Source organism: Arvicola amphibius, chromosome 15 (assembly GCF_903992535.2).
Source record: "Arvicola amphibius chromosome 15, mArvAmp1.2, whole genome shotgun sequence".
NCBI lineage: Eukaryota > Metazoa > Chordata > Mammalia > Rodentia > Cricetidae > Arvicola > Arvicola amphibius.
In genome coordinates, this window is record NC_052061.1 from 6,305,086 (window position 1) to 6,416,929 (window position 111,844).

Sequence of the window (111,844 nt, forward strand, 5' to 3'; positions counted from 1 at the left end):
TGACTTTCTCCCTCATGTTCTCGCTCCTTCTGCTCCTCATCAGGACCTTGGGAGCTCAGTCCAGTGCTCCAATGTGGGGCTCAGTCACCTTCCCCATCTGTCGCCAGCTGGAGGTTCCCTCACGGTCCTGACTTTCTTTCTCATGTTCTCTCTCCTTCTGCTCCTCATAAGGACCTTGGGAGCTCAGTCCGGTGCTCCAATGTGGGGCTCTGTCATTTTCTTCATCTATCATCAGGTGGAGATTCTATGGTGATATGCAAGAAATTCATCAGTATGGCTATAGGAACTGGCCTTTTCAGGCTCCCTCTCCTCAGCTGCCCAAGGAACTAACTGGGGGCGTCTCCCTGGAAACCTGGGAACCCCTCTAGGGTCAAGTCTCTTGACAACCCTCAGGTAGCTCCTTAAATTAAGATATATGCTTCCCTGCTCCCATATCCACCCTTCCTATATCCCAAGCACCCCATTACTCCGAGCTCCCCCCGTTCTCCCCTTCACACTTTTCTCTCCCCATCTTCCCTTGGCCCAGTCTTGCCCAACCCTCAAGTTCCCAATTTTGCCTGGCGATCGTGTCTGCTTCCAATATCCAGGAGGATTACTATATCTTTTTTTGGGAGTTCACCTTCTTATTATCTTCTCAAGGATCCCAAATTTATAGGCTCGATGTCCTTTAATTATGGCTAGAAACCGATTATGAGTGAGTACATCCCATGTTCATCTTTTTGGGTCTGGGTTACCTCACTCAGAATAGTGTTTTCTATTTCCATCCATTTGCCTGCAAAATTCAAGATGTCATTGTTTTTTACCGCTGAGTAGTATTCTAACATGTATATATTCCACAGTTTCTTCATCCATTCTTCCACTGAAGGGCATCTAGGTTGTTTCCAGGATCTGGCTATTACAAATAATGCTGCTATGAACATAGATGAGCATATGCTTTTGTTGTATGATTGGGCATCTCTTGGGTAGATTCCCAATAGTGGAATTGCTGTGTCCTGGGGTAGGTTGATCCCGAATTTCCTGAGAAACCGCCACACTGCTTTCCAAAGTGGTTGCACAAGTTTGCATTCCCACCAGCAATGGATGAGTGTACCCCTTACCCCACAACCTCTCCAGCAAAGGTTATTATTGGTGTTTTGGATTTTAGCCAATCTGACAGGTGTAAGATGATATCTCAAAGTTGTTTTGATTTGCATTTCCCTGATAGCTAGGGAGGTTGAGCATGACCTTAAGTGTCTTTTGGCCATTCGAACTTCTTCTGTTGAGAATTCTCTGTTCAGTTCAGCGCCCCATTTTATTGTTCTCTCAAGGTCTATTAGACTGGTACCACCTTTGGAGTCCCCACTACTAATTCTGTGGCCAATAAATGTTGTTTTAAAACCACTTATACAGCCTGCTTTTTTGCCTTAAATGTTGCTTTAGCCATCCTTCAGATGAATCCCTGATTTCCACAGCATCATTTTGATATATTACAATGTCCCCTGCTTACTTCCAAATAAAACATAGCATTTTTTAAAGGACCATTGTGTGTTGGGGGGTAGGGAAGTAGGAGTTTCTCATTTAAGTGTTACCTCAACTAGCCTACTGTCTGTAGTATTAGTTTTCTGTAAATGCATTAATTTTTTAACATATCACCTCAAAAGGGAGCTTTAGTATAAGTTCCATTAATGGCAGAAACATACTAAGTACAGTAAATTAAAGGTTTGTCTGGGAAACTTGCTTATAAAAGGGTACAAATAAGTCACTTGGCATGAAGCGTAGACCTCTGACAGTCATTCAAGAGCAAAAAGTCAGTGACACTCCTGACCACCAAGGCTGTCATCGCTGCAGTCTTCTCCCAGGTTTCAGAGAATGCCTACTGTTCATGCTCAGAGTCTTGGGCAAATGCCAATTCTGTTTCCAGCTTTCTCCTCTTGCTGCTCTGCCCACACTGGGTGTCCTTCTCCCTGGAGTCAGTCTGGTGCTGAGGCTGAGACAGTGTGAGAGAAGCTCAGCCTGGGGTTGAGTTCTAAAGAGTAGGATTTAGGGGATTGCATGACCCATTAGAAGAAACCTTATAATTTTAGAGTCTGTATGTTAAGTCAGGGCTAATGTCATGTAAACAAGCCATAAGACCTTCAAAGAGAGGATATGCAATATGGTTATTGTATTTCCAGACTTTAGAGCATTTAGAATGGTGTCCTCTATTACAGTCCACCCATGATGTGTCAGAGGCATGGTAGGCAAAGCTACATGTGTGGTTTGCTCTTGTCTCAGGCTATTCTCTTATGTATTCTAGTGTGAAAATTCTTAATATGAATAAATTAATAGATGTGTGAAAACTTTGTAGGGTTAAAAACATCCAGAGACACCTATACTACCATCCGTGTTCTTCCATATTTTTAGAATTCCAGCTCATTTCCCAGGATTTTTCTCCTAAGGTCATATAGCTCCACATAAGAATCTGTAAACAGCACTTCAAGGGAAAAGCAATAATGCACACTAACTCACAGTTAAGGGAAAAGAGATGTGTCAGCTTTAGCCAGAGTGACATAGAAAAATTAGACATGGTAAGCAACTTTGTGAAGTGGTGTGAGGCGTGGGAAATATCTGGTTCTTCTGTTATTTCTGCCAAGTCGCCGTGAGACAGGAAGACTACTCTTATATGCAGGTAAGCTTTAGATGAGCCACCTCCTGTGTTTTCCAAATTCCCCAGAGTCACAACTGCACCTGTGGTCAAACAAAGGATATGAGAATAATCCATTTGTATCTCTTATGCTTCGTTGGGAAATCACTGCATAATCTTCATAAATTGAGTGCCACGGCTGTTTCTAGGTCTCAAACACCAGTTATCTAAGGTAAACAAATTACTTTCCTGCCTACCAGTGTGCATGCGTGTGTGTGTCTCTGTATGTGTCTGTGTGTATGTGTGCCTTGTTGTCCAATCAAGAGGCTGACCCAGATTGTACTATGTGTATTGAGGTGGGGGAACACTTATTAACAGACTCTTTAAGACCACATTTTCTGTTGGGATACATTGTTGCCTGGTTAGAGGCGACAGTCTGCCATAAACCTAGCAGCTTTCTCTCTAACTCAGGGAATATGGAACTCCCTCACTCCAGCAAAACTTCCTGCTTTCTTCCTGCCCTTATCTGGAGGATGTCCCTGGGCCTGGAGGACTGACCTTTCTGAAAGCTGTCTCTAAACCAGATGCCTGATTCATCTTTAGCTTGACCCTTAACACAGATCCCTGCTAAGAAGACTTGTGCTGGAAGCTCTCCTTTGGGACCCTGTTGCCTTATACTAAGTCTTGTGATTGGAGATTGCCACTTAATACAAATTAGGGTTAATCCCCAGGCTCCCCAGTTCTATATATTCCTTATATTCTGGAACAAAGTTGAGCTGATTCATCGAAATCTGTCTCCAGTGGGGTGGTCTGTCCGTGCTCATGGGCCATGTTACAAAACTTTCTATTGCCACTTCTGCCTCCTTCCCCTCTTGACCTGCTGGCCAACAAAAAGAAAACCCCCACATTTTCCTTTGTAGATAAAAGTAAAAGAGAAAACCCAATTCAGACCAGTGTTTGCAGAGTAAATCATCTCTGGGAACTGAGTCTAACTCTTCAACATTGGTTTGCTCTGATGAAGAAACACACCTCTCTTGGTTCCTAACCCCTCAGCCCTTCCATCTTTATCTTTGGCTACAGAACAGCCAATGTGATTATGCACAAAATCAAAGTGTCTTGCCTTATGAAAAGTGCTGCAGTTAGGTCATCTCCCTACTGCCTTAAGAAAGAAGAATGGTCGCCAGGAACCACAGGGTGAAAGCCAGATGTCGAAGGTTCTGTTCCTGGTTTTGATACTGATTTGTTTGTTATGTTAGGCATCATGCACTCATATCAGGGCTTTAGGTCCCACTGGACAACAAAGAAAGCACTGGGTTGGGTTTATATGTCTTTGCTCTTGGGCTACCATAACAGTTTAAGGGTGTTGGGGTAGTCTTTCTTCCTTCTTTCTTCCCTCTGTCTCTTCCTTTCTCCCTCCCTCCCTCCTTCCTTCCTTTATTTCTAGAGACTGGGAATTGAACTTCAAGCTGCCAACAGGTTGGTTTTCTCGTAGGCCCTCTTCTTTAGCACGCAGCAGGTGTCTCTTTCATGCCATCAATGTGGGGGACCCTCCATGCGTGTTTGCCAGTGGTGTTACTTGCATTTCCTAAATTCCTCCTGTGATGACAACCATCAGATTGGATTGGTGCCCACGTCCATTCTCTTAGTTTACTGTTCTATGCTTTAAGGGTCTTGTATCTAAATATAGTCGCAAAGATTTGGGGTGGGAGGGTAGAGCTTCAACATATGAATTCTCAAGTATTTACACACCAATTTTTGGTTCCCCCCGCCCCAAAGCAGACTTGGGATGGACATTCAAGCAGAAGGATCTCATGATTAGAACAGTGGCAAGAATAAGAATGAGAGGTAGAAGAAGGAACATGGCCAATGTGGGGTTAATTACGCCACCAGCTTTCACTGAGGGTTAATGAGTGAAAGCACTGGGAAAGAACTTGTCTGTCAAAGTAAACTAAGCAGAGAGGAGAAGAACAAGAAACATGGGTTTGTCAACTCCAATCAGTCACCACCTGACCCTTAATTCAGGCGTTGGAGGGGTGTGGATCTCCTAAAACCAAGACTCATCATGAATACTGTGGTATTGCTCCACTCAGGGATATCTCTGCAGTGAAGATGAGTTTCTGGAAGGTGGAAGTCACCCAAGAGCACTGGGTTGCATGGTTCCAGAAGAGCATCCACTGACAACATCCGCTCTAGCATTCCAGCTCTGAGCCCTACACCAGAGGCTGTAGACGTATTTGTACATCAGCTTAGAAGAGGGCGTAGAGACCAAGGTGGCAAAGGTCCCGACAACACTGAGTGCAAATGTTTTGCATTCTGCCTGTATTTTTCAGATAGGCTACCCAAAAATGTGTAACAGTTCAAGTATAGCTATTTAATTCTTGCTCATAGGATGTCTAAATCATTCTATATCACAGGGCAGCTGTTATCCAGGTGATGTGGGAATCCTCTCTGTATGCTGTGAATATCATTGGTGAATAAAGAAACTGCCTTGTTGTTAGGGCAGAACTTAGGTAGCCAGGGAAAACTGAACTGAATGCTGGGAGAAAGAAAAAGGAGTTAGATAGAAGCCATGTAGCTGTGCCAGAGACAGATGCCGAAACTTTAGTCAGTAAGCCAGTGGTGATAAACATACTAATAGAAATGGGTTAAATTAATATGTAAGAGTCAGCCAATAAGAAGCTGCTAATGGACCAAACAGTGATTTACTTAATACAGTTTCTGATTGACTATTTCTGGAAATAACTAGCGGCCTCCTCCTATATCCAGGCACAGCTTAGAGAAACAGACTCCTGCTCTCTTGTAAGTCACTCATCCTTTATCGCTAACAGTTATTGCCTCTAGCAAACTGTAGGAAAGGTCACTGTGGAGAAGGTCAGCTGCCTCCTTACTGCACAGGGCAATCTTCTTCTCACTCCTACTCCATTGGCGATAGCTGATCTCACACCGGGACTATTCAGCCATATCACTCCTGGCTGTACAGGGCTTTCCCAGGAGGAATTCTACACTGGCAGGAGAACAGGAAGCTTGACTTCTTCTCTCTCATCCATCCATTGCTTTTTCCTACAACCCCAGGGCTCCTGTCTCCAAATGCCTGCCTCCCCTTATAGCTGTACCCTGGTTCCATACAGAACCTATATCCATCCTTCTTGGAGACCCTTAAGATGCAGAAGAGGTCATCAGAAAGACTTGTATGGGAACTTTGATGGGAAGTGGGGGAGGAGATCCCAGGAAAGCATAAGACTACCCCAACTCTTCTATAGTTATGTGTGTGCCTAGACCATTCACAAAGTTGGTTCCCCCAAGATATTTCAGCACATGTGACAATGGGTAAGTGTATGGATCGATAGTGACACATGTTTTGTTCAATCTTACCTTATGTGATTTATTGTCTTGGCCAGGCCCTTAGTTTCGTTTAGCCTCAGGATCCTCTAGGATGAATCATGGGGATTTTTCAGAACACTACTGTCTTGCACACAGAACTCCGAGCACAAGGTTTTCCACACTGCAGGCTCTCAAGAAATATTTGGCAAAGGGATGTAAGGATGGGTAGAGATAGAAAATGTAAATAAATAAAATCCCAATGTTAGCGTCAAAACATGGTCGTTTGAATAATTAGATACAAAGCATCCAGGATGTTTGCTGTGAGGCTGGAGATGTTTGCTGATGCGCAAACATGGTCAGATTACACATATTGTGTCTAAAAGTCTCTAGTTCACGCAACTCTAATTTGCTTAGGAAATGCCTTTTACATTATATAGTCAAGGTTCTGGAACCATTGCAAGGGGCAAGGTTATAAGAGTCAGAGACTGAGGAGAATCAAAGTGAAACACTTTGTTCTGGAGAGGACAGCACTGTCATACGCATGAACTGCCAACGTGCCTTCACAAGGCATGTGCCAGCTGAAGCTAGTCAACGCTCTACCATGAAGGGGGAGGGGTAGTGGGGTTTCCACCCCTAAATGAGCATCTCTGGACAGCTGATGGCTTCTGGGGGAAGGAGAGACCGCTTTCTTTAAGGGTATGACTGCAGAGGATAGTCTCATACTTGGAAGTGTATGGGCAGCACTGGGCTTGATGGGTTATTTGAAATCAATGACCAGAGCGTGAAGTTGAGGGAGTAAGAAGGTTTGAGTGGATCTGGGAGGAGCTATAGGAAGAGGTGGGGCGAATATGATCAAAACCCATGAAGTTCTAATAAAACTAATAAGGTGTGTTTTAAAGATGCATAATGTATTTTAAACCCATCACCATCTTACCCAGCATGTTTTGCTCACTCAAAAGAAAAGGCTTAAACCAAAGAGCACCTCCTTCCGTTAGTATCGGCTCCTCATCATTTTTCTTTTTCTTTTTTTTCTTTTGCTTTCTTTTTTTTTTCATGGTTTATTTTTTTTTATATTTAAAAATTTCCATCTCCTTCCCTCCTCCTCCCCCCTCCCTCCCCTCCTCCTCCCCCTTCCCTCCCCTCCTTCTCCCCCTTCCCCTCCCCCCTCCCCTCACCCATACCTCTCCTCCCTCCTTCTCAAGGCCAAGGAGCCATCAGGGTTCCCCACTCTATGCTAAGACCAAGGTCCTCCCAACTCCCCCCGGGTCCAGGAAGGTGATCGATCAAGCTGAGAAGGCTCCCACAGAGCCCGTCCATGCAGAAGAATCAGAGCCCAATGCCATTGTCCTTTGCTTCTCAGTCAGCCCCCGCTGTTGGCCACATTCAGAGAGACAGGTTTGGTCGCATGATCAATCAGTCCCATTCCAACTGGAGTTGGTGATCTCCCATTAGTTCTGTCCCACCGTCTCCATGAGTGAACGCACCCCTCTCGTTCCTGACTTTCTCCCTCCAGTTCTCGCTCCTTCTGCTCCTCATCAGGACCTTGGGAGCTCAGTCCAGTGCTCCAATGTGGGGCTCAGTCACCTTCCCCATCTGTCGCCAGCTGGAGGTTCCCTCACGGTCCTGACTTTCTTTTTCATGTTCTCTCTCCTTCTGCTCCTCATCAGGACCTTGGGAGCTCAGTCTGGTGCTCCAATGTGGGGCTCTGTCATTTTCTTCATCTATCGTCAGGTGGAGGTTCTATGGTGATATGCAAGAAATTCATCAGTATGGCTATAGGAACTGGCCTTTTCAGGCTCCCTCTCCTCAGCTGCCCAAGGAACTAACTGGGGGCATCTCCCTGGAAACCTGGGAACCCCTCTAGGGTCAAGTCTCTTGACAACCCTCAGGTAGCTCCTTAAATTAAGATATATGCTTCCCTGCTCCCATATCCACCCTTCCTATATCCCAAGCACCCCATTCCTCCGAGCTCCCCCCATTCTCCCCTACACACTTTTCTCTCCCCATCTTCCCTTGGCCCAGTCTTGCCCAACCCTCAAGTTCCCAATTTTGCCTGGTGATCGTGTCTACTTCCAATATCCAGGAGGATTACTATATCTTTTTTTGGGAGTTCACCTTCTTATTATCTTCTTTCTTCCTCATCCTCTAGCACCCAGGATGATGTTCTTACCAACAGCATTCAACATCATGAATAGGTTTTTATTTAGTCATCCAATTGGGATAGTTCCACTTTGGGAACAGAAGTATCTGTGTAGAAGGTTTTGCACAGCTGGCATTTTTAATTATCTTGAGTATATTCCTAGGCCTGGAGTATTTGCACCCTGTGGGAAAACTGTACATTGAGTTTTTAGAGAACAGGCTTTGTTCCAAAGCATCCAGGTTTGTCTATGACTTGTATTTTCCCCTCACAATACAAGTCTGTATTTCATTGCCGGTACCTAGAGATTCTCATCTCCGCCTTGAGCGAAGAGTTGGTGTACCAGACTGTTTGAAATGAGTCCCTCTTATAGGGCATTTAGAAACATCATTAAGAAGGACCTGAGCCACTTTTTTCAATCATTGGCACCTAGTAAAGGAGACCCTGACAGTGCACCCTCACACTGTACCCCTCTGTGTTGGAGTGTTCATGTGCACTGCAGTCTCTCCCCTTTCTCACGTCTGTTTTGTCTTCTGTTCAGAGGGTTGCTTGGGAAAAGGGTGTGTGTCTTGGGTGTCTTGGAATCATCTTCCCATCCACAGCAGCTCTTAAGGGCCATACATTTTGGTACCTGCAAGTACATGGAACAATGGATAGACTAATAATTAGAGCCAATGATTTGGGGAAATGGCATTCATCTCCCGTAAGGGAATTCTCTATGTCAATGCCTGCCCCAAAACCTAGTGAGTTCCCTGAGCTTGGTTGTGCGTGAAGCCAAGCAGGCCACTTGGCAGGAAGATTGCAAAGCTAACTTAGACTTCACTAAGGAGGCTGGATCAAATTTCAGATCACTATTACAGTTGAGGGACCTTGAAGCTGTCAGCTTAGGGAATTAAGAGATGTGTTCTGAGGTCGATGATGAGCACCTGTGGGGCTGTGATGGGCTATCACCATTCCTCACCCATGGTGAGGACCCCCAGCCAAAGCCTCGCTCTTCCGCAGGCCTCTGCCAGGCTTGGGAAAGCTCCCAGAGCACTGGGATGAGAACATGGCAGGGATAAGAGGGTGAATCAAAAGTCATTAGAAGAGTTTTGACCACCTGTAATCCGAGAGTGGGGCTGTGACTGTTCAAATAAAAGAGGCCAAACTGTGGGTGTATGGGCATTCAGGTTAAGCAGAGTAAACAGGGGGTGTATCTTAGAGATCTCACGGAAAGTCCTGGGAGCTTCTGAAAAGAAGGAGGAGTTTTCTGTCATTAAGATTATATGAATGTGTTTAGTGGCCAAGATTTCTGGGTGGATCTCCAGCACATGGGTGGGGCCACTCTATTTCTTTTTATTACAGATCTGAATTGTAGTCTTCCCTGGGTTGCAAGCCGGTTTGTCCATGATGTGCGTTTGTGCTCTGGTTCTGGTGTCTCTATCAGCCTGCATGGCATTGGGTGAGTTCTTTTAAATACAAGCCAAAATACTTGCTCCAGACAGAGGCAGACAGAGATATGTATATAACAAAGGTAAGATAGATTCTGCAGGGTTTTGATTCTCTCAACCTGGGCTTGCTTTTGGGGTGACCCAGACCAGGGTTGCCCTGGGCCTGGATGCACTAGGATAGAAAAGGATAACTCTGAGACCCAGGAGCACACAACGGTGAAGAAAGGCAAGGCGTCAACCCTGTGCCTCACAGAGAGAGGCAAAGATAGCTGTTTTCCTACTTTACTGGACTGTAGGGTAGATTAGAAAGATTTTTGTTGTTGTTGTTTCTAAAGTGTGTAGCATGGTGGTTTGTTGAAAGTGTAAGAAACACATGGATAAATAAGGATAGATTCCAAATGGAGTGGATTAAAAGAAAAGATAGGGTCAGGTCAACACATCAAGATCTAATGACCATGGGAAAGGCATTTGTTATTAGGTGTTCTGAAGGGAAGGGACACAGAACTGGGTGAGGAGCAAAGGGGAAGAACCAGGTTCAGTCAGGAAAGTCTTGGCAAATTGCTCGGTAGGATCTCCTCTGAACGAAGAGGTGAAGCACCAGACATAGGTGTAAGATCTGTTTGAATTGCAAGGGAAATTGCCTGTATTGATTGTGTGGCGTAAGGTTCTAGGGAATGAAGGCAGAGGATGTGGCTCATGCTATGAGGTCTGATTAAGGGAAGTGGCAAGGAACACTGGATCAGATCGATCCTAAGAGTGACAGACAGTTCCTGCAGAGTAATGGGTCCTACAAGTGAAAGCATCAGACACACAGATTATATCCACAGTTAGTATATAGTGTAGCGTTGAGTCTCAACATATAGTCGCTCTGTTTCATTAGCTGAGAAATTGAGACTCGCAAAAACACATACTCTCCTCAGAGTTGTCTAGAATCTCACCTCTGGCTCATGAATTCAGAGCAAGTGCTCAGTCATCAGGGACCTGACAGCCTCATCCTTTCTTAGGTTTATATTTCCCATGGACATAAGATACTGAGAAAGGCCTAGAACTGTGTAACAGTAAGAAAGAGATACGGAGACTGATGCTTCTGCCCTGCTGGTCACCCAGGCAATGCCACTCCAGTTCCGTCCTTTGGAGGTTCATACTTCCAAATACTGTTAAGTGGGTATATTAGCAGTACCTAGCAAGACTTTGGGGAGTATCAATGAACTGAAATGTAAATTTGGCATATAGGAGGTAACTGTCAACTGCTGGTAACATTCTTGTTGCCTCTTCTCATTATATCCAAACACACTTTACTTTGATTGATATGAGGGAAGGGTTCATCACTGAACTTAATGTCCCTCCATACCTAAGTGATTTGTCACCTGACATTTAACAGTTTTGCCAATCCCTCCTCTTCTACTGCCTTGGCTTTCACGGTATGTTTCCTCCTGACACTGCTCTTGTGACTGCTCTCACTCCAAGCCAGATTCGTGCCAGTTCTTCATCTTTGGATCTCTCTCCTCACTTACACCTCCTCCCCCTGCCGTAGAGTCACGTGCACTCATGCTGTGACTCTCGCTGCAAGTGCCACTCCACCTGCCCTTCCTCACCTTCTTCTGGTACCAAGAGGACCAAACCCAGAGACATTTTCCTTTCTTTTTTTGCTTCTTTTTGTCTTACTATTTATCCCAAGCTAGTCTAAACTTGAGGTGATCCTCGGAGCTCAGTCTCAGTCACAAGTCACATCCCATCACACCTGGCTAATGGCATCTTTTACCAAGATATTTGCTTGGTAGATCACTGCCTTCATCTTATAAGGAGCCAGCATCACTTGCTCATACTTTAGTATACTTTTTTTCTTACTTTTATTTTAGCCCTACATCAGGGCAGGTAACAAGTCTTCATTTCTCATATATTTATTTATATTTCTTCAGACCAGTTTCCTCTTAATTATTAATGGACCCTATTCTCAGGAAAAAATTCATAAAGTTCATGAAAACAATCAACATTCAGTGTTGTCATCTTATATCTCCTTGTGCGCAGGTTTTCCAGGAAGTCTGGTTCAATGGGAATAATTAACACCAATGACAAAAGGAGAAAAATGTAGGATTGACTTCTAATGACATTAGGCAAGACCCCAAGCTTATAACTTCATTTTATCGATAGGGTTTACAGTGTTAATTGCTCTTATCTCTATAAAGCTCATATTATATTTTGGACGAGTTATGTTCTTTTTTTTCCGAGACAGGGTTTCTCTGTAGCTTTTTAGAGACTGTCCTGGAACTAGCTCTTGTAGACCAGGCTGGCCTCGAACTCACAGAGATCCGCCTGCCTCTGCCTCCTGAGTGCTGGGATTAAAGGTGTGCGCCACCACCACCCAGCTCAAGTTATGTTCTTATATACTAAAGATCTTAAAGTAAAAACTTACATCATTAGTTAAATGCCATTAAGTCAAAACTTCGTTAGTTAAATGCCATTAACATCTCAACTTCAACCTTCATTCAGTTTTATTTACAGTAATTAGTAACAGAAACAATGAAAAGTAACCCAAATGTACCCACTACGATGTTGGTTATTGAAGCCATGTGTCATGGATGGCATTTTATAAGATACTTTCCCATGAAGCCCCCCCCCCCCCAGTGCCACAAACTATTTTTCCATTTGATGGTGTGTAAAATTTTCTTTTGCATGCACATTTTAAGGATGTATACTTTTTACCCACACCATCTGTATACAGTGGGGAACAACGTGAAGGCAAGAGGACTCATTTCTTATGAATGATGTTCTAACAACACAACTATTCATCAAACGATGAAGCAAAGGTTGTTGATGGTGAAGTGTAGGAATGTCCTTCTGCCTCTTGAAGAAAGATCAAGTTTGTCACTTCAGATCTGACAGCAGGTAGAAGGAAGACAGATGAGGAAACTTCGAGGACACGAGCAAAGACTGTCTGCTTTGCAAGAATGGAGCCAATGGTTCAGACAGGGCCTGATATCCAGTTTTCTTTACATTTAGATGACCCTACATAGAGTTACCAGGATATTTTAGAAGATCATTGTGATCTTGGGACCAAAACTGTTACTGTTGTATTCTACTCCATGGCATGAAACCTAATGTTATTTCCTTCCCCGACTTTTACCTTCTCATCCAAGATTATCTTGCTCTTCCTACAGAATTCTATAAGCAGTCATATGCCATCTTCCCCTCGTAGCCATGCCCTGTGCTAGTCTGTCTTATTCTTATTTCTTCTTGCTCAGTGATCCCTCAGCCTTTTATCTTTTTCTTTTTAATTTATTTTTATTTTTTCTTTTTTATTGATTTTTATTGAGCTCTACATTTTTTCTGCTCCCCTCCCTGCCTCTCCACTGTCCCTCAAAACCTCCCCCAAGGTCCCCATGCTCCCAATTTCAGGAGATCTTGTCTTCTTCTGCTTCTCATGTAGATTACATCTATGTATGTCTCTCTTCGTGTTCTCATTGTTGTCTAAGTTCTCTGGGTTTGTGATTCATAGGCTGGTTTCCTTTGCTTTATGTTTAAAAACAACTTGCGAATGAGTACATGTGATAATTGTCTTTCTCTGTCTGGGTTACCTCACTCAAAATGATATTTTCTAGAACCATCCATTTTCACACAAAGTTCAAGATGTTATTTTTTTCTCCTGTGTAGTACTCCATTGTGTAAAGGTACCACATTTTCCTTATTCTTTGGTCAAGGGGCATTTAGGTTATCAGGTTCTGGCTATGACAAACAATGCTGCTATAAACATAGTTGAGCACATGTCCTTGTGACACGATTGAGCATCCTTTGGATATATACCCAAAAGTGGTATTGTTGGGTCTTGAGAAAGATTGTTTCCTAATTTTCTGAGAAATCGCCACACTGACATCCAAAAGGGCTGTACCAGTTCCAGCTTGCACTCCCACCAGCAATGCAGGAGTGTTCCCTTTTCCCCACAACCTCTCCAGCATAAGTTGTCATCAGTGTTTTTGATCTTGGCCATTCTTACAGGTGTAAGATGGAATCTCAGAGTTGTTGTGATTTGCATTTCTCTGATGACTAAGGATGTTGAACATTTTCTTAAGTGTCTTTCAGTCATTTTAGATCCCTCTGTTGAGAGTTCTCTGTTTAGGTCTATACTCCATTTTTTTTTATTGGATTATGTGTTCTTTTGGTGACCAATTTCTTGAGTTCTTTGTATATTTTGGAGATCAGACTCTGTCTCATGTGGGGTTAGTGAAGATCTTTTCCCATTCTGTAGGCTGTTGTTTTGTCTTGTTGACCATGTCCTTTGCTTTACAGAAGCTTTTCAGTTCCAGGAGGTCCCATTTATTGTTTCTCTCAGTGTCTGTGCTGCTGGGATTATATTTAGGAAGTGGTCTTCTGTGCCAACGTGTTCAAGTGTTTTTCCTACTTTCTTCTATAAGATTCAGTGTGGTTGGCTTTATGTTGAGGTCTTTGATCCATTTGAACTTGAGTTTTGTGCATGGTGATAGATATGGATCTATTTTCATTCTTCTACATATTGATATCCAGTTATACCAGCACCATTTGTTAAATATGCTTTCTTTTTTCCATTTGATATTTTTTTGCCTTTCGTCTTTCTTACTTCAAGTGCCAGTTACAATGTGATGACACAAATCAGAAGGCCTCTTCCTTTCTTCTAAGTCCTGATTCTCCTCTCAGAATGTACTTCCTTCATCTCAGCATTTGCCTGGCCATTCTGAGATAAGGGATAACTTCTTGTTTGTTTCCTCATCCAACATGTGTTTCTGCCCAGGATATTACTGGCTCAGAGTTTCCAGAGGCTTCTAGGAGGCAAGCCAAGGTTTTGTTTATTTTAGCCTATTCTGTTTTTGCAGCAACCTTTTTGATGGATACTTTTCTAGTTCCAATTTCAGCTTACTTTTTCATTTAGTGCTCTGACATAAGGGCAGTTTTCTTCTTAGTCTTTTTGTGTCAGAAGCAAATGATAGTTCAACTATCATTTGTTCAAGTTCAACTTGAACTATGATAGTTCAAGTGACTCATTCAATGACACACCATCAAACTTCCCCAATCCACCTAGAACCCAGGTCTGACCTTTTCCTTCTAATGAATTTGTATCCTCTCTTTGTCCACCAGGACACCCATCCTCACCACCTGTGGTGAACACCATGCATGGCAAAGTCCTGGGGAAGTACGTCCGCTTAGAAGGATTTGCACAGCCTGTGGCCGTCTTCCTGGGAGTCCCCTTTGCCAAGCCTCCTCTCGGCTCCCTGAGGTTTGCTCCACCACAGCCTGCAGAGCCCTGGAGCTTCGTGAAGAATGCCACCTCCTACCCTCCTATGTAAGCCACTGGACTGCTTTGGGGCCTCTTTCACTTAGGAAATATGTCCCTGAGTGATGCAGGAAGGAATCCAAACAATTCTCTCATCTACTATACATTGCTTTGGAATCTTTCAGGAATACTACAGAATGAATCATTTTAGAACCATAATAGCTTTCTGTAGTCCTGTGTTCAGCAAACATGCATGGTGCACCTGTTGTAAGCCAGGTATTCTCTAGTTCGAAGATCCGTTAATGAACCAAACTCAAAGTCCTAAAATGACTAAACTGTGTTTCAGTATGAGGGAGAGATAAGAGAAAGCATAGGAGTTAACAAATTAATAATGCAACATGTTAGAATATGATAGGTAAGAAAACGAGACATTCCAGTGTTATCTATCCTAATGCTCTCTCTTCTTTACCGAAAATTGATGGGGAAATGGAGTAGGGAATGCCTGTCCCAGACATGTCTAGCTGTCCGCTAACAACTAGAACAATGGTTTGTGGGGCCCAATTATCCTGATCAGATGGTAAAAAATCAGCTGTTCTATATAGCCTTGTAGCCACCCCCAGAGAACCCAAGACACTCACAAACATCAGTTCAGATGTTATTTCTTTACTAGGTAAGGACTATCTGAAGGTATCCAAGATTCCACCTCTGACTGCCTTCTTTCCTTTTATGGAATCATATCTGTTGTTTTTATGTTCTGATACCAAATATAATTCATGAATATGACAGACAAGTAAAAAAACATACAGTAACCAATGTAAGAAAACAAAAACCACATGCAATGTTTCTATTCACAGAACTCTTATCATAGCATTAATCTTACTTATTTACCTGTTGTCTGTTTCCAGAAAATAGCTCATACATTTGGATAGCATAGGGGGCTGCCTGGCTTACTCATTCAGTCAATACCCCTCTGATACTAAGTATCGCAGTCTGGCAGTTAATAACAACCCAACATCTAACACTGAACTGAAACATATCTACCCAGTCTCTAATATGGTGTCATTAATTTGTCTTTAGTGTTCTCAATGGTATATATAACACTATGATCTTATGGCTAATAACTGCACATACTAATAACTGTTTTAGGGTCAGTGCCAAGAAATAACATTTCTGAGGAAAGAGTAAGAGACTTTTGTTAAGTTTCCCTCCAGGAATATCCAAGTATGTCGGCTTCTTCCTTAGACACACGAGAAGATTCATTCACAGACACCCACCAGTACTTGGGCTTATTAAAAGAATAATTTGTGGCCACTAGAAAGATGGCTCAACAATTAAGAGCAGTTGCTGAGCTTGCAAAAGACCAGAGTTTATTTCCCATCACCAACACTGGGTGGCTCACAGCTGCCTGTCAATCTAGCTCTAGGCTATCCTATGCAACCTTCTGATCTCCATGGGCACCTTCACACTGTGTGTATACCCTCATTTATGCATACACATATGTATACATAAAATAAATAAAAAATGAATAATTTGTCAATATTGGGTAAACAAGCAAATAATATAATAACTGGAACAACAATAAATATACTTTAGTGTTGTGGAATTTATTTGAATACTAGTGAAGTTGAATTTTCTTCATTTTGATCATTTGAGTTATTGCTTTTATGAGTACTATACCCCTTACTTTTGTTGGTATAAGAAAGCTTCCAGAGAATAGGCATCTAGACATGCCTTTTCTGGCTTCACATTAGCCGCTTGGCAACTTGGTCATCCTGGCACTGAGAGCCTCCCTGTTTCTTGTACACACTGAGGCCGGGTGATTTCCACGTGTGTCACAAAAGATTGGATAACATTACTTACAATTTACTTGGATTAAAAGCACTGCAGAGCCTGAATCATCCTAGATGCGTGATCTTGGGTAGACTCTCAAACTTCCCTGTCTTTGTTTTCTTATCTATAACTTGAGAGTAAATGTAGAATTCAAGTATAGGGATGATTTGCCACATGAGTTTGTACACTGGGAGAATTTATATCAGTACCAGACACAATTGTTACCATTTCATCTTTGAAATGTGTTATCAGAGAATGCAATAATGATTGCTGGAATAAGAAGACGATAAAAGACTGGATATACAACCCCCTTAAGTACTCACCTCACGTGGACCTGGGAGGTTGGGGCTCAGAGCAAAGCATGAATTCACTGAAGGCCAGCCAGCTCATCGATGACTGAAGCAGGACTAGAAGGCAGTTCTTGTGAGGTCATCACACAAAGCTATCACTCCTGACCTGCAACAGGCTGCCATCGGAGGGAGCCGTTTGCATTAATAGGAGTCTCCCAAGAAGTGGAGTATAGAGGAGCACAGATATCCTGCGGCCCACTGTCTAAAGCACATAGAAGGCAGAGCCATGTACTGGTAGTGTGGGGACATCATCTCCTAGAACAGGGCACTATATGAGCATTTCTGTTCTTGGCCCAGAGCATCCCAAGGCTCTGGAAAGGGGAGGCAACAAGTTTCTCTCCATCTTCAGGGATGGGAGACTCTAAGAACCCCAGGGTTCCCACTAGTATTCTTAGATACCCTCTTACCAATTACACCCAAGTCTGATCTAGTGAAAATAGCACCACCCACAGCGCCAACCCTTCAAGTGCAGTGCCCACCCCAGGGTGGTGTTTTCAGCTTTGTTCTGGAGGAACATCTGCTATTTTCTGTCTCCTCCTAGGTGTTGCCAAGATGAAGCGAGAGGGAAGATGGTCAATGACCTCCTAACGAATCGCAAGGAGAAAATTGATCTCGAGTTCTCCGAAGACTGTCTCTACCTGAATATTTACACTCCTGCCAACTTGATGAAGAAGAACAGGGACAGGCTGCCAGTAAGTGCACAACACACTGACTCAGACACATGAGCTCCAGCATCCAGATCTCTGGGCCACTAGAAGGCAACAACGGCAGCTGGACACAGGGTATCATGGTCAGATGGTTCAAGGGTCCCCTCACCACAGTGTTCCTTATTTCACCGTTGCCCAAAGACATCAGATTTGCTGCCCACCTGGAATCACAACCTGATTTTTGCATGTTCTCTTATGCTCCTAACAGGAAGAAGATGACTTTCAGTTATTAGGTTAGAATCTGATCCCAGAGCAGCTAAGGCACAATTTACAATGATGTTAGTGCCAGAAAGAGAAAAATGAATGCCCAAGCCTTTCTACACAGGTAGAGAAACTGAGGCTCGGGTAGGGAAGAGGGCACACAGAAGGGGTCACAGGACAAGGGCTTGGGTCTTCCGACTTCACACCTGCGCTCCTAGGCAGGGACTGGCAAGGGAGATGTGTGCTGCCTTTTCCCCCACATTGCCTGTGACAGCTTCCTTGTGGAATCTCTAAAGTAAGGCCCACGATTGCAGTAGGGAGGGAGGACTCTGGGCAATCTCATTAGCACTCTTCTTGTCTGTTGCCAACTCCCTGTGATTTTATGAATTCTCTCTCCACTCCCTAGTTGCCTTTGGCAGGTGCCGATGGCCTAGTGAGTCAGCATGTCCTATAGAAACATGACGAGGCAGGGATAGGGCAGGCTGCCAGTTGTAGGCCAGAGTCCTGGGGAGGACTACTGTAAAAGAGATGATTCTTGAAGTGGAATAAGACAGGGTGTGAGAACCCACCCAGTCTCCCAGAATCCTCTAGGATAGAACTCAGAGGTGAAGGAGGAGGCCATGATCTTGAGAATAGTGTTTGGTTCTCAACATGCATAGTTTGCATGAGGAGGTGAGACTAAGTCTCACTCTGGCTCGTTCATTCGCCTCTATTGTGGACTCAGTGTGTCTACACAGTCAGTCTCTGGCTCATAGGAAATAGGAGCACAGACCATTATGGAGAGCCTTGTCCTGTGGTCTGCACATACACACACATCATAACATCTTGAGCATGCCATTGCCCACCAGTCCTTGACCTCAGGTTTTACTCAAGATGAGTTTGACTTAGTCCTTCCTTGGACATAATCAGTTCTATAGGAGGGGAAATAGGACCTTTGGGGAAGCCCCCACCCCAGCAATGCACACAAGACCTTGACTTCAGGGTCTAGGTTTGAATCCTTGGTCTACTACATTTCACTTACTGAAAGACCACGTTGTGTCTTACCTTTTTAGTTTCTTCTCCTCACATAGGAGTTATCCCTGTGGCCACTCAATGGTGACTGTCTAGCCAGTCCTGGTTCAGTAGGTAGAACAGCGATGTACCAGAGAGAAGGGATTATGGCCTTACTCTTTGTTAACGCCATAGAGTTTCAGGAGCTCCAATTCAGTCCAGCAGCATGTTACTGGATTGTGACCATGAGCCATGGCAGGAGATGGAAACTCAGGGTGAAGTCAGTGGGGCCAGACAGCTGCCAGGTCCAATCTCCAGCTTTTATTAGAGGGTGGTCTCTTGTGCTCCCCTGTTTTCCTATCTGTCAAGGTGGACTGTGTAAGTATCTACATTGTAGATAATCATTTTAAATTACCCAGAACACTCTCACTGAATATTTTGTGTTATTTTTATTAGTAATTGATAAGAAAAAAGGCAGCTCTGCTGGTACAAGAAATCTAATTAGGTCAACTCAACCCAAATCTAAATGCCCATTGTTTTATTAAGTAAGATGCTCTCTGGTGGCCGAGCACATGGCAGGGAGACAGGACAGCAGGGAGCCCATGCAAACTCCAAACCACGGGTTTCTCCTCTGGGAGCTCACTTAAATACCCTGTGGGAGTGGCATGCTGGGATTTGGAGTCCAGACCAAAGCAACTCCCAGGTCAGGGAGTCTGGGATAGATGCCAGAGGCTGGGGACTACGCTCCCAACTTAACAGTAATGTTACATAAATATATAACATATATAATGTTGTGCAACATTATAAACTTTATCCTCTCTCTGTTCTATGGCACATGAGCTTCTTAAATCCAGAAATTGTGAATTAGAGGCTATCGTGTCCTCCCTCCGCCTCAAGTCTTCTCGCAGTCTTTGATGTGTTCTAGGCACTCAGGTACTTAAATGACAAAAGACTTCACAGAGGATGTGGATGTGAACTGGGCTTAGCAGGGTGGGGTAGAACTTGAGTGTGCAGAGACGACAGAGAAATGGAACATTGGGAAGGGATACCATTGAGGTTGTGTGTGGATCTTGAGACAATCCTCACATATGCTAGTATTATTGGAGCTGAAAGTAAAATTTGAATACCGCCCCTTGCTAATTTTTAGGCATCAGGATGGTACAGTGGTCGAGGGCATGTGACATCCCTGGCTCCCTCTGTTTCCCGTGATAGTGCTTCTGACTTTGGGAAGACCTGGATACACACTGTAAAGGGCGGGCCAGAGAAAGAAAGTAGAAGATGGTGACTTTGATGGCCTCCCAGGCCTAGCCACACGAGATGAGGACAGAGACACCTTTTGCAACCAGCTGCTGCTCCTTGAATTTGAATGGTGGTTTCCCAGAGCCATGGTCTGGCCAAGAAACCTAAGCCAGAAAACGCATGAACTCCTCCCCAGTTCTACTTTCTATGACCAGGATGGTTCTTTTCTTGTTGTCCAGGTGATGGTGTGGATTCATGGAGGAGGACTAGTAGTGGGTGGGGCGTCCACCTATGATGGACTGGCCCTCTCTGCACATGAAAACGTGGTAGTGGTGGCCATTCAGTATCGCCTGGGCATCTGGGGATTCTTCAGGTAGGGTTTTGGACTTCTTTTTCTGACTTAGTAGACCTGCCTTGGTCTTTATAAAAAATAGCCACCTCCCTGAAACTGATTGATGATAAAGGGGACAGAAGTATTAGGCTCAGAATCTGGGTGACCCAAAGCCAGCAAATAGACTGGGCTATTTCAGCAGAGTCAGGCAATGAATGGCTCTACTTTACAATGCATTAGTGGAGGAAATGAACTTAAATCTGTTGGATAAAAGGGCAAAGCACATGAGAAGACAGTAAGCTGGGGAGGAGTGAGGGTCGGGTTATCGTCTTGGTTTTCTTTTCATTGCTGTGATAAAAATATCATAACCAAAAGCAACTTGGGAAAGGAAGGGTTTATTTGGCTTTTACATCCCAATCACAGCTGATCACTGAGGGGAGTTAGGACAGGAATTTGAGGAAAGAACTGAAACAGAGACCATGGAGGGATGTTTCTTTTTTTTTTTTTTTTTTTAAAAATTTATTTATTATGTATACAATATTCTGTCTGCATGTCTGCCTGCAGGCCAGAAGAGGGCACCAGACCCCATTACAGATGGTTGTGAGCCACCATGTGGTTGCTAGGAATTGAACTCAGGACCTTTGGAAGAGCAGACAATGTTCTTAACCTCTAAGCCATCTCTCCAGCCCCAGGGATGTTTCTTACTGCCTCATGATTTTACCTTTGCCTCATTCCTTGTGACTGTCTTTCTAGTGGCATGATATACCCTTTGAATCTATTGGCTTGTATTCTGCAGTGCAAAATGAGTGTAGTCAGATTTTGTCCTTTTATATCCCTAAGGGCAGTGGGATGGATGATGGATACTCATTACACCGTCGCTAAAAGAAACAGTGAGAGCCCCACAAAGATCAGTGTAGGGATGGGAGGCAGGGGAGGTCCTCTACGTCAGGCATTAATGCATAGCCGAATTCTGGAAGGTTCCCTGAGGACCCCCAAGTCATCCGATATTGTTGCTTGTTTTACTCTTTTGGATTGGAGGGGGTGACACCCAGCTCCCAAATAAATTACACACAGAATCTTATTCTTAGTTTTGAATGCTCGGCCTTGGTTTGGTTTGTTCCTTGCCAGATTTTCTTAATTTAAATTATCCTATCTTTGGCCTCTAGGCTTTTCTCTTTCTCTGTTCCTATACCTTTTCTTTTCTTTTACTCAGTGTCTGGCTGCGTAGCTGAGTGGCTGCATGGCTGGCCCCTGAAGTCTTCCTCCTTCCTTTCTCGTTCCCAGATCCCTATTCTCCCAGATTTCTTTTCATATTTATCCTCTCTGCCTGCCAGCCCTGCCTATTTCTCTCTCTTGCCCCGCTATCAGCCATTCAGTTCTTATTAGGACCATCAGGTGTTTTTAGACAGGCGCAGCAACACAGCTTCACAAGTTAAGCAAATGCAACATAAGCAAAAGTAACACATCTTAAAATAATATTCTCCAAAAATACAAGAACCTGGGATGGGAGTCTTGCCATTCTATTTATGTCCCCCTTTATTTTCTTGTAGCACAGGGGATGAACACAGCCGGGGGAACTGGGGTCACTTGGATCAGGTGGCTGCACTGAGGTGGATCCAGAACAATATTGCCAGTTTTGGAGGGGACCCGGGCTCTGTGACTGTCTTTGGAGAGTCGGCAGGAAGTGAAAGCATCTCTGTTCTTGTAAGTGTCCCTGTCAATCCACGCTTAGTTTTGGTGAATTTGCTATGGGAGCTCTCGGAGACCAGCCATCTCCAAGGACCAGAGCATCTTTCCTTTCAATACAGAATTTCAGGAATCTACTTGTTGCAGAACACTAGATGGGGAGGAGCTATGGAAAACACTAAGCCTTTGGCATCTAGAAAGTTTACTGTCCAACTTTGTTTTCCAGAGCCATAAGCCAGTCCAGTTACAGCCTTGGACAGTGATAATCTTAGTCTTCTCACTTGGTTGATTTTCCACTTTGTTAATCTTTTAGCATCAAGACTCACCACTTCTCATAGATCATCTATGATCTATCTGTATCTATTGATCATCTAAAAACCAATGTATGTATCTATCTATATAATCTATCTATAACATCTTTATATTCATTTATCATCTGTCTGTTCATCTATGCATCTGTCCATAATCAATCAATCCATCGCTTATCATATCTTTATCATCTCTCTATCCATTCTCTGACTCATATAGTCTAGTTATATTCCTTTTTTACAGTGACACTTTCCTTAATAATGTAATGTCATATAAATGTCTTCCCAAACATTATATATTCTTACATAACATCTTGATTTATAATTTCACACTATTTCACATCAAAATTGAGGAATTGCTTATTTACCTAATTTGTAATATATGGGTATTGAAGTATTTCAAATGTTTCTATTATAATACATACAATGTTAATTAAATGTTCTCTGTACCTCTGATCATTTCACACTTCCCTGCCCCTCTCTCTTTCACTTCTCTGTTCATTGTTCCAAATAAGCTATATCCTCAGTCCTTTTAATCATGACACCTTTTTTTTTTTTAGGGTAAGTTCTGAGTAATAAATATTCTATTGCGGAATTTGCAGCTAGGAATGGCCAAAACTATCTTTCAGGTAGTTTTGATCATTGTGATGGCACTTGTACCCTTTCTGTTTTGTTTCTAAGCGGATACTCCACTTCCACTACACTGAGGTTTTGTGGGGGATCTCAGATCCGAGGTCGCAGAAGCAGACCAGGATAGATGAGGTCCCCTCCTTTCCACTGAGCACTGCAGTCCATCAATGAGTGGGTAGGGGAAGGGAGGGGGTAGAAGAAGGAGACTTAAATGGTAGTAAGTAAGGAACTAGAAACGATGAATCTGAGAGTTCAGCAAGGGATGGGTATGTGAAAGAGGCCGGAGGGACGAAAGAGAAGGGGAAAATTTATGTAACCATAATCTCAAAAATTATTATAGAAAAGATAAGCTGGCTCTTTTGTGTGTATACAGTTTTTCCTCCTTTCCTCTTTCCCCACAGGTTCTGTCTCCTCTGGCCAAGAACCTCTTCCACAGAGCCATTTCTGAGAGCAGTGTGGTCTTCACTTCTGGCTTATTTATGAAGGATGTCTCTTTACTGACTAAAGTAAGCTCCCCACTGGACAGCTCTTGTCTCCTTTCTCCTGATTTCCTGGCGTCTGGGCAGGGTTGTCTTCGTGCTTATGAGATTCAACCCAAGGGATTCCTGAAGCGTGAGTGGTTGGACAGGAGGTGCTTTTAGAGCCTCATCTAAGCCTCATTCTGCTGGTGCCTCTCCTGGCTCCCTCTGAATCGTGTTACTCAGATGGCCTGCAGTTCTGCACAGGTTGCGTGTTGAGCCAGGATGCATGTCACCTGTGCTAGTTCCTGTACACTGGATGCCGGAAGCTGAAGTCAAATGACCACTAAGTGAGGGATCGGGTCTGAACTAAACAGTTGAATCATGGGTCCTGGCTCTTCCATTGTCTGTTCATGGTTTCTTTGAGATATTTGAAAATTATAAGGAAGCAGAATCAGATATGTGACACATTGATATCTGCTGTCACAATAATAATTAAAACAGAAAAAGCAGTTCATGGGCCCCAGAAACCACCCCAGCTGCCCTCGAGTGTTTTTAAGAACACTTCTCTGTCTTTAGAGATGGGGTTTAGGATAGAACCCACTGCCTACACAAATGCTGGATACTGATGTTGCTCTTGACCTCTGCGGTTACCTGAAATCTTTTACAGAAAGTCGCTGTTACTGCTGGGTGCAAAACCACCACATCTGCTGTCATTGTGCACTGCCTGCGCCAGAAGACGGAGGATGAACTCATGGAGGTCACGCTGAAAATAGTGCGTGTGTAGTGAGCATTCTCCGCAGGCTTCAACCCAGGCTTCATCCAGTCTTCTCTCATCTGACTCTGAAGTGCCAGATACAGGGGTTTTTGTTGATTTTTAATTATTTGTTTATTTTTACCTATTGGGAGCAGTACCCGTCAATGACGCCAACTGCAAATTTTGTGCTCTCTCTCTCTCTTTTTTTTTTTTTTGGTTTTTCGAGACAGGGTTTCTCTGCAGCTTTTTTTTTTAGAGCCTGTCCTGGAACTAGCTCTTGTAGACCAGGCTGGCCTCGAACTCACAGAGATCTGCCTGCCTCTGCCTCCCGAGTGCTGGGATTAAAGGCGTGCGCCACCACCGCCCGGCTCTTGTGCTCTTTTTTAAAATAACTTTTAGCTTTGGAAATTAAAATATAATTACATCATTTCTCCCTTTACGTTCATTCCTCATGCCCCCTCTTCTTGCTTTCTCTCAATTCTTGACCTCTCTTTCTTTAGTTGTTGATGTGTGTGTGCGTGTGTGTGTGTGTATGCACGTGCACACATGCTGAAAATGAGTGTCGGTGAGCTTCTAGGGGTCAGAGTTTTATGCTGTAAGAGCACACTATTTTTTTAAGCTTTGAACAGGAAAATAGATGGGTTGGAATAGGATCCTTGAGTAATCAATGTCTTAGTATGTGCCTGGATCTGGGTGCTTGGAAGGTATTACTGAGAATCTAAGCCTAAGCTTTATCTTCTGTGACTTCCCTCTGAAGCATGCCTGTCTCCCGGGAAAATAAAAGTTATCAGCATGCTACACTTATACCCTCTCTGCTCAGAAACTGTCCAGCACCAACGTTTGAGCAATAGCTTTAGTTCAAATGTTGTTTAACTGAAACTGTTACGTACTCATTTTGAAGAATTCCCTCTGTTCAGGAATATGGTGACCCTCTCATACCCAGACGTCTGAACTTAGGAAGTGAAAGGAGGGAGTGGGAAGGAAGTTCTCATCCTATCTGCCCATTCATAAACCTAGCTCAGCCTCCCCTTGATGCTGCCACGTCCTCTCCACTTTTTTCTACTGAAATTGGGGCGTTGTTTACAAAAAGGAAATGGGGGGAATGGTTGTAAGAGAATGCAGGAACAGGCAAGCAAACATTCTCCCCAGAGCTCTAGTGGCCCTGACCCTGGGTCCTAGGACCTGTTGGCTCTCTGCTGTTGCCCTCCCTCACCGTGCTCCACCCTGTACCAAGCAAAAAGGATCCCATTCAGGGTCCTCTTACATCAGCCAAGGAGGAACTAGGATCATCGACTAAATGATCAGGCTTTATAGCAAGAAGGCTGACCACCATAATGTGCCTTTATTTCCACAGAACTTCTTGAAGCTTGATTTACAGGAAGATACCAAAGAGGTAAGGATGTTTTAAAGCTTGCTCCCTTACAATGTTAGTCTTCAGTTAACTACAGTTGGTAAAATCGCCCTTGGTGGAATCATTCTGATTCCTTGTGTGTGCTGTTGAGACCAAGAGCAGCAAAGTCACTGGATTGTCAGTACAGCAACAGAAACATTTGGCGCAGCAATTTCCTTAGAATATTTTATTCATTGCATTCACCATACTGTTGCCATTCTGACTAACTCAAGGTATTAGTCATCTAGCTGATGGGACTTCTAAATTTCTCCTGGTTGCTCTGGTCTTGACATTGGCATGAGAGAGTCAAATTGAGTGTTTTCAGGATGTCTCAGGAGCAGTTAATACATGCGGAATTACAGTACCCAGGAGAGATGCTTCTGCCTCTCAAAGAGATCAAAATGTAGACTTGGGCTTCAGCTCAGCGCTAGAACCCTTTGCCTAACACAAGGCCCTAGGTTTGATCTCTAGTACAACCCTGCTCCTACTAACAAAACAAACAAACAAAAGCCCAGAGAAACCCGAACACCAGCTTTGCATCCTATCAGCTATGTGACTAGCACAGATGAAAGCCCCTCAGGGCCACATTGCATTTCAACAGTTTCTTACCCTTTTCTTATTGCATTTCTTGATCAAAGAGTGGTCCTGTGAGAAGAGATGACCCTAGAACTTTCCACTGTCAGAAGGATGAGATCACTAGCCAGGAGTCTTGGGAACCATTGTTGAACACAAACCTCTTAGGATGACAAAGGGCTCAGGAGGTAGATAGGTAGGAGCCTGAAGCTACCACACTGTGTCTTATAGCATGGAAACTCCAGCAGATTCTTCCATCTCAGGCCTCCTGTCCTTGCACACACACCCCCAGCCATGACCAGCGTCTGGTGAAATCAGTTATGCAGCGGCCTACCCTCCTGTCCTTTTCACTCCTGCACCAAGGAACCAGTCACTTTTCCCTTTGATGTCTCTGAGGCCAGAATTAGACTAGTTTAGTCATTTAACAAAATTTTAAAAAGTACTTTACTGTGAGGCAGGATATGATTTTGAGCTGGAACATAGCTCTGTCCCTCTTGGGGAATTCCATCCTGGAGGATGAGGGTACTGTAGAAAAAACATTGCACTATGTTCTGGGTCTTTGCCATGGTTACGATAAAAGAGAAAGTGAAAGATGGGGACAGAATTCCTATTCTGTGGTGTTTCTACCCCACGGCTCAGACAGTCCTGGGATTAGACCTGCATGAAGTCAGTGTTGATGAAACAGCACCCAAAAGAGGGGGAGGATATTTGCTATCTGAGGATGAGGCCATTCTGGGCAGTGGTCATGTGTCATCTACATTGTGTGATGACACTTTAGAAAAGATAAGGAGCCATCTAAATTTGTGGATATATGTATTTAAACTTCGCACAAGGATTACAGCTTTGAAAAACTTGTAGCGATCATACTTGAGAAACTGAAGAGACGTAGTATCATGTCACCAAGGATGGGAGAAATAAATAAGTCATGCCCACTTGGTGTTTTACTAAACCCTATGCCAACTAATTATTTTAAAAAAATCTATGTGATATATAATGTGTCTTAAATAGGACTTCACACATCATATAAGGGAAATGCATTCTGCAGTTCCCCTGAAGCAATGGTTTAGGAGTCACTGTTTCAACATTCAGGACAACCTTACAGACCTAAGGAATAGCGAGGAATAGCTCACTCTAATAGTGTAAGGAATAGCAAATATTAACTCTGGGGTAATATGCTACAGTTGAAATATATCATACATGACACATGTTTAATATGAGTCAAGGAGCCCCTCTACCCCTTCTTTGCCATCACCATCCTGCTATAGATAGATGTCCCTAATTAGGCCTTTGTAAAACTCTAGACTTTAACTCACCTTCTATGGATGCTGAGTGTCTATGGCCACTCTCCACAGTCATGGGGTCTACGTTCCAGCTGCAGTCCACAGGGTCTATGTTGCAGCTGCTCCCTTAGACAGGCAGAGCAGAAGATGTGGGTGTGATTTATTTTGGATTACTGTTCTGCTCTTTCCCCAGCACTATCCCTTTACCCAACTGTGATTGATGGAGTGGTGCTGCCAAGGCCCCAGAAGAGATTCTGGCTGAGAAGAATTTCAACACTGTCCCCTATATAGTGGGAATCAACAAGCAAGAGTTTGCCTGGATCCTGCCAAACGTGAGCATGAACAAACTGTTTGACAGGTGCCTCTCCCCTACCGATTATCCATCCAACTGTGCACCCATAAGGTCTTCGTTCAAGTTTTGTTTGGTTGTCTAGGGCAACTGTCCCTGTTGTTATGAGTGGAGTCTTCCATGGTGACATTCTTGGGTCTCACCTGTCACCTGTCATCTGAGATATGCTGGCCTGGGAACATGTTTGTCATTGGCTTTTCCCAGGCTTCTTGGGCCCAGAGAGACAGTAATTGTGCTGGTGAAATAACCAAATAAATCAAGAAAGCAGTGAAAGTTCAGGAGCATCAGGCTTGGGCACAGAAAGACCCACTTGTACTTGGCCCTTCAAGTCTCATGGATCCCATGGGTTCTCTCAGTACCTCGGGGACAGTGTTCAGAAAGGGTGATCTGACTGATTTGTTTCTAATAGGTAAAAAGAGGGTTTTCTTCTTAGGCAATTGTAGAGAACTCGCCAACAGTGGTTAAAATAGGGCAGGTTTTACCCAGTAATGGATAACGAGAGGGGGGGGGCATAGGATTAAACATGACCTGGACTCAAATCCCTGACACTGGATTTTGACTGGAGATGTTTTCAGTAAGATGGAATATAATTGCCACTTTCTATAGTGACTTATGTAAGAAAGATGCCAGAAACCCGTCTTCCTATCAGTGGGGTTTGTCCCTAGAGAAAGTGTAATTTCTTCTTGAAAGCATTGGACTTTCTCAGGCAGGCATAGCAGGGGCTCATAGTGCCTTAAGTTGCTGAAACCATGCTGGAATTCTGTGTTCTATAGTGTAGAGTTCTTGATGGTGTCAGTACATGCTGAGAGTTTTGCAACCCTTACTGGGGGAATTTTAGATGTAATTGAGAGAACCCAGCTATATATGACTGTAATGGGGATGTGAGGACCCAGCCGGTTGCTCTGTCACTGGGCTTTCTGCTCCTACTTTAACCCTTGTCTAAATGTTCTCCCATAGCCTAGGGGAACACAGTTCCCCTAGCCTAATAATAAGTATGTAAGTGTCTTTATCTCACTCTTTCAGTTTCTATAAACAAATCTCTTTATTTTATTGATCTTTATTAAACTCATGGGAGACCTGTACCTGCTGTGAGGATAATGGCTTTACCCTGTAAAGATTTGTTTCTTTGTCCTTGTTTAATAAAATGCTGATAGGCTAGTAGCCAGGCAGGAAGTATAGGTGGAGCAACCAGGTAGGAAGCAGAGGCATAGCAATGAGAATGGGAGAATTCTGGGAAGAGGAAAAGTTCAGTCCTCAGTCGTCACCCAGACAGAGAGGAAGCAGGAAGAGAATGCCTCGCTGATGAAATGATACCCAAGACACACGGCTGACACAGACAAGAATGATGGGCTAATGTAAGATGTAAGAGTAGTTAATAAGAAGGCCTGAGCTAATAGACCAACCAGTTTATAGTTCATGTCGTAGGCCTCTGTGTATGTCTTCAGGACTGAATGACTGTGGGGACCCTGGTGGGGACAGAAACCTCTGTCAACAAGTACCCAGAGATGAGGAATCTAGAGCCATAATCTCCAGTGGGCAGGATGTTTTCCTGGTGTCTCTCCTATTTCATTCCTGAAAATTCACAAAACACTTAACTATTTTTTAAAACAGCTAATGGAATTTCCACCAACTGATTGTTAAAACGGGACAAGGAGATGGTCACGTGGCTCCTGACAAAGTTGCTTATTTCTTTGTAAGCATCTTACAACCACGGGTAACTGGCTGTGAGACTGGCCCAAATTACCAACTGTTTCTTTTTCTTTTTCTTCTTCTCTTCTCTTATGCATTCACATCCTGACTGCAGTTCTTCCCCCTCCCTCCCACTCCTCCAAGCACCCCCCACCTTATCCACTCCTCCTCCACTTCCCCTCAAAAAAAAAAAAAAAAAAAAAAGATCAGGCCTCAGCCTTCACAGGGATACCAAGTAAACAAGGCATAGCAAACACGTTACAATAAGACAAGGTACAAACCCTTATATCAAGGCTGGATGAGGCAACCCAGTAGGAGAAAAAAAAGTTCAGAGCAGGCCAAAGAGTCAGAGAAAGCCCCACTCTCACTGTTAGGAGTCTCACAAGAACCCCAAGCTAAACAACAATAGTGGATATGCAGAGGACCTAGCTCAGACTGACACAGGTTCATGACTACCACTTCAGTCTCATCAAGGAAAGATTGAGACTCACGCAGGCTCTGTACCCATGTTTTCCAACTTTATGATTTTGTCACGTCACGGGGGGATCTATGCAGAATACAGAAAACTCACAACCAATGAAATGTTCTCAACTGCCTGGAAAAGCCACACTGCTCACCTGGAGGTGGTCACTTTGTTCATCCATTTCAGAACATACCAGAAGATGGGATTCCTGCTGCTATCAAGGAGTATTCAATGGACACAGATGACCCAGTCAAAAATAGAGACTTGTTCCTAGAGTTGATTGGGGATGTGATGTTTGGGGTACCATCTGTGATTGTGTCTCGTTGCCACAGAGGTGAGTCCAACAGGTGGAATGGGGGCAACACACTCACCAGATTTGGTCTCTAACCTCCTAACCTCTGAGGATAGGCAGATGTGGAAGCTTTTTGTAGTGAGGCCTCAAAGTTTGGTGCAGAAAGAGTTCTGTTCTGTTTGGTTCCTGGCAGTAGCAAGCTCTTCGGACAGGTTGCAATTATAAGCAGTTAAGTTTCGAGTTGATCCCAGGAAACATCACTGAGGGAGATGAAGAGGAACTCAGGAAGGAGATGGAGGCCAGTCAGTGATGCACAGCTAAGCACTTGCCCACTGTGGGCAGTTGGCACTGAGGAACTCTGAATAATCAGACAAGTAAGTGGGTTTTGGATTATTGCTTCTGAGCAAGAGGAAAGGATATTTATCCACCATTGCTCATTTATCATTGGTGTGCTCTGATCTGCTGCATATGGGAAGAACACTTTACAGTGACCAGAGAAAGCCTTGAAGCAAAGGGCTCCTAGTGTTACCAGTACTGGGGGTAGAAGTCAGGCTTCTTTGTCCAGACAAGATGACTGCCATAAACATCGTGAGGGAAGAGAAACTTATTTTGGTCATGGATTCAGTATGTGCAGAGAAGACTCTTCTGTTGAGTCCCTGAAGTGAGATTCATCATTTTGGGGAGCACAGTGGAGCAAACATGCTCACTTCACAACACATAAGGAGAAAAGTGCAGGAAGAAATCAGGAAAGATATCTCCCTAGTGACACTATTTATTTTTAGTATGAGGAAACATTATTTGATTTTCATTTGTTGATTTCCTCTGCTGTAATTTTATTCTATTTACTTATTATTTGTAAGTACTTTGGGAGTCTATGCTGACCCCAGACCTCTTAAATATGACCTTTATTGTGTCAAAATATATTCCATCTCATACCAGGTTGTGGGGGCACATGCCTTTAATCCCAGCACTCAGGGAGGTGGAGCCAGGCTGATCTCTGTGAGTTTAAGGCCAGCCTGGTCTATAGAGTGAGTTCCAACATAGACAGAACTACACAGAGAAACCCTGTTTCTCTCTCTCTCTCTCTCTACACACACACACACACACACACACACACACACACACACACACACATATATATATTCCATCTCTTTTATCTCTTTTATTTGGTCAACTTTTTAATCATGAAAGTTAAATTTTATCAAACATTTTTCTGCATATAATAAGGTGCCTGTTTTTGTCCTCTACCTGTAACATGATGTAGCACAGTCCCCATGTGTGTTAAACTCACAAGTCTAAGTACTGTTTGACCATGGTAAATTATATGTTCATCATGTCATTGAATTGATTTGCTGGTGTTGTGTTGAGTATTTTCCCATCTGTATTCATTAAGGAACATGGGATAGTTTTCTTTTCTTGTAGTGCCTCATCTTATTTTCGTATCTGTGTGTTTCTGTCCTCTTGGGAAAGAAACTGGAAGTGTTCCATTGACTTCTGAGGAAACTTGGTAAGAATTGGAGATACAAGGTTCCCAGTTCTTTAAGTATTAGTTGTGATCCTTCAGGGAAAGCATTACTTTTCTTGGATGAAAAACGCGAATCACTAACTCAAGTTCATTCATTATTGATCTCCAGATTGTCTGTTTCTTCTTAGTTCAGTTTTGGTAAGATTTATTGAACTAACAGTTCATCTCCTTCAAGGTGATCCAATCTGTGTTCATACAGTTGTCTGTAATAATCTCTCATGAGCTTTTGAATCCCTTTGGTAACTAGTGTAAGGTTTTTCATTTTTATCCTCAAAACCTTTGAAACCTTTATGCTCTCACAAATCTCTCTGTCTCTGCCCATCTCGACCTTTCTCTCTGGCTATTTAACTCAGCTCCAAACCATTCTCCGTGAGAATCTCTGTCACTGGCCTGCCTTCCCAGCCCTACAGGTCATCTCTGTCTGACCTTCATTCGCTCCCTTCTCTAGCTTTAGGCTTGGTTTGTTTTTCTACTTCCTGCCCCCGCTCCACATACTTTATGTCTTTTATGTCAGAAATCACATCATTCTGTAAGGACAGTTTATTTTAGTCACAGAATATTTGTATTAGTTATAGCTGTTAGTGCTATTTTTGACTTTCAACTTTAGGACTTGGAATTAGCTTGCCACCTGCAAGATCATTACGGCTCTAGGGTGTCGTAAACTCTATTTATATCTTTGACATTTGTGCTAACAGGTTTCGTGTTATTCATTAGTATCTCTTTACTTCACCTTAAAAAGCTCTACTAATTTCTGTGAGATGTGTCTACTCATAATCAGTTAATCAGTAAGTTTTTGTTTATTTCTATTCTTCTGAATGGCAGCTTTATACACTGTGTTATTCCTGAGACATAAAAGACTTATATTCACTGTCTGTGTAATTTAAATTTTAATAATAATAATAATAATAATATTACAGAGATACTTGCATACCCATGCTCAGTACTACACGATTCATAATAGTGAAGAAGTAGAACTAAGATAGATCTTGACAAATGGATGAACGGGGTAAATAAAATGTGGTGTATACAAAGTGGAATTTTATAAAGAAAATGGTTGCCATATTTGCAAGAAAAGGAATTGAATGAGAAATCATGTTTAAGTAAAATAAGCTTGACTTAGGAAGATAAATATGATGAGAGTCCCTCATATGTGGAGTTTAGATTTACGTTTGTATGTATATGTGCACGGAGGAGATACACTAGAAAGAAGACAATGAGAATAGAGGAGATTCTCGGGGAGAGGGGAGAGGAAAGAGGGCAATGTTATACGTTGTTCTAAAGGTAGAATAGCAGGGTGTGGTTACAAGGAAAGGCCCAAGCAAGTGGTAGGAATAGGCGTGCAGGGCAGTGGGGTAAAGAAAGAAATAAAATAAAATATATGTGGAAATATTATAATGAAACCCACTACTTTTACGCTAATTTAAAACATTAATTAAGAGCATAAATAGCACTTTCAGGCAAGTACTTGGATTTGCTTTGCACTCCTGGAAATGAGTGAATGAAACACGGGAGAAGTGTTCAACACCAGTGTGACTAGAAGACGCTTCGTGGTTGTGAGTCTTCCTGGAATGAACCTGCACCAGAACATTACCATGAATTCCGATCTGGTTTTTGGGGGGAGTGATTTTGCTCATTAGTTTTAAAGTCCACGGATGCCTGACTCAAGTACCACCTCCACTTCCCCTTCGTGACAGCCGAGCACGTCCAGGTAGTTCAAGCGGTCTGCTCTGCTGAAGAGCTGGGCTTCCTTTACACGACACCAGCCAAGGACATGCCTGGTAACAGGAACTGTGCATGAATCCATGTCTCCCCAGATGCTGGAGCCACCACCTACATGTATGAATTTCAATATCACCCAAGCTTCTCATCAGACTCGAAACCAAAGACGGTGCAGGGAGACCATGGAGATGAACTCTACTCCGTCTTCGGAGCCCCGATTTTAATAGGTAATGGTGCTTAGCTCCCTATGTGCTGGTGGTTAAGAGATCTGGGTTCCAGTTTTGCTTCTGCGATCCGGAGCACTTTTCTCCTCTCTTAAAATGTATTTCCCAGCTCAGGGTTACAGGAATGAGCTAAATTGTCAGGTGCCCAGGCTTTCTCCCACTCCAGCACATCACAGAAAAGGTGTCTACCCACAGGCAGCCAGCAATGCTTCACATCAGGATGTTGACCACTGATATAACTAACAGAAATGTGTCTTCTATTTCCCCCACCTGAAGATAAGAATTCTGCTGCTTGATTTCCCACTTAAAATGGCATATCAGAATGTGAGTTAAGAAGATGCCAAGCAGTTTCTAACCATGAGTCTGATGTCATGTGCATCTGTCTGTCTATATGCTTACCTATTACCTAAAAATTTGTCTTTTACTTATATTATAGCAAATAATATAATATTTTAAAAACACTTTCATGAACATCTTTAACACCTTAATTCTCAGTAGTTCATGTCATTTGTCCTACTTCAATGGCTGCTGATAACACACTCTGGGAATCTTCCAGTTAGGTATGTTTTAGGATGCTTTCTATTCTAATAGCTTTTTCAAACTGTGAATACGTGGGTTGAAGGGGATCTTGAGAAAAGACACATACCAGAAATGTTTTCATACAAGACATCACTGAACTGCAGCATCTACAGCCAGAGTAGGGAGGAACTGGATGGTGAGTACGGAAAAACAAGCCAGCTAGGAAGGAAGATCATGACTGTTGCTGAGTCCTGGATCATTCATTTCCCAACCTGAAAGTGCACGCCAGTTAACTATGGCCTTCCGGCAATGAATAACTGGACTCAGCAATTGTTGAGTTAGAACCCATGTTCTGCATTTGTAACAAGCTGTTGCTGGGTCATGAACTGCATAATGAGTTGTAATATTATATATATAATAAGTAATATAATATTATATATAAATAATCATATTTCCCACAGGTAATGCCTCAGAAGAGGAGACCAACCTCAGCAAGATGGTGATGAAATTCTGGGCCAACTTTGCTCGGAATGGGTGAGAACAGTACAAAGACATTGCCAAGATATTGGGCAGGATGGGACTGTTGGGAAGGGGTGGGTTTTAAGGTATAAGCGATCAGTTCTCACCCTGTATCTACACTGCTCTGACAATGGTGCACTCCAGTTTCTTGTTGTGCAAAGCTTTTGACAGAGATAAACCAGGAATCCCTAGAAATGTCATAGAATGTGGGACCACAAAGTAACTTTAAGAAAGTAACTTTAAGAAATTCTGTTCCCAGGAACCCCAATGGGGAGGGGCTGCCATATTGGCCAGAGTATGACCAGAAGGAAGGGTACCTGCACATTGGAGCCACAACCCAGCAAGCCCAGAGACTGAAAGATAAGGAGGTGACTTTCTGGACTGAGCTCAGGGCCAAGACGTCACCACAGACAGTACACACTGAGCTGTGAGTGGGAAACTCTTCCAGCCTCAGGAGCCCAGAAAAGTCGATATAAAGCTACTGCATAGGAGATGCTTCATGGCCAAAGATGAATCTTTGAGAAGATGGGAGAGTTTTGTTATGGGGATGGACAGGGGACAGGGAGGGCAATGGTTGTACCTGTCACATCAATTTGGAAAATAAATGTTCATTTTAAGACCAACTCAGTGTCTGTCTCTACCTATGTTAGATTGAGAAGGACAAATAGAAAGAGACTATTGTAGGAAGATGCCTCTGTGTAGGGGTGTGGTTTGGCAAATGCTTATCCCCAAATCGGGGAGGAAATATTTTTCAAGAAAAATATAGTGTGAACATTGACTCATCTTCTACCTCCAGCTGGGAGATATCATCAAACACAAGAGGAGGATGCATGAGGGTTTACTAAAGCTTCAGAGGTGGTCTGTGGCCAGAATGAGAGTTTACTAAAGTGTCAGGTAGTTTGTGGCCAGCATGAGGGTTTACTAAATAAAGTGTCAGAATTGTTTAAAATCCCCGGAAACCACATACTTTCGGAGGAGTTTACTCCCACCACTGAATTCTCTGTGGATGTATGTCAGGTGCTCATGGAAAAACGGGATTCAGGTTTTAAGACCTTAGAAAGCCCATCTCCAGCTGTGCTTGCATGCAGCCCTGCTCAGATGCCTATTCTAATGAATGCAGCTTTTCAACCACTTGAGAAAACACACCATTCTCTACTTCAGGGCCCTGGTGAAGAGTTCCTGGTACTTGAGAAACAAGAAAAACCTACACCCTTGGAAGAGTGGTAAGAAACTGTCCTAGGTAGAGATCATAAGCAATCTCTATTGTTAAGGAAGGACAAAGTCACTGAGAATCCATATGTTTGGTATTTAGGAGCCCTCCCCATGTTTAAAACCAGACTAATGCTATATCAACCACTCCTGGGTGCCACCTTTAAGTGATCAGACATTAAGCATCAAGTTAGGAGACCTGTGAAGAGCAGCCCTGAAGGTGAGGGTTGAGAAGACATCAAGGCAACTTTCCAGACAACAGCCCTCACAGAAATATGAAGATTTAGGGGAGACGCCTCAAAGTCTTGTTTGTGACTGACGCTTCCTTCCTCTGTGTGTACAACAGCTCTAAGTATCTTCCGTGCTGTCACAGTTGGCCTGATTGAAGCTTGGGTTTGTCATGGAAGGTCTTTGGGTCTCCATCAGTTTGTAAAGATAATTTGACAAACCTGGGTAGCAATTATTTGCTTCAGGGCTTAGATTATACCCTTCTATGCTTTTTTATTTTTATTCATTCTTTTGCTCCCAGAGTGTCTGTAATTCTGATGAGTTTGCCTTTGTAAGTAAGTGGACTCTTTTCTTTTGTCTTCTTTTAATGTGTTTTTTTCTACACCCCATAATCTTTTGAGATTATAATGTAATTATACCACTTCTCCCTTTCCATTCCTCCCTCCAGCTCCTCCCATATACCTCTTCTTTCTGTCTTTCAAATTCATAGCCTCTGTTTTCATTAATTTTTGTTACATATATACATATATATATGCATATAATATACCTAAATGCATAAAATCATATTACCATTACTCTGATGGATTTTACGCATATACCATAAATGCTTAGTCTGTGTGATGTAGCTTGTATGTTTGCAGGGCTGACCATTTGGTCCTGGAGTACAGCTAATTGCTGTACTTTTCCCTGGGGAGGACTGTCTCCCTGCTCTCAGTATTCCTTAGTTGCCTCTTTGTTTCTAAATAGTCTGGTTCTATTACACAAATGGAATAAATACTTTTAGAAACAAACCACACCAGGCTTCATCTGACTCCAGCAGAGAACATCATTCTAAAAGAAAATTGGTTTCTCTCTTCCACAGTTGCAGGGCTGCTGGTCCTAAGACAATGTAGAACCTGACAAGTTATATTCTCTCGTGTGTGGAATCTAGATTCTTGTGTTTGTGCATGTCTGTGTGTGCATGTGTGGTATGAACAAGAATATGTATGCATGAGTGTGTGTGTGTGTGTGTGTGTGCATGAGAGAGAGAGACAGAAAGAGAGAGATGGAGAGAGAGAGAGAGAGAGAGAGAGAGAGAGAGAGAGAGAGAGAGAGAGAGAGAATAGTAACAGTAGAGATGGGACTAAAGAGCCAAGGCCCTTGCCCACCCCTGCCTGCCCTGGCCATTCCCAGCCATGACCATCTGTAGGAAAGACCAAGCTGGATGTAAGCCCCTGACTCATCAGGATATGGTAGGATGTGTGGTTCTCCCGACGTTGCTCTATTTATTGAAGATCAACTACAAGATATCCTCCATATGGTAAGGAACCAATTAGAAGTTAGTGGGAAGGCTCTGGATGTGCCTTGCTGATGAAGGGAAAAAGTGATAACCATAGTAATGGCCCCCCAGATGGCTTCCAAATGTAGCAACCTTCCCACAGCTGCCGCTGGCTAATCAATCACTCCAGCCAATAGGTGCACCAATCCTGAGACTGTTATTAGGCAGCTTGCTGATCTCAGGACGTCCCCCTTACCCAACCTCAATATATGCTTTGTTCTCGTGCCGCCTGGATTGTCTCCTACTCCACCTGCCATGTCAGATGGATGAGGGACCTGGGTTTGAACTCGCAACTAAAAGACTCCTTGTTTTTGCATTGGATCTGGTTTCTTGGAGGTTGGGGGTCTGGACTCTGGGTACAAACAGAACCATGATAAATAAGGAAGAGATCCTTAGAGAGATGAGATAATAGAACATCTTGAGGACCCCGCTGATCCAAGGCTTTCTCTGAGGCCCTGATGTCTGGAGAAGAAACAATTCTTTGCACTGACTGGTTTGGTGTGCTAACTTAATGTACACTAGAGTCATCAGAGAAGAGCGAGCCTCTGCTGAAGACATGCCCCCATGAGATCCAGCTGTAGGTCTTTCTTAATTAGTGATCAATGGAGGAGGGCCCCAGCCCATGGTGGGTAGTGCCATCTCTGGGCTGTTGGTCCTGGGTTCTGTAAAAAGCAGGGCTGAGCAAGTCAGGAAAAGCAAACGGGTCAGTAGCTCCCCTCCATGGTCTCTGCATCAGCTCCTGGCCTCCAGGTTCCCAGCCCCCTGCTTGAGTTCCTGTTCCTGACTTTCTCCAGTGATGGACCATGATCTGAAGGTGCAAGACAAATAGGCCCTTCTCTTCCCAACTGGCTTTGGTCATTCTGTTTCATTGCGGCAATAGAAACCTGAGCTAAGACACTCTCTCAATCAGGGGCATGTTTGGATAGAGTCAGTAATAGCCTGAATCCAAGGGCTTAGGAGCTTTTCCCTGAGGCTGTCATGCAGGAGCATGAACACAGTTACTTCTCTAAACCCAGGAATACGCTGAGCAGAGCCAGTAATGTTCTGGAGCCAGGCCTTCAGGGGAGTTACAGCTTCAGATCCTGGGAACCCAGCTCCTCCCACTACACAGGGCTATAGTTATCAGTCTCAAGGCTGCTGTGTGTTCGGTCTGTAAAGACCTTGAGATACCCCGTGTTCCCCTTATGCAACATTGTTTAACTTTCAGTGGACTTCCTCCCGTTTTATGACAGTTTCTGCTGGCTCTGTCCCATTTCTCCCCTGGAAATAGTACATAAGATGTTGTACTTATTAATAAGCTTGCTTGGCATAAGCTATAGCTTATGTAAGACCTCCCGAGCCCACCTTTTTTATGTCCTTAACTCTGACCCCTGGACCATTCTCCATAGGACCCTGTCACTCAAGAATGATCTGATGGTCCAGCTCAGGAACCCGCATGACATGAAAGCACAGGGGCTAACTAGGTGGAAGGATAACGAGGACATGCAAGAGGGAATGTCTTGACCCCTTTACTCATATTATTGCTCCTCCTCTCTACACTGAACTCTGGAAGCCAAGCCTCCCATCAGTTACTGGATGAAGGTGCTTTGATGACAGTTAAGGTGGTCATCAATCTGATTACAGGGGAAGGCCAGTTCAGGCATCCGCTACACTATTGCTTAGGGTCTTAGCTGGGGTCATTGTTGTAGATTCTTGGGAATTTCTCTCCTGCCAAGTTTCACCACAGCCCCATAACGGCTCCCACAATCAAGGTATCTCTTTCCTTGCTCTCCCTCTCTAGCCTTTCCCCATCTTGAGCATTCCGTCCCCTCATGTTCTCTACTTTCTACAAATGATATTTTAAAAAGATCTTGCAGAACTTTCGGCAGAACAGAAGCCTTAACAAATAGCTAAATTGGGAAGCATTGCCACATATGTTACCTTCTTTACGTGTCAGTAGTGGGAAGAGTTCAGCCTCTCATCTGAGAAGACTAAGCTCACATGCACCTTGGGTCTCTAGGCCTTCAGGTTTTCTTTCCCCCGTTTCTTTCCTGTAGAAGGAAATCGCAGACATTTGGTAAATGTTTGAGGAATGAACGGATAGTGGGTAGGCAGGATTAGACTACGGAGGGATATTAACTGTGGGAAGAGCCTGTCCCCTCAAGCAGAAGAAGACTGGCCACTTGGCAGGCATCCTGCAAAGGCAGCATTTAGATATTAGGGGGCACTGGATGAAATGTAAGTAACGCTGTTTCCAAATATAGGGGCCTAGAACTTTAGGAAGCAAAAATCCAGGGATGCCGAGAAATGTGTCCGAATCTTGGAGCTGAGATGCTCAGAGGGCTTGAGTTGCTCTAAAATCTCCCATCCCTTTCTGGAGATGCCAGATCAAAGCTTCCCCTGCCTGCTAAGCTAGTCTCTGCCTCTGGGAGGCTCACAACACTAAGGTTTGGCTTATGTTTGGAGAAGCCTTATGTAAGAAAGCTTGGGTTAGTTTATGGACCTCTGCTGTCTGAGAGTTGTGCAATGACTGTGCAAATAAGAGAGAGTGAATTCCAGGTGGGTGTGGCTAAGAGGTCCCACTAGAGGCCTGGAGAGCTCTTGGTCAGGGCTTTTCATCTGGTTGTCTTATGTAAATTGGCAGAATGGGCAGGACTTCAGGGGCTGGTCTGTAGCTGTGGAGCAGGACCAGTGCTTTCCTTCCAAGCACCAGACACCTCACTGGACCCTTGAAGTACTGTCCTTCCATGATGTGGCTCTGTGCTATGGTCCTGATCTCTCTCACTGCTTGCCTGACTCAGGGTGAGTGCTTCTGGGTGTATATTTGAAATCCTTTGTCCTGAGCCTTGGTGAGTGCAGGCTCATTCAGGGAAATAAAAAACAGGTCCTGTGTCTTAGAGGTGTTTGCCTTCTGGATATGGACAGAAAGAGTGCATGAATCTAAGTTCAGTGATCTTGAGCTTTGTGTCCTTGAGTGAGGAACTTAGCTTTGCAGTGCTGGCTCCTTCCCCATTGGGCTGCAGTGGGTGTGAAAAGAGGGATTGTGTCTCTGGCCTCTCCGTGGTGGTCCGTCTAGAAGAGGTAGGTATAGAAAAGGGGGGGATTTAAAAACAGAGTATATCCACGGAAAGTTTCACGTGTAAAAATCATTCAAGAGCTGCATATTCGAAAAGGATCGTGGGGGGGGTCTTTTTTTTCTGCGAGTTCCCTGAAAAGGGGGTGTATCAAGGAATTAGTGTCGACATAGGGGGAATTCTTGGCTGGGATACTGGGCGCTTAAAAGAAATCTCACACAGGCTCAGAACTGAGAGATAGACAAGTATCTATTTTAGGGGAAAACTTACAAATCCGGATTCTTTACTTGGATCTTGTTGGAGATCAGATCCAAAAAAGCCAAAAAAGCGAACCAGGACAAGGGCGGGGGGGGGGGGGGGACAGAGAGCAGAAGGGGCCAGACGAGCTTCATGTCCGCGGTAGTCAATGAGGCCACGCCCCAGTAGGCGGGTAAACCGTCCTGCAGCAGGAATCACTGGTATCAGGTCAGAAGTCTGAGACAGAATAGAAGCTGTTAGCAAGGGTCTTTATCATGGTTACATGACAGAGAAGAGCGGAGTTGGGGGGACAGAGGTGTAACCTTAGATAGCTGGGGCAGTTCCAGGGAACTTGGGGATTTAGAGACTGTGTCTATTTTAAGTGTACTGAACTCTGTGTGATCAAGATGGGTTAGTGGAGGAACAGGTTAAAGGACCCAGATAAGGAGGGTGGCTAGGGGTAATGGTTCTGGGTTTGTTAGACCCTTGGGGTGACAGTTTATCCCAGATGAGCAGGGTATCAGCGGTCAAAGCAACAGGTATAGAAAGCAGATCCGTGGTTCAGTACAGTAGTAATGGGACCTCAGTACTACCTGTGCATGGAGGGACACTGAGGCTGCCAGGGGAACTTGCTCATCCAAGGCTTCCTAGAATCAAGCCCTCATTCTATCTCCAGCTCCGGAATCTACAGCAGTGCTTCCCTGTTAAGGGTCACTGACTTGTTGAAATTTCTAGACTTTCCTTCTGTTTAGAGCTGTGTGACACTGTGAGAGGCTGGGATAGAGTATGAGGCAGAGTGAGAAAGGGTTCGAATTTGGAGAGGGTCAGGTCTACGCTGCTTATGGCCGATACAATCAAACGATCACCTAAATTCTCTCTTCAGGAAGTTCATCCAGTCTGCTTGCAACTCCTGCTTCATCTTTACTATGGCTTTGGTAACTCCTACTTAGCAGGGCTTTTTTTTTAAAAAGGAGCATCTATATGTACTTGCAGCCACACCGTAGGTGATCAATTATGTGCACTCATTCCATATTATTAAGCAACATCTATATTTTTTAGTTTAAACTTTCCATTCAGAGCCATCTAGATTTTTCCCACTTCATTCGGGTAGAAAATACTCATTGAGTTAGCATAGCCAGACCTAGCGGTTTCTTCTGCCTTCTCCCTCTCCTCAGGACCTGCCAGTCCCTACCCCTCCCTTCCCCTTGGCTTTTCAACACTGTCACTACCCTGGTAGGTGTTTCTCACTCGCTCCAGTTGTCCCTGGGCCTCACCAATTGCTTCTTAAAGTATACAAATGCACACTGTGCACCCTCATGTTCATGCAGTGAACTCGACCTATCCCTCACTGAGCTCCTTCCAGCACTGAAATTCCCATGTCTGGGGGCATCTTTCTGCTCAGAGATCCTCCAGCTGTTCCTGTCATCTAGGAAGTCAGCAGCATGCCCTAGTTCTTCTGTCTTCTTTCTCTTTAGGCCCCATATCTATTCAGGAAGCAAGTCTACCTTAAAGTTCCCCATATACATCTGCAGATCTCTGCAGATCTCTTTTCCCTAATTATAAAAGAACCTATTCTAGTAGAGACCTCTGGGTGATCATGCATAAAGCTATGAAATGGATGTTCTAGAACTCTGTTGTGTTCTCGATCCCATAGCTATTTATTTTATTTATTTTCTATACTAAATAAAGCCCTCTGCTCAGGAACTCAGTGTCCTTCCTGATATGTATCTGATAATACAAGATTATTGTCCACATCCCCTTGGCTTGCACCTGGTGGTATTCATACGCCGTCTTCTCTTCCCAGGAATGCCAGTGTTATGCTGTCTCTAGGCTGCTGCATTAATGCTCATTTGTGCTTAATACCTGTCCCTTTCCATCTTTCCCACCTCTGCTGCAGGGCTGAGGGTTCTCTATGATAAAACCAATAAGAAGGCCTCATTCCTTCTAATCTCTCCCTCCTATCCCTCTCCCAAGTTACCACCTTTTTCTTATGTGAATTGTGTGTGGCCAGTCTTATGAGGTCAGCATCCCAAGGATATGCTCACCTTCCTGCATTGCCTCATCGGCATGCATCCTCATGTCTTCTTTATTTACTTGAAACAAAACCATACCCAAGAGGGTTGAGTGACTTATTCAAGGTTACATGCCTAGAAAGTAACAATGCCTGCCTGGAGTCCAGGTCTGCCCTTTTTCTTCTGATCTGTCCTCATTTTCTCCATGTCGAGCAGGGCACCCATCCTCACCACCCGTGGTGAACACTGTTCACGGCAAAGTCCTGGGGAAGTACGTCAGCTTAGAAGGATTCGCACAGCCTGTGGCCGTCTTCCTGGGAGTCCCCTTTGCCAAGCCTCCTCTTGGCTCCCTGAGGTTTGCTCCACCACAGCCTGCAGAGCCTTGGAGCTTCGTGAAGAATGCTACCTCCTACCCTCCTATGTAAGCTGCTGGGACCCGAATAGGGGACATTGTCCTTGTAGATAAAAGCAATATCTTTCTAACTATCTTAGCTCCCTCTCTATTTGCCATGTAGACACCATGATCAAGGAAAGTATGGGAGCAAAGGTATATTGGGGGCTTACAGTTTCAGTGGATGAGTCCATGATTGTCATGGCAGGGAACATGGTATCACTCCGGCAGGAATGGTGTTGGAGCAATAGCTGAATGCTCTTATCTTAAAACAACAATCAAGAGGCAGAGTTGGCAGAGCTAACTGGGAATGGTGTGGGCTTTTAAAACCTCAAACCCAGCCCCAGAGACACACCTCCTCCAGCAAGGTTACATCCCCTAGTCCTACCCACCAGCTTTGTCAACTGGGTACCAAGCCAGTCAGGTGAACCTATGGGGCTATTCTCATCTAAGCAACTACACTAGCTAACTGTCCTTGGGGTAGTTGTCTAACATCTGTGCCTTAGATTTCTGTTCTATAAGTGGGAATCATAACAGATGTCTGAGGTTGGTGTAGGCCTTAAATCATTTCTGTTAACAAAGAGTGTTTACATGCTTGAAGGACTCTATAATCATCATCAGTTCAACTCTGCATTGGATCTTTGAGCTCTCTTACCAGGGCAGCCACAGTGATTTCTGGGCTATGGAAAAGGTAGAATATTAGCAGGCCAGGGTAGCAGGACCCTTAGTGTCAATACTTTTTCCTGGACCCAGAATTTTGAGTGCCTGTGGAGGAAATAATTTACCCAAGGCACCCAGCGTATTAGTGGTTGAAGCAGAACAAAGGCTTAGTTTTCCTAAGCTTATTCATAAAACACAATTCCTGACCCATACAGTGTATGTTTGTCCTTAGAAGTAGTACCATTGGTTGACGAAAGTGTCCCAGGGATTAGAAGATGTTTACCTGATGGAGTACTATGTCACCCTGTAGCCCACTGTATAAATCCCAGTAGGGACTTAAACATGACAACAGTCCAGGCCATGAAGGAGATGTCATGATCAAAGACAGGCCAGCATGTGAGCTCTTCTCTCCTGGGCCTAGGATATAGCCAAAGGCTCTGGGAAGGGGACAGGTGTCGAGTTCTTTTTACTCTGCAGAGTTGGAAGGTGCTAGAGAATCCAGAATTTCCTCTGGGAAGCATGAGACCTTCTTACACATTGATACCAGCTTCATTATCAAACTCACACCTCCCAGTGCAAGGTTGGGCCTCAGACAGCCTGCCCACCTTCCATCTGCTGGAACGTGGGTGTCCTCTATCCTTCCTAGGTGCTCCCAAGACCCAGAGGCAGGGAAGATGCTCGCAAAGCTCTTCACCAACAGAAAGGAGACCATTCCTCACGAGTTCTCTGAAGACTGTCTCTACCTGAACATTTACACCCCTGCCGACTTGACAAAGAGCAGCAGGCTGCCCGTAAGTATGGGGCCACTGGTCCAGACCTGTGGGGTTCAGCATTGGGCTCTTCTTTGCCACTGGGAGAGAATGAGGACATCTGGGGGCAAGGACATTACAGTCCGGGCCTGAATCTAAACCTTCTATTTACCTCCAGAAAGGCATAGGTATCCTTCCTGTCTGTCTGAGTGTGTCAGACTCTGCAGGAGGTTGCCTTGCATCCGAGAGTCCCATCTTATTCTTCCAGACCCTCTTACACTAACAAGGACAGTGATGGCAAGTCTTAGTTGCACTGGAGGGAGAACGTGATCCCAGAGTAGCTAAGACATAATTTCAATAAACTGAAGCTGAAAAAAAAAGCCTTAATTTTTAAAAAAAAAATAGTTCACATGAAAGAAACTGATATTCTGGGGGAGGAAGCTAGGGCACACAGTTGGCAGGCAGGGCAAGAGCATGGGTCTTTGGACCTTTAAAACAAAAAAAAAACCACAAACAAATCTGTGCTGTTTGATAAGGAGTAGCAAAGGTAGCTGGAATGCCACCTTTTGACCCATAGTACCTGTGATAACTTACATTGGCCTGTGACAGAGGTGTGAGGGGAGGAGCTGGGGGCAGCCTCTTTTGCCTTTTGTCAGTAATCCTGGGCTTTATTGTAGGTCTCTGTTATCAGTTACTGCCTTTGGCACAGGCAGAGGATGCAGTGAGTCAGCGTTTCCCACAGAAATGAAGGGCCTGAGATGAGGCAGGCTGCCATTTGCCATCCAGCAGTTGGGAAAGGGGCTTTGGGAAGAGGCGATCCCTGGGTGTAACCCCAAATGCCAACTCCCTGCCGGTCTCCACAGACAGGAGTAGGGAGAAGAGACTTTGAAATTGGGACTAATATGAGATCCTAGTCATGCTTTTCAATGGACGGGAAAGTGGGGACAAACATTCTTTCACTCAAACTCAGATTTCTTCACGCATTTCTTGTGTGCTCAGTGCCCCCAACACAGCCGTACTTGCAGTCAGGGAAAGCAGGGACAAGAGTCATTCTCACACAGCCTGACTTGAGGGAGCTGACCATCTCACCGTGGTCTTACGATCTGTTTCTGGTGTACCATTGCTCACCAGCCCTTGCCTCCAGCTTTCCTCATGAGATGGCCTTGGCTTAGTTGAGGTGGCGAAGAACCTGGTTGCATGAGTGAGGGGGCAGGGGCTGTGGGAACCCTGAGGCCGGAGACCCTTTCCTTAGGACAGAGGTCCAAGAGCCACAGGGTCCGGGGTTAAATTCAGGTTCTGCTTCAGCTGCTGACTCACTGTGCTGTGGATTGTGGGCAGACGTGGGGGACTGGAACTCAGTGTACAATGTTGGCCTTCGCATGACCTGACCAAGCCATGCTACCACAATCTTATTAGTGAGGGGAATTCTTGCAGACAAAGTGTTTCTTTTCTTTCTTAGCTGAATGCATGGTGAATTAGTCTCTATTTCATATAGAAGTAATTTCTTCTTCTGCTTTAGTGTAACTCCATGGTTCATAGTACACATTATGATTTCTTTTAAACAAATAGGATTTTGTACTTCTCTGCTCTGTAGGTTAAATCACACACACACTCACACACAAACACACACACACACACACACACAAATTGCAAACTTTTGCATCCTTTTAACTTCAAGTGTTATCAGTCTTTGGTACACAGTAGTTTCTTAAGTAATGTTAGCCAAAGTACGGAAGACATCCTGGAGGAAGCAGTGGTGACTAAGCAGAGTGGGAGGACTGAGGAGACACTGTAGAAGCAGGATCACCAGGCTGGTGTGTTCCTCATCTCTCAATCCCTTCCCAACAGAGAAGTTTAACTTAGCACTGAAAGGTTAGTGGCATGAAATGAACTGGCAGTCCAAGGGCTGCTTCTTGGTAATGTTCAGTTGGTTGAACACCCTAGGCATGAGGTCATGGGGTTGTGAGGAGAACATAATGTCCTTGGTCTGTGCTCTTGCATGGTGGTTTTCTCAAATTGAAATCGCTAAAGGATGGAAATGAGGAGAAAGATGGGGACATTGAGTGTCACAACATTTTAGGCTGTTCTGAGAGAGGTGGAAAGGAGAGTGACTGCCTATTGCAGCCTTTCTGGACATTGGTGTGTTTGGGGTGACGTCCTTGAGTCACAGTCTAGATGAAGGCCATCAAACCAGATGACTTCTGCAGTCTTTGCAATTCTGCTGCCTATGACCAGTGTGATTATGTTATTGTCTAGGTGATGGTGTGGATCCACGGAGGCGGACTGGTGATCGATGGAGCATCAACCTATGATGGACTGCCCCTTGCTGTCCACGAAAATGTGGTTGTTGTGGTTATTCAGTTTCGCCTGGGCATCTGGGGATTCTTCAGGTGATATAGTAATACTCCTCTCTACGTATTAGTCCTGAAATAGGTCTGTTTCTGCTACTATATAATAAAAAGAAAGAGACTATGACATTATATAGAGTTCAAACTTATTAGATTTGACATATTGAAAGTCCAACATTGTATGGTCGCATCAACAAGCCATTGGTGAAAGCCCTTGGCTGTGTTACAACATGATGCAGAAACAGAAAGGGGATCTTAACACACAGGTAGATGACATGGTGAGACTGGATGCCTGGAAGTGGGAAGGTGAAGCTTTCCTCTTTTCATAAAAACTTATTCACTAGCCGGGCAGCGGTGGCGCACGCCTTTAATCCCAGCACTCGGGAGGCAGAGGCAGGCGGATCTCTGTGAGTTCGAGACCAGCCTGGTCTACAAGAGCTAGTTCCAGGACAGGCTCCAAAGCTACAGAGAAACCCTGTCTCGAAAAACCAAAAAAAAAAAAAAAAAAAAAAAAAAAAAAAAACCTTATTCACTGGAGAAACAATCAGAGTCACAAGAGAACTACATTAGTTCCTTCCATGTGACCAAATACCCTTCTCCTGGCTTCAACTTTCACAAGTCTTATAATTGCCAAATGTTAGCACAGCATAGACCAGGACTCCCACACTGAACCCTTGGTGGCAAACCATGTACAAACCCTAGGGATCAGTACAAGGCCTTGTTACAACCCTCGTCTAAGGTCCCTTGTGTCAAGCCGGATATTCTTACAACCATCTACTGTTATTTAGCTATTTTAATGCTATTGCTGTCCTGCACAGGGCCAGAGTGCTCTGGTAGACTGATTAAGTAATTGTTCCTCTACAGCATGCTTCTGTGTTATTTATAATGACACGGATGTCCTTGTCAAGGCCCACAGCCCCCATTCTGACTGCATCTCACACCAGCTGTGTTTGCACTTTTGTTCCTGTGACCCTGAGGCCTTTGTATCCACTGTGCCTCCTAACTGCGGTTCTCTTCTTCAGAGGCACAAACACATGCCCTGATTTGCTTTCTGCTGCTGTGTTAGAACACTGACCAAAAACAGCTTGGGGGAAGAAAGGACTTATTTGGTTTATGCTTCCAGGTCCTAACTTCTCCCGGAGGGAAGTCAGAGCAGGAAATTAAGCAGAAACTGAAGCAGAAGCCAGGAGGGATGCTGATTCCCTGCTTTCTATATCCTCATCCTCAGCCATCTTCCTTATGTAACCCAGACCTACCTAACTAGGGATGGTGCCATCCATTGTGGGCTGGGCTCTCCTACATTAATCATCTGTCACAACAACCTCACAGACATAGCCACAGGCCAATCTGATCTGGGACATTCTTACATTCTTCGGTTAAGGTCTCCTCTTCCCAGGCGGTTCCGGACTGTGTTAAGTTGGCAGCAAGAACCAGCACAACTCATTTACATGATTTATTCAGGTTTCCCCGTAAGTGAGGCTGCCTCAACAACATCTTTCCTCGTTATGCAATCTAAAACACCACCCTTTTTCCATACCACTATCTTCTCTTTACCCAATTATGATTTCCAGTATTTGTCGTCATATTCTGTTTCCATCTGTCGGCCTGTGGTGTACAGTAAGAGTCAGTGTAGTCAGATGTTTTATGAGTTTTGTTCTCAGATGAGCTGCACATGTTAAACCCTGGTTGTAGGCATGGTGGCCCCTGACCACCTGGTTTCTGGACAGTAAGTATAGAGCCCCACTTGGAACGTTGCTGTAGGGATGAACAACTGGTGGATACTCTTGTCAGAGGTGTGGGGATGGCCTTTTCTCAGAAGCTTCACATAGAGTCCCAATCTCACTCTAGCCCTTAGAGCACAGTCATGGCATTTCTAAATCTACCCATTATTGTCTTGCAGCACAGGAGATGAACACAGCCGGGGGAACTGGGGTCACTTGGACCAGGTGGCTGCACTGCGCTGGGTCCAGGACAACATTGCCAACTTTGGGGGCAACCCAGGCTCTGTGACCATCTTTGGAGAGTCAGCAGGAGGTGCGAGTGTCTCTGTTCTTGTAAGTGTCCCTGAGACCAGGCCTCTGTGTCCAGGCTTGATGTCTGCTGAGGAGATCTCTTACGGACTTGATGTCTGCTGAGGAGATCTCTTACGGACTTGATGTCTGCTGAGGATTTGATGTCTGCTGTAAGAGTACGGACCAGTTAGTCTGGCCTTGGCACTTTTGCTCTCATAACCTGGATTCAGGTTGACTTTACTTATCAGTCAGCATCAGATATTGGCTGGCTAAAGATTAAACTTTCCTCAGCTCTTAGGGAACTCAGTTCAGCTGTGTCATGGGCCATAAAAAGCACCAGTTGTGTACCGCATGTACTGCACCATGCCACATCTCCACTTCTGATTTATTTAGATTCTCTTTGTTAATTAGATTAACATTGGGGTTGATTTCTCTCAAGAAGTGTTGCGTCTAAATTCCAAATAGGAAGGGGAAGGGCATGAGTGTAATTACTTGGTTAAAGCCTGGGTCTGCACAGTGAAGGGACTTGGGCACCCAGCAGCCTGGGTCTACACAGTAAAGAAGGAGGCCTGTCTTCAGATGGTCTTTCCATGCTCAGGAGGAGAGGTGGCAGTCTCCGGGACTGAATTATATGGTAGAAAGTGGGACATAAAATTGGAGGGCATTGAGGGGAGCAATTGAAAGCACTGGTGACTTCTAAGACCACCCTAACTCACTCTGAGTTGGACAGAGAATCAGCCCATCACTGCATTTTCAAATACACTAATTTCGTATTTTGATTGTCAAATGAAGTTGGGTGATGGTGCATATCTATAATCCTATCACTAAGAAAGCTGAGACTTAAAGGCCACAAGATAAAGGTCAACCTTGACTAAAGAACTAATGCTTGCCCATTCTGGGCTATTTGGCAACAAATGTTTTCTTAAGTGGGAAGCAGTCTTCCGTAGTATTATCTTTTTTTTTTTCTTTTCTTTTTTTTTTTTTAGAAATGCAAAGGATTCCAAAGTGAAAATAAAACATATTTACTCAATCACATTAGACCTTTGGACTATTATGATTTTAATATTGTAAATAACAGGAGCACATTTATTTTTTATGAGCCTCTGTGATCAACTTTTCTTTGGTTAAATTCTGAGTAATATAATTCTGAAGCAGAATTTTGTGACTAAGAATTGTCAAATTGTCTTTCCAGTGGTTTGATTGTAGAGAAAGTCTCTTGCCATGTTCTTTTTGTTTGGTTCTTGTTTTGGGTTCTGTCTTCACTGTGTCTTTTGGAGGAGGTGGTTTCAGGGTGACCCTAGGAACAGGATACATTTATGCCCACAGAGCACCAGGGTCCCTAGATGAATGGTCATGGCAGCAGAACAGATGGGCAGAGCCCTGAAGAGTAAGCGAATCTCAGATCACCTCCTTTGTGTGCAAAACCCTCTTCTTCTCTTCTCCCTGCCAGGTGGTGTCCCCGCTGGCCAAGAACCTCTTCCACAGGGCCATCTCGCAGAGCAGTGTCGTCTTCAATCCTTGCCTGTATGGGAGGGATGCCAGGCCCATGGCTAAGGTAGGAGCTGCCTGGGACAGCTACTGCACCCTTTAGTCTACCGCCTTGAGTCCTCAGCAGTCTTTCTTGCTGCAAGATTCAGCTGAGGCTCTCAAGGGCTGCCTGAAATAAGAATGAATGAACAGGAAGGAGTGGATTTATTACCCCACATCTAAGCCCACATTCTCCACTTATTAAAGTTCCATGGTTGAGTATGTTATCCAGGCCTCCAGCAATTCTGCACACATTTTAGTGTATTGGAGACACGATCACGTCTGTACATGTCAATCTAATCACCATCCTGATCTGATGGAAAGTGAAACACAGGGAGATTGAATGAATGGTCTGGCAAGTGATAGAGGTGAGCCTAAAATCAGGCAGTGAAATTCTTGATTTTAAACCTTTAACTTCCAATGGCTTCTTAAGAGGCTTTTTGTTCTTACAATATCCCTCATCCTTTAGTGGTCCTGGGAATGGACATTGGGCCCATTTTTATCAGAACAAGGTAACAGAGACATAGATATTGTGTAACCAGCTCTAACCATGTCTTAGTCGGCAATAGAGGTTGCTCTCTGGTACCCAGCCCCCACACTTTTTCCTTTAGACTACTTTCAGCAACCCTCTTCCATCTTCAGAAGTCAGGCATGGGCTAGAAGCCACAGTCTATGTGGAGGGAGCCAAAGGATGTGCTCTTGACCCCTGCTCTCTTATAGAAGTGGCTGCTCTTGCTGGGTGTAAAACCACCACCTCAGCTGCCATGGTTCACTGCCTACGCCAGAAGACAGAGGATGAGCTCTTGGAAGTCACACTGAAAATGGTAGGTGTGCCCATCCTTGTGTCCCCACCCTGTGATCTTGGCCAAAGGCTTGACTTACTCAGCTGTCTTCTGAAATAGCTTGTCTCCTCTCAGGACAGTGTCAATATTGTGATGTGAATTGGGTCTCACTGCTTCCTTTACAGGAAATACATGTAATAAATAAATAAATAAATAAATGTGAAAGTGCTTAGTAAGACCATTATAGGAAATTCCATGACCATCTTCCGCTTATCAAAGCTTAATATCATGGTATTCTTATTTTCAAGTATATTTTAAGTTATACTTCTACACATAATCACAAAAATGAGTTAGGAGGGTGAGGGCATGCAATACAAGGCTTCTAAGGAAAATGTCACATACAATCTAGGACAACCTGTCCTGGAAGGTATTGCCCACAGTGGGCTGGGCCCTCCCACATCAATCATTAATCAAGAAAATCTCCCAAAGACATGTCCACAGGCCAATCTAATGGAGGTAATTCTACAATTGAGATTCCCCCATCTTAGGTGACTCTAGTTTGTGTTGAGCTGACAAAAATTATCCAGCACAATATTTCCCCAGCTTTCTAGTGTCCATTCATCCTTTAACCAATTCTATTAATTATTTTTCATTAGTCTAGTAGAGATCCATCTAAAACGCTTAATTCTTCTATTTTCAATCTATCTCATCTCTGTTATTGATCTGTCCCAATTGTATCTATGTGCCTTCATGCAGACCTTCAAAACAATGGTCTGTAGGATTCCTCTAGAGACCACAGAAGTTCTCTGGCGCTGTGTTGTTTCTGCTTGTCCATGGAATGAGCCAATGCGAACATAGGGTTTCACTGTCAGGCTTAGGTTAGGTGTTACAAGAATTAAGAGAAGGCTATTGTCTAATACTTAGAGAAAAGGCAAATATTTCAGGCACTCTCCATATGACCCAGGGACATCAGCTTGCACAGGAATGGGTGGTGACTTTCAAGAAGCCAAGAGAACCCCATATCCAAGAACAAGCTACAAGTTTTAGGATCTTGTAGGAGTACTTCCAAGATTATCTATTGGTCCAACATGCATGCACACATACTGTATGCATGAGCATGCACATACATACAGCGCACTCTTGGATGGTGGGACTCCAATGCACAATGGAGGCATTGTAGCGATTGTTTCCCCTATGCAGGTGAACCCAGTTAGCTAGAGTAGTGATATAAGCACTGTCATCCTTACAACAAAGTAAAGCGATGGGTTACAATGAGTTCCAGTAATCTTGGAAGTTCAGTTTTCTGATCCCAGATGAGAATGTTCTTCAATGTCCCATAAACAGGAAAAGGAATGCTTTGTAATAGACTCCTTCAGCAAATGAAATGTTCTGGGAGAAATGGTCTAGCCCAGGCTATGTCTAGATGTTCTGAAAATACTTGGGAATGCACTACCTCTATTACTCAGTTTCCTGTTCTTTTCTTTTTCCAGCATTTCAGAGTCATACCCTATCTGTTTAGGAGGCATTTCTCCTTAATTTAAATGATAGACTTAATGTAAACTCAGGTGGACTGACATAGTTTAGCTGAGATTTCCGACTTACATGGAAGTAAACTGTAGTGGAGGGCAGGTAGGTGCCAAGACCACCTGGGAAGAATGGTGCTGCTTTATAAACCACACAAGGGACCTTGTGGATTGTACTTGAGAAGTGAAGGGTTAAGATGGGGTTGTAATCTGGAATCTTCTTTACCTGTCCCCTCATAACTGAGATCATGTGTAGTTGCCTGAATTCATGAAGCCAGCAATGAGAAAGGGGGACAAGGTGGAGGGACTTCTAGTCTATCCCAACGACAGCCTTATATCCCCACAACTCTGTATGCCTCTTACCCCCACTTTGACCAAATTCCACTACTCTGCAGAGGAGACATTGGGGTATTGTCGTCAGTGAGAGGAGTTGAGGTGAGGAGCACAGCAATTGGAAGCACGCATCCTTTCCAGAGTTCCCAAGACCCTGAGTGGGTTCCAAAGTCTGTCCCTTTGCTGCCACTACCCCATCATTTGGATCCTCCCTGTGCCCATGCCCAGAGGACTCCGACCCTGTTTCATATTTGTTTCTATGATAAAATAGCCTGAGAAAACAACTTAGGGGAGAAAGGGTTCATTTTAGCTCACGACTCCTGGTTATAGTCCATCATTGTGGGGAAATCACCATGGCAGTTGATTGAAGGAGCTAGTTGCATCACATCCTCAGTTGGGAACCAAGGTGAATGAATGCATACACGCTCTCTTGCTTGCTTGTGCTAAGTTATACAATCTTATACAGGGCTACCTGCCTAGGAAATGGTGCCCCCTACAGTAGTCTAGATCTTTCTACACCAATTAAATTTCTTAGGACACTTTCCTAAAGACAAACCCACATCCCAACTCAATGTAGAGTTTATCCCGTTGAAACTCTCCCAACAAGTGGTTTTAGGTAGTACCAAGTTGACAATTAGAGCTGACCATTAGAGACTTAGGATAAGGTTCTCTTGATCTTGGGCCTAGCTAAGGAAAACTCAGAAGAAAGAGTCTAATACCTCTAAGGCCAAGCTCTAAATATCAGCTTTGGACAAGGAAGTTTTCTCACCCAATTTCTCTGCCTTTGTTTCCACAGAAGTTTGCTACTGTTGACTTGGTTGGAGACCCCAGAGAGGTAAGGGCCTTTGCTTTCTGAATTACAGGCACTAAATCTTATAATTAAGACTAATACTAATTTGTAGAACAGTACTATTATCTGTGTGTGCAAGGCTGAGGTCCAGAGACTTGTGATGGTAACATAATCAGGAGGACCAGGGGCAGGGGCAGGATGACCTGTTTCCCAGTCCAGTGTTCCCACTCAGCAACTCAGTGTCCCCCAGAGTCACCTGCGCCCCTCTAAGCGACATTTCCTGCTTTTATAATGATCCTATAGAGTAGGATGCACCAGAACCTTTCATGTTCCAGAGACAGATGGCTGAGGAGCCCTGGAGCCATTGATAGGGAGTACGGGTGCCCTGAAAGGACACAGGGATGATACACTGTGAAGGAGGAGACTTTGATCTCAGTCCTGAGGGTCCCATACTCTTTCCACCAGCCGAGAAACTCCAACTTTGCCCTTCCTCTCATCCCTCCTGCCCTTCAAGCCCCAAGCACTGGCCAGGAGACTAGTTCTGCAGTATCTCAGGTCTCACCCCCTCTGCTTCATGCACAGGGCTCCCAACACTCCCCTGAAAGTTCCTACGAGAAAGAAATGGGACTCTTCCAACATTCAGAAAAGTTATAAGAAGCCCTTGAGGGAGGCATGTTGTGATTTAGGTACTGGGACATGAGAACAAAACATAGAATCTGTTTTCCTACAAATAGGAAAAAATAGTGAACTTATGTGCGTTTTATACATTCATAGATAAAGAGTCGAAGTAAAGACATAGGGGGATGGAGAGTTGCACAGTGATTTAATGTGAACAACAGGGTCAGGGGGTGACTTGAACTGTTGGCAGCCTCTGGAGGAGCTCTAGAGGATGGAAAGAAACCAGCTGTTTGGAAACCTAGGGAAAAGAGCTTCTTCGGGGCCTGCTGAAGAAGGTTTGCATGTTTCAGGAGGAAGCAATTAAGGATGAGTGGACCTGAGGCTGGGTGAGTAGCAGAAGTAGGAGGTGGGTTGGCCAATGAAAGGCTTGGATTGTGATTCAGTATGAGGGCAGTTGTTTGAGGTCTGTGAAGAGAGCAGTGATGGTGAGTTTACTAAAGTTTCTGACCATAAGGTAATACTGGACTGTAGGGAAGGGATGGGGAAAACCAGCTGGGAGGCCGTGGTGTGACTAGAAGGCACTGAGTTTTTTTTTTTAAAAGGATCGATAATATGCCAGGGCATTGGGCAGTGAGGTAATACACTGTTTTGGATCCAGAAACTGTGAAGGAATATCTGAGCAGGACTACTGTGGATGTATGGGAAAAAAAAAAAACAAGGAAGGATGCACGTGACTTCTCTTCACCCAAACAGGCAACATACGCGCAGCACAGTGCAGAGACAGAACTCCAGGGGACACTGGCAATTGCTCAGGTGTCACAGTTACTATGGGGTGACCTCCTCTTGGGTGCAGTTACAACCTGGTTTCCCTCTGTTCCATCATTTTTCCTGATTTCCCTTCTCATCCCCCAATGTCCCCCCTAATATCACCAGGCTTACTCTTAGGAAAATAAAACAGAGCTACCAATCTTAAAATGCCTGATCTTTGCTTTAAGATGGATACCCTCCATGGAGATGGTCCTACAAAACATTGCTGACTGCCAGGGATGTTCCAGACATTATACAGAGAATATGCTCCACCCTTTACTCCCTGTTCCCGTGCATTCCTCCAAATCAGAACTATTCAAAAGTCTCAGATATAGCCCAGCACGGTGATACTTTATCCATGAGGCCATTCCTTGCTCATTTTTGGAGGTGGAGTGGGGGTGGGGAAACGTGTGTTCACAGAGGGCACACACAATTGCTCTGTGTGGCCTGCACGTATGTTCCTTCATAGGAACTGCTTCTGTTGCCTGCACCCATGATGGCCTCTCTGCACTACAATTTTCCTACGGCAGGAGTAATTGTCCACAGGCCCTAGTCTCCATTGTCACCCTATTGGAGGAGGGTTTGCCCCTCGCCTGCATATCTCAGATGCAGAATCAAGTCACAGTTTGGTTACCTTGAGTGCTAAGTCTGATGTCTTCTTAAGGCTAATTGTATTTTTCTAACAGTACAAATTTAGACATGCATAGATGGATGTCCTCTACCATATCCATGCCTGTAGTCACAGAGTCTGTGTTTGAGAACTTGCTTACTTAGGAAACCATCTCTGGAGCCCTAAACCATCGCTCATGACAGTATTCTGGTGACCGGCACAGTGTATGTGAAGCAGGTGCTGCCCAGATTCCAGCTTAGCCCAAAGAGGAAACACTTTGCCTTCCTGCTCACAGACCCACCAGTGTCTCCCTTTGTTCTCCTAGTGCTTCCTTTAAGAACAGTTTAAGCTTTATAAGCTTTAAGCTTTAAGAACAGTTTAAGCTGGTTTTTAAGATGTCCTTTATAGGACTAATTCTTTTAGAATTTTATACATGAATATACTCTATTTACATCATCTCTACCCCTCTCTCTCCCCACTCCACGTCCTCTTTCTTACAAGCTTTCTGTTCTTTTACTCTGCATCTTGGGATAAGTGTTGCATTGTAGATATATGGAATGGGGCCAGGCAACCGTACCCTGAGTTTTGACCAGGAGCCTCTGTTTACTGCAAAAAGAAGCTTTGTGGATGGGGGTGAGAGCTACAGTCACCTCGGTGAAAACAGATGACTGTTTAGAACACAGTTAGAAGCTATGTTGGTTCAGGAAACCATCAGGAGCGGGTTCTCCTTAAAGGTCTATGACCTCTACAGCCATGGGTGGTTGACTAGGTTTGCAGCTATGACCTCTACATCCATTGGGTAATTGACTAGGTTTGCAGTTACAAGTGTGGTTTCTCCTCAAGCCGTATCCAGGCTTGTGGGGTATGGAGAGATAAGAATTGCTGTGGTCGGGCAGTTAAAATTTTCTTAAACTAGCCATACAAAATATTAAGTTTAATTATGGTGTTTCAAAACAAATAATAATTAATATGAATTAATTTGCTTTTAAACAATTTGAATTCTGTACATGTGTGTGATACATACCATGTTTACCTCCAACCTCCCTAAAACCCACCAGCTCCTTTTGTTCCTACAAATCTCTCTCTTACATTCATAACTATTTGCTTCATTTTGCCACCCAGTAAGATTATCCAGGGCTGTCTGTGTGATCATGGGTTTGGTGGGTTCAGCAGGTTGCATACAAGACACTGGATCCTTAGCACTAGAGTCTATTGACAGTCAATAATGCAGAGCTAAAGGACAGGACCCTTCTTACTGTTGATAAGGCCTACCTCATACGCGTCCAGTGCAGGTTATAGATTATTAATAGAAATTGCTGTCTAAAGAAGGTGGTGTTACAAGCCTTCACTCTGTCTTCCAATATTACACACTTCCTGCCACATCTTCCAGAATGTTCCCCGAGCCTTGGCAAGTGTGGTATACATATCTCACTCAGACCTGGGAAGGACAGTCACAGACATTATATTTCCATTTCCCCAGAGCTATCCCTTCCTGCCCACCGTGATTGATGGAGTGTTGCTGCCAAAGTCACCAGAAGAGATCCTGGCTGAGAAGAGTTTCAACACTGTCCCCTACATGGTGGGCATCACCAAGCATGAGTTTGGCTGGCTCATTCCAATGGTGAGAACAAATGGCCTCTTATACAGGTGTGCTCACAATCGCAGCCATCATGAACCCCCTGCTGCTCAAATGCCTTCTTTTCACTTCAGTGTTCTTTGAAACCAGAACATATGTCCCCATTGTCATGAGTGGGTATTTCCATAGCAGTATCACCCAGAAAGCCCAACTATCCTATGGGAATCGTAGACCTGGAAACCCCTCTCCCCAAACACTGCCTTTCCTTGGAAAGTCCTGAAATTCATAAGCTGGAAGGGCCAGAAATAATACCTGTGCTGATGGAGCAACAGAGGACATCTACAAAGGAGAAGATGCTGGAGGGCAGGGGTCAGGCTGGGGCTCAGCAGCTTCCACCTTAGAGTTGAACTCTCAGGCCCTGGGAGATCTCCACAGGGGCTCTGAAGTGCCTCAGTTGCCTAGAGTCAGAGGCAAGTCATTGAGTTAGTTCTGAAGTTCAAGCAGGATTGACTCTTTAATATGTCAAAGAAAAGATCAGACTCAAAGAACTCCAACTGGGTAGTTTCAGCTTACTTTTGGTAGAGTGACTGAAATATGAAAAAGAGAAGGTGTGGCCTGAGTCTGGGTCCCTGACTCTGATATCTAAAGAGGTTTCAAGGTTGGGAGCTCAGGGAGTGACGTGAGCGGTGAGTCTGGCACAAGGCTGTTGAGTTCAGTTCATGCTCTCTCCTCAGGACTGGAAGTTGAAGTAAAACTCTCACCAAAGTGAGTTCGCTGTCCTCCACAGTAGCCATAAAAGAAATCAAGTATCATCTCCCCCAGATGTTTACATTTCCCAAACTTTTTTTCAAATGTCAATCCAATTTTTTTTTCTCAACTCTCAAGAAAGTAATTCTGGAAGAAATTATTAGCTTGCAGGACAGAGAAAGGACTGGTAACCACAAGCATTTTAACTCTCCAACAGAGGGCTCAGGGGTGAATCTGTCCATCACCAAGTGCAGGCTGAAACACAGAGTAACTTCCACTGACTGTCCTGAGCTGGTGTCATGCTAGGGCACGGCCGTTAGCTGCTAGAGTAGGGTCGAGTCTCTGACTGCAGAAGTTTGAACAAGATATGGACATACCAGTGGCGCTATTACTGCTCTGGAGAAGAGCTTCAGGGATAATAAAAAGTGTACAGTCACAGGGCTGGCTTTGGCTTCTTTAGTCACCTGAACTATGGGAAAATACATATATATACACACTATATATTGAAGTATTTATAAACAGACATATATAAAATTTATTCCTTACAAAGAAGATATTTTAATATGTATGTATATAAATATGTACTATATTAATATGAACATTATGTAATAAATGTACATAAAATATACATTATATGTAACATGATATATACAGTATGTGAATGTATAATATATTAATACAAATATAAACAAAATGTTATATATAACATACATTCGTATTATATTTTACACAGTATGTACACACAGCCACATACACCCATGCACACACATACACACACACACACACACACAGACACACACACACCTTAGTGCTGCTCATTTGTTTCATCGGTTACTTATTCAAACATGAACTCTCATACCTATTAAGACCCAGGAGAGAAGTTTCCTTCTGTATTGATTTGATTGTTTGCCTCTTTTGACTCTTGTCATTTCCCCATAATTCATGACTGTTCATAAACACTTCTTTAACAGTTTCAGGGCTTTCCACTCTCTGAAGACAAACTGGACCAGAAGACAGCCGCTGTCCTCCTGTGGCAGGCCTACTCCATTCTAGTAAGTGTTGAGAAAATCATGGAAATTGGCTGAGAAACAAAGAAGTCTGTATGTTTTCCCTGAAAGCACCCTTACTCAGTGGCTGGAAAGGCCTAGGCGCGGGGCTCAGCTCCAGGTTGCTGCTCTTCCCATGTTAAAGTCCTTGGAAGAAACTCACATGTGTGAGCTGCAGCCCAAGCCCTCCCCGCTGGTGACTGCAGGCAAGTTCCCCGAAAGCAATGAAAGTTAGTAAATGAAATAAATAAGATGGAGGCAGGGATTGGTGGCATAAGACTTACGTAGGTGCTATGAGGCGGCATAGAGAAGGGGACACCACTGGTGGCTGCAGAGTTTGTGCTCTCTGCACTTCTGACGCACAGGGTGCTGTTATCTGCAGGCCCCTGGGTGCCCACGAAGCTAAAGAGAAGCTATGTAGCTGCAAGACTTATGACTTGTATCTTTTCTATTCCATTTCCCAGGAATATTATATTTTGAAGTTAATTTGTTGGTTACCAAAGGTGTCTTTCTTCAGAAAACAAGGGGAGACAACAAAACTTGCTTTTTCTTAAGCACCCAGGGTGTTATTTGTGTGTGTAGAGAAAGGTACCCTTCCTCCAGGACAGAGCTGGAGAAATCACCCACTGGATAGCAGCCCTTAAGCCATTGGGTGGCTTCAGTCACTTGGACTTTACCCACTGAAGCCATGGGACAATAATGATATATTGCTGAGATACCTAACCTCCAAAATTAAAATCTATTAAAAACAGAATTCATATTAGTCTTCCCTGGGCCACACCCTCCTCCAAAAGTTGCCTTCTTATGCACTCACCACCAAAACTAGGAGAATTTGGCCCTGAACTCAAGTGGCTCAGGAGCAATGAATCCATGGCAACCACCTCGGGGGGGCCCCATTGCAGCAGGTTAGGTGGTCACTTTCTGTTCCATTTCAGAACGTCTCTGAGAATCTGATTCCTGCCGCCACTGAGATGTATCTAGGAAGGACAGATGACCCCGTGGAAAAGAAGAGCCTGTTCCTGGACTTGATGGCAGATGTCATGTTTGGTGTCCCGTCTGTAATTGTGGCCCGTAGTCACAGAGGTGAGTCTGGAGAAGGGAGTAAGACCATGAACTCGCCAGACAGACCTCTAGCCTCTGCCTTGCATCATAAAAAGACATGAAATCTGCTGAGGGTCAGGTCTTGAAGGCCAGTTCCCTATGGCCTGCGAGGTTTAGTATTGCTTCTGCCAGTAAGTGTCTGGGAGAAAAAGGTTCACATGCAATTTACTCTAAGAGGTGATGCCAGCACACACTCCAGAGAGATGAGGAAGTGACCTGGAGACCAACCTGATGAACGGCCCCCTGAGCCATCTTTATAGCCCCACGGATTATACTTTTAATATGTTGTTGAATCATAAATGTCATTGGAGGTTTTGAGGTCTATGATCATGAAGGATATTGAACTGTAATTTTATTTACCTGTAGTGTCTCTGCCCTATGTGAGCATCAAGCTAATGATACTCTCAGTAAAAGAATTTTACAGATATTTGGGAAGAATCTAAGGATTAATACCACAAGCTCTTCCCTTTAATTTGTTGTTCTGTTTATCAGTGAACTTGTAATAATCTGATTTTTTTTCATTGATGGGGGACTTCTAATTATTGATCCAGTCTCCTTATTCCACACTGATCTGTTAAGATTGACCATTTCAGCCGGGCAGTGGTGGCGCACGCCTTTAATCCCAGCACTCGGGAGGCAGAGGCAGGCGGATCTCTGTGAGTTCGAGACCAGCCTTGTCTACAAGAGCTAGCTCCAGGACAGGCTCTAAAGCTGCAGAGAAACCCTGTCTCAAAAAAACCAAAAAAAAAGATTGACCATTTCTTCTTGTTTCTGTCTCCATTTGGCTTATTAGGCCAGTTATTTACCTGTTTTAGTCATCGGTCAGCTGCTCAGGGGTGCTTTGCTCTGTCCAGATATAAATCCACGAGAGATTCTTCAAGTACCGGTCTCTAGCAGCTCTGGTGTTTGGCAGCCTTGACTGTGGGTGTAGGCAGGTGGGGTCAAGCAGCGGGCAATCTCTCATGTTACAGCCATGCACTGCTGGGAAACAACATGACACACATGCCATCCTTAGTCCTGGAAGCGGTTCAGCTCCTGTCTAGGCCCAGGAAGCCAGGACTCCCCAGTCCTTTGCTGCTGTCATTGAAGCTTCTGCAAAAGCAGAAAGCTGGTGGGTATAGGCATCTAAATTCCTCAGGTTTTAGCAGGAACCGGTGTTGCAGCTCTTGAGTGGGCCCATGAGTATAAAGTTCCTTATCCCATAATACTGATCAATGTCACAGCTCTGGCTCTGGACCCAGGGTCTGAAACCCTTGGCCTAAAGGACTTGATATCTTTTGTAAAAATCTTCTGTCAACCAGGGTCCACAGTCTTCCTTTTCCAGCACCTTACTGTTTATATCCCTCCTTGACCCAGGTTCCCCATTTTCTCCTGCTAACTCTCCTTCCACTGTCTTCCTGGCCTGGCTGTTCTCAAGCTGCTCAGCTGCTTCCATTTCAGCAGCTCAGCCAGTCAACACCTCTACTGCCACTGCCATTGCTGTGGCTCTCCATTGTCACTTTCTTTGTGCTACAGCGCTGCCCTCGTGACTGAATTAGGCAAGAGAAGAGCTCTTCAAAGTCTCACACTAGAGCTGATGTCTCAGTACTGGAGGAGGGAATATATGCGAGTATTTCTCAGCCATATCACCAAGTGAGCATGAATAGCCTGCTTTCATCCAGAGAGGGGGTATTTGTTCAAGAGGTCTTGCATTTTCTCCACTAGTCCCAGTGGCCATCTGCTAGATGGCCAAGAGAGTTGCTGCTCCTCTGACCTTGGTGTGACAGTAAAATGCCTAGGACAAGCTATTTCAATCTGATTTGAGGTGCTGTACCCTCAGTAGCCCCGACTCTCAGTTTTCTTCACTTTATGGTTGTCTCAAGGAGTCTGTGGAGTATTCAAGTAGGTTGATGATGATTTAAGGGTTGTTTAACTGGCTGATTGACAGTCCTTTAGCCTAAGGAAGCCAGTACAACAAAAGGGACCCCCAACAGTTGTATTAGAGACTCAAGATGCTCCCCCTTCTCCATATTTGCTTATTGACAAGAAAACTGACACGAGGAGGGCCCACAATAGCCAACAGAACTTATCATTGACACCGATGATGGTTGTAACCCTCTTAAACAATTTCCCACCACACTAGTTCATGGAAGTCCCCTTAAATTACACAATTCTTTCCAGTATCCAATTCTTGTGCATCTATTTGTCTGTAGTGGTCTCTTACGGTGCTGGGTTGGTTCAACAAGTGTAATCTACCACATCTGTTGAACATGGTTCAACAAATCAACAAACCTAACCCACCACTTAAATAGACTAAAGAGCAGAAACCACATGATCGTCTCATTAGACACACAAAAAAATGCCTTTTACAAAATTCACCATCCATTCATGATTCCCGGAGAGAATAGGGATACCGGGGAACATGCATCAGAATGGTAAAGGCAGCACTAACGAAGCCCACAGCCAACATTTATTCTAAACAGAGAAAAATTCAGAGCATTCCCATTAGAGGAAACAAGTCAAGTATGTCCCCGCTCCCCTGTTCAACATGGTACTTGAAGTCTTAGCTAAAGCAATAGATGAATGATGGAGCATGAGGGGACAGAAACAGGAGAGGAAGAAGGCAGTGTCCTTATGGTGATAAGATTCTGTGTATAGCCGGGCGGTGGTGGCGCACGCCTTTAATCCCAGCACTCGGGAGGCAGAGGCAGGCGGATCTCTGTGAGTTCGAGGCCAGCCTGGTCTACAAGAGCTAGTTCCAGGACAGGCTCTAAAAAAGCTGCAGAGAAACCCTGTCTCGAAAAACCAAAAAAAAAAAAAAAAAAAAAGAAAAAAAAAGATTCTGTGTATAAAGACCTTAAAGACTCTATTAGAAAACTCCTACAGCTGACAGATAATGGTCTTTAGAAACTGAACTCATGTCTTCAGCCTTGGTGACAAGCTTTCTATCTCCTGAGACATCTTGCTAGCCTGTAGCATAATCTAATAATCTACACTAAACTGGTAACAGCATAATTTATTAAATATAAGAACATTACATCCCTGTCCCTCAACATACACTTTCTTCATGTTTCTGATATCAGGATTTACACCATCTGGACAGAATCACAATGTATTATAACTCCAGTTATTTAATTTGTAGCGTCTATAATCATTGGTATAATTAATTTCTATTGACCCTTTGCACTCTACAGGATAAAACTGTATCCACGTTTCGACTACAGTTCTAGAGTGTCTTGCCTGTGGCTTGCTCCACACCAATGGTTTTGGTGTCTCATTGCTATTCATTGCTTTTTTGAAGCTTTTGTTAAAGACCTGGCTTAGCCATTCCCATAAGGCATGTCCAGAGGCAGTGAGTTCCACAGCTTCTGTCTGGAAAAGTTGCTATGTCTTCCACACCCTTGGAAAACCCCTCTCCTGAGCACAGTGCTTCAGGCTTAGGTTACACTCCTCCAACACACTGCCTGTATCACCTGCTCTTCCAGCCTGTGGGATTTCCTCTATGATATTGGATGTAGGTTGTGCACTTCCTTGATTGTGAAGATCTTACCTCTGATGCCTCTGGGGTTCTCCCCTCTCTTTCACTGTTGATGCTGTGAATGTTTTGTGTCTTGGCTAAAACCAACTGGAGGCTGCTGTGCTTCCTGACCTAATGCTGGGAATCTATCCCAGACTGGGAACATTTTCAGTCACAATCTTTTGAAATAAACTCTCTGTCCTCCTTCCATTTCCTTCCCTCTGCAAGTCCTCTTAGTCAAATGTTTAGCCTGGTTACAGCACCCAAAGTCTTTGCTTTTGTTATATGGAGCCGCTTGTTCATCCTGACCACCCAGAACCAAAATAATCACACAGAAACTGTATTAATTAAATACACTGTTTTGACCCGTTAGCTCTAGCCTCTTATTGGCTACTCTTATATATTAACTTAACCCATTCTATTAATCTGTGATTTGCCACGTGGCTGTGGCTTACTAGCTAAAGTTCCATCTGGTGTTTGTCTCCATTGGGGGGCGGGGTCTATATGGCTTCTCTCGGACTCTACCCTTCTTTCTCCCAGCATTCAGTTTAGTTTCCCTACCTATCTCTATTCTTTTGCCCTATCAGGTCAAACAAGTTTTCTTTATTAATTAACCAATCGTATTCACAGCATGCAAAGGCGATTTCCACATCATGCTTTTCTTATTGTTACAACTTGTAACTACTAAAATGTGTGTCTTAATTTCCTTCCCAATATTACATTGTGATTACAAGAAGTTTAGAAAAACCAGAAGTTCAGCAAAAGGTAGTAAAGATATCTTGAGCAGTGTGCTGTGTAAAATGTATCCTTTCATTCCCAAAAGATCTCTGCTGTATAGGTGGGGTCTGAGTTCCTTTCTAAAATTACCAAGTGCCAGAGACAAGAGCAAACCCTGTTTCCAGCAAGATAACTTGAAGCATTCGTTCCATAAACAGCTTTCAGAATCACAGGGTTGCCAAGGTTACAGGAAGGGAAGATGTGAAAGGTGTCTGTCTATTCCTCATCCTTTGCTGGGAGGACATATGTCAGTCAAAAGTTTTGTCAGTGAACATATCATGATGTGAAGTAATGACAGCAGTGTAAAATATACAGAAAATTATTTTAAATGTGTATATTATGATTATATGGTAAAACTAAATTATAATATATAAAGGTTTGTACATGCACACACACATATATCTACATAAAATACGTAGCCTATAAAAGTGGGAACTTCTCTGTATAACATAATTACATATTTTATTTTGACTTTGATTTTTACTTTTTCTGCAATTTTCAATCCTCTTACTCTACCCATGGAGGAGACACTGTAAAATTTCTCCACCAGGCTGACATACTCACCCTCCCCTTCTTCAAGTCACTCCTCTGTGAGCCCAGTGCACAGTAATGAGGCTCCTGGACCGGGGCCTCATGGGCTAGTGCATAAGGAGCAAGGATTGGTGGCTCTGTTGATACTGTGAGAAAAGCGGCATCTTGAGTCACGCAGAGGACTTTGTTGGTACGCGTGGAAGGCAGAGGAGATGGGAAAGAGGTTGGGAGAGATTCCTCAGCCCTTCTGATTTGCCATTACTTTATCCTATTGTGTGTAGTACCTGCACTACGGGACAGTACACTAGGCAGGAAAGGGGCTGGAGATTTAAACACATACGCACACAGACAGAGACACAGGAACACGGATCATCCTTGAAACAAGAATGCCAACTTTATTGTGCTCCAGTTAAACTTATATAGGGATCCTTAACTGAGAACCATGCCCCAACTCCTGGGATTTTCAACTGTAAAACCTACCAGAAACCACTCCCCTGCCATCAGGAACTCATGAGGATCTCGTGCTCAGAGCAGCTGCAGGCATAGGAAAACAAGTTGTTTACTCCACTCACTCTAGCAGGCAAAGGGTCAAGTCAAGGGGCCAGGGGTCTGCAGCCCCCAACAATGGTGATCTTATACTTGGGCCAAGCACACAGCTGGATATGAAACATGAAACCTCCAGTTTCTGCATAGATTTTAAAAATCTAATCATCCTAATTTTCAGAGCGGCAGCCCGGGTTTTCTTCAGCCTGCTCTATAGGGCTAAGAAAACCCTAAGGATGCTCAAAGGCATCTGGACGAAAGACAGCCATGTGGTTCTAGACTGCCCTCGAACCAAGACACAGCTATATTATCATTAACAGACATCCATGTATTTATTGCATGCAGGGATTGCATTAATTGTTCATTCAATAAACACCTGTTCAAATTCTAATTCCACATCAGCCAGCTGTGCAGCTCTAAACAAGTCACTCTTAAAAAACTATGTTTATCTCCTCTGCAGATGAGGAATGTATTCAACTGCAGAGCCTAAGGTGTGTGTCTGGAAATGTGACCTGTGCATGAATCCATGTCCCCACAGATGCCGGAGCCCCTACCTACATGTACGAGTTTCAGTATCGGCCAAGCTTTGTATCAGACATGAGACCCAAGTCTTTGATAGGAGACCACGGTGATGATCTCTTCTCTGTATGGGGAGCCCCATTTTTAAAAGGTATCTTTGTTGGCTATGACCTTGGTGGTCTGAATCCTGGGTTTGGGTCTTGGTTTGACGGCCTGAGTGAGTTTCTCCTTGCATGATACTCTGAAGCAGGGCTCAGCTATAGGACAGTTCCCACTTAACACACATGAATGATTGTGTTTGCACATCGCCATCCATAATCATCCTCGGAATCCTGACTTGTGACACCAGAAAAGATCTGATGGTCACATATACGCCCTTCTTAGGGCAAGAATGGCATGGTTTGATTTTCCTCCTGCTAGAACACTGGAACAGGAGAGGAAATTTGAAACTTTTGCTAGCCTTAACAAGGCCTATTTAGTTTCTTTCTATCTGGCTATCTAAATATCTAAAACACATCATATATTTAGATAATTCATATTATATGATATGTAAGGGACACTTTCACAGAGGTCTCCAATACCCTTTTCTCAGCAGCTGTGTGTAACTAGTGATCTCTTACAATACACCACTGTCTCTGGAGTGTCCAAGCTGTATGTATCCTTAGGCCCTTGGCAATTCTGATCTTTTCAGAATATGTGAACAAGAGAATAAGAGAGTGATAACAGATCTAAAGGCCACCAACCCGGCTAAGTCAGAGGTAATCAACTATTATTGTCATTGTACACCAAGAGGAAAGCGCCAGGCAGCTGGACATGGAAGATAAAGGCAGAGAGCTTACAGAATAAAGACATCTGAACTTTAAAAGTGTGGGCCTGCTCAAGCAAGATTGTCATAAAAGTTAGATTTGGACTCCATGACTATGTGATAAGAGCCAAGGCTCTTCATCTCTCCCATCCAAGTACTAACCAGACTCGACCACATTTAGTTTCTGAGATCAGAAGAGATCAGATGCACTGAGGGCAGTATGACCAGACAAAAGATTGTATTTCTTACAGTCTCCCTGTGCTGTGCTTGCTCTGTCTTGTAACCCAAGTCTTGAATAGTTAAAGCATTTTCCTTTTTCCTCCACAGGGGGCTCCTCAGAAGAGGAGATCAACTTCAGCAAGATGGTGATGAAATTCTGGGCCAACTTTGCTCGGAATGGGTGAGGTTTGATATACGGTGTTGAAGACTCACAGCTTTTGGGAATGACTGTTTTCTAATGCTCACTCTTACAATGAGATCTTAGTAAGTTTTGTAGGTCTGACGATATCTGTGAGATAGTTCAATTTGAAAGATGAATTGTGAAATTTGGCTCACAGACCAGAGGTTTCAATTCTTGGCACCTTGGCTTTTCCCCTCTGGTCCTGTGTCAATACAGATATTATGCTGGTTAAACAGGGTAGATCAAAGGTCCATACATCCTGTTGATTAGAACATAAAGGATAGAGCCAAGGTTCCAATATATTCCTCGTGGGCACTTCCCGTGACCAACTTCCTCCAACTAGGGGATGCTCTTAAATTTTCCATCAACTCCCAATAGCACCATCAGATGGGAATTAAGGCACATATGTTTTTGGAGGAATATTTAAGCTCTAAATATCTAATATCATAACCTGTGACCTGCAGAGGCTCATGCCCATCACACAATCTCAATATTTCCAACACTAATTAGAAGTCCAAGTCAATGACTTCCTCAGGCTCACAGGAACTCTTAGTTTTGAGTCTCCATTGCAATAAAGCAGTAACATTTCCAAGATCCAGTGACAAAGTCCACACATTCCCATCACATTGAAGAACAGGAAAGTGCCACCAAGGGATTGTACCAAAGCGAGTCCAAACTGCAAGAGGCAAATCTTAACTGCTGAAGCGTCTAGGGATCTGTTGGTAGGTGTAGGCTCTTGCTCGGGAAACTTCTCTGTGGTCTTGCTGTCTGTACCTCCAGGACCTCTCTGGGACTGGCTGATCTTATGGTCCAAACATTTCCTAGGCAAATGTTCCTGGCCCTGCCAGTTCTAATTTGCTAGGGTCTCCATAGCAACATCGGCTTCATTCTCACAATGCTATGCACCATTCTCTCAGTCTTGCCTAGCCGGGGCTGAAAGCCCTTCCACATACTTGCTGGCCTCACAAACCTTCAGTGAAACCGATAGAAGCGGTGATGGCTCTATGCCTTCTATTCTGCATGCTTACAGAACACAGCCACATAGACAAGCCGAAATGCAATTCTGGCTGGAGATTTGTCAGGGATCAATGAAACAGAGCTATAGCAGCTTCCAAGTCTCTGAATGTGGGAAAATAAATTCAAGAGAATCAGTTCCTTAGGTGACTTGTGGGGCAGGAGGTGGGAACAGGGATCCCTAGTGCTGTCTTCTCAAAGCAGATTCTTCAAAACTGTTTTATATTGAAAGCCTGAGATGGGCTGATTTGTGGCTTCCTAAGTCATCCTTCAAGTAACTTCCCTTTCTTCTTATACAAAACAGACTTGATTCGAGAGCACGAGTGCACTGAGCAACAGAACTGTCCTTGTGCACAACTTTAAGCTGCTGTGATTTCTGACCCTAAATCCTAGTGTAAACAGATTACAATCGTCAGGAAGTACCATTGCTGCTGCCTGCATGCAGTGCTCCCTAAAGTTCCACCCGCTAGTTAAATAGTGCATGAACTTTGAACTCAGGCCTCATAAAATTTCAGGGAGTGGACAAAATATAGATAATTTCATTTCAACAAAGGAACATGGGTGGCTTCCAATATGGTTCCTTACAGAGACCTTATTCCCACGTGAGTGATCGGAAGATTGACTTCTCTGTCCTTTCTCTCATTAGCTCCCTCTGGTCTCTCCTCTAAGCCTCACAAACTGTATTCTAGCAATTTTGCAGTACATTCACCAAACATTTCCAAACTCTTTATGAGCCAACTAAAATGTCTTCTAAACTATATCATCAGATTAATTAGATAATTCCCCACATCTCAGTAACAATTTCATGTATTAGCTTTCGGCCAACTCCAAGGATGAAAGTTTATTTTGGATTCTGAGTTATGCTTGGACTTTTTATTTAGGTTCAGTGATGAGGCAGAACATCATAGTAGGGACAAGTTTGTGTAAAAAGCTCCTGTCTCTCAACAGAAAGGAAACAGTGAGAGAAAGGAATAGAATCTGAGCACTTCTTAAGATCAGGTCTTCAGGGACCTGATTCCTCCAAGCAGGCATCACTTCTTAAAATTTCCACTTATGCCCAGCTTGGTATCAGCCTGAATCACATGATGAAAATTTAGTATTCGAACCACAGTGTGAATATTTTTTAAAATAAACAGGCTATCTCAGATGGGTTATAGAAACCTGTCCATCTTTGGAAGGTTACTGCTTTCTTGGCAGAGATAAGCCATGGCAGCCTTGCATATGGGGAGAGCACAGTTGATTTGGTGACTTTCTCTTTTAATTCTGTTCACAGGAATCCTAATGGGGAAGGGCTGCCCCATTGGCCACAATATGACCAGAAGGAAGGGTACCTGAAGATTGGAGTCCCAACACAGGCAGCTCATAAGCTGAAAGACAAGGAAGTGGCCTTTTGGACTGAGCTCAGGGCCAATGAGGCAGCAGAGAGGTCAACCCAGAGGAAACATGTTGAGCTCTGATTAGGAGGCTCAGCCAGGTGGAGAGCCTGGAGCCAAAAAAGGGGGTATTCTACATAGACATTTTGCTTGTTGGTTTGTTGTTTGCTCTACAAAACAAGGCATCTAACTGTTGAGTGTATAAACTCTGATATATTGTACAAACAAGAAGAGGGAGATGGTGGTTGTGCTCTCATTTATTTTTTTCTACAACAGTGAAAATCATAACTTTGTAAATCAAACAGAGTCTGTGTCCTTGACTCAAGATGAACGTGTGTGTCTGAGAGGGAAGGTGGAAAAGAGATTCAACATCCTGCGGTGTCATCTCCACAGGCGGTGGGTAGAGGACTGACTGTCCTAAATCACACTGAGGCACAGATGAGATGTTGCTGGGCCACTTGTTCCTGGGAAAACATGAACAAAGGCCCACTCACTCCAGAGAGGGGAGGAATGGCAGGTCAAAAGAATGATTCCACACAAGTCTAGCCTGGAGAACTAATGAGTTTATCAGCCGTCCTTGTGTGAGTGAGGGGGGGGTGTCTCATACCAAAGTAGCTGCATCATGAAAATTTTCCCTGAGCATAGCTAACAACTACCCGGAGCTGCTGAGATGGAATCCCACCCTTAGCTAACAGTCCACCCTGTGTTTCCTCTAGCACACTGGGAGATGGCACAGCTGGAGCAGAATAATATGCAACAGGGGTGGGATGGCAAAGGGAGTGAGCAGACTGCTGAGGATCACCTGTGCCGAAGCATCTCCAGCTGGATTCCATACTGGTTGTGGGGCAATTCACAGAGGTTTAGTCAACCTATCAGTGGCCACACCCCTAAAGGAACAGATACGCCCAACCCTAGCAATCAGAAACTTTCCAAAGGGTCTAAGCTAGTGGTGGGGGCTCATGGCTCCTCCCCTCCATGCTGGAATGTAGAATTGGCTTGGTCTCCTGCAGGCAGCCACAGCTGCTGTGATGTCCGGAATGCATTGGTGCTGTCATGGCAAGAAGACATGGATTTGCTCCAGTTCCCCCTGACTAGCTCTACAATCCCTCCTCCCCTTCTTCTACAATGACCCCTGAGTTTTAGGAGAGGGCAACACAGATGTCCGTTTGTGGCTGAGTACCCCACTGACGCATGCTCTCTTTACATTGCACTCGTTGATCTTGAAAAGGACCAGGAATCAGTTCCCAGCAGCCACACAGGGACAAGAACCTGTAACTCCAGTTCCAGAGAATCTGTGTCCTCTTCTGGCCTCCACAGGCACTGCAGGCACATGATGCACAGAACTGCATTCAGACAAAAACCTTATAGACACAAAATAAAATTGAACAACACTCAAAGAAAAGATACATTTAGAAGGCAGTTTGATATTATTTCCATTTATCAGATAATAGTAATAGGATCACCCTCAGTGCCTATGAGCTCCCCAATCACGGTTTCTTGGTCAGAGTTAGAGTAGCAGGTACGAGTTTCCTCCTGTGCAGCAGACATTAAATCTGATTAGAAGGCAGTTGGTAACTCCCATAATATTTATGCCACTATTGACTCTATGGGTCATTATTGTAGGTCACAAGGTTCATTGATAGGTAAGATGGTCTAATACCATCGAAGCAAGCCAGTAGAGTGGCAGCTTCCTGCTTAGTACCAACTTGATTTCTCCTGCCATGTGATCAATGGATGTGTGTGGTGTTTTTAGTAACAGGTTGTTGCTGTCAATTTTTATTGGGCTGCCAGAGCAGTGGCAAGAACCTGTGCTGTTTTGGGGGTCTCCCAGACACTCTTGACTTACAATTTTAGTGGAGGAATCCCATACCTGGAATAGGGTTTTTGTTTGGTAAATATTTGTTTCTAAGATGAGTGCTAGTCTCTATGTAGAGTAACTTCAATTAATATATTTTAAATGAATATAGATATATATCATAAAATATTTACTTGTCAAAATTCTTTATTATTAATCACCACTACTCCCAATTCTTCCTTTACCCTATCCTCTATCCTTCCACTTAATCCCCTCCCATTATCCCCCTTCCTCAACCCATATTACCCACATTTTACTATCTCCTCTCCTACTAAGATCTTCCTTCTCTCTCCCACAAATGGTACTTTTCTGAATTCTATAGCTAGTCAAAATTAAACACAAATCTAAAACATTGACACTAAGATATACAATGAGTGATAACATATGACCTTTATCTTTCTGGGTCTGGGTTACCTCACTCAGAATGATTATTTTCTGTTCCATTCATTTACCTGAAAAATTCATAATTTTATTTCTATAGCTGAATAAAATTTTATCATACATAGGTATCACATTTCATTATTTATTTATCAACTGATGGACATACAATCTCTTTCCATATCCTAGCTATTGTGAAGAAAGCAGCTACAAATATAAATGAGGATGTGTCTCTATAGTAGGAAATAAAATGTTTGGGCTATTTGCCAAGGAGTTGTACATTTCCAAAGGTCATATGATAGATCTGTTGCTAATTTGGGGGAAAATGGCGTGCTGATTAAGGAAGAGAACTAGGGGAGGCAAGCTGATGGAATACGTGTGGTCTGAAGGCAGAAGGGGGGACTAGCTGGGAAAAATAAGAGAATTAGCAATAATGATAGGGGTGGAGCAAGAAGTACAGAGTGGGCAGCGGAAATAAGAAAAACTCTAATGACACATCTAAGAAAAGGCTGTAATGAAACCTGTCATGAAGCATGATTAATAAAAAACCCACAGAAGAAATTGGGGTTCAACCCGAGGACAAGAAAAACAAAGCAGCCAGCCACTAGCCCGTACATCAACCTCAGTTCGAAAACGGTGATCCTGCCTCCAGGAATCTCAGAACGATACTATGACTGAGAGCTGTCTCCTCCCGTTTTATATTCCTCTCTAGGGCTGGGATTTAGAGCATGCACCACTGGGATTGAAGGCATGAACTGCTGGTTTCTATGGAGACTAGTGTGGCTACTGGGATTAAAGGTGTGGGTTACCATTGCCTGGTCTGTAAGGCTGACCAGTGGGGCTGTTTTGCTCTCTGATCTTCAGTCAAGCTTTATTTATTAAATTACAGATGAAATGCTGCTACAGCATGACTTGAAAATAATCTTTTAAAAACATTGTAGAGCTTAGAATTCTTAGTGAGAAGTTTCTTTTTAACAGCTTAGGCATTAGAAATGATACTGTGTTTCTTGATTTATTTTCACTGCTATGCGTAGGAAGTGGAAAAGGTTCAATCTTCCACCCAAGAAGATTAAGCTCACAACCACCTCAGCAGCTACATGTAGCTTTTCCTTCCCCAGTTTCTTTCCTGTGGAAGGAAATGCCAGACATTATAGCAAATGCTTAAGAATGAGAAAACATAATTGAATACACTGTGATTAGAACACGGAGGGATGGATTGGTTCAATGTGGGAGTAGTCCATCCTCAAATGCCTGCTCTACAAGGTAGTGTGTTCCCTCACAAGGCGGTGGGCACTAGCACATAGGAGCTCTTGAAAGAAACATTAAAGGCAACTCAGACAGTAAAGCAGGCAGTCAAGTGTTTAAGGTTGTTTCCAAGCACGAGATTTTAGAACTCTAGGAAATACACATGCAGATCCAAATCTTGGAGCTGAAGTGTTCAGAGGCCTTGAGTTACTCTAAAATCTCCTATCCCTCTCTGGGGATGCAAAACCAAAGCTTCTCCTGCCTGCTAAGTTAGTCTCTGCCTCTGGGAGGCTCACAACACTGAGGTTTGGCTGTCACAGGGAGAATGCTTATGTAAGAAGTCCTTGGGTTAGTTTATGGACCTCTGTTGTCTGAGAGTGGGCAATGACTTTGCAAAAAAGAGAGAGTGACCTCTGGGTGGGTGTGGCTAAGAGGTCCCACTAGATACCCAGAGAGCTCTGGGTTAGGGATTTTCATCTGGTTGTTTTATGTAAATTGGCAGAGTGGGCAGGACTTCAGGGGCTGGTATATAGCTGTGGGCAGGATCAGTGCTTTCCCTCCAAGCACCAGACACCTCACTGGACCCTGAAAGTACTATTCTTTCATGATGTGGCTAGGTGCTTTGATCCTGATCTCTCTCACTGCTTGCCTGGCTCAGGGTGAGTACTCTTGGAAAAAAGCCCTAGGCACACATTTGAAATTCTCTTGGGCACTTGTTTATGGAGCTAGATGTGGGGAATGGCAAAACAGGCCTAGTTTCTAGGAGGTGTTGCTCTTTGTTAATTCAAACCCTCTAGATACAGAGGGGGACACATATTCTAAGGCTCTTAGTTCTAGATCAGGGGCAGAGGAGGTCCTAGATAACCTCCTGCCTCTACAGGAGGAGTTAATAATTTACCTCCTATTCTTTGTCTAGGTTTCATGGGGCACAGAGAAAAAGCTAAACAAAATAATGAAAGCATAAGCAATAGAAGCAGAAAGCAGGGGTGCATCCTAGCTTGTGTCTGGAGCTATGTGTTCTTGGGTAAAGTACTACATTTTATAGCCCAGATTATTGTGTTTCTAACAGAGGGACAATAACATCTTCCTCATTTAACTGCATGAAGGTGAAATGAGTGGTTGTGCCCATAGCGGTCCAGGATTCAGCCTGCTCTAGAGGAGATGTAGAAAGTTGCTGACTTAAAATGCAGCAGACTCACAGATAACTTGGCATGTAAATCATCATACCAAGAGCAGCTGGTATGATTTATTATTACTGAGAAAAGCACACACCAATGTGGTAGAGCAGGAAGAAAGCACTGGGGTCAGAAGGCCAGGGCAGAGTGGAAACTGGTGGCAAAGGTCTTTGTCGTGGTTTATCCTGGAAAGAAGGACGGAAGCAGAGGACAGTGGTGTAGGCTTGGCTGGTTAGGGCCGTTTCAAGGGGTTCAGGGATGTAAAGGCTGGGCTTGGTTTTCTGGTACCTAGTTTTAAATTATCAAGACAGGTTTGATAGCCCAGGGTAGGAGACCCAGTATGTGGCTGCAGTGGTTGGACCCCAAGAATGACAGTTCACCCCAATAAACAGAGCTTCAAATGCCAAAGCAACAGGTATAAAAATCAGATCCATGGTCAGTGCAGGGGTCCAATGTGGAGCTTTGGCAACCAACTGTGTCACTCTGTGGAGGGGTCCTGAGGTTCCCAGGGGAATGTACTTAACCAAGGTCTTCTGGCATCATGCCCAGCTCTGTCTCTGGTTGCAGAATCTGCCACAGTACTGTCCCATTAAGGGCAGTGGTAGTGCTGGCACTTCAAGACTTCGTCTTCTCTCTGGCTGAGTGGCATTTTGAGAGTCTGGGAGCGGGATGCGAAAGGGTTCAGATTTGGAGTTGAACATTCCTGTGCTGCTGTTTTCCATGGCAATGACCACTTCATTTCCATCTTCAGGAAGGTCAGCCGGGCTGCTTGCGATTCCTGATTCCTCATCTCTAACATGGCTTTAATAGCCGCTACCATCAAGGGTTTGGTGAAAAAACTGTGAAAGATTTGGAAAACACATCTGCCATTTGCTAGGTGGTTCCATACTCCATAGCTGCCAGCGTCTATTGCCCCATTCATGCCTCTGTCTCTTTGTCCACATTTCTACTAGGAGCAATCTTAGTTTCTACACACCTCAATTGGGTGGCTAATGATCTTGAGTTGACATAGGCCACACCTAATGATTGCAGCCCAGACTTTACCCTCCTTTTCCTGAACTCCTGACAACCTCTCTCCCCTTCTCCCTGGGTCCCTAGCACTATGTGCTTCCTTCTCCTGCTATGGTTCCCAGTCTCACATTAACTCTTTCCTGTGTTTAAGCTTTTAATCTTTCTCACTCTTCCACATTGTTCTGCTCGGATGCATAAGTCATGATGTGTACTCTCACTTTCAAACAGATAACTAGCTGCCCACCACTGCCCACTTTCCAGCATTGAAATGTCTCCAGATCTCTTCTTAATTCTTTCCCCGAATTGTAAAATGGCATTCTAGTATAGAGGTCTTGGATTCACACAAAATAACAATGCTAATACCCATGGACATTTCAACACACAAACTTGGTAAGAAAGTCACCTCAGAGGGACAGTGACCTAAAAGCAAAGGGAACAACATGAGATTTTTTTATTAGTAAATCAAGACATGAACATGTTCAATTTTATTTCATTTAAAAATATTTCTTTTATTTTTTTGAGGTTATAATTATTATGAAGTTTCTCCTTTCTCTTTCCTCCCTGAAAGCATACTTTATAAACTCTCTTTGTTCTTTTTCAAATTCATAATCTCATTTTTGTTAATTGTTGCTACGCATACACACACACACAAACACACACACTCCTATATACATAAATACAACAGGATCAGTCGGTATAACGTTACTTGTGTGTGTGTTTTCAGATCTGGCTATTTGGTATTTGATAACAAACTGGTGTGCCTGTCCTTTGGAAAGACTGTTTCTCTTGCTTTGAGGATTTCTTAGTTTCTTGTCGTTCCTTGTGTGGGACTGAGGTCTCCTGCTCCTCATATTTACTGCTTGACACTTTCATGCATGCATACATAATGTGTTGAGGTAAACTCCATATCCTATCCATTCTCTTCCAATTCCTCTTCTATTACCATAAACATTTTTATTCCCAGACTCATCTACTTAAAAAAAAAATGGTTCCACTAGGTCCTGTTAACTACTGTCAGTACATACACGGGGGTGGGGTCTTTTCCTGGAACAAGCGTAGTAGCCTCTTAGGACCCACATTCCTGAAGAAACCTGGCTACTCCTCCTTTAACAAGCCTCAGAGTCCAAGAGCACCTCAGTTAGAAGCGGGACCTTGGGAGGTTGACTGAGGAAGAGAAGACCAGAGCCTGGTTCGCTGAGGGTTCTGCACACTATGCAGGCACCACCCAGAAGTGGACAACTGCAGCATTACAGCCGCTATCAACCCTGTAAGATATTTGTTGATGAAGGGAAATCTCCACAGTGGGCAAAACCTTGGGCAGTACACATGTTCCAATCAGTTTGTTTGAAAGACATCGGGAACATGTGGCTAGATCTCGCCAAATGAGCAAAAGATGCTTGTGTCCTCAGGGAAATGCTCAGCAAAAGGTGGTTTTAGCTGAGGAAGAGTTCAGAAATCAAGTAGATTTGATGACTCATTCTGTAGATAGTCAGCCTCTTTCCTCAGCCATTCCTGTCATTGTCCAATGGGCCCATGAACAAAGTGGCCATCGTGGCAGAGATGGGACATTATACATGGGCTCAATGACATGGACTTTCACTCACTAAAGCTGACCTGGATACAGTAACTGCTGAGTGCCAGATCTGCCAACAGCAGAGACCCACACTGGGTCACAGATACGGCACTAATCCCCAGGGTGACCATCCAGCAACCTGGTGGAAGGTTGACTACACTGGCCCGCTTCCTTCATGGAAAGAACAAAAGTTTGTCCTTACTCAAGGAGATACTTAGTCTGGTTGTGGATTTGCCTTTCCTCCACATAATGCTTCTGCCAAAACCACCATCCATGAACTTACAGAATGCTTGATCCACTGACATGGTATTCCACACAGTATTTCTTCTGACCAGGGAACTCACTTCATAGCCAGAGAAGGGTGACAGTGTGCCCACGATTGTGGAATCCACTGCTCTTACCATGCTCCCCGCCATCCTGAAGCAGCTGGCCAGACGGAAAGATGGAATGGCCTTTTGAAGGTACAGGGACAGCCCCAACTAGGTGTCAGTGGCGTGAAGGACTAGGGCAAGGTTCTTCAGAAGGCAGTATATGCTCCGAATCCCCATGTGATATGTGGTATGGTTTATCCAATAGCCAGGATCCATGGGCTCCAGGGATCAAGGTGTACCAGGCTTTTTCTTTTGGGTCATCAACCAGCTCCCAAATCATGACACGAAGACTTATTATTAGTTTTGAATGCTTGGTCTTAGCTTAGGCTTGTTTCTGGCTAGCTTGTTAAACTTAAATTAACCTATTTTTCTTTATCTACCTTTTTATTTTTACTTTTCTTTCCTTCTGTACGTCTTACGTTCACTGCTTCTCCTGTCTGCTGGCTGGGGGTTCCTGGCTTCTTGCCCTGGATGTCTCCCTCATTCCCTCCTTTGCTTGAGCCTAGATATCGCCTCCTATTTATTCTCTTTGCATGCCGGTCCCACCTATCCCTCTCCTGCCTCACTATATGCCATCCAGCTTTTTATTAGACCAATCAGATGGTTTATGGAGTCAAGGTGAAACAAATGCAACACATCTTTACATAATTAAAGAAATGCAATACAACTAAAAGTAACACACCTTTACACAGTTAAAGTAGTATAAACAAATGTAACAGACAACATGAGGGCCTGCTTGTTGGGGTTTCTGTTCTGCCAGGTCCCACAGCCGGTGAATCCCAGAGAAAATCACACAGAGAGTCTACATTAATGATAAACTGATTGGCCCATTAGCTCAGCCTTCTTATTAACTCTTGTAACTTATATTAACCCATTATTCTTATCTATGTTAGCCACATGGCTCGGTACCTTTTTCAGCTGGGCAGATCACTTTTGCTTCTTCGGTGTCTGGACAGGACTGGGGAGGAATGGGCTTCCTCCCTCCCAGAATTCTCCTGTTCTCACTGACCCACCTCTACTTCCTGTCTGGTTGTCCCTGCCTATACTTCCTGCCTGGCTACTTGCCAATCAGCATTTATTTAAAACATAATTGACAGAATACAGAATTGTCCCACACCAGTAACATATTTTTGCCTAGTTAAAATAATATTCCACAACATCTAATGTTGGAAAATGGGATAGTTCCACTCACTGCCACCCCTAGTGGCCCACTAGGAAAGTGTTTGCTTCCTGTTCCCACAACCCTAAGTTCCGATGGCCTAGGAGTTTTGGTTCCAGAGATGGGAGCGCTCCTGCCAGGAACCACAACAAACATTCCATTGAACTGGAAGCTCAGACATCCCGCCCCCCTCCCCCGTCACGTTAGACTGTAATGCCTTTACATTACAAAAAAATATAAAAAATGAAAAAGAAATAACAGTGTTAGGAGGTGGTGATAGATCCAGATTACCATGGGGAGATTGAATTGCCTCCCCACAATGGAGGTGAGGATTATGTCTGGAGTGTCTCTTGGTGCTGCTGAGCCCTGAGGTTAAAGTTAATGGGAACCTACAAGGGCTTAATCCAGGCAGGATGACAAAGGGCACAGGCGCATCAGGAATGAAGGTAAGAGTCACTTCTCCAGGAAAAGAGCCAAGGCCTGCTGAAGTACTTATAGAAGGCAGAGGATGTGCACAATGGGGAGTAGAGGAAAGCTGTTATAAATACCATCTAAGGTCATGTGACCAATTGCAGAAATGAGGATTCTAACTGATTGAGTGCTCCTGCTGTGTTTTGTTAAGAATGTGTTTGTACAGATTTTTGTGTTTCCTTTCAATTTCCTTGTTACATGTTGCTACATCAACTAAGAGAATATCAGTGATTATCATATATTAGTTTGAGATACTAGAGGATGTCATTCCAGGAACACTGCCACTATTCGAAATGTATAACTCTTTTGCAATTTTACGTGGGATAGCAATATTATGTTTAGGTGCAATTATGGCCTGGGATTGCTCTTTCATTTGGAAATTATTCATGACATAAGGAGATATGACTGTGTGTCAAGTTGACAAGGGGTGGAATTGTGGCTATTCTTGGTTGGCAACTTGACTGCATTCTGGAATGAACTATAATCCAGAAATGGAGAGCACACTTGTGATCCAGATCATAAGGCAAGAGGACAAAATGCCTTTGACTGGAATCTTGAGGCTGGATGATGTGTGCTTTTAATCCAGGCCATAAGGCTAGAAGGCAGAGCTTTAATCTGGGCCTAAAATGAAGCTTATATAAGGACAATGGAAGAAGGAGGAGGGTGTGTTCTGCCTTTGCCTGCTTGCCCTCCCCCTTGTCAACACATCCATTCCTTCACTGGCATGGAGCCTCCTTCTTCAGGATCCCAGCACATACAGAAGACCAGCTGAGACACTCAGCCTCATGGTGCTGAGCAGCTGCTGGATTCTTGGACTTTCAATTCACAACTAGTCATTGTTGGACTGCAGATTGCAGTCATTCCAGTAAATTCCCATGTATTCATATATTCCATGTATTCCCATATATGTGTATATATTTTCATATATGTATACACATATATGTACATATACATATATATATATATATATATTCCATAAATTCTGTTACTATAGTGAACCCTGACTAATAGAGGAAGAATTAGTGTTTACCTGGGACAAGCCCCCTAATGGGTTATGTAACTCAAATGGTCAACCCTAAACACATGTACATACAAGCAACACAGTAAATTGTGCGTCTCTCTGTGTGTGTTTGTATGTTTGGTGTGCAATAGTAGAAATAGAGGAAATTGACTTGATAGAAAATGAAGACAAGAAAAGATTTGAGGGGAGTGGGGAGTAGAAATTATGTAAATCAGTACCCATGTATGAAATATTCATAAACCAAAAGTTTAAATTAAATAATCTTAAATTGGAGATAATCTGTGTGTTTTTTGCTACAAAGTTTGTCTTGATGTTATTTGTAATGGAATTGAATGCCATTTAATCTGCATAGCATTGAACTAATTACTGGTACAGTGATAAAAGCAAGATTCACTCAAAGACTTCAAGTTTTATTGTCAACTTTTGAGTTATCAAATCTAGACGCTTCTCCTATGGCTATATGTTCTAAGAGAGATGTTTACATGTTGTCTGTATCCAAGAAGGTCCAAATGAAAAATTGGAGGATAAGGTCATGTCCAATGAAGGACACCCTAGGAAATTGTGCATATGAGTGCAAACAAGAGATGTCAGAGGTGGCCATGACCAATGTGATGTACCCTTTGGTCTTTGGAAGGAGGATGGGGTTTGTTCATTCAAGTCCCACAGCAGGTAGAATAAGGACAGGTGTGAAGCTTTAGGGAGACGAGGGACTGTCTGACGGTTGAGCAAGAATGGAGCCAATGTTACACCAGTTCCTGATGCCCACTCTTTTCTCCTTTAAATGATCATGCTCAGAGGTCCAAGGAGAATGTTCTAGAACCACTTGTGTTGGTTATTCTTGCCCACTAAATGAAACCTAACCATTAGGCAGGTATTAGTGTCTTCCCTAACATGCACCTGCTTTTCCAAGATCATTGTCCATTCTTTCAGACTGCATCTGGAGTTACCTATATTCCATTTGCCCTACCCAGTAAGGTCTCATGTCACACTGTTTCTAGTTCTCTCACTGTTTACTGAAGTTTAACCATGACTCTTCATCTTCATTCTTCCCTTGATGGAAAGTCACCGTTCCTCTGCGATGACATTATTCAGAAGGCCTCAGTCCTTGCAGCTGGTGTGGCCCCTTTCTGTTCCTCTTCCAGGTCACACTGAGGGCCTCATAAGTGAACGTTCCCATGGACTTCTAAGAGAGAAGACAATGTCTGGTTCATTTCCTTTTTGTTTGTTTGTTTGTTTTTGTTTTTTTCTTTCTTTTTTTTAACAAATATGACTGGATGATTTTATGTAACCAATCCAGTCTCCTCCTCTTATCATTCCTATGTTAGGAAAAAGTTGTCCTTATCCTTATAGGATGAAGTGGAACCTTGTGGGACTGAGGAGACTTCCTCAAGGTCACATGCCCAGAAAGAGACAAAGCCTACCTGGAATCCAGGTCTGATGTTTCCTCATTTTCTCCATGTCCAGCAGGGCACCCATCCTCACCACCCATGGTAAACACCATACATGGCAAAGTCCTGGGGAAGTACGTCAGCTTAGAAGGATTTGCACAGCCTGTGGCCGTCTTCCTGGGAGTGCCCTTTGCCAAGCCCCCTCTTGGCTCCCTGAGGTTTGCTCCACCACAGCCTGCAGATCCCTGGAACTTCGTGAAGAATGCCACCTCCTACCCTCCTATGTAAGTCACTGGAGTGAGCCTGGGTCTCTTTAAGTGGAGATGTCTGTCTCAGTGTGGTGCAGGGATGAGTCAAAGGATCTTATGATTGGCTATACTTTCTTTTAAATTTTGATCACTTTTTTTCTGTTATTGAAAATAGATTTTTATATAATATATCCAGATTGTGGTTTCCCTTCTTCTAACTCCTCCCAGCTCCTCCACACCTCCTTTTTCCTTTGGATGCATATCCTTTCTGTCTCTTATTAGAAAACAAACAGGCATCTAAGAAATAAATAATAAAGTGCAGTAAGATAAAACAGAAACAACAAATTGGAATAGGACCAAACAAACAGAAGAAAAGGAGCCAAAGAAAAAGCGTGAGCAACACCTATAAATACAGAGAAACACATGTTCACACACACGGGTGAGTAACACCTATAGGTACAGAAAAACACATGTTCACACACACGGGTGAGTAACACCTATAGATACAGAGAAACACATGTTCACACACACGGGAACTATAGATACAGAGAAACACATGTTCACACACACGGGTGAGTAACACCTATAGATACAGAGAAACATATGTTCATACACACGGGAACTATAGATACAGAGAAACACATATTCACACACACAGGAACTATAGATACAGAGAAACACATGTTCATATACACGGGAACTATAAGTACAGAGAAACACATGGTCACACACACGGGAACTCCACAAAAACAAAACTGGAAGCTCTATTATGGCTCTATTTGAGGAGCAGTATGGAAACCTAATAGAGTAGAAGCTTCTTCATGTACATACATATAAGGTAATCTAAGTGAAATTGCCAAATATTAGGAGAGACAGAACCCCGACTAGACATCTCTCATAACCAAATACAGACTCCTGTTCCAGAAATGGGTTCCATCTATTCTAGCTGCTGTCTAAGGGGGTCCCTAGTGAACTATAAAACAACCCAGGCTGTTTTTGCTCTCCACACACTGACAGTAGAGCCCAATTGCTGATGACAGCACCAACATAAGTCACTGAATGTGGAGAAGTTGAACTGGTGCCTACATAGAGCCCTCACCCCGTCAGAACAGTGTTCCTGGGATGGAAGGTCCTCCACACACTCTCAAAAGATAAAAGTAGACACCAAGCCAGCTACAAAGCACTCCACCTTACAATGGCAATCTGCTTGCAGGACATTTTGGTACAAAAGTAACACAAAGCTTATGGGAGTGACGAACCAAGATCTGGTTTGATTTAAGACACACTCCATGAGGTAGAACCCATAACCAACACTGATTGGGTGGTCAAGAACCAGAGACTAGATAGCCCAGGGACTTAGGGTAAAACCAAATAAAATAAAATAAAAGTAAACCAAATTCCCATATATATGGAAATTTCTCTTTCCATAGAAATATAAAAATGTCATCTAACAAACAATTCCCAAATAATACATTTACTGAAAGAATGATTTTTTTTTCTGCTGAGAAACACAGTAACAATCACAACAATTAAAACTGCGGTGCTGCATGTCTCTAAATACCAGTGAAGCTGATCTCTTCACCCATTTTGAACTCTGAATTTCTCTTCCTTTCTGAAGAATATTATGCTCCTGTTCTTGGTGGTCTGGGGAAACTTCCCAGGATGGAGATGTGGAAGGTATCCGAAGCTCTGAGACAGGAAGAAGTGGCACCTCATTCTCCCTGTTCAGAGTTAGGAGGCATTTATAGATATGGGGTTCCTTCAGGAGCCACAAAAACCACCTTAGTCACTGATTCTCTATCAGTAAGCTCCAACCAACAGCACAAGCAAGGTTGGGCCTCAGACAACATGACCAGTGTCAACCTGGTGCAATGTGGGTGTCCTCTTTCCTTCCCAGGTGCTCACAAGACCCAGCAGCAGGGCAGCTGCTCTCATCTCTCTTCACCAACAGAAAGGAGAGCATCCCTCTCCAGTTTTCTGAAGACTGTCTCTACCTAAACATTTATACTCCTGCCGACTTGACAAAGAGCACCAAGCTGCCGGTGAGCATGGGACCACTGGTCCTGACCTGTGGATTCCAGCATCGGTCTCTTCCGTGCACTGGAAGGGGAATGGGGGAAACTGCAGGCAGGAGTACTATAGACAAGAACTGAGTCACAAGCCCAGTGACGTCAGACCTTGGTTGAGGTTGCCCTGCCTCTGAGATGCACACCTTAATCTTCCAAGTTCTCTCACACGAAAAGTAATGTGACCAGTAATAATGACTAGCCAAAATTATTCTGGTGAGAATTTGATCCCCACAGTAGGTATAGGCTAATTTTCATGAAACTCAGTGTTGAATGTAAGAGAAAAATGAGAAATCCAGGTGATAAACCTTTTAAAATTTGAATAGATTTGATTCAATGTATTCAGTATAGTCCCAATATGTAGGGGACTTCAGTAGATACTGCTAGTGTGCAAATAAATTTCTTTTATTTTTAAGAATTTGCAATTTGACAAATATGACTATTAAGAAATTATTCATAACTGACACGGATGTTATATTAGAAACAAAACACAATTTTCTTGTTAGATTTGAAGTTTTCATAGAAAGTTTCTTTAATTGGGTTATAAAATAACATGCATTTTAACATGCACAAATGATTCCTAGAAGGACCATGGGAATGAGATGTTTTGAAGTTTGAGGGACAGGAAGCTAGTGCAGTCTGAGAAGTACTTCAGGACCTGAGTTTGATTCCCAGAACCCAATAGAAAGCAGGACTGTAATCTCTGGGTGGGGAAAAGGGATGGGTGGTTCCCTAGAGCCCAATGACATTAGCACATCAGAGGTGCCAAGTCCTAGATCCTGCTGAAGGGGCCCTGCCTCAAACAACAAGGAACAGGGTGCCTAAGGTTGATCCCTAGCCTCCACGTGTCCACATTTGAACATAGACATACACTCAAATGTGCACATTTGCACAGACCCGTACCCATGCTGGAAAATGCCCTACCTCCCTCTTCTGAATGTTCCAAGGACTGGAGGGAGAGCACAGTGATATCACCACAAGTTCAGCTCCGAAGGAGAAAACAGGGTTCCAGTCCTCCCGTTCATTTAACTCTTTTAGGCTTTTCTCAGGATTTTCTTCGTATATAAATCCAATAGTCCACCCACGCTAGCCTGTTAGCACATGGAAACTCCATTGCACAGAGGAACCCATGAATACATACATTCTTACGCTTTAAGGTCCACAGTGACATTCCAAAGCAAACTCCAGTGCAAGGTTCAAGCATCCTAAGCCCCCATGGATCATCTTCTTGGTGCTTGCAGAACAATCTTGTAGTTCTACTCAGGATAAATCCTCAGCCCCTGCAAAGCCCTGGCAGTTCATTTCCTTTCCAAACAAGTTAAATACAAGAGACCAAAGTGATGATAAATTCCTCAATGAACCAAGATAAACTTGATTGTCCATCCCATCTGGTCCTGTCTCACCAACGGCACACAATCCCTGGGTCTAGATATGTCCCAGAAGCCCCATAGGGCTCTTTGCTAATCAGAAGACTTACAGATGTGTCGCACATTATCCATTCGCAGAGGCACCATAGAAACACCGAGTGCCACTCTTCCCCAGAACTCCCGAGGCTGGTGCTGTAGCTTATGTAGCAATGCGTGTTTAGCTATTCTATCCTCGTCTAGGTGATGGTGTGGATCCATGGAGGTGGAGTGGTGGATGGGGCGTCCACCTACGATGGACTGCCCCTGTCGGCTCATGAAAATGTGGTTGTAGTGACCATTCAGTACCGCCTGGGCATCTGGGGTTTGTTCAGGTGAGATAACCAACATTCTTACTTACACATTAGTCCCTCGGTCAATATTACTGTTTTTTTTCTTTCTGTTACTGCAGCAAATGGCACGGGTTATGTTACTACATAGATTCCCAACTTACTTACCTTTGAACTAGAGATGCTAAATGCTCAAGATTGTGGGGTTTCATCCAATGAGTCATTATTGGGAGACTTTGGCTGTGTCACTACATGGTACATAAATAAAAAAGGAAGTTGATCATGCAGACAGATGACATGGTGGGAGATGTATCCCAAAGAGGGGAGTAATATTGCTTTAAAAGATTAACTCGTTCTCTGGGGAGCAACCGTATCACAGAGAACTGGATGAATTCCTTTCCAGGCAACATCTGCAGAGACCGAAAGAACCTTCCTCTGAGTCTCAGCTTTCACAGGTCCCTTCACTGCCTGATAATGCCACAAGACAGACTAGGGCATGGAACTGGACCTTTGGTGGGCAAACCATCTGCAAACCCCAATGAACAATATAAGTCCTTGCTCCAACCCTAGTCAAAGTCCCGTGTGTCTAGACTGATAACTGTCATAACCATCTACTGTTATAGGGATACTATTTTAATACTCCAACTTTTCTGTACAGGGCCGAGCCTGCTCTGGAAGACACATTAAGTCCTGTCATTCCTCTGCACAATGGTTCTGTGTTACTTATAATGATACAGAAGTCTTTGCCAAGGCCACAGAACCCATCCCTCCTGCATATCACACCAGCATCACTGACACCTCTGCTCCTGCAGCCCTGGCCATGCATCTCTTACTGCAGCTCCCTCTTCCAATGCTTGCAAGACTCACTTGTTCATTGCATTCAGACCTCCACTAAGTGCCACTGCCTAACGAGGTCTTTTCTGGCTATGCAATCTAAAATACCAGGCTACCATTGTATTTTATGTCCGACCCTAACACCCCATTTCATTTAGACCCAATTTTATTTTTTAATTAGCTTTTTCTATATTTATTTCTTCTGTTGGTCTATGTACTTCAGCAAGAGACAACTGTAGTTAGAGATTCTTCTCTGTTTGTCTTCAGATGAGCCCTAGCATTTAGACCCAGGTTGTGTGCATGGTGGGTGGTCCCTGAGTACGTAGTACCTGGAGGGTGACTGTAGGGACGACAAAGGCCATCACTGTAGCGATGAGTGGGCAATGAGTGCTCCTCTTGGTAATGTGGAGCCCAGCCTCACTTCAGAGGACTCACTAAGAGCCCTAGTTCAGAGCACAGCCATGGCATCTCTGTTCCAACTCACCATTGTCTTACAGCACAGGGGATGAACACAGCCGGGGAAACTGGGGTCATTTGGACCAGATAGCTGCACTGCACTGGGTCCAGGACAATATTGCCAACTTTGGAGGAGACCCAAGCTCTGTGACCATCTTTGGAGAGTCAGCAGGAGGTTTCAGTGTCTCTGTTCTCGTAAGTGTTTCTAACTCCACAGAGCACCAGATAATCCAGGTGAATGACTGGGTTAAAAAGAGCACCTGACAGGGGAACCCACAGAGACAGCTAACCTGAGCATATGGGAGTTCATGGACTCAGGACCAGGATTTAGCGAGCCTGTATGGGACTGACCTAGGCCTCCTGTATGTCTGTGACAGTTGTGTAACTCGGCCTATTTGTAAGGCTCTTAAAAGTGGGATTAAACCTGTTCCTGGTACTTAGCTGGTTCTGTGAACCTGTTCCCCATACTGGATTACCTCACCCATCTTTGGTGCAGGGGAAAGGGTATCAAGTGCATCAACCTTAGGTAACATGCTTTGTTCAAGCCCATGGGAGGCCTGCTCCTTTCGTAATGGAGACAGGAGGAGTGGATGGGGAGGAGGTAGATGGGAATGGAGAGGAGAGGGGACGAGAGGAGGGAGAGAAAACTGTGGTTGGTATGCAAAATAAATAAATAAAAAATAATTTAAAAAAGAGCACGTGAACAGAATCCTAAAGATGAGTGATTTACTGGCTTTCCCTGTGAGCATAAACTCTCTTTCTTCCAGGTGTTGTCTCCCCTGGCCAAGAACCTCTTCCACAGGGCCATTTCCCAGAGCAGTGTGGCCCTTAATCCTTGCCTGTATGGGAGAGATGCCAGACCCCTAGCAAAGGTATGTGTCACCTTGGACAGCTCCTGTGCCCCTTACTCTGTTCTCCAGGAACCCCAAAGGGTCCTTCTTGCTGTAGGATTCAGCTGAGGTGCTCCAGGGATCCCTGAAGGAGAATGGCTATGCAGTAAAGGCTACAGCTTTAAGGGCACACTACACTTCATGTCTAACCTCCAGCCATTCTGCCCACATTTCAGTGTATATGAGACGTGATCATCTACTGTGCATACCATCTGGGCATTCCCCTTGTTTGTGAGGGGAAAAGAGAAAGACACGGAAAGAATGCACGACTTGTCTAAGACAGCAGTGTGTCAGAGGTGGGATCTGAAACTAGATAGTGAAAACAGTTTCTGTAGCCACACTTGACTTGGAGAACATTAAGTCCTTGTGCTTCTGGGGAGAGAAATTGGATCCTTTTGATCAGGCACCAGAGGCATAGACATTGTATAATAAGACCCTGTCAGCGTTCTATTCAGTACCAGGAGTTACACTCCGGGAATCAGTTCCTGGATTTGCTGGTCTAGAATTCTGTCAGCAGTCATCTGTTGCCTTAGACATTAGGAAACGGCTGAATCAATCCACTCTCTGCATTGCGGAAGGGAAAGGATGTGCTCTTGACCCCTAATCTCTTGCAGAAAGTGGCTGCTCTTGCTGGCTGTAAAACCACCACGTCAGCTGTCATGGTTCACTGCCTGCGCCAGAAGACAGAGGATGAGCTCTTGGAGGTCGCTCAGAAAATGGTGCGTGTGTCCAACCTATTAGCCCCACCCTGTATGCCTGACCCAAGGATTCATGTCTTCAGCTATGTTCTGGTTCATATTTCGTTAAACAGTTTCCTGTCTCTCAGAACTGCCAACCTTCCATCTAAATTGAGATTTTTTTCATTTCTTTCTTGTTATGAAATACTTCAAATATCAGAAAGTCCAATAATAGCATGATGAGAAATTACATGACAGAGCCCCCCCCCCCCCACACACACTTTATCAAAACATACTATGTTGAGATATGGCATATTGTGTAAGGAGCTCAGCAGTGAGGAAGCCCAGGCTCAAGGAGCCTGGAGCTGGGTTCTGTGAGGAATACAGTTTATAATAAATCCAGTGAGAAGTCAGGGCTCTGGAAGGTGGAAATAGTCAAATGATGAGTCTGCCCATAGGGACTGTCTTGAGCCAAGAGCACTTTTTCACCAGAGAATAACTGACTCCTTGCACTAAGTGTGGTCTTCAAGTCTCCCACACATAAGAAAGGAAAGCTTTGGAAGCACCCGTTACCTGGTGATCCTCATTCTTAGCCATGATTGTCAATGGTAGTAGATAGTGCTTGAGAATTCACTGCATTTAAACAGAAAGCACCATAATCATTTGTTTGTGTGTGGATTTTAAACTTAGAAAACCCTGCAGTAATTTGATTTAGGATCTTTCTGTATAAAGTGTTAGGCCTGAAATAGTTGTAGATCAAGAATTTGAGTTGAGTAATATTTTAACATTATCATTTTCAGTTTTATTAAGACATAAAATGCTCCCTATTCCCACATATAACTAATCACCCTGACTTTTGGGGATGAGACATGCAGCAGAAGACATTTCAAGAAAGTGTCACAATTTATGTCAGTTGGTGTAGAAAACAAACTCATAGCATAGTGGTAGCATAGTTTTCTAGATTTTCCAAGATACAAAATTAAAGTACTAGGATTGCCATCAGACTCCCTACCAAATTGTCTCTGAACTATGAATTCATCTTCATAACCAAATCCTTTTCATCACCTTTTTGATCAGTCTAGTAGAGATGCATCTAAAACTTTGAATTAATCCTTTTCCAGTCTTATCATTATCCAGGAATCATTCAGTCAATCTCTATCAACATACCTTTGTCAGTCCTCCAAAACAATAGTTTGTTAAATATCTACCTTACTTTTCATCTGCATTTTAATGAATTCACATAAATAAACAGTACTTGTATTGACCAGCTACATCTAGACATCCATCTGATGTCTGTGTGTCCATCCATTTATGATCCATACAGACAGGAGCTGAAAGAGAAACAATGCGATTATATACTGAATGCTTTCCTGATCACAGACAAGAAAAGGCCAGGATGCAATGTGTTTCAGTGTGAGTGCAGGATTTGGGGTTTTCTCATCTCAGATGAGAACAATCTTCAAGATACCTTGAACAGAAAAAGAAGTGTATTATACAGAATTTTCAAATAATCAAAATATCCTGGGACAAACAGCTTAGGATGTGGCTAGATGTAGACAATTTGAATATACTGTCAGAATGTACCTATCTCCATTCCTTCCCATGCTTATTTGAAGGAGGGTGTAGGAGCTATCTCTCTAAACCAGTTTGCTTTCTTAGCAGGATAAAGACCTTAGAATTCTAGACTAACACTCTACATGCGTGGAAGGCAATTATAATAAATATTCAGCAGTAATGTTTAGGGTATACTCAGCTTCCCAGGAAGAGTTTTACCAAGACCTCTGACTTGCATGAAGCAAACTGTAGAGAGGGAAGACGTTAGGAGCAGAAAAACCATCTGGGAAGTTTCATCACTGCATTAATCCAGGCAGGACACCTGCTGGACACTGTGCTCCAGGTCACATACAGTTGTCTGCATTCCTGGAGGAGGAGGAAGGAAGGCAAAAGGCAACGGTGTGGTGGAGGGAAAATTCGGTTCTGTTGCCCATCCCGGCTGTAGACTCTGGATACTGTGTACCCCCTACCACCAACTTGACTTAATAACTATACTCTCCACGGGAGCCAACAGGGTGTTGTGCTTGAGGGAAAACAAGGGGGAGAGATGAAAAAACAGAGATTCAGTCAGAGGCCTGAGACATCCTCTCCATGCTCTGGAGACCCTGAATGGGGCCCCAGGCCCTGTCTCTTCACTGCTGCTGCCCCTTATCCATCCTGCTGCAGCTTATGCCCAGACCCTGAGGACACAGCATAGGGTCCTCTAATTCTGGTCTCACCAAGGAATAATCAGGAGAAAGAACCTAAAATTTTAGGCTGAAACTCAAAGGATCTACTTTTGTCTAAGGGAAGTTCCTCACCCACTTTCTCTGACGTTTTCTCCACAGAAGTTTGGTTCTCTTGATTTTCTTGGAGACCCCAGAGAGGTAAGGGCCTTTGCTTTCTGTATGTGAATGTTGGATCTTATGTATTAAATCCCAGGGAAAGGACTCTCCTTTGTAGAATTCTGCTGTTCCTTATGTGTTTTCTGCTCAGACCCAGTGAGGGAAAGTCACTAGCTTGGGTAATACAGCCATGGCTATCAGGAGCAGGGTAGCTGATTCCTGATTCAGTGCTTGTCCTCAGCAACTGCATCCCCTAGAGTCACCTCTCCCCCTCCAGTGTACATTTCCTGCTTCTAAAATGACACTGTAGTGGAAGGATGAACCAGACCTTACAAATGGCTGAGATGACTCACTAAGAGTCCAGGAGCCCTCACCGAGGAGCCCAGTTCTCAAGGGATAACAAAGGGCAGATGTATGAGAGAGGAGCCTGACTGAGATCACGGGGATGAGGATACTGCCCTCCTCCAGCATCCAGAATACATGAGTGGGGCCTCTCTTCTCCCTGTCCTTCTCCCTCCTAACTCTGACCAGGACCTGGTGATGTCAGGTATGTAGCATCTCCAGTCTTGTCCCTTCTGTTCCCTCCCCGTGGAATCCTTGTTCTTACTTATGTGAAAGGAAGGGTTTAGGAGCTGGGGTGTGAAACAGACAAGATTTCCTAATTTCTTAGAAACTGCTCTTCTGGTGGGGCATAGTATCAAGAAAATAAATTGGTAAATTATGGTGTGTATCTGATAGTGGCAGAGGAGAGAGAGCTGGGGAGTGGTTTGTGTCAATAGCAGATTTAAGTCATGGCTTGAAGAGCCAAGTCATGCTAGAGGGAAACCTGGAAACACTTCCCTGTAGCTGAAAAGGCCTGTTACAGGAGCACAGTGTGTTTGAAGTAGAGGCAGCCAGGACAGAAACAGGCTTGAGTGTGGGGAGCTGGAAGAGGTGTAAATGGGGTTAGCTATTGAAAGACATGGGCTGTGACTCAGCTTGAGACTCGGGCATCCAGAAGGGTCTGAATAGAGCAGTGAAACGTGTTGAGTTTGCAAGCATCCCTTTGACTGCACGGTGAAAATAATAGGTTATAGAGAAGGGGCAGGGGCCGTGCAAGACCACTGTGACCACAGCATAGGCAAGGCATTCTGGTGCAATGTGTCGGGTCATGACAGGGTGGAAGGAACAACCAGTAAGGGTGGCAACAGGAGCCTGAAGCTGAGTGTTCTTACGTTGAAGTTCAAGCATGAAGTACACAGTTTAAACTAGAAGTGATGAACTGTTAAGCTCTCCTGTGGTTGATATCCTCCCTACAGCAAGTCCACCCCCTTTAAAGCTCCCCAAAAAGTGTCACCAACTGGGGTCAAAGTGTTCAAATGGGGCCACTTAAACCACACACACACAACTGTATAAAATTTATAAATTATAATATATTTATAATTTCAAATTATGTACAATTTTATATACATATGTAAAATTGAATATGATCTGTTACACACGTATACATATATATCTTACTTTGCTCTAAACCAATTCCCATAATACCCATTCCCTGTCAGTATTGTTTCTGGCTCCCCTGGCACAGTTCTGTTTTTAGCTACTCATAGACGTGGACCCATTTAGGACCCCGACTTCCTGTGGCGCAGACACATGAGTCCATGTGTAGGCTGAGCGCTGAGATGGACAGAGAGTGGAGTCTGATGCTAGCTGGGGAAGGGTAATCACAGACATTGCATTCTTCTCTTCCTAGAGCTACTTTTTGCTTCCCACTGTGATTGATGGAGTGGTGCTGCCAAAGGCACCAGAAGAGATCCTGGCTGAGAAGAACTTCAACACTGTGCCCTACATGGTGGGCATCACCAAGAAAGAGTTTGGCTGGAGCATGCCTATGGTGAGAACATATAGGACTCTTAGTGGTACCCATGGATCTTCAGTCCACACAACCCACCTCTTTGATCCTATGTGCTCTATCTGGTCACAGTCTCCAACCAGACCAGAGAAACTGTCACCACTGTCATACTTCCATGGGAAGATTCTCCAGCATGGCCCAGCTGCCCTCTGGGAACTACAGCCCTGGAAAACCCTCTCCCTAGATGCTGTCCTTCCTTAAGGAGTCTAAAATTCCCAGGCTGGGAGGGTCTGTAGAGAGGACAATGGTGCAGATGGAGTGACAAGGGGCATCTAAGGAGCAAGAGATGGAGTCCAGGAGAATCTGATTGGGCACTGCAGCTTCCACCTTGGACTTGAACTATTGGGTTGTATACATTTCCATGGCTGTACTTGGTACTTGAGGTCCATAAAAATCACTTCGGACTGAAATAAAGTTGCTCTGGAAGGTAAGAAGGATGGATGTCCTTCCCCGGTAGGAGAAAAACTCTGACATTGACTAAACCACTGAGATGTATTAATTTCATAGCGTTTGCGGTGTCAGATTCCTGATATATAGAGATTTCAAGGCTGAGACAGTCCCGAGAGACGCTGTGATTAAGCAATGAGTTAGTGTCTCCAGTTACTGAATTTAATTCATCCCCACTTCCCGGAAACAAGTTTGCATCTTGTCATGATAGGGAGCAAAGGTGTGAGCTGAAGTACATACCTCACCAAAGTGAGTTCTTCACTCTGCATGGTGACCAAAAGGGTGATGGGGGTTATCACCCCAAATGTGCACATTTCTAAAAGGTTAAAGTGTTGCAAGAAAATTTTCCCTCACATACTTGGGAAAATAATGTTGTTGAGGAAACTGTAGCTCACAGGACAGAGAAAGGATGGGTGATCCCAAGACAAGGCTCAGGGGACCCTGGGCCCATCAATAAGTTCAGAAAGAGGTAGAGTAACTCCAGTTGAGCTTCCTGAGCTTGACCAGGTGGGCACTGAAGAGAGACAACTGTCATTGTAGGGCCCTGGGATGACCTTCAGCTGCTGGAGTAGGGTCAAGTTTCTCAGTACAGACATTTGTCCAGGGATAGACACACAGAAGGTTCTGTAGGGCTACCTGCAAAGGATTGAAAAGATCATCAATGAAATTTAGCCATATAGTTGACTGGACTCTGGCTTCCATAGACTCCTGAGCTGTAGGTCAGGGCTTGTGTCCTCCCAGTACCTTCTAACACTGTCCTAGCCTAAATGCCACTCATCCTCTGAAGGATTAGTGTGTGTTTGCATTATATAAACTATACATGGTATAGATTTCTATCTATAATATCTAATATATACAATATATGTGGTATGTGCATTCTCTTGTACTGCATATATTTCTAGATATAATCTCAATTTTTTCATAGGTTATTTCTTCAAACATGAAATTCCACACCTAACAAGGCCTGGTAAAGGAACTTCCTTCTGTATTGGTTTGGATATTCGACCTTTTTGTTTCTTCCTGTTAAATTCCACACGATTCACAAATATTAATCATTGTGTTTCACAGATGATAGGCTTTCCACTTTCCGAAGACAAAATGGACGAGAAGAGGATCGCTTCCCTTCTTTGGCAGTCTTACCCAATCCTTGTAAGCGAACTGTGGGACTGAGCTGAGAAGCAAAGAAGTGGGGGTGCTTGCTTCCAAACACACACTGACTCCGTGGCTAAGAGTGCTCATATCTGTGTTTCAGCCCCCGTTTTCTACTCTGCACACTTTAGTATAATGCGAGAAACTCATTTGCTGCTTGTTGCTTAAAAATTCCAGTATTTCCAGGATATATTGTTGAATATAAAAGATTCCTTTGGAAAGCTGGCTAAAGATGGAGGCTATTTTCAGCAAAACCCAGTTATCTAGGGCTTAGAGACCCAAGACTTCTGTAGGTAATTTTTGGGAGGCAAAGCAGACAGGTGGGCACAACAATATTTACTAACATTGAGTACTTTGTCCTTCTGACACATGGGCCCCTACTATCTGTAGGTTCCTGAATGTCCTCAGCTCTGATAAAGAAGATGTTACTGACCAGCAAGTCTCATGAGCCATGCCTTTTTCATTCCCTTTCTCAGAAACACTTTTCTGATCAGTTTCTGGTCCTTTTAGAACATCTCTGAGAGTCTGATTCCAGCTGCCATTGAGAAGTACATATCAGGGACAGACGACCCCATCAGGAAGAAAGACCTTCTCCAGGACTTAATGGGAGATGTGATGTTTGGTGCCCCGTCTGTGATTGTGTCCCGTGGCCACAGAGGTGAGTCTCAGTCTCACGTGTTGCATGGGAGAAGGATACAAACTCACCAGCTAGGTCTCCAACTCACCCACCTCTTGAAATAGTCAGTTATGAAATCCACTGAGGACCAGCCCTCAAAAGCAGGTTCCCTATGTCCTGCAATCGTTAGTTTCCCTTCTGCCAGTAGGAGTCTATGAGAAAGTTGGTCACAAGCAGTTTAGTCTAGGAGATAGTCCCACAGAACACTGTAGAGAGGTGAGGTGAGACTTAGAAAGGAGAGGGGCCAACCTAGAGAGCTGCCTAGCATGTGACCACCTTAGATACATGCAGCTTAGTGTTTTGTTCAGGACTTTTCTCTCTCAGCAGCTAAAGAGCAGTATGTATCCACTGCTCATTGGCTAAGAGCTCTCTCACAGGGATTGTTAGGTCTATCTATGATGCCTTTATTTGCTGCAAACATGAGCACAGTTGTTTCTAGTGGCCAGAAAATGGCCCAGGCAAGTCCTGTTGATGTTTTATGTGCATATCAGGCTGGCCTGCCCAGAAATAGGCAATTAGTCAGAATGTGTAATTTTTACTTCACTCACTCCGTAACAAAAATAAATGACATATCAAAACTTAAGGGGAGGAGACTTTACTTTAGTTCAGAGCCTCGAATGTTTAGCCTGTGATGTTGAGAGAGTTAGATCAGCTCGCATCATGGGGCATGTAAGTATTGAAGCTGTGTGGAACAGCAACATGCATAGTCCAGGTCATTACTGAGTATGGCCCCAGTGACCAACTTCCTACCAACAGAACACACCTTCCCCAACCAATAGTGTGTTAGAGCTTGAATGCAATAGTAGAAAACACATGAGCCGTAGTGATCTAATTGTCTCTGGAAACACTCCCATAAACACAAAAGTGGGATTTGCAAGTTTTCTAAGCAGTTCTTAATTTAACTAAGTTGCTGGAACCAACTATCAAAGGTACCAATTACATATGCCAAAACTGCTCCTTCTGCGAGGCTAAGATGATTTTCCCGCATTCCTTTCTGAAGTTGCAGTTACCTGTGAGAAACTGTAGGGATGAAGAAAGAATAGAGAATATAACACAATGACATATTTTGAAAGAGAGAAACATTCTATCATTTCTTAAATTTCAAATTGACAATCTGGGCTACAAGGGCTAGTTCCGGGACAGTCTCCAAAAGCTACCGAAGAAACCCTGTCTTGAAAAACCAAAAAAAAAAAAAAAAAAAAATTCAAATTGATAAATTTCACCTGCCAACTATGGTGCACACATTTTCTGCTCGATTATGCAATGCCTAATAAATATATCAGCTGATTAACACACACATTTCTTCACATACTTAACATTTTCTACAGTGAGACTTGAAATTTTCTCTCAGCTATTTTTAAATTTATGATTTTATCATTTATATATATGACACTGTGGGTTGGAAAACTAATAAGATAAAGATTTTCCTCCTGCCTGATATTTTGCCCTCATAATGTTTTGTCTGGATGTTTTTGCTGTTCCCAATTCTGTGTTTATACAGAATTTCTGTATGTGTGGAATGTCTCTGTGTCTGTATGTGTTTCTTGTGTTTTCATTTGTAGCTCAGAATGGGCTAGAAATGATTGTGTATCTCTGACAGATCTCAAATTCACAGTAGTTGTCCTTCTTGGCTTCCAGAGTTCTGTGAGTACAGATATGAGCCACCAGGTCCAGCTCATTTGTTTTTTATCTCAGACCCTGTGCTCTAACACAACCATTGCTTCCGTTCCTCTTATTTAGTTTTCCTTTCAAATTGCATCCATTTTCATTCTTTCTCTTCCAACCTTCATTTTATTTATGGTAAACCTGTTGGTAAGGCATGTTTAAAAATCCATTCAATCCATCTCCTTTATTTCAGAATTCACATTAAAGATAATTGTGGTCCTTAAAGACTCACTAGTGCTCTTTGGTGGTTCCATTATGGTTGTTTTATAAGTTTTTCTTCTTCTCTAGGTGCCTTTCTTTGTGATTTTCTGCTGTTCTGAAGGAGTGTGCCTTTGTTTTTTTCTAATTTGGGGCTATGGCTCCACTGAAGACTTCTGCTTTGTGTCTACTATAAATCCTACATCTACCATTCTGCTTTTACAGATATTTTATATCTATTTGTACTTGTCTGTTTGCCATGTACCCATGCCGCCATGTCAATATGAAGGTCAGAGTGGGACTCAGTTCTCTTGTTCCATCATAGAAGTTCTAGGAATTGGAGTCAGGAATCCAGCTGTGAGTCATCTCACTGACCCCTAGTGTAATTCTGATAGCACACAGTAAGCTGGTAAAATTGTAACTTTGATAACATATAAAGGTTTATGGCCATGTGATCCTACATGCTTCCTATCTCCTCTGATAACGTTGTTACTTTATGACTCTACCCCTTAATGAATACACACTTTATGTCTCTTTTGTAATAAATTATATCATTGGATGGCAGTTTACTTTAAGTCTACTTGAGGAGTAATCTCAGATATAGTCATTAGCATAACTTTCTGTTAAAACCTTGCACTATGTAGGATAAAACTGTGTCCATATCGTCACAAAAGCGAGGCTTACTGTCTTTCCAGAAAGTTCTACTTGACCTTGAAGAACTGTTTCCTAAGGGGTTGGCAGAGTCACAGGATTGCCTAAAGCTATCGTGACAGAGTTGTGAGTTAATTAAAATATTCCCCATCCTGTGTTGTGATGACACTTGTTGTCATCGCCACTTCCGGGGATGGACATCTCATGGCACAAAGTAATGAGATGTAGCCCGGAGGTGATGGCACACACCTTTAATCCCAGCACTCAGGAGGCAGAGGCCAGGGGATTTCTGTGAGTTCAAGGCCAGCCTGGTCTACAAGAGCTAGTTCCAGGACAGGCTCTGACGCTACAGAGAAACCTTGTCTCGAAAAATAAAAAAATAGTATTTAATGTAATATACACAAAATTACTTCAAATACATTTATGAAGTGCATGGATGATACAAATTATAAAGGTGTAAATGTGTATATGTATTTATAAATATAAGAATATATATATGTGTGTGTGTGTGCATGTATAATATATGTCTTGTGAAAGAGTAGGAATGTTTTCAGGGAAATTTATACTTCTTTTTAGTATTTTGAATTTCCCTACTTTATCTAATATGTGGGTATCTGTTCTGTTATTAAACCATTGTCTTGAAGCTCCCAGACTGGAGGTTTATGGGCTCATACATGAGGAGCAAAGATTGATGCCTCCATTGACCCTATAAGCAAAATAGTGACATCTTGACCCCTTCTTTGTTGGTAAGAGAGGAGTCAGTGGAGAGGAGGAAAGAGTTTGGAGGAAACACAAGTTCGCCTTGCCCAGGCACTTCGATTTTACCTCCAGTTATAGGCCGTGGGCGTAGGGGAATACCAGATACTATGGTTCTGCTAAAGGAACGTAGCAACAAAATGACCCTTGATGACTTTCTGCTACACTCAGAGATAAGCCCCTACCCTAGCCATCATCAGAGATGCTCCCTCCTGCAGTACATGGGAACAAATACAGAGAGCACAATTAGACAGTATGCAGTGAATGAGAGCACTTGGAACACGCAGCCCTAAATGGGATGTCTCCATCGAATCCTCACCTCAAGGATGAGAGAAAACTGTTACAGAGGAGGCAGAAAGACCATAAGAGCCAGAAAGGATGGAGGATGCCAAGGAAACAAGGCCCTGCTGGACACAACAGCCTTGATGCACATGTGAACTCACAGAGACTGTGACAGCACAGGGGCTGCACAGGTCTAAGCCAGATGGAGTTCCAGTGCTGAGAGAGGACGTGGACACAGTCATGCTTCTCTAGCCAAGAAGCTGTCTCTAATTCACAACCACCCACAAAGAAAAAAAATTTGTTTTCTCCAACAGTCTCAAAAGGTATGGAATCAACTCTTAAGAGCAGTCCCCAAGCCCAGCTATAGATGACAGAGACAAAAGTAACTCAGTGGTATTTGGGGAGATATTTTGCCCTCATAATGTTTTGTCTGGATGTTTTTGCTGTTTCCAATTTTGTGTTTATATGGAATTTCTGTATGTGTGGAGTGTCTCTGTGTCTGTATGTGTTTCTTGTGTTTTTTCCTTTGGCTCTTGTTCTTTCCTGCTTGTTTATTTGTCCTGTTTTGTTTTTGTTTTGTTTGTCTGATTGTTTGCTTGTATGTTTGCTTTCTATAGAGATGCTGTGGATTTGGTTTGGTGGTGAGGATCAGGAAGGAAGGATTGGAGGAGGGGAAACTGTCATCAGAATATATAGTCTGAAAAAAAAACTTATAAAAAGACCTTACCCTTGGGCTACCAATGAAGTTGGAGGTATCATGAAACACAAGAGACAGATCATTCAATCTCAGCATAGAATCTTATTTATATGTCATCATTTCTTTATGCCTCTGAAGAGCTGAGAAACTCTTTGAGTGCCCAGAGCTAGGCAGGATGCAACTCTGAGGTTGTAGATGTTATACACTCTGACACTCATCCCATTCAGTCACTGCCTGTGTGTATCCATTCACTGTTCATTCAGTAAGCATCTTCTTCAAATCCTAGGACTACATCAACCAGCTGTGCAGCCCTAAGCAAATCCCTGGGACTTCCTAAAGCTATTTCCTCTGAAGCTAAAGAGTGATTTTTAACTGCAGGGCCTAAGACCTTGACACTATCCAGGTGTGTATCTGGAAATGTGAACTGTGCATGAATCCATGTCTCCTCAGATGCTGGAGCCCCTACCTACATGTATGAGTTTCAATATGGGCCAAGCTTTGTATCAGAAATGAGACCCAAGACAATGGAAGGAGACCATGGTGATGATCTCTTCTCTGTATTGGGAGCCCCCTTTTTAAAAGGTAAAGTCTGTTTGCTGCTTGTGGCCTTGGTGATCTGAGACCTGGGTCTGGATTTTTGCTTGATGGCCTTGAGCAAGTGTCTCCTTTTAAAGTGGTGTTCCCGATGCTCTGTAATGGAGCTCCGCTATAGGACAGTCCCCAGCCTTTCTCCTTCTTTAATACACATGATGGGATTGTGTTAATGTGTCCCCAGCCACAGTCATTCTCAGAATCCTGCTGTGACACCAATAAGAAAATTAGAAGGTCACTGTCTTGGTTGATGTGGAGAGACACCCTCACCACAGAAACTCTTATAAGGAAAACACTTATGGGGTGGCTCACTTACTGTAACAGAGGTTCAGTCCATTATCATCATGACCCAGAGCATGGCGGTTGGTGTGCAGGCAGACGTGGTGCTGGAGCTGAGAGCACTACATCGTGCAGGCAACAGGAAGTCAACCTGCAGTCACACTGAGGGAAACCTGAACAAAAGAGACCTCAAAGCCTATCCCCACAGTGCCACACCTCCTCAACCAAGGCCACACTTCCTAGTAGTGCTATTCCCTTTGGGGACCACTTTTATTCAGACCACCGTAGTCATCCACTAGCCCTTTAGGGCAAGAATGCCAGTATTTTTTTGCCTCCCATAAGTACTAGAATTTGAGTAAAGGAAGAGTTAGAACATTTTCTAACTTTGAATAAGGCTTATCATGTGTAGTGACGAGGCGGGCTGCATCCAGCCACCCGGCTCCCGCACGGCTAGCTTTACACGCGAAATAACAACACACAAACTATATTCATTTAAACACTGCCTGGCCCATTAGTTTCAGCCTCTTACTCACATCTTGATTAACCCATATCTAATAATCTGTGTAGTACCACGAAGTCGTGCCTTACCGGGAAGATTCTAGTGTATGTCCATCTTGGGCCAGAGCTTCATTGCGTCTGACCCAGAGAGCAGAGGCATGGCGATTTATTAACTTCCCTTCCCAGCATTCTGTTCTGTCTACTCCGCCCACCTTAGGGCTGGCCAATCAAATGGGCCAGGCAGTTTCTTTATTAACCAATAAAATCAACTCAAACAGAAGACCCTCCCACATCAATCATGTTCCTACCTATCTAGCTATCTAATATATACCGTAAATTTAAATACGCTGAAAGATATGATATTTAGTGAACCTTTAACAAAGGTCTCCAATACCTTACTTTTCAACAATTGCATATAACATGTGACCTATTGTATGTCCCTCATGGCACACCAGTGTCACTGGGCATCTCCCAGTTATGATTATTTTCAGAGTCTATGAAGAGGTGTATATGTAGGAGGTTGAGAACAGACCTAAGGGGCAGCAACTCTGGTGGTAAAACTGGGGAAACTGAGTCTTGTTGCCATTGGACTCCAAGGGAGATGGACACCAGACAGGTCAGTATGAGAGATAAAGGCATATGGCATCTGAAACATTCCTCTTAACTTTAAATTGAAGGCATACTCACAAAGATCTTCTTAAAAGACAGAATTTGCTCAGTGGATATGTAATAAAGGTCAAGAGTGCATTTCTCCCCTTCAAATATTAACCAGGACTGACCCCATGTATCTTCAGGGATTAGCATCATAGGATCGATCAGACACATTCAGCCCAATGTGTTCATACTCAAGACTACATTTATTAAAGGTGCTCAGATTGCGATGTTGTTGCAGCTCATCAACCACATCTTAGGTTAAGTAGGTTAACTTTTAGCTCATTAACCACAACTTAAGTAAAATAGGTTATTTTTTAGCTCATTAACCACACCTTAAGTTAAGCAGGTTAATTTTATATCTTTTTTCCACACAGATGGTGCCTCAGAGGAGGAGATCAGTCTCAGCAAGATGGTGATGAAATTCTGGGCCAACTTTGCTCGGAATGGGTGAGGCTGGGGGCAATATTGCCAGACCTGAAGGTGTAGTGCCCTGGGTCCTACCTATGAGGAAGGAGTAGTTTTCTAGAGTTTCAGTGATCATCCTTCTAACCCTGGGATCGAAGCAGTCCAGTGAGAGCTGGGCAAACCTGCTGTGCAGTTGGATGATTTGTGGTACTTCAACATGAGGAGAGAATGTGAACTCAGGCTCAGATGGAGAGGTTTCAAGCTTTGATCCTTGTCCTATGAGCTCTAGTGTCAGAACAGAACACCATGTGGGGAGTATATGTAGGGCAAAGCACCTTACTTCCTGATGTTTGGGAAGGGAAGGGAAGGGCCAGGATCCTAACACTGTCCTCATGCAAGTCTCCCATGATCATCCTCCTCCAACAAGTCCTTCTTCATTACCTTTCTGTCATGCCCCAATGGCACCATCAGGTGAGGATAAAAGCTCCAATCCATGAGCTTCTGGGTAGTATTAAGCTCTAAATTATAACCTGCCTACAATCCCCAGAAATTCATGTACATCACAAAAACTCATCCACACAAATTCTTAACACTCTTAACATTGCTTTGATATCCAAGTTCAAAGACTTCCCAGGCTCAGGTAAGCCTTTGCTATGAGAAACAACACAAATAAAAAAGTAACAAATTTCCAAAATGCAAGGACAATAGCCAAATGTTCCTATTCTCAAAAGAGGAATGGGAAAATTCAAACCAGAGCAAGTCCAGAATCTAAGAGAGAAGCATTTAAATCCTAAATCTACTTTTCAAACATCCAGAAATCTGTTGACAGACATGGGCTCTGAAAAGCTTGGAAATGCATTCTTTTCTTCAGACTTTGTGTCATTACTTGGGTTCTGGGTATAAATGGATAAACTAATACCTATATTAATATATGGGTATAAAAACATACCCCCATAGGCTCATATAGTTGAATGCTCAGTCACAATGTGCTTAGATTAGAAGGATTTGGAGGTGTGGTCTTGTTGGAAGAAGTATGTCACTCCTCCAACAAAGTCTTTGACATTTCAAAGTCCATGTCAGATCCAGTGTCTCTGTCTACAGCTCAGGATGTCACTTTTCAGCTACCACTCTGGTGCTAGGCATGCTGCCATGATACTGCACAATGTAAGCAAGGCCCCAGTTAAATTCTTGGGCATCAGGAAGCTGTGATGTGAAGAATGGAACCCAAGAACTGTTCAAAACCTTTGTGATCTGGTTTTTCCAACTATGCCCCACCTTCTATTCCACTAGCTCGCAGACAGTATCAATTCATAACCCAGGAGGATTTATAGAAAATGTAAGATTTAAATCATAACAAGATTTAAGAGAGACTGGAGAGAGAGAGAGAGAGAGAGAGAGAGAGAGAGAGAGAGAGAGAGAGAGAGAGAGAACTATCCCAGCAGATAGAGATCTGTCCATCTGTGGAAGGTTACTGGTTTCTTGACAAAGATAAGCCAGCGCATTCTTGCACATCTCTGAGCACCATGGGGACAGCGTAGCTGATTTGGTGACTTTCTCTTTTTATTCTGTTCACAGGAACCCCAATGGGGAAGGGCTGCCCCATTGGCCACAGTATGACCAGAAGGAAGGGTACCTGCAGATTGGAGTCCCAACACAGGCAGCTCATGGGCTCAAAGACAGGGAAGTGGCATTTTGGACTGAGCTCAGGGCCAACGATGCAGCAGAGATGTCAACCCAGAAGAAGCACGTTGAGCTCTGATCAGGAGGCCCAGCCAGATTTGAGAGCATGGAGCAGAAAAAGGGATATTCCACAGAAGTTGTATCCAAATAAAAGCATCCTATTTTTGAGGACATAGACACATGTGGGATGCTATAGAAACACAATGGAAAAAGATATAGAGTTGTGTAGCATACTGTACAAACATAATAAGGAGAAACATTTGATTTTATGTTTTCAAATTTTAACATTACAAAACCATTCCCCTGGTAATCAAACCAGAGTTTTTGGCTCAAGATGAATCTACGGGCCTTAGAGAGGGAAGTATGGAGAGAGATCCAACACCATAAGATGTCACCTCCGCAAGGAGTGGATAAATGATTGACTGCCCTACTATCTAAAGGAAACAGGCACACTGTGGGAGACATGAGATTTCTTTGGTGCTACTTTGTCCAAGGTCCACACAAAGACCCACGCATCCCAGAGAGGGCAGGAATGACAGAACAGAGAAATGAGCCCACCCAAGTGGAATAAATAAAACAATTTACACACAATTTAAGAATAATTAACACACCTGTAAGACACAGTGTAATAAAATATATACTGCCATTCCAAGATGGTAGATTTGAGTCCCATAAAGCAGTAATGGGGATAAAAGAAGGCTGAAAGATAGCAAGGCAATCATCAGGCCCTTTATATTCATGCCTACATCCATGGCATATTGCACCAGAATGACAGAATCTACAGGCCTGGCAGTTGTGATGCATATAGCCTTTTTTAACATGCTTGAACTAGCCCTACTTGCTGTCTGTAGCTGTGCTCTGTTTTGGTGAAATATTCCTTTCCTTTCTGACCATCTTCTAGGGTTCTGTCCCATCTCTGGCTTCACCCTCATAGCTTCATCCCTGGCCTTCATATAGATGGCTGATGGTTATTCAGGTCACGGCACACAGTGTCTGCTTTCCTTTAAATGCATGTCAAGGCTTCTGTGAACCAATAATTTGAGTTCTGTGTGCCTGCAGAAGCAGCATCATGGATAATGGCAAAGTCTATCCCCAAGTGGTGGAGCAGGCAGGCTCTAAGAATGCAGTTTTAGGAGCCCCAGTGGGCCTAGGTGTCAGAATGCAGGGAAACTCTCTTGTGGCTTGTGTGATAGGTCACCATGGAGAATTCTTTTCTCAAGACAAATTTTTACATTCTTAAGAGCAATGGGTAGGAACTAAATAATTCCTGTGATGGCCTCGAGATATTTTTCCCTTCCAGATGAAAATGTATGGCTTATTTTAAAAATCTGTAATCTGGTCATCCACCACAATTTTCTTGTCCCCAAATTCAAATGGGTAGTTGCCAGCAAACTGCATGTCTTATTATTGCTGTTTGTGCAGACCTAAGTACCAGCATCTACCAATAACTGAGCCAGGCCTGAATACTTTTCTGTTGGAAGTTTCCACCAACAACTTTATTAAACCCGCTTTAAGCTCAGTTGCAAACAAGACACAGGCTGTGGCTATGAACAGTGTAGACAACTTCCTTACTACCCACTGTCCAATAGTCTCTCCAAGACATTTCCAATGTGTTGACACTAAAACATGGCATTATTTACAAAGTTCACACTCTAGAACTGGCCTATCAGGTTACCAAAAACCAACTTAACAAACAAACAGAAAACACCAAAAATCTCATAATGCTTTAAGTCAGTTTACACTTTTCCTGGGCCACATTCATATCACCCTCTGCTAGAGGCCTGGCAGTTCAGTTCCCAGTAGAGTCTCATTGCCACATAAAGCCTAAGGCTCCACAATCTTGTCTGCCTTCTGGTTCTGCTTACACAGCCTCTACTTCATATCTCCAACTGATTAAAGTCCTTGCTCTAGGAAGGCTTGCAGCTTGTGGTTACCCCCCCTACTGGGGCGTGGCCTCTCATACTATATATGCTGATGCAATGCCTGCTTCAGGCCCGTTGGATTGCTGGATTTGATCTATGTCCACCGTTCAAGCAGAGAATTCTGATTTGTGAGTTTACCTCTAAATAAATGACTATTAATTTCACATTTCTGAGCTAGTGTGGGATTTCTTTCAAGTATCTGTTCATACTTGGTTCGTTCATCAAGTCTTTGAAGATTTTATGCAATAGTACTATCAGTGGCCCTATGCCTGGGATGAATACTTTTAACCAGACTTTCTGTCACCATGACAAATACATAAAGATATTAGTAGTAAGTGTTTTTATTTTGATGAGTCTGGACATCTCAGTCCATCATGTGGGGAGGGCATTGCCCTGCTAAGCAGCACACACTATGGTGGTCAGGACCCCAGGGTATGCCTGTGCAGGCTGGCCCTTTCTTCTTCCCATTTACTCCACCTGGGCACCAGCCTACTGGATGAAACCAACCACATTTAGGGAGAGTCATCTCCTGTGCAGACACAGCCAGAAGTGCGCTTTGCTCATCTGATGTCTTCTCAAGCTAAACAAGTTGATAATCAATATCAGCTGTCACAAGTTTGATTATTTGTCTTCCTTCAGATGAATGGCTGGCATTCATTTTCTTCTCTTCTGTTCATGGTCTTTCTTATGTTTTTTAGTTAAAAATTTTTAAATTAAAATATAATTATATCACTTCCCTCTTTTCTTTCATCCCTAAAACCCTACCATATCCCCTCAGCTGCAACCCCTCTTTGCCCCCACACTCCTTTTCATATTGGTGAATCCTTTTTTTGAATCTCTCTCTCTCTCTCTCTCTCTCTCTCTCTCTCTCTCTCTCTCTCTCTCACACACACACACACACACACACACACACATACACGCGCGCACATTCATTTAGTGTGGCTAGTGTGTATATGATTCGAGGCTGACTACTTTCTTTGGACAAGCACTTGGCGGGGTTCATCCCTGGGAGAGGCTGATTCTCTCTTTGAGCAGTCATTAGTTGCCTGTATTTCTTTGTCTGGGGTGGAGCCCCATGAAAGTTCCTCCCTTCCAAGTTAGCACATCTATTGCTTGTATTGTTGTTCAGGCCTTATTTTAGCAGCTATATTGCTGAGGTATCATGGGTGTAACTTCCCTGTTGTTTCCAAGAGAGGCAATTCCCCAGCCGACTTCCTGGTCCTCTGACTCTGATGGTCTTTCTGCCTCCTCCTCCTGATGCTCCCTGAGCCTTAGGTGTGGGAGTTGTTTTGTTATCTGTTGATTGTGCATCTTGTTTTACACAGCTTTTCAATTTGGCACAAGCTGGGGTGCCAATTCTTGCTTTTATTTCTTGAGTCTTTACTTAGGAAATGACTGTTTCTACTTTCTTAATGCAGATAGCCACTTTCCCCAGCACCACTTGAAGAATTTTTTTAAATTTTTTTTTATTTTATTCATTTACTTATTTTGTGCTTTGTCAAAAATCGATTGTCTTCTTCTGGGAAAACTGCATAGGACCAAACTATGCCTTCTGAATGTGACTGGCAGTTATGTGGCTTCGGCGGTTTGTGGGGCCTCTCTGGCCATGGAAGCAATATTTATCCCTAGTGCATGAACATGCTTTCTGGAGCCCATTACCTATGGAGAGACTCCTTGTTCAGCCTAGATACAGGGAGGAGGACCTTGGTCCTGCCTCAAGTGATGTGACAGACTTTGTTGACTCCCCATGAGAGGTCTCACCCTCTCTGAGGAATGGATGGGGTTGAGGTGGGGAAAGGTGAGGAGAGTGGGAGGAGGAGACAGAGAGGCAACTGGGATTGTTAGGTAAAATTACAAAAGATTGTTTTAAAAATTAAAAAAAAAGAATCGATGGTCTCTAACTGCATGGGTTTGCTTCAAGGTCCTCCCATTTTATTCCATGGGTCTAGCATCTAATGTAATATCAGTGCCAAGCTCATTTGGTTACTAAGACTCTAGTGTGTTTTAAAATCAGGCTTCGCATGTCTCTAGCAGTCCTCTTTCCACCCAGCGCGGCTTTGTCCAATGAATGTCTATTCTGTTTTTGTATGAATTTCAGAATTTCTCTCTGTAGATTCATGAATAATGTCACATGGATGTTTTGGGGGAGGGTATGCTAAATCTGTGCTGTTCTTTCTGTATTGTGTGGCCATGAAAACAATATAAATCCTTTCTACCTGTGAACGTTGGAGGTCTTTGCAATTTCTGATATGTCCTTACATTCCCTTCTGGAGTCGTTTATGATTTTCCCTGTTAACTCCATAGCTGAGCTTATTCCTAGGTTTCTCTTCAGGAAATTTGCTGATCTTTGTATGTTAGCGTGTGTCTGGGTATTTTATAAATCCACAGGAACTGTGGGTTGGTCTCCTTTCACTGTTGGTCCCCTTCCCACCAACAGCGTCTTTCTGAGCAGTCCTTGGGTGGTCTCCTGGTGTGCTGGGTCAGAGTTCTAGTGCTCTGTGCCCCTGGAGATGAGCGCATATGCATGGAGAGAATACCTCTCCCTAGGGTCTCATCTATGTGGACAGGACTCTGTCACTCAACCTCCAGACCAGGTTGACACCAGGGAGACTGACCCCCTATCTACAACACAAACCAAGAGAAATCCACACAGACAGTTGACCGGAGCTCATGGGAACTCAGGGAGGTCTCTAGACTCACAGCTTGGGGAGCTGACAGGGGACCTAACTAGGCCCTCTGCATGTGGGTGACACGGTCTGTTTGAGGGGCCCCTGGCAGTAGGACCAGGGTCTCTCCTTAGTGCAGGAGGTGGCTTTTTGGATTCCTTTTCCTATAGTGGGATGGATGCCTTGCTCAGCCTTGATGCAGGTGGGGAGGGGCTTGGTCCTGCTTCAACTTCATGTGTCATTATTGACTCCCCACAGGAGGCCTTACCCTTTAGGAGGAGTGGATGGGAGTTGGTCCAGGGGGAGGTGGCAGGGAGTGAGAGGAGGGGATGGAGGGGAAACTGTGGCTGGGATGTAAAATGAATTAAAAAATCTAAAATAAAAAAGAAAACAAAAAGCCTAGGAGGTATAAACATAACACAAACCCAAGCTAAAGAGCTGAAAGTCAGCAGGAGACATTCTCTGAGTCCACGGAGCTGACTACACTGATGATGTCCCTTGCTACCTAACTGGCGGTCACACTGATGGACAAGGTGGGTGGGCACACTCTAGTTTTACTATTATAAATGACTATCAGTGACTCAATTCTTACACTGAATGAATTAATTTTTGATATGCCCTTTGGTGAACAAGACATTATTTTTTATATTATGATTTTCTTTGTTTTTACCGGTATTTTGGTTATAGAAACAGCAACACATTTTCCATGCCAACCTCTAATTTATTGTAATTAATATATCCCTTCCATTTATGGGAATGGAATTAAAGCTCCTTATTAAAATCACGTGTTAACAATAAAAAGACTCAATGCATTAGCAGAACACTAGTAGTCCAGATGGTGTGTTCACTGGGATCAGCCTTTCAATAGAAACAGAGGGAGATGCCCGAAGAATGCTGCCTTTTATTTAGGAGTTAACATAAGACTTTGTGATGTAGACTAAGAGAGCCATGGGAACCTCTGATGAATGCCTAAAAGAAACGTAGAGACACAACCAACCTAATTGTTGTTTAAATGCTATTTTAAAACACTATTCAGAGCCTGGTGGTGGTGGCGGCGGCGCAGGCCTTTAATCCCAGCACTCGGGAGGCAGAGGCAGGCAGATCTCTGAGTTCGAGGCCATCCTGGTCTACAAGAGCTAGTTCCAGGACAGGCTCTAGAAACTACAGGGAAACCCTGTCTCGAAAAACCAAAAAAAAAAAAAAAAAAAAAAACAAAACACCATTCAGTAACAGAAGCTCGAAAGGTAAGACTGGTCCAAGTTTAAATAGATGTTGCCAGACTAGCATCCTCTTGGAAGATCTTTTGCATGTTCACACTCATTTGCCTTGTATCTTGGTATCAAATAAAAATAAACTTCAGTCCCTTCTTAAAATACCATTGACTTTGCTTTGTGTTAGAGCTTGACACCAGTGACTGAATTTGGGTTTGGGTAGCTTTCACAATGACCAAAACATGACAATATGGGAAAAGTGGAGACTTTAGAAACATGGCAATGTACTCTGCCCTGGAAGATGCTATAGTCCTCTAGAATCAATGAGTGACAAGCCACAGCTGGGGCTGTGTAGAGCAGCTCCTTCCCCAAAGCTCTGTCCTCATATACCATACTCTCAGATAGGCCTGCAAAGGCACATGGTAGAGTCCCAATCTTTCCACTTCCCCGCCTAGGGTTTTCCACCCGGTCTGCTCCTGATTAGTCCCACACCTTGTAAGTAAAGCTGAGTGTAGGATGCAGGAGGACATGGCTTCCCCCATGTCTCAGGCCTTAGTCATACGTGCATGCAATTAATACACTGGATAAATTAATGGATATAGGAATGGCTATGGAGTTAATTTGAAGGCAGCAAAGTTACCTACTCTGCCATGCAATGCCAACTTCTTGAGATTTAAGGCCACACTCCCTAGGGTTTTACTTACCATGTCATATATTCTCAACGATTCCACATAGGAATCTTTAGGACGCATGAACACAAAGATGTGACACTTACAGCTATAGCGACATAGGGGAACTAGACTTGTTAGCAGCCTGCCTTGGGATTTGGTGGGAGGCTTTATAGGTCCCAGTTTCGCCATCCTTGCTGTGGAGCGACCATGGGCCCTCAACTGCTTCAGAGGGAACAACCAGGTGCAATAAAGCTCCAGGTGTGGCCTCTTGCCTAATAGGACAGTGTTGCAAGTGGTCCGATGGTTCAACATTGGATAGAAAATCATTCATTATTCTTAATTATAAAGCCATGTTTTATAGATATGGATGGGTGTTTTCTTGAAAATGTGCCATACAAGTTCATGGGCTGAGTGTCAAGTCTGTCAGGCAGGTTTCAAAGGCCTGCAGGATAGTTAATGAGTAAAGAGTTTATCTTTGTGCTCAGTAACAGCTTTATTGTCTAATTAGAAGGACTACCCTGATGGGCTTAGGTGGGTAGAGATAAGGAGCACTTTTTCATTTTGGTGTTCTTCTAAGGCCAAATTTTCTTCCTGTATAAAATGAAGGGAGGAAGCCTAGTCTTTGGAGAAGCAGATAATCTCCAGAAACTGATTGTGTCATGACGCTCTTCTGCTGAAGTATAGGGTACCACAGCTTTGTGGAATGAGTACTCAGGAAAATTTCACATCAGGCAAAGCTGTGTCTTAGGGAAGAGCTCATTGATGTGTCTGCGGTAGCAGAGGCTGCTTGGATGCTGTTTGCCCCATTCTTCCTGTTATCAGCATTGATCTGATCTAGACAATGCCAGTTTTACCAAGCCATCCCAGTGAGAAATCACACTTCCTTAGGTTCCTGCTTCTTCTTGTGGCTCACCTAACCCCACAACCCTTCACTCTTAATCTTAGGTCAAGCAGGTTTGACACCAAGATTGTATAGAAAAATCAAAACATTTTGCTTTATGGTACAGCTGCTGGATAGGGCCTCTTGCTGGTGGGTTAACAAAACAAGTGTCTACCGGGCATCACCAAGCTGAAGTTGGGCTTCAGATTCTGATAGTGATTTTATATTGAGTTATTGTGTCAGGTCACACATCCTCTATGAATGTCTGGGAACTAGATTCTACCAGGCACCATAACAGTATTGAGTCAGGCTCCTATGTCACTTCTTAGGTTGCTATAACAATATAGCACAAGTTGGGAGAGAGGACACACACCAAAAACCTCCTTTCTTTTGTTTCTAGAGTCTGGTAGTCCAAGTTGAAGTTGTTAGCATGGTTGCTTTTCTTTTAGGCCTTGTTTCTTTCTGATAGGGTGTCCCCCTTTTGCCTTTACAGGTGATAGGTCCTCAATGCACAATTGTCAGCCATGCCAGTTTGCATGTTATGAATTCATTCCTCTGACGATAGCATCAATTGGATGGGATTAGTGCCCATCAGAACGACTTGCTGTTCTGTTACAGCTCCTTTAAAGGTCCTATCTGCAAACACAGTCCTACTATGAAGTTTGGAACTTAGAATGATTAATTCTAGGAGATATGCATTTGAAGCTACAGCAAACATGGATAACTAAAGAGTTACAGAGACTTTGTTTTTCTTTAGATTTTATGAACCAAATAATTGACACAGGAATTAAGTAGTTAATTTTGGGAGATGTGAGAAACAGTTATGAGGAATCATCCTACAAAGGGTTAAATTTGCTGTCAGCTAGGATCCTGAGGGACCAGAGCCAGTGTCATGTGAAAATGCAGGGAAGATAATGTGTATAGCCGACGTCATCACAGCAGGGACGTGGGAAACTGAAACGCTTAGACACTGTGTCGCATCATCGCTGACTGAGGAGTTTTCCAGTGCTTGGAGAACTATGGATGCCCTAGAATTGACACCTGTCATGAACGCAATGACATTTCTCCACTTCAGGGAAATCCCTGAAGCAGAGAGAGCTTCTGGCAAGTTTGAGTCACCCAAGAACACTGGGCTTGTGCAATTCAGGACATCGGACAGCTACTGACATCAGCTCTCACAGTTTCCTTCT

The 111,844-nt window shown here is 43.7% G+C and overlaps 2 protein-coding genes, 1 long non-coding RNA gene and 1 pseudogene across 3 annotated transcripts; 3 read left to right on the forward strand and 1 right to left on the reverse strand.

Annotated features, from left to right (window-relative positions):
* Positions 1–9,449: 9,449 nt before the first annotated feature.
* LOC119801646 lies at positions 9,450–35,192 on the forward strand (annotated as a pseudogene).
* On the reverse strand, positions 32,649–43,491 carry LOC119801650. Its single transcript, XR_005283270.1, has 3 exons — positions 43,383–43,491; positions 39,437–39,546; positions 32,649–33,555 (listed from the first exon to the last, which is right to left on the reverse strand). It is a non-coding gene; the product is annotated as an uncharacterized LOC119801650 (long non-coding RNA).
* Positions 40,086–70,198, forward strand: LOC119801648 (liver carboxylesterase 1). Its single transcript, XM_038312247.1, has 14 exons — positions 40,086–40,297; positions 43,035–43,239; positions 44,516–44,660; positions 46,875–47,008; positions 48,867–49,020; positions 50,429–50,552; positions 51,226–51,329; positions 53,940–53,978; positions 57,449–57,589; positions 59,263–59,343; positions 60,273–60,420; positions 66,324–66,455; positions 67,437–67,509; positions 69,797–70,198. The coding sequence occupies exons 1-14, from the start codon at positions 40,243–40,245 to the stop codon at positions 69,978–69,980; spliced, it is 1,719 nt and encodes a 572-aa protein (XP_038168175.1). The 5' UTR covers positions 40,086–40,242; the 3' UTR covers positions 69,981–70,198.
* A 3,677-nt stretch (positions 70,199–73,875) lies between these two features.
* Positions 73,876–103,481, forward strand: LOC119801649 (liver carboxylesterase 1-like). The gene is made up of 14 exons (XM_038312248.1): positions 73,876–74,033; positions 81,620–81,827; positions 83,689–83,833; positions 85,465–85,595; positions 86,882–87,035; positions 87,608–87,712; positions 88,345–88,449; positions 90,789–90,827; positions 92,518–92,658; positions 94,192–94,272; positions 94,783–94,930; positions 99,648–99,779; positions 101,594–101,666; positions 103,200–103,481. The coding sequence occupies exons 1-14, from the start codon at positions 73,979–73,981 to the stop codon at positions 103,381–103,383; spliced, it is 1,701 nt and encodes a 566-aa protein (XP_038168176.1). The 5' UTR covers positions 73,876–73,978; the 3' UTR covers positions 103,384–103,481.
* Positions 103,482–111,844: the final 8,363 nt, after the last annotated feature.

What these genes read in the sequence shown, in the direction of transcription:
- LOC119801648 (XM_038312247.1), top strand. Translation starts at nt 40,243, where the DNA reads ATGATGTGGCTCTGTGCTATGGTCCTGATCTCTCTCACTGCTTGCCTG. An exon ending in CACTGCTTGCCTGACTCAGG is followed by an intron (nt 40,298 to 43,034) that starts GTGAGTGCTTCT and finishes CATGTCGAGCAG; the next exon opens with GGCACCCATCCTCACCACCC. An exon ending in GGCAGGCCTACTCCATTCTA is followed by an intron (nt 59,344 to 60,272) that starts GTAAGTGTTGAG and finishes GTTCCATTTCAG; the next exon opens with AACGTCTCTGAGAATCTGAT.
- LOC119801649 (XM_038312248.1), top strand. Translation starts at nt 73,979, where the DNA reads ATGATGTGGCTAGGTGCTTTGATCCTGATCTCTCTCACTGCTTGCCTG. An exon ending in CACTGCTTGCCTGGCTCAGG is followed by an intron (nt 74,034 to 81,619) that starts GTGAGTACTCTT and finishes CTCCATGTCCAG; the next exon opens with CAGGGCACCCATCCTCACCA. An exon ending in GCCACCTCCTACCCTCCTAT is followed by an intron (nt 81,828 to 83,688) that starts GTAAGTCACTGG and finishes TTTCCTTCCCAG; the next exon opens with GTGCTCACAAGACCCAGCAG.